This window comes from Colletotrichum jinshuiense, chromosome 2, assembly GCF_051148585.1.
Source record: "Colletotrichum jinshuiense chromosome 2, complete sequence".
Taxonomy (NCBI): domain Eukaryota; kingdom Fungi; phylum Ascomycota; class Sordariomycetes; order Glomerellales; family Glomerellaceae; genus Colletotrichum; species Colletotrichum jinshuiense.
Genome location: NC_139309.1, coordinates 6,022,518 through 6,134,399, shown reverse-complemented (window position 1 = coordinate 6,134,399; position 111,882 = coordinate 6,022,518). Strand labels below are relative to the sequence as shown.

Below are 111,882 nucleotides of genomic sequence, written 5' to 3'. Positions count from 1 at the left end.
ACCCTAACCCTAACCCTAACCCTAACCCTAACCCTAACCCTAACCCTAACCCTAACCCTAACCCTAACCCTAACCCTAACCCTAACCCTAACCCTAACCCTAACCCTAACCCTAACCCTAACCCTAACCCTAACCCCCTCTTTTTGTTTTTAGGGTTGTTAGGGGAGAAACCCTAGGGGTTGGAACCCTAGGGTTACTTTTTTTTAGGGTAAGAACCAACTAATTACTACTGCAGCCCTATCCTAAATAATCCTGTCCTAAAAATTACCGCCTGGTCTAAACGCCCCCTGCTAAAACCCTATGCAATTAGGTCCTAATTGTTAGTAAATAACGCCTAGGCTGTAGCATGCTTGTAAGCCTCTTTAGGAATACTATAAAGAGGTTTTTAAGAGCCCTATCGTCGCCTTGCCTATAGTGCTTACTAACGCTTATAGTAGAGCTGCTTGATATAGGAGGAAGAGAGTAATTAGGTTTAATACGTTGCTAACGTTTAAAATAAGGCTAGTAGTTGCTTAGGCTTTAACTTGTTAATTAACATTATATACTACGCCTAAGTATAGGTGTTAGGTTGGTAGAGGGGCTGTATTAAGGTATACTAAGCGATATTTAGGGACCTCGTTAAGAATAATTAAGTTGTTGCGTTGTATAAGGAAGGATTACGTTGCTGTTTTAAGGTAAGGTACTTTAAAAGCTAGTAGTAGAATCTAGATAGGCTAATAATTTAAATTCCAGCTAATTGTATTAATTAAAAGTCATGCCTAGATAAGAGTTATACCTGTATAGTAATTCTTTATACCTATATATTAATTACCTTATTTATCTAGCGTTTATATTTAGTACTACCCTTAATACTAATTACTATAGTCTTATTATTTTAGCTAATCTTATAGATCTTTATATTATATTATTAGCTAACTTACGCTTTAAAGCGTCTAATTATAGAGAATACTTTACTATATATCTTAGTAAGTAATAACGTTCTAAAGATTCAGCTAGTATATTTATCTTATATAATTCCAGCTAATTATATTAATTAAAAGTCATGCCTAGATAAGAGTTATACCTATATAGTAATTCTTTATACCTATATATTAATTACCTTATTTATCTAGCGTTTATATTTAGTACTACCCTTAATACTAATTACTATAGTCTTATTATTTTATCTAATCTTATAGATCTTTATATTATATTATTAGCTAACTTACGCTTTAAAGCGTCTAATTATAGAGAATACTTTACTATATATCTTAGTAAGTAATAACGTTCTAAAGATTCAGCTAGTATATTTATCTTATATAATTAGCAGCTAGTATAATCTATTATAGGCATCTAGAAAGTTAAAGAGATCCTATAAGATTCTATAGTATAGCCTTATTAACTACTGTTTTAATATACGTTATAAGATTACCTTGCTTGTATATACTATTACGTAGTAGTTGTATTCTATATAACTTAGTCTCTTAATCTTTACCCCCTAAGTGTAGTATAGGAGATATACAAGAGCTTTAGGTTTAAGATGTCCCGTTTAAAGGTACTAGAGATATCCCTTATCTTCTTAATCCTTTAGTATATATTAAGATGGTTTAAAGTTTATTATAAAGACTATAGTAGCTATAAGTGTAGTTAGACTAACAGGTGGTTTATTAAGTACGTTTAAAGGATCTAAATATAGTTAAATAGGTTTATATTTAAGGAAAACGAGGTTTCCCTTTCTAGCTAGTTTCTTTACTACCTAGCTCTTTTTATATATTCTAAACTAAAGTATATAATTAAGCTTAGTATACTAGATCTTTAATTTATATAAGAGGCCTTCTAATACTATATTAATATAGAATTTAAAAATAAAGGTAACGTTTTTTAATATAAGGTTAATAGTTAATAGACTATTAATTCTATCTATAAGGTTCTTTTATAACGATACAGCTATATAATTAGCGTAAGTTGTAGAGTATAGTCCTTATAGTCCTTATTAAGCAGTATTAACAGCAGTGTAAGCATGGTTGCTTATACTAATAGATCTTTTAATCTATTACTATAGTAGGTTACTGTCAGCCTACTATTATAATTATACAAGCAACTATATAGTCTACTTAGCTGTTAGGTAGAGGTCTTAAGTTTAATACTCTATTGCAGCAGCTGCTAGGCTGATAGGTGTAGGTAATAACGTAACGTATAAGGTAGACCGGCCTTATGTAATCCTTACCACCTAGAGGTTTATATTACTTATTATATACTACTTAAGTATAGGTGGATGGATAGTCGCCTTAAGGATAATACTCCCTTAGAGGTAGGATAGTTATAATAGTACAGCCGTATAATTAGCGTAAGTTGTAAAGCGTAGTCCTTATAGTCCTTATTAAGTAGTATTAACAGCAGTGTAAGTATAGTTACTTACACTAACGGATCTTTTAATCTATTGCTATAGTAGGTTACTATCAGCCTGCTATTACATTTTTATAACTTATATTCTATATCCTTCTACTATATATAATATAGTACCTAACTTAATTCTACTACTATCTATATAGGGTCTAAATAAGCTAGGCTTAAAGAGGGCCTTATTGTTTATAATATAAGCTCCTCTATAGTTATCTAGAACTATACTATTACTAAAGGGATAAAGGCTAAATACTAGAGATGTAAATATACTAAGAGATAAGTTAAAGGAAGAAGGTAGGTTGTTATAAAGTAGAGATAAGTCTATTATAACTACAACTATCCTGTTTAGTAGGAATTCTATATTAACTAACTTATTATCTTTCTTCTTCTTTATCTAGCCCTTCTTCTTTATCTCTATATAAAGGGATACCTATTTATCTATTAAGATTTTCTTCTTAATAGTATTATAGGCTTTATTAGAAAGCTTGCCTTTATACGCCTTTAATTTACTATAAAAGGTAAACTTAATAAACCTATAGTTAACTAGCTTTTAGGTGTAGTTAGGTTGTTTATATAGGTATTTATTATAGTTAGTAGTTCTTAATTTAGAAAACCTACTAAGCGTTACGTATATTCTAGTTGCTTTATATAACTTTAGTAGGTTTATATATAGTAGATTTCTAAGTAGGTCTTTATACTACTTTAGGGTTAATACTAGTCCCCTAACTTATTCCCGCTTAGTAATATTATTTAGCTTAGCTGTTGCTTAAGATAAGGCGATTTATAGTTTTACTATATATAGGAAGGTCTTAATAGCAAGCGTTTTATATACTTTAGTAATACTATAAGATTCAGCCTATAGGAAGGCGTTATACTATTCTAATAACTAAGTTAATAAGTTAATACTAAATAAAGCCTTTATAATAGCTTTATTATATCTTTCTCTTATAAGTTTATTTAATATATTACTAGTTAGCGTAAATCTTATTTAAAGTAGTTTAATAGTTTTATAAACACTTAAATCTCTAGAGTTATTAAGAAGCTCTAAATAAACTATTTCTATAATATCTAATAAGACTATTAATTAGATTTAAAGCAAGATTAGATTATACGCTTATTAGTACTTATAGAGCTTAGTCTTATTATTCTATAACTATTAGATGTATAAGATAAATACATCTTTAACGCTTTTACTTTACGTAGTGAAGTGGAATAGTAGGGATGGATGGATGCAAAACACCACAACACACCCAGCGACTACCACGCACCCTAGGTTCCGCCTACCATAGAGTGACTTCCCGTCCGCAGAGCAACAGAAGTGTCAATTGTCTGTCAGAGATAGGCCTGACCAGGCCTATTCTGAGCAGACAATCACACTTTCTGGGCTGTACGGGGAGGGTCGAGAGTTTGCCTTGTTGCTCAGTGGTCACCTTCGCTACAGTCGCACGCGCGCACAAGTGAATTCATAGAAGATCTCCAGATTACGCAAAGAAAGGAGTATTAATGTGATGGTGTGCGCCGATGTCTGATCAGGCTCAATCTGCTCTGATCAGGTCTAAATACCTGCTGATGACTAAGGAAAAGACAGGATGGTGATGCAGTCAGGGGTAAAGTGGCCCTGCTGTCTACATGTCTGCATGGGCCGCGTGGGTTGAACCCCGCCCCATTCCAATCGTCCCCCAATTTGTTTTCCCAAACGCCTAAAACAATTGCCAAATGACTAAAGAAACCAATCCTGCTATGTCTGATCAGACCTGATTCAACGTTGGCGTAGAGAATACCGGCCAGTGGGCTGCTCCCGCTGCGCTCTGCGTTCCTCCTCGCGCTGAAGCCGGTCCATGTGATCATTCCATTCAAGACCTTCCTCCCATCGCTCCAATCCTTCCCAATCCTCCTGACGTGTGGGCGGCAAGAAGGGCGCCCATGCAGCTGTTTCGGAGGCCACAACCTCAAATGGGTTGTCGAATCTCTCCACCCATTCTTCTTCAGAGTACTGACCGATCCGGACCATACCGCGATCCTCCCTGTCCTTCCTAACGCTGATCAGGCGTGCGTGCTCCTCTGCAAGCACCCTGCGCTTTCCTTCATTGACCATGTACGCGCTGGAAGATACGTTGGTGAGTTCGCCCAGGTTGATAGGGCAGGCGGGGTACGTCGGGCGCGCCGGAGCTGGTGGCTGAACCGGAGGCTGAGGTGGGCCCGGAGATCGGCTCTGCAGTCGCGGAGGAGCCGGAGGATTCGCCGGTCCAAAGGGTCCTCGCTGCTCGAGTCGCGGAGATGATTCGTAGATGTCCTCCTGGATAATGAGCTCATCGTTCGCCTGATCAGGTTGGCCTGATTCTGCAGCTCTTTTCGCAGCGTCCTTGAGGAACTTCTGAGTGTAGGGGCCAATCTTCATATGGGGCCCTGGGCGTAGTCCTTGTCCCCGGTTGACGTCGGTGCAGAACTCCAATGTGATCCAGTTGATCCATTGCTGTCGCACAGGCTCAATGTTTCGCACCATAGCCCAGATAGGCGAGTCCATGAAGTTCAGTATGCCTTCTCGGCCTAGGGCCCGAATCCACTCAACCACATAGAGGCCGCAGGACCATCCGTCTCGCTGCTGAGGTCCTGCCACGACGCCAGCAGTTGCTCGCATACACCTGATCAGGTTGGGAGGAGCGCCAATCTGCTCATACCACTTGAATAGGTTGTTCATATCGGAGCAGAATCTCCTCTCAGACTGTTCAGAGATCCACTGGCTATCATACCAGAAAACGCCTCCACTTGACTGGTTGACCACCAGCCCAGTGAAGTGGTCGCCGTGGGTTGTAATAAACACAACCATATCGCTCTTCCAGACCATCTTCTTATTGGCCGAGCGAACTTGAGGGAATGGGTCGGCAGGATTGTTTGACCAGGCGCAGGTGACCACATTCGAAAAGAATATTTCCCCATCCGCCAAGCTCAAGTATACAGCTGCTTCTAGATTGTCTGTCTGCAACCATTCACGCCTGATCAGGTGTCCCTGCATGTTGTAGAGGGCAGCTCGATGCTGGTCGGGCATAGACGCATGCGGGAAGCGAGTCTTGAGTTGCGCCATACTGTCGCTGTTGTTGAGGATCACCCAGGGAGGCGCTGGAGCGTTGCCGTTCTCTCTCGGGTTGGGGTTCTGTTTAGGCATGTAGGGGTCCATGGGTGTACCAACAGGCTTCGGGAGTCCAGCCATTGGGTTTATTCCTTCCGGCAAGAGATATTGCGATTTCTTTGGGTCCTTCGGCTGCGGCTTGTTCTGATCAGGCTGGAAAGTACGATTGCCGTTGCGTCCAGCATTGCGGTGAAACTGGACAAGTCTCTCCAGATGTCCTGCGTTCCAGAAGTTTGTGCGGCCATCCTGACTGGGTATCTGACATTGTTCTGCAGTGGGAGGGGCGTTCTCTTGCTGAACTGGTAGCTTTGGGCTCGCTTTGAGGTGATCAGGCGTAACCACAACGTCTGGCGGAGGTGAAAGTTCGTCATCGCTTGATTCGTTGCCTGGCTTGGGCTTGCCTCTCACGAAGCCGGGTGTGGCAGGATCAGGGATAGCAGGAGTTCCGCGAGACGAGAAGACGCCTGGGGTGACTCCGCGATCCTGGGGAGTGCTGTCTCTGCCAGAGGGTCGTTGAGACATGATGGGTAGGTGGGTGCGAGTTGTGTGAGACGGGGAAAGTGGTATTGTTTCTGGGAAGGAGCAATTGTTGTTAATTGCTATTGGGAGGTGACAAGGGAGGTCTGATCAGGTGTAAAATGAAGAAAAGAGAAGAAAAAGTTAAGAGGGTGAAGTGCAATGGTTGTGGGTGTTGAGCGGTTGTTGGTTGTCAGTTGCTCTGTTGGTTGGTCGAATTGTTGTGTGGTTGAAAAGAGGGATAGGTTGACCAGAGCAAAAGGTCCCTACTTATATGGATCTCAGAAAGGGTAGTGATTCAGTGACCAGGCAGAAGGAGCCTGTGAATTGTTCCTCCTTTTCATCTGATCGTAGGCATCTGCAGTGAATGGGTCAAAGGTGAAGTCACCAGGCAACAAAGGAAGCAACTCCCTTGCCATCTCGATTCTTCCCTGTGATTCACTCTCTTCTCCAGCCAGAGAATAAAAGAGCAGATTCTTCCCTTGATTCCTGATTCCAACTTTTCCTTCTTCCACCATCCACTCCAAACGACCTTTCTTCAGCAGCCAGCTGAAAATCCCACATCTTTCTCAACTTCAGGCCTGATCAGAGATACAACCGCAAATATGTCTCGTCCCCGCAAGACTGGCAAGGTCGTTCATCGCCGACGTGTTCCTGAAGAAGCAGCCTTCCCGTGGTTCTTTCGTGATGAGCCTATCAACGCGACCTTCATCCCCGTTGGTCCCACCATGACTCTGGTAAGTTCCCTTCATGCCATTCGTCTTAGATAGAGCTGATCAGGTCTAGATCGCCACTTCCCTCGTCTGGCGTAAGCTGGAAGATCCGTACGGCAAGCTTTATGCTGAGGTCCAGTTTGCCGATGCCGTTCTCAAGAAGCAGACTCGTGGAGACGTCGCATCCGCGTTTTGGCAGGCCCTTCCAGGTGGTCAGCACGCTTGGTCTATCGTCAAGAAATACTCCCGATCAGGCACATTCAAGCGTCGCGTCTTCGTCAGCGTCACTCATGAGGGTGGATTCGGCCTGCTTGCTTGGAAGCTCAACGGTCGCCAGCAAGCTTCTCATGCTCTTCTCACTCATGCCTTCGGCGGCCGCAACTCCGTTCCTTGCCACTGCTGCGAGGACCGCTGGCGAACTCTCTCGGTCGATCCAGCCAAGCCTGATCAGGGCCGAGTCATGGCTCCTTTCTGGGAATGCGTCTCCCTTCCGAATGAATTCGGTAACGCCTGCTCTAACTGCCTGTATCACGAGACTGCCGCCAACTGTTGCTTCCGTGACGACGACTTCTACCGCCGCTTCGGCTATGGAGCCCGCCTTCCTAATGGCACTCGTCGTGCTGACGGTGGTGGAGTTCCTTCAGCTCTTCCATACAACATCCCCTCAGTCAACTCGATTCAGATTCATCAAGCCGATCTCCTTCTCATCGTGGAGCAGCAGCGCGCCAAGTATGGCAAATCCGACCTTATCCCCTCTGTGTACGTCGGTACTCAGTATGAGATAAACGATATCTGGGCGGTTGAGGAGGATAGTGCTTAGGGCTGATCAGGCGTCTCTTGAGCCTGTAGGCATGCTTTTAGATCATATGGGTTTGGGGGGGTAGAGGTCGTTGATATTGGGTTTTCATGGTTGACTTGGGTGGTGGCTTTCTGACATTGGGTGTTCCACCGTCTTCGTCCCCAAGTGTCTGGCGGCCAGGGAGTGCAGGCAGATACTTTTCCATAGAACACGCAATGGGAACAAAGGTTGCAGCTTATGCGTAGGCCTGATCAGAAGAAGCTTAATCCATGGCGATGTACTGATCCTTATCCTTTGGGCCAGAATTTGAAAGGTCAACAACTAAGGTGCCATGTTGTTGGTTCCAGGCAGTGATTTCATCTTCCAGTTTTTGTCGTTCTTGCGCCCATTCGAGTTCCTTCGCCCGTAATCGCGTAATTGGTGTGTGTTCGCCCTGATCAGGGCTGTTCATCAATCCCAAGTCGAACGGGTTAGCAGAGGGGGGAGATAGGAAGACTTCTGAAATCGCGTTCTGGAGTTCCTTCGCAGCCCACATTGGGTCCTCTGGCTCCCAGAATCCCTCGGGGGTCTTAATGAATTTCTTCAACCTGTGACCACCATATGTTGCCCGTGTAATTTCTTCCCCAGAGAGTGTCTCCAGTCGGTAGGATGAGGACTGATCAGATACAGATTTCACTCTAAGCGGTCCTGTCCATCTGTAGTGGAGTTTTCTGTCTTTAGACTTGTCTATAGCCCTCTGTTCGTCAAAGAGTAAGACCATATCTCCAGGTTCAAATTTCGATTCTCTCAGGGTACGGGCATGGCGTTCGTTGAAACGTTTAGCCTGATCAGATCGAACCTTGTTGACTCGTTCAATAGCAAGACGTCGGTCTTCATCCAGCTGCTCAAAGGCTCGCAGCCTGGTGAGGAGTTCCTGCTCCTGATTTGTGACTCGTCCCCAGTCGAGGACTCTCCAAGTCACCGTTGTTCCATCGATTGGTGTAATGGCCTCATAGCCACAGACAAGATAAAAGGGGGTGAACCCAGTTGGCGCCCGGATTGTTGTCCTATCCGCAAACAGTGTCAAGGGAAGAATTGGGCCCCAATTCTTCGTTCCTCCGCCTGACCAGACCCGTAGAGCATGGGCAATAGGCTGGTGACCCTTCTCGTTGAGTCCGTTGGCTCTTGAGTTGTAGGCTGAAATAACCTTTTTCTTCGCTCCGTATTTCGCGTTGAGCGCGTCGACGCACCCCTTATTTTCTGATCCTCCATCCACAAGGAGCTCCTTATAGACCCCATGCCGGCAGATAATATCCTCAAACAGGAACTTAGCTACCACCTCTGACGTTGCTGTAAGAGACTGCCTTGCCTCTGGCCAGCCCGTCAACATACAGCGTGCCTCGATGCATGCCCACTTGCCGATCCATTGGATGTCAAGACTAACCCTTGTGAATGGCAAGCCGCCGACTAGCGTACCAATGTGGCGATCGTCTTTTCGGCCTGATCGGGCGAATTGGCAGCCTGGGCATGAGGCTACCACTTCTTGAACCCTTCGGTACATATCTGGCCAGAAGTATCTTTGGGCAAGTCTGTGGAACGTCGCGTTGCGTCCCCGGTGTCCTGATTCGCAATGGGCTGTCCTGATCAGGTCATCGCGCTTATCAGAATCGTCAACGACCAGTCTTGGCATCGGGTAGTTCTTAGTTGGTCTCCGGAAGAGACGGCCGTGGGCTGCCATAAACATCCAGGCTTTCTGTTTGAACTTTGCATATTGGTTGGCTGTAATACCGTCTGGTCGAAGCAGTGTGCGTAAATGGAAGACAATCTGGCGAGTCTCGTCTGACCAGACCTGATCAGATGGGAGCCATTCTACTGGCAGGTTGTAGAGATCCGAATTGTGGGGGATCCTTGTGGCAGTCTTCCTCATGGTTGTTGCGTATGCTTTGGCAAGGAAGATTTTTACTTCAAAGATGTTGGCGTCAACAAAACCCTCAATATCTTCAGGATCTTCTGCTTCCGCCAGATCAGACGGGCCTGGTTGCTTGCGGGAGAGCCCATCAGCAGCAGTATTCTTCGTCCCCGGTACGTGCTTGACGTCGAAGTCGAAAAGCCGTATCCAGGCGATCCAGCGAGTAATCAGTGCGCCAGGGAGATCACTTGCTCCTCCGTTGAGCTGGGCAACCAAGACTTGGGCGTCAGTCTCTAGTAGGAATTTCACCCCATAGATGTATCCCCTTAGCTTCTTTAAGGCCATCAGAACAGCTCTCAATTCCAGCTTTCCAGAATCGTAGCTTAGCTCTGGGCCTCTCCAGATACCACTCTCATACCTTGCTACTGCCCGCCCACCAGTAATCATCTGGCTCAGTACTGCGCCCCAACCTCGTAGGCTCGCATCTGTTGAAATGATGATTAAACCAGCGTTTGGGCTGTAGTCAAGGCTGATCAGGACTGGGTTGGTTGTCAGAGCTGCTTTGAGGTCATCCATGGCCTTGATCTGATCAGGTCCCCAAACGAATGGTGCATTCTTTCGGATCAATTGGAGCAGTGGGGCAGACTTCGTAGCGAAGTCCTCAATCCAAGAGCGGTACACCGTAGCTACTCCCAGAAATGATCTGACGTCCCCAACGTTCTCACATGCCGCCCACTCGAGGATTTTGATGACTTTGGCCTGATCAGGTCTGCGTCCCCCTGATCCACAGAGATATCCAACGATAACAGCCGAAAGCTGGCACCATTGAGATTTGCCTCCTGCGATCGTGCATCCCGCTAACTCCACGTTGAGCAGAACTTTGTCGACATTCTGAAGGTGCTCATAGACGAACCGCCGTATTCCAGGGTGATCAGGTAATTCCTCGTTGCTGTACGTTGAAACAGGGCCCTTGATAGCTATATCGTCTAGAAAAGGCCGGCAGCAGTGAGGGATAAGGTCATATAGGATTCTCGTGATGACCCGCATGAACTGTGCTACCGAGTTTGTTGCCCCCTGTGGCAAAGTGCACATTCTCAATAATCCCAGCGGTGTCGCGAAAGTCGTTAAATCTCTGCTCAGCACGTCCAGCGGAACCTGATCATACCCAGAATAAAAATCCAGCAAGGAAATCATCTGGCACATAGCGAAGTCCTCTGAAAACTTGTCGACCCCTGGTGGCGCGAAGGCATCTCGCAGGGTGACCCCATTCATCTTTGTGGCCGAGTTGATCAGGCGCATATTCCCGTCCTTTTTCATGACCAAGAACCAAGCGTTCCTGTAAGCCGCATGGCTTTCTTCTAATACGCCTCGCCTGATCCGGTCACGGAGCATCTGTAGAACCCGGTCTTCAAGACCCTTCGGAATCGGTATCGATTTTGCTCGCCAGGCCTTATGCGGTACTGTCTTGATCGTCTGTGGAGGAGCCACCTTTGGATCCAGACTCCCACACTCGCTGAATTCCCAGGCTAGAGCCTTTTCTCGGTTGTATAGGATCTGCTGGAGGAGCTCCCTTTCATTTGGCAGTAGGTGCTCAACAGTCGCAAGTATATCTCCAAGACGCTCAGGCGTAAGCCGCGATCCTTGTTCGATATCAGAGAACTTTGGCGTGATCAGGCCAGAGTAAGGACTGTTGTCTCGAATCATCCTTCTCTTAGCCTCCTGGAGATTCTTGATTTTCCATAAGGGGTCGCCTTCAGGGGTAGTGCCATCTGATGGTTCGTCATCAATCGGGTTGATTTTCTTATCCTTTGTCTTGTACATGGTGTAAGCTTTGACTGTAGCCTGATCAGGCGTAGGTTGCTTTCGGTTCATAGCATTAATAACTCGTCGGTTCTCAATACGTGATTGGCACCGATCCCATGCTGCCTCTGTTTCTCTTGCTGTCGTGACGATGGAGTTGATCCATCTTTCCGCTGCGCGTTTGTCTTTCCTTTTTGCAGCTTTTGTCGTGTAAATCTTTGGATAGGCCTGATCAGGCGTGCATCGATGCCCAGATGGTGTTTGGCAGTCGGTGCAGTCAGGGGAATGCCGCCCAAGTTTATCCATCGTCTTCCGCACGTTTCCCAAGACCGGTCCGAGTGTTTCTTGGGCAATTACTCTGAACACTTTGGCGAAGTCTTCGTCGTCTAACGGGATCACCTCCTCGTCGTCTTCCTCTAATTCCAGCCCGGGGTATTCCTTCCTTCCAGCACGCGTCCCGGTATCGCTGCTGGGTTCTAGTTTCCCTGGCTGAGCGGAGGAGTGGGGGCGGCAGCGAAATCCTCTACATACTTATCCCATTGCGGGAAGTAGGAGCTGAAATCTCCTGCACTTCCAAGGTTGATAAAACCTACTGGAATGTGTAGCCTTGTGGTTCCAGAGGTCAGGACGGCGCTGATCAGGTCTTCATCATACTCGAAATTGAGACGAGAATGCACCTGAAAGGGGCCGCCTAGAAGCAACGGATCGGTAGTCGCTCGATCATCAGCGATAAAGAGCGTTGTGGGGATCTTATATTCGCCAACCCAAACCCATCCACACATCGCGCCGTCAAAGTCAGATCTCCCAGCAGCAGTAGGAGTAAACGTCTGCATTCCCATCATTGTAGGCGTCGTCAGCAGGTTGTGCTTGGTAGCGTACGATCGGCTGAGGATGTTGGCTTCCGCTCCTGTATCCAGGATGGCCTGAATCTTCGCGTTCTGATCAGGCGTATCTCCTCCTACAGAAACCTCAAGGACCAGATGTGGCATCACAAAGTTTGGCGAAAGTTTGTCGATCAGTTTGGGGTCAACAGCATACATTGCTTTAACCTGCGTGGTATTTTGGTTGAATGCATGACGTTCTTCCTCATACTTACGCATGATAGCTTCAGCAGCCTCTTTGTTAGACGGCTTTGCTGTGCTTAAGAGCCCATCCGGCGCCTTGAGAAAGATATCCCGGTACCCGTTATCGTTAAGCAACTGCCTGGCGGAGGCCAGCATGTGTTGCTTGAAAGCCGGCCATACAGAAAAAGCAACTTCAAAGGGTATAGTTACTGATCCTGTCAATTTCCGGGTGACAGCGAGTGCAGCAGCCGAATTCTCATCGAGTCTGACCTGATCAGACTGCCCTACGCTCGGAAGGTCTATCGTTTCTACAGATGCTTCACGAGTAGGCTGTAAGATCATTTCGACTTCCGGAGAATCAGGCCTGCTTGGCATGTGCTCGCGTGGCCGGTCGGTGTTGCTGTTTCGCCTCGGTGTCCATTTCGACTTTTCAACTCGCCCTGCCAAGGGGGATTTCAGGATTCTAGTCTGATCAGGCTTGTTCCATTGTGCTTGAGACCTTGTCGCCGCATCAATTTTAGCGTATGAAGTTGCAAGCACGCTGGTGTGTGTCTGCAAAGGCTGGAGGCACGCCTTAACCGCCCGGACACCAACAGTAGGCAACTCAGGGGCCATAGATTTCACAGTGGCAGACATTGGTCGCCCGACGTCGTTGTCTAAGATGGTTCTTGCCGCAGCTGATGGTCCTGGGTATCTTGCGTTGTTGGCAATGTGGGCCAGCACAGCGGGGCGGTCCGGTTGGAAGCTACGTCTTGCATCCCAAATCACAGAATCAGGGACTTCCGTTATATCTGGGGATGACGATCTGATCAGGCCATATTTGTAACAGTTGTCCTGATAAACGATCAGACCGGCACTCTTGTCCTCAAGGAGCTGCGGGCACCTCCAGAAAGTTCGGGAGTCACACCCATCATACCAGCATCTGTCTGGGTGGCCGGGCACGAATCCGGGCTTCCTGAAACTGTTCGGACCAGCGTCTCCTCGGAATCCCCCGTAGTTGGCTTCACCACGCGTTGCAGTGCTGGTGGTGTATGCTTTAACCGGCGGAAGACCCGATGTTCGGAGAGCCAGAGTCAGAGCTTGCATCTGGGCCGCCAGGTGATCGAGGGACGGATTTCCCTGTAGAGTAACGTCGTTCCGTTCTGGTACCGTTTTCGGGCTGGTCTTACCCTGATCAGGCCTGGATACCGTTTTCCTGGTTGTCGTTGAAGTGGGCGGGGCGGCTGCTTCCTCTTGAGTGTCGCCAAACGCGCCTTTATACCTAGCCTTTCCACTAATCCAGGAAAGCATCGCCGGCTTAAAGGAGCTTAACCGTCCTTCTTCAAACAGATCCCCAGGCTTCATGCCTAGTTGTTGGGCCACTTGTGTGAAGGCATTCTCTGTAAACCTCTTGGCAACCAACTCAATAAGCTCAGGGTCAGAGATCACAGACTTGCCCCTCGCTTTTGCCTTAGCCTTGACACTGTCAATCTTTTGGAACAGTGTTGCAGCCGTCGTTAGATCATCATCCTGGATTAGGGGTCCTCTGATCAGGTCCCTAAGCTGCTTGTTGGGCCTAAGGACAAGTTCTTCATCGAGTGGCCCATATGTGTCGATCATGAAGGTCTTTACTGCCTCCCAATCGCCAGTTGCAACCACGTTTTTCACAGTTGCTCTATGTTCTTCTGGCAAATACCATGGGAACGCAGTAGCCATGTCTTTCTCAGAGTAACGGGATAGTCCAGCAAGTGCTTCGAACTTTTCCACGAATTCCGACACATTGCAACCATCAAATGTAGGTGCTCCAGTGGTTCCAGGGGCTGGCATTTTGATACCAGGGGCAGACCTTCTGCTTCCCCCCTCAATGGTATTCTTGAGTATCTGGGCAAATTGAGCCATCATTATGGCCATTCCGGCCTGATCAGACCCGACGGGCGTCGATGCCATTTCTGGCACTGTCGTAGGTTCTACAAGCGGTGGAGTTCTTGGTATCTCGTCCAGGTTGTCGCTTCCTTCGTCAGGAATCTGAGGCCCAGGTTCCCTCCAACCGGTAAATGAGTGCAAGCTGCCCGGTTCGGTAGGCGCTGCGCTTGAGGAAGCCGTCGTCGCCGCTGTGGCCTGATCAGGAATGGGCAACGCGTTATCGCCCATCTTTCGGCCACAAGGGCAATCCTGGTATTGTGCGGAGTGATCTTGTCGTTGTTGCTGTTCGTGATGTTTCGAATGGTTCCCCCTTTTTCGGATGGCGGTTTCGACAATTCCTTTTGTAGTTTTCGCAAAGACGGCTACCCCCATTAGAATTGGCCTGATCAGGCCTATTCCGATGTTTTCCGCCCATCTCGAAGTCAATTGAAGTGAGGCGGTCACGATGTCTCGACACCAGGGAATGTAGATGAGTCCAAGACCCAACTTTACCACAGTCCGCTGATGCTTAATTGTTACCGCCCCACTCCGCCTTCTCGTATTTTCGCTTAATGTCAATATTTTGCCCCTGATCAGGCCAATATTCATTTGAATCTGGAGTCCAGATACAATTTGGCCGTCCCCCGTGAAACTAATGCGGTTTAGCTCATATCCCGCAATATCCGGGGGGCCAAACGATGTCGGTGTGTCAATCATTTTCGTTCGGCAGTTGACTCAACTTCCTTGCAACCTTACTTCAATACACAGATTGACAGGGGCCAAGGAAATGTCGGTCAACCGAATCAATCAGTCAATCAATCAGTATCGTTTCAGGGTCAAATGTCTTCTCCTGAAGTAGTCGCACATGTCGGTTTTCCTCTGATCAGATCAGATTCATCTTGTCGCCAAAGAATTTGGTTTGTCGTTGTGGTGTAAGAGGTTATCAACCTCTCATTGGTAATGAGAAGATCGGTGGTTCGATTCCGCCACGAGGCACCATTGAAGTGGAATAGTAGGGATGGATGGATGCAAAACACCACAACACACCCAGCGACTACCACGCACCCTAGGTTCCGCCTACCATAGAGTGACTTCCCGTCCGCAGAGCAACAGAAGTGTCAATTGTCTGTCAGAGATAGGCCTGACCAGGCCTATTCTGAGCAGACAATCACACTTTCTGGGCTGTACGGGGAGGGTCGAGAGTTTGCCTTGTTGCTCAGTGGTCACCTTCGCTACAGTCGCACGCGCGCACAAGTGAATTCATAGAAGATCTCCAGATTACGCAAAGAAAGGAGTATTAATGTGATGGTGTGCGCCGATGTCTGATCAGGCTCAATCTGCTCTGATCAGGTCTAAATACCTGCTGATGACTAAGGAAAAGACAGGATGGTGATGCAGTCAGGGGTAAAGTGGCCCTGCTGTCTACATGTCTGCATGGGCCGCGTGGGTTGAACCCCGCCCCATTCCAGTAGTAAGAGGTATTAGTTTCTAAAGAGGTTCTTATCCTGTAAGTTCGTCTGTAATAGCAGATAAAGTAAGAGCCTAGTATACTTAAAGTCGTATAAAGTAATCTCTTTCTAGCTCTATATTCTATTCTAGAATATAGGCCTCTAGAGAGATACTCTTTATAAATTCTAGAAGAATAGTAGTACTATCTAGATTAATGTATTCCTAAACTTTCCGTTTACATGTAGTAAATCTTAGTACGTTATACTATAGCTGCTAATCTTTACGTATTAAGAGGGGTCCTTATAACCTCGTTGTAGTAGGTAATCTAACGTTCGTATAGAATAATATTCCAGGCTGGCCTTTTATATAGAAAGATCGTTAAGAAGGATAAAGGTAAGAAAGGCGGTGTTAGGTAATATACTGCTTTACAGTAGACAGGGTATTATTGCTTATAAATAAGCTGGAGCTAGGCTTATAACTGTTATAAAGCAGGATTACTGCAGCAGAAGCAATTTAGGGTTGAAAGTGGCTTGATTTATCTAAACTAGGTGGGCTGCGCGAAGCTGGCTTATATACGCCGGCTTCGCGTGGGGCGACCGCCGACTTCGCGTGGGCCGGCCGGCCGCCCGGGCGGGCGGTCTGCCGGGGCAGAATAATGCAACGGGATCTCGCGCTGCGTTGCGACAATAACCCAAAAGCAGTTTCGGCAATCCACTCGGCCCGGTCACCATCCATCAAAGGCCCCTGGTATTCTGTATTGACACATCCTATGTTGTCTCTGAATGTTCTCCGAGACAAGCAAGACCACACTGTGCGGCGAAAGACATGGGAAAAAGCGTTTAACTCCAAAGGTATAGTTCTTCTGCGTTCCCAGGGTCATATAAAGTTTTGAGTTTCTAACGTTCATCAATAAACAGCCTTAAAAGACTACGAGTACCGGGTAGCGAACTACTCTGACCAACTCCTGTCACAGATTGAAGCGCATAAGGGAACGCCTTTCAATATCACAGATTGGTTCAACTTTTTTAGTTTTGACGTCATGGGCGACCTGGCTTTCGGCAAGTCTTTCAAGATGCTCGAAGGTGGCACTAAACATCATTTTATGACTGATTTGCATAAGAACCTGCAAACTGTCGGAATGTTTAGTCATATGATCTGGCTCCTTCCCGTCTTTAAAAAAACGCCAATCCTTAATTCCAAGCACAAACGCTTCTGGTATTTCGTTAAGTCGCAAGTGGATGAGAGGATCAAGGTGAGACACAGATTCGCGTTACCAAGAAAGATACTAATTCTACCATCAAGAACACTCCAGATCGCCCAGATGTTTTTTCGTGGTTGTTGGAGGACTTCAATACAATCAAGAACCCTTCTTGGCAAGACCGCATGAACCTTTACGGAGACGCATACCTTATTATTGTTGCTGGGAGGCACGTCCCCCTTCTACGAAACTGACCCCTTTACGTAGTTTCTCCGGCTAACATTTACATGTAGTGATACGACTTCTGCCACTCTTACCTGCCTCATTTTCGAGCTAGCTCAACGAAAGGACCATTTTCAGCGACTGAGAAAGGAGATTGACGACTACTTTGCACACAATGCGATTGTTGAACACCTCCCGTTGTCAAAGCTGCAATATTTACAGGCATGCATTGACGAAACCTTGAGGCTTCACCCTACAGTCCCATCAGGTCTCCAGCGGATGACGCCGCCTGAAGGCATGGAGATTGACGGGACGTTTATTCCGGGCAACACCATCGTTCAGGTGCCTAGTCACACAATGTTCAGAGGCAAGTCCCTATTTTCTGTTCTACGCGAGTCCGGCCGTGACTGACACGGCGATGTGGCAAAAACAGATGAGCGCGTCTTTCCACAGCCTGACGAGTTCATTCCTGAGAGATGGACCACACGGCCCGAGCTATCCAAGCACCCCGCAGCTTTTGTACCCTTTAGCACAGGTATGATACCGCCCAAGATTCGTGTGTCGTCTGACCTACCAGCATGGCGTGCCAGCTAACAAGATGCGTGTAGGTAAATATTCTTGTGTTGGGAAGCAGCTCGGGCTGATGGAGCTCCGCTACGTTGCCAGTCAAATCATCCATCGATATGACATTGAACTCGCTCCAGGACAGACGCGCAAGGCATTTATTGAACACCAGAAGGACGGGTTTACACTGTCCCTACCGCCATGCCAGGTGGTTTTCAAGCCGAGGGCAGACAGGAAGGAAATTGCTTAGAGTAGTATTATAACTAGAGATAGGATTAGACATTCGCAATTTGGTAGAAGTTAAACTTTTTTGGATCATCTAACCCCCCTCATATCGAGAAGTATGTAACCGGTGCTAGTCTGTTGTTCAGGTGCAGCTGGATCACTTGACGCCCTAAGGTTGCGCTGCTTAAAGGAGCAGGGATGATCGGGGTAATGGGCGTCTTTGCTGGTATATAACTAAGTTATTTTAAAGGAATTGTTGTAAAGGGTCTTGCTTGGTTAAGATTATCTTAAACTTCTACACAGCTGGAAGTAGGAGCACTACCAGGTCAGGGAGAGTTATTGTCAGTTAGATGCTGCTGGAGTGTTGACGAACACCAGGAGCTGTTATTTATTAATATAGGCTTGGCGTTCACTAAACGCTGTTATGCCATCTATCTTCAGCTATGTTGCAGAGGTACTGGAGACGATAGGATGAGCCCAGCCTGATCTTTCACACCCACGTGAATGTGCTGCTCTCCAGTAACCCTGGGAAGGAGCATGCAGGCTGTGTTATCGTAGGTCTTGGAATGCGTAGTTTTATTCCCGGTTTCTAAAAGTAGACCATGATAACTACAGACAGACTAGTAAAATCAGCATCATGCTGCATGGAAGGTTTTGTTATCTTGTTAGGCGCTAAAAAAACGCCTAGGCAATGCGCCTCAACATACGAATTGTATGTATACCTATCACAAGTAGCACCCGAAATGCTAATGTAACCCACCATCTTCACATCCTTATCTGCAAAGAAGCCTGTGCTGTCCACTTCTATCAGTATCAAGTGCAAGAAATGCAGCCGTCCTGTCCAGAATTGTCTTCGACAAACATACATCGTCTATTGAGCGTCATCCATGAAAGACTCCGTGGATACCTTCACTGAGAGCAAGGCTGCTCAAATTGATCCCAGTTGGCGGGTTTCAGCTAGCAACAAGTTTGCCGAGAAACAGAGGCAGCGGCAGGCCTCCAAAAAGTACGTGCAGAGATTTGGACTTCCGAGATTCCGAGACTAGTGACTGGCACTCGTATCAGAGTCCGCGAAGGGACGAGTTCGTTCAAGACTCTGATGAAGGATTTCTTAAGCAGTACTCATCACGCCGAACTCAAGCGGTTTAATTTCGATGGCCAATTCCAATGGGAGGATGTGAGAAAAATGGCCGCCGATGCTGTCGATAGAGACGTTGAAAATACAAATTGGCGGAAGAAGCCACTCCGGGCGGCAGCAAGGTCTTTCCAGGAAAACGCATCGAATTTGGAAATGCTGTTGGCGTTCCTCCCCAACGGAGACTTCACAGGAATTCTCTGCGGCGCATTGACATTTCTATTTTGCGTAAGTGCTGTCGGAATCAAACAAGTTGAAATGTTCGTTTTGACACATTACCAGGCCTCAAAACAGTTATTCAAAATTCGGCAGAAAATCTTCGCCAGCCTCGAGAGTCTTCCTCAGTTAGTTGGGCAATTAGAAGCGTACCTCGGAATCTTCGCCGAAGACGGTTCGGTCTGGGATGCCGCGGAAGACCTTTACTTGGGAATTCTCGAAGGAGTTGCCGGGATGCTACAGTGGATCGACAAGTCTGCTTTTGGTAAACTTTTAAGCATTTCGCAAAACATACAAAACTCAAAAGCTAACTCATAGGCTGCTCATAGAACGGGCTTATAAAGTTTTGCTGTTCCCAGCTACATTTGGCAACGACGTAGAAGAGAATTCGATTAGACAGAACATTGAGGACAAGGTAGCTCGGTTTCGTGAGGTTATCGATGTAGGCTTGCACAGAAATGTTGCAAGTCTACTCAGTCTACGCGCAGATCTTCGCGACTCGAAGAGGTCTGTCGAGACATTGAGAACAATGTTGAAAGATCTCATGATGTATTCTCAATGGGCCCATGGTATGGAATTATTTTGACTGAGACTCATGGCCCTTAAGATTGTTAACACATGGTCCTAGAGAATCCTCGAGTAGCCGCTGCTAGCAAAACGTCGTTCGTCACCCTCGAACAGCTCCGCAGCATTATCAACGTCGACGCACTGCTTGCAAAGAGAGACGAAGATGTTGCAATCATGGATGCACAAAGCGTTTGCCAGCCGAAGCTCATCAATCACGCATTGAGCGTGCTCCGCAACGAGAAGTTTCTTATGTGGCTGCAGTCGACTATGTCCCAAATACTCTTCATCAATGGCAGGATGAAGCTAAGCGCTGCGCAAGAATCATCCTCCCCGCTCACGATTCTGTCCTGCGTTATCGCCCAAACTGTCGCCACGCACCCTAATCGCAGCTTTTCTTTACTTTACCTCTGTGGGCAGCATAATTCTCCGCATGATGCTCATGGTGGCCCGAGTGGGATACTCCGCTGCCTAAGCTCTCAATTTGCACACGCCGTTAAACAGGAGGACGTTGATCTATCAAGTATCGATATGGAATTTGTAGAGGGCGTGAACGTGCAGAGACCTGATGTACTTTGTTATCTGTTTCGACTACTACTACCATCTGCCATAAGAAAGGTAGTCTTTGTCATCGTGGATGGGGTCTCATGGATGGAAGAAGGGCCACACGCCCTGGGTTTTATATATAGTATCTATCTACAGTTTTTATATATTCTATGTCGAATATAATGAGAATTAGGTCTAAGTAGTATATATAGCAGGGGGTAGAATATAACATAAATAGAGGTAGAATATAAGAAGGTTACTTAGGTAGAAAAATAGTTAAAATATATAGTAGTATAGAAAATAGCATACTAAGATAACTAGTAGCTATACTAGAGATATACTCTTGTTTTAACATTAAAATGTTAATGTTTCTATAAGATGGGACTTTTAGTATTAGTGTTGGAACAGCACTTGGTACGACTGTACGACAGCAAGGCAATCAGGAGTAATCGGAGATAGGTGTTTAGGGATTAACCTAGTTCTCGGTTAATCCTCGGCTGTCGGACTCGAACCACGTACGACGACGTGGTTGGATTCCCCCGCACAGCGAACCTAGCTTAGACATCACGACCAATTGAACACTATTGCATTGCAGCACCTACGGCACGTATACGTACCAGAGCCCATTCAACAATTAGGTCCTAATTGTCGGCGAATGACACCCAGGGACCGATCGGGCGATCTACTGCTGCTTACTTAGGATGCGTTTTCGTCATTTAGAGGCACCCTAGGATTGTCAAAATTTCTTGCACTGCACCGCTGCTACTACAGTTGCACGCAGTGGATAGCATGCTAAGAAGGTTGTATAAGCGCTCACAAGGTCGCCTAAAGTGAACTTTTCTTTTTCCTTTGCTTGCGCCTCTAATGGGGAAGCTAACATTTCCTAACAGAAGGTATTTGCAATTGTCTCTGGGATTATAAAACTAACAAATCCTGCAAGAATATTACCAAGGAAGCTTGGTCCCATCATAGTTCCAGAATAGATTCGTTTCGTCGAACTTAACCTCCTGAATTATCTTTACACACCCCTTCGCCGATTCTGCAACAGGGACCTTTGGCAGCTGCGGCGCATACTGCTCCACCCACTCCAAGATCCCCGCTCCAATCTCAGTGCTCGGAACCCATCCTATACCCCCATAATTAATTAGCCTCTCCTGTACCTAGTACATAACAACAGATATTGGTATCAAAATGCAGGTTTATCACTACCACTTCAAGCTGCAAGAGACCCAGACAGGGAAAACAAGGAAAGAGAAAAGACATACCAGGATGAATCAACGCTGTAGTAATCCCCTGGAGCTGCAGCGCGCCACCCCATTTCCGCACCAGCATGTTCAGTGCAGCACGCGAGACGGCGTACGTAGCATTGAGATTCGGCGACGAGGCAGCCAATTCGATGGATCCGAGAGCGGAGGAGATGAAGATCAATTTCTTGTCCTTTCCTTTCTGGATTAGGGGCAGAAAGGCACGCACTAGGCGAGTGTTGCCAATAATTTCCACTTCGAGCTCTGTTGATAAGAGGCCAAGGTCTCTGTTTCGAGGTTAGATTGGAGTGTTATATATGAGTTTGGCTTTTGAGAGCAGCGTTTTGGAGGGAGTGGTGGATGAGGGGCAACGAACGCTTCTTCTAACGTTGCCTTGGGCTGCAAGTTCACGCCTGCGTTCGAGACCAGGGTGTCGAGACCATTGGGCAGTAGCTTTGCTACCTCCGTTGCAGCTTTCTCGATTGAGGCTGGGTCTGCAATATCGAGCTGTACGAAGGCAGTCTTCTCGGGGTTTTGTTTGAGTAGCGCTTTGAGCTCGGGTGTGCTGTTACTAGAGCGCGCACTAACTATGATGTAGTTTTGCGGGTCGTGGAGCTGGATTCTCATGTTAGTTGATGAGATGCTTGTCTTGATGAGACTCACTAATTCGGTAATGAAGCCGAGTCCAAGACCACGAGAGCTGCCGGTTACAAGGTAGGATGGCATTATTGCAGATTTTTCCGAAAAATGAATTTAAGAGTGGCTTTAAAGTGAGAGAGTGAAAATATATCAGTCTAAAAGTTATAGCGAAGTGTCTTGGATGGTGGAATGTTGCAAATAAGACATTGGTAATTATGGAAGTCGTATACATATATATACCGTGAAATAAATCTACCCCGCGGTGTAATAGAAAAAACGGACAACAGATAGCGTCGGATAATGCAGCAAATAGAGTTGTTTGATTAGTTTTTGGTTGCAATATGGCGCAAGCCTGAAGCAGAAGATAGTGCTATCATAAGCATACCTGTTCTTATTTGACCAAAATTACAAAATGCGGGGATACTTCCTTGCCTGCGTAATGTCCCAGGCAGCCTTATTGAGGTTTGCGTCAGCTTTTTCTTGGAGAACAAATTGCGTCATGCCTACTGGAAGTTCTGTGTTGAGGTAGTACTCTTTCGGGGGTATTCTCCCGAGCCTTCATCCCGGAGTTCATAGGATTGCTGTAAAGAAAAAACGGTTGCTGAATAATTGTTGGTAGTTGTTTATTAATCATGATTAGAGTCCCGAAGTAATTAATAAACATGCCGAGTTTGAGATGTTCCGTTCCAGACATGGTCTAACCTGATTAGACCTACTGCAAAACTCACTATGCTAACAACCTGATGGCCAGTGCAGGCAGCAAGGTGGAGATTCATAGTTTTTCCTTCTGATCTTCATCTGAGGATACAGTAGTCGCCATAACTAGTTGCAACACACTTACCTTAGACCGTTACAGTATACTATACTTAAGTTTAGTTTGTTAACTTCAGCCACGGCTTTCAGGAATTCTGGTCCTTCGCATGGTTCTCCTTCTGCAGCAGGTTCATGTTAGGGGTCTAGCCGGACGTTGGTCGACGTAGGGGTGGCTTTGATTAAACTTACTGAAGCTAAAAAGGGAAAGTCTAACTGCTATGTGGCATTTCGTGGTGAATATCTGGTGGGCCTCCAGTGGGCCGCTAGTACTTAGATTGTCCGAGGCGCGGCGGCACCTTGATATGCGTGTGCACCGTCCATGCCATTCAACCGTTGCAAGGCCTATGACATCTACCTTAATACCTTTTCAGGCAGGCACCTGTAGCCATTTTCAGGTGATAAAATTAGGGACCATGATATAATTGGTTTTGTTCGATAGAAACTTTTATGAAGACGCACGGACGGAGACGGCACAACCTGATATGCTGGCATTGATTGATTCAGAAGTGTTTGAAAGTCATTTTAATAACTAAGTTTCAACTTCAAACGTTGCAATGATAATTACCATCCCTTAAATCCGTGAAGCAGCCGGTAATTAGTGACTAGCAGTAGCATACCTAATAATATAGTAACTCCATAGCCAAGGCCTGCTTGATATAGAGCCTACTAGAGACCCGTGCTAGCACGCCTGGACATTACGGGCAGGCTTAGAATTGCCCCCGGCGAAAGTTTGCCACTTTGTCGTACAACAGAACTTTGTACGAGGTCCTCGACGCTATGGCTACTCTAATTACAAAGGCCAACGTGGACCAGTTCCAACTTAATTCCTTGTAGCCCTAACTCCGACCCGGATGTTTCTTGGTCAGCATCATAAGCGCATTTTGGACCCCAAGACTAACTTCGGTAGTTTCTGACGAAACCGGCATGGATCCAGGTTCAGACTGACTGTGGCTTTTTCACTCACTTCATAATTAATGTCCCCTCAGTATTCAACTTGTAGGTGTGGTACTTCGCTGTCCAAATTGGACAAGTAAGCTTCAGCGTCAACTTTGCCTTTGCTGTACGTTCTACAAATAACCAACTTTTTCTTCCACCATGCGGTTGTGTGTCACATGTGAAGTTGTAGCTTAAACTATTGCAACGCATACCAAAACTGCAGCCTGCGGCAGAAGGCGATAGAAAAGACTGGGGATATCTCGGCTCTTAAACAGCACCAAAGATGTGTATAAAGCGAGAGGATGCAGCCTAAGTAACAAAGCCTCCTGAAATATTACTTTTCCGAGGAGGGGTTCTGTATGAAATTTAGTTTCAGTGTTTTTTTCCGCGATTGAATTAATGACCAGACACTGGAATGGAAAGCGAACCGAAAATTATTTATTCAATTAACGTAAAATGTCGCGATATTCAACTATAAAACCCTCTGTTCCTTTTCTTGAAGGACGTGAAATTCCGTGTTAAATCGTGTGGTTCAGATATGTCTTCGTCACTCCCTGCATCGGGCCCACCAGCTTTGAGACTGTTAGCAGTATTCTGTACTATTCCATAACGCAAAGACCCTATTATAGACAGGTCCACAATGCGGAAAGTAGGTTCATCGTTTGCCGTGTTGCGCTGCAAGATCGCGTATCAAAATATGTAGACGTCTGAAGCCAAGCACAACTTGTTTCATCGTCAACTGCCGCCGTTCATTGCGTGCACTGGAAAGTGATACCGGTGATTCGTTTCGTTAGGAGATAGTGAATGATACCAGTCTTCCTCAGTTTGCAAGCATTAAGCAAGCACGAGTTGCGCAATATGCTGCTAGAGCTGTCATCTTCGTGCCCATTTCCGGGGAATCCAGTGCTAATTTGGCATAGTAAGGACTAGCCTGGAACCCCCAAAAACCGCAGGATGATGTACGGTTTCTAACCCTTTGACTATTCCAGAAAGAATCTCATAACTAGGGAGCAAATACTCCAGGACCTAGCAACTCCTCGCCGGCGCCGTGGCCAACGTAGATTGCTTGTACGAGCCTTGCCTCGAAACAATCGACGAGTGACCTCCGCCTCCTAAACAGCAACTTTGACAGTCCCGCCAAAGTCTCGAGCTAAAAGAGCTTATAGAGAAGCAAAACTTTCGTGATGTGCGGTCGCCTCCTCTTACAAAATTGTGGGATTCTAGAGGTTCCAAGGGCACACCGCGCAATGTTCTTACACTCAAATACATAATTATCGATTGTACTGTATATGTCCACGAACGGTAACAATTTTAGTAGCACAATAAGCACAGGGTAGCGGCTCCATGAGCGAAATTACTTAACTTTGTTCCAGAGTTGTTCTTACTCATACAATGGAAGTAGCCAATGGAAATAGTCCACTATTTGTGCACTGATTTCATTCCGTACGGTGTGGCTTCTTCGGAAGCCATGAAAGCCAATGCTGATATACGTTCATAGTATCACTAAGAAGCGTTGCAAAAAAGCATCCGGCCCGGATGGTTAAGACGGCACTATTCCACAATAATATTTGTAATTAACTACAGCGTTAAGGACCTTGAACAAGGTTGTGCTATGCGTGGAGCTCCCTCTCCGGCTCAATTCTAAGCCCGCTTCTGAAGAAGCGGGCACCTCTCGGCACGTCAATTGAGCCTCGGCTTCAGAGGCACTGTATTACTGATCAAATTTGGCGTCAAATTCTTGAACCAAAAACAGCTTTCTGAAAATTCTAAGGTTTAGCACTCGAAAGTAGCTCCGGACCCCTGCGCGAACAACCCTCTTCAGGCCGAATCTCACTCTGAGTGTACACTACGAATAGTACTGTCTACGCAGGTCGATATGAACATCTTGCTTTTTATTTAACTTGAGTAAATAGTACAAGTATCAATAGAGAGGTAGAACACCCTAGAGTTCTTAAGGTGGAAAATTGCAAAATTATTCTACTCACAATTCCTCCACCTATTGTTTAAAACACCCGCATCAGAGAAAGGAAGAAACTATAATACCATTATTATGTCCTCTTGAAGGAACAATAGGGCCTCAAAGACGGTCTTCATCATTGTAGGTCCTTACAATGACTTCACCCAACCAATCATACAGCTGTACAATGCCGTGAAGCTTTTATCCAGCCTATAGATACCATTACTCACCTTAAACGGGTGGTAAAATTAGTACGTTCTGTGCACATCCCCATTTACGACGTCTTCCATCAACCTCACATTCAACGCGTTGTTAGAAGCACCTGCCCCCGCAGCCTATCAAAAGCTTCGGGGCATTCAATACAGTCACGTAGGGCACAGAAATTTTGGAATAGTTTAAGCCCTACGTGACTGGGAATGATAATTTCGTCGTCAGCAAACACTAGAACAGTAGATCAGTTAGGTTTAGTTTTAATCGACAGGTGTTCATCACAGAGTAGTATAAGACTTGCTGTTACTGGTTGGCATACGAACAAAGCGGTTTTTCCAACCCCGATATAGGCTATCATCTGCTCCAGCAAGAAATTACTCACCTAGTTATAAATTTCCATCACCTAAATTAAGGTTGGGTAAGCCTTCGGGTCAAGACTGAAATATTGCATGTGGGATGAATGTGACAACATTCAGTGCTCCCGAAGGAAGCATTCTACCTCCTACCAACGCTTTCTCTATCCAATTTATCACTATATAGATCAGAGGTAGCGATTTTGTTTCACCGTCTGAAGTTGTTGGTATCTCAGGATACCCGTACGGATGACGATTAAAGATCAAAAAGCAAAAAGAGCAAAACTGGTACTATATTCTGTGTCTGTGTGTGTTCTCAGGAAAGAGAGCTAGGTAGGCAGCGGAAGCAGCAGTTGTGAAGATATAGTCGTTGGCAGCCCGGAGGTAGAATCTCCGGGCCCGACTTCCTGCCGCTGCCGCTTCCTGCAGCCTGACCGCTAACACGTGTTCTGGCTGGATAATCCAACAGAAGTCGAAGAAATGCCGAATCTTGGTGTCCAAAAGAAGGTCAAACCTTGGGTGCAGAAGCGCCCGCTCAAGGATTCTAACAAGGCTGTTGTCGATATGAAGCAAGGCAAGGCTCATTACAGATGCTTTCTAGTTAACGAAAAGAATGCTATTATTTAACTTGAAAACCAATGTTATATGTGATGGTTTAGAAGCATAATAATAACATCAATAATGATTCAAAGCATGGTTTAGGCTGGATTATCACTCCTAGAGGAGTAAAAGGCCGATCCAAATAATTAGCTATATATAGGAAGCAAGAATTTGATAGGCTGCTTCCACTAAAACTATTGTTCATGATTAGGGATTGGGTTGTAATATCACTAGAGCTGCTCTGCGATTTAGGCTTTGATACTTGAGTTTGGTACTTGAAACTTCTAGATTGAAAGAAGGTCCCTAGACAAGTCTATTCCCTATGTCGGCCAACTTTCAAGGCTGCTAGCGTAGTGGTTCTAAGTTGCAACTCATGACCCGGAACTAGTTGCCTTTTCACCGGCTACTTTAACTGGCCTTGTCAGAGAAACAGAGAAAGAGATTATTTTTAAACTGTTGATCAGATGCTTTAGTCTCCTTCTTATTAGGTAAGACGTTTCGTAACATTATTTTATTCCTTCCTCCTGTTGCACTGCAGTCTATTTATCTCCTTGAATACTCCATCGCCAAAATGATACAAGATATGGTTGGTGGTACTTGTATAGCTCCCCTCGCCCTTCTCTAGTAGAAGAGGCACAATCCAAAAGACTACCTAAAATGCTAACTCTAAGATCAGTTGTTAATGCGACTAGAGAAAAGAAACAACAATTTATGACTTTCTTTTTACAAGAGCTATCCAGGGCTAGGACAAGCTCTAGGGCGGACGGGTGATATCATGGTAAAACCACAGCCGTGGTCTACAACCAACGTAGCCGGGTCTAGGAGCCACGCACGACAGCGGATAACGTCGATCACCGGTTACAGCATAAAATGTGCAGGGGAAATCATTACTTCATGCAGTCGTTTATTACATTTGTTGCATTCCTCCCAAACATTCATGTACGTGCACCTTTTTGTAACGGTTGCTAAAATGTAAGGAAATAGGAGCTACTAGGTGTGACCCAATGTAGCAACTCCCTATGTCGGGGAATACTTACCGCAGTCAGTGTGGGTACCTAATATCATAGTAAGCTCTGGTACAATTCCGACTGTGAAAGTCAAAAAGTGCTTAAGAAAACATGTTAATTTATTTATATTTTGGCGACAGCCTATCTTCTCAACCTACTTTTGAAACACAATACGGGATCTTCAAGCTGTGATTATGGTAGTACAGAGAATTCATCTTTTGTCACGAGAGATATAAGGCGTCAATTGCGGGCAGCAATTGACGGCGACGTTTTTGTGGCATTTCTGCAGAGCTGGGCATTTCAAGTCATCGAATCATTTTCGTCCGACGGGCACATCTTTACGAGTCCTCTCTCCGTCACTCTAGAATTACGCGTTCAAAAACGTTCGGAAAAATAGTAGAAGATAGGTTTCCATTCTGTATGTCTTGCAGGCTGGAGCTTTATAGTTTAATTATCTATCAGACTTCTGAGAAGACGAGGGAGGTCAGCTCAAATTTCTTATGTATATTCTTCAGACGAGATTTTGCAAGCGTGATCTAGTGTGTTATCCCTACCAATCATGATTGTTAGCGGTGTGTCAGATATCTTTTTGCGTCAACTATTCCCGTCCAGCTGTGACTCTGAGTCCAGAGAAGAGTTATCTGGGGAGACCAGGAGGTACTTATGCTGTTGATGCTGGTAACGATGGATGCGTTCCACGCACATATGAGATGTCCTTGTTGATGACGGTGGCCAGAGTTAAAGGAGGGAGGCAAGAATCAAAAGGGTCTAGGAGTCTTTGTTTTCAGGGACATGTAAATTCAATAGCTAATTCTATACATTGTGTAGTAATCTTTTACTCACAGTCATAGTCATAAGACGTTGTCTATCTCGGCAGACTAGGGTTCTAAGGGCATTTTTGGTTCCTCAGTGCCTTCAAAAATGACAATTAGCATGGAAGCAGCGAATAAGTAGGTTTGATATATACTGACATGTCTACCCGTATCAATAGAGATCGCTTCCATCAATTCATTGTTTCGAGAACACGACACGACATATTCACAATGAATAGATAAACGGGAGTTTTGGGCGCCTTGAGAATAAAATAGACAACATGGCGTCGTGGAATAAGTATTAATGGCTAATCTCTAAGCAAACCCCCCCGTTATCAAATGGGGACTTATTCACACAGCAAGGCAAGCGGCAAAATCCCTGCCTTTCAGTCCTATCATGTCATTATCCAAGTCTGGCTTCTGTAATAGCAACGATTGATGCTAAATTTGAGATATTGTATGCGTTTGAAGCTAACTCCAAATAAGCTACTGCCCCTGATACGCTGCATTATTTCGTGGTCATAGCGGCGGGTTTAGTAGGTACACCCTCTATAATGCGGTTTATTTCTGACATGCGCCCCTTTGCAAACACGAAGCCGCGCCCGCGACGTCGAACTTCATGCCCAATGGCATCCTTGGCTACGTACAAGAGTAAACAACTATATCAACCTTATAGCAACGATGACCAATCCTCGTTCTTAATGTACTCTTCGACAGTGCAGAGTGAAATGTCTACACCAAGCTATGCCGCGAATTAGAAAAGAACAAGGCAAGGTAATTGATTATGATTGGTTCAATGCTTACATCTTTGGGCAGGACAATTGTTGGATCACCTCCATCGTAGCCAAACTCTGCGATGTATTCGAACATGTCGGCAAACTCCTCGCCGATTCCGCCAGGGACGGCATCTTCGATGACTTTGCGATCAAGGCGCTCGAAGCGACAGGTGACGCCATGATGCCTGCCCCATAGGTTGGCATACTCATTCCAGCTCAGGGTACTGGCGGCGCCGAGGAGGTTTTGTCCGGCGGGAACATGCAACAGAGCTTTGGTGAATTCGCCTGGGAAAACCTCGATGATTAGTTGACAACAATCGTTCAAAGTAGACACGAGCTGCATACCAGTGTCCCGGCGCGCATCGACTTGCGCAATCGGGCCATCGGGATTTCCGGGGAGCCTCAGTACAAAGGTGCCATCGGGTTGCTACAGCCCACGTTAGCTGTTTCTGCCCCGGTCCCTATCGATCACAATCGCGCAAACGCCAGATCTGTAGAGAGATGCCTGCATACCTTTTCCGGCTTACCCATTGGAAGGGCTGCGAAACCCTTCCAGTTAGTCAGATAAAGTGCCATCTGCAGATACGATGTCTTCTTGGCCAGTTCCGGATATGTAGCCTTCAAGTATTCAACTGCCTCCCACTTAGCATCGAAGTGGTAGTTGTGCGAGTATTTGCCCTTGGTCCATTTCTTTGTAGCTGAGAGCGTCGAAAGCACGAATCGATCCAGGGTATCGAGGGTTGCGTTCGCTGCATCAACAATGTTGCGACCTTGTTGGACCTCGGCTTCAAAGGCGAGGACATTGACAGGAATGCCGGTTGCAGCAGCACGCTCCTGGAGTTTGGGATTGCGTGTATTTCCCCAAAAGTCTGTTACTCCGAAGATGACGGTTGATCCGGCAAAGGCCTTCTTGAGTAGAGCGGCATCGTCCATATCGCCTTTGATGAGTTCAACGCCCTTTTCGGCCCACACCTTGCTCGAAGGTTTGCTTGGATCACGAGTTACACCACGGATGTGCCAACCCCCCTCTCGGAGGAACACATCAGCAACAGATGCGCCCTGCATCCAGTCAGTAATCGCACGCTTATGTGCCCACGAAGAAGGGTATTTCTCTGATATATGCACTCGGAAATTGGAGAAAAGGAGGAACTATAAGCTACCTGCATGCCAGTGATGCCTAGGATAGTGATAATCTTCGCCATGTTGGTGGTGTACGTAGCACTAGAGTTGATTAAAATCTAAGGTGAGAATTGTCTGAGTGCACCAAACTGAGATGGAGCTGGGAACAAGTAGATGATGAGTTTTAACACCAAGAGTGATGCTGAGGAGCGATGAAGCGTGGTCTTGTGTGATTCGTCTGTGCATTGTTCGTAAGCTTGATGCCAGAGGCCATGACGCGAGATTGATAAGCAGACTGAAAATATTCCAGCCTTATCGTGTAATTGTATCTCAGAACAATTCATTTGTTCTCATCTCGGACAATTCGGCTCCAAAGTGTGCCCGTCGGTGGGTTGTGTTAGCCGAATAAAATCATGGCTCCATTCCATCCAACTTTGATTACTATCGCTAGCTTTAGTCTCTAACACCCGTCATGGCTTTGCTGAAACCCGTCTCGTGGCGAACGGTCGTTTAAGACTGTAGGTCACACCTAGAAAACTAGGCATTAGATTCATGCCGCCCTTGAACCCCTCCAAGGAGGAGCACGGTTGTTACAATCGTATTTGAATTTGCCGGTCACAAGCTCTTCTGAGGGTACGCGTAGACCGAATTTAGCAAGACCAATTTAGGATTATTGATCTACCCGCCTCGGCCCCCGCTCAAGCTCTAAAAACATTAACGGAAGAAAGTGGCTTGAATCTGAGCCAGCCCTTCAGCCTATCGGACATGAGTGCACGGAATGGGGATTCATTTGACAAGCGTGTTCCAGTCTCATACTGTGCAAAAGTCCAACAGGCATCTGATTCCCACCCAAGAAAGTAATCAGCCCCAAAGTTAATGCTTTAGACAATTGGTAGTTATGCAAGAAATAGGAATTCGGGTGCGAGCTGGGAAAGCTTACAAACCAACATTCATGATTAAGTAAACAGGCCACTTGATGCTAGATGAGCACTGTATTTGTCGTGGAATTTTCAGGAGATATGGGCTATAAATCATGTAGCCCTCATGGTTAACTGTGTTCGTGATCTTTTTAGGAGTTTTGCAGCGAGCTTGGTACGCATGAAGAATTTTCCATATTGAGACATTTATCATCGTTAGTTCAAACCCATCAGTAGGGTGGTTAGCCTCTCGGATAGCACGGAATCACTGTAGTGTATCCGTAGTCGCGGTTGTGTTACAGGCGCGGACGGGAACAACCCCGATGCGCATGCAAATTAAGCCAAAAAGGACTCGACCGTAATGCTCGCCTCCATGAACTCTGCTTGGTTCTATTCACGTGCGGTGACGCTTCAAAGAAACCCCAAGTTAGAAATGTGTAGGTAAATGACACGGCTGAGAACCTCGTAGCAAGTTTCGGGCATGCGTCGAAAAAGAATCTTCATTGTTAACCCTGCGCTATTGTGTTCACGCCAGAAATTTTCCTTCCTGTATGAATATACCAACCACAGGTATTTTCTCTCCAAAGACGATTGAGGCAATAGCCACCTGTGTACGTTCCCTTCGGCCCTGGTATAGCATATAGGCGATGTTAGAGTAGCGTGCGGACGGAGGGTGAAACGTATATGCCGGATAAAATCTCTTATTCTTGAATACGAGAGGTACCTATCCATTATAGACGTGAATATTGTTCTTAGATGATGACAGCGAAACGGTTTCAGTTACTCTGAATTGGTGCCCAACAGCATCGGCGATCTTGTTCATCCCACAGGTACAACATATGGATTGCCTCAGCGGCGATGGAACAACTTGGATGTTCGACACCGACCCAGTCCAAGTTTGAAATTAGATCAAATTTTACAATGCCAAGAAATTTTCGGTTTAAGCGTTAGACGTTGTAAGGGACTGGACATTAGCGCCCGGACATACGTTATTGCCGCCAACCTCCACGGACAAACATCCTTACCGATGCTGTCAAGATTTCATCCGAAGGAACGACGGATTCAATAATCCCTCCGAGACCCGTAATTAGCTCTCTGGCACATGAACAACCGTGTTCTGCGATACTTGTCTTTTCCGCGGCTAATAGTTTCGCTAACTCCAGGCCCTGTTCCTGGGTGCATGCGATGTCGAGGCAACGCATCAGCAATGCAATTTTCAGACTCGTGCCCCTGAGTCGAAATGATGAGGGGAGAGCTACACCACCGTCTTGGCATGTTGCTCAAAGGTAGGACTGGTCTCGCAGCAAGTCATATCAGCAACATCGGGTCTTCTCACAGCTCAATAGATCTGGACCAAAGTTCACGAGCATTCGTTCAGATTTTCCATGTATGACCTGCAACTGATACAATGCCCGCTCACCCAGAGCCTGAAAGTACAGTACGCTCTAGAAGACCCCTAAGAAATTCTCAGAGAAGTTCGCAAAGGCCAAAGTCAATTTGGAGAACTCTAATGATGCGAGAGTAAGAATACAGATCGCTTTGGAGACCCGCTTTGTCGTTTTTTTAGGCTACCCCTGGCCAGCTGCCTCCCTCGGTAGGCTCTAACAGCTTTGAGGAAACCACGAGAACCAAGAGCATGCCGCGATTGTACAGTCCTTGCTTGTAGGCATTGCTGCACGGGCTGTCGTTGCTTTACATACTAATTACACCCCACTTGACGTCAGTAGCACTATAGCAAACATGTGTGGGCCGGACCATTCCCGTCCAATCTGTAGTCCAACATCAATATTACTCCATGAATCGAGAAGCTGCTGCTCACCGCTTCTAGCAATTGTACCCTGTCCCAAAAGGCCCGGCTGACGGTAGGCGCGGTCCCTATTACCAAGCACGCGCGCTCTTACCCTTATACCTAACACTATACGGCCTTAAGTATAACGTCCTTCTACTACTTGTCTTGAACCTAAGCGCCCTTGACCTTCCTTTCTCTTTTGGTGCCTGTATAGGTAGATGTTACGACCCAACCAGTTGGTATACTGACCGGCGTAGCTATATAGTGTAGAACAAGGGATAATGATGCAGGTGCATCATTACTGAAGCTTTTGCTTTGTGGTGCAGTTGGTTGTCTTTACCTACTCGTGACAGTAAAGTGATTTAGGTCCAATAGTCTAACCCAACCCGAATCAAGTGGCTGCATTTTAGTCTTTATCTAGATGGGGGGAACTCTATAGCGCCTTTCTATAACGTCTTCTTATCTACTAATACTATAGCCTCCACCTTACTAACCGGTAATACTTTAAACTACTTACTGCCAGCTTATGATAGAAAGAACCCCTAGTATAACACACCTATCTTCTATAGTAAATCTTATATTATCCTGGCTTTCTACCTAATATTTCCTCCTTTTTTTAAATTATTAATATTGAATGGGCTTTAGTATATATACATGCCGTAGGTGCTGTAATGCAATAGTGTTTAATTAGTTGTAATGTCAAAGCTAGGTTTGCTATACAGGGGAATCCAACTACATCGTTATTTATGGTTTAAGTCTGACAGCTGAGGATTAACTGAGTACCAGGTTAATCCCTAAACACCTATTTCTGATTACCCCTAATTGCCTTGCCGTTATATAGTTGAAATAAGTGCTGTTCTAACAATTTATCTATAAGTAGACGTTATAGTAATATTTCTATATTAACTAGAGTTATAGATATATATATAAAAATTCTTTCCACTATAAACCTTTTACCTCTAGTGATGTAATATAGAGAACTAGCTTAGTTATTAGCTTTAGATACTAAAGCGATATTAGCCCAGCTTAGCTGTAGATAACGTTAAAAAACTAAATTTAGCTTCTATAAATAGGCTTACTCTTTATATAAAGTAAATGTATAGTAGATTTATAGATAGGTTGTTACTTTATTAGTTATAATAGTAAACCTATAGTCTTTATAAATTACTAACAAGTAGTAATAGTTAAAAGCAAACAGCTTTATAACTAAAAAACACTAATAGAAAATATAAACTGACTATATATAAACTATCTATATTAGGCTTTTTAACCCCTCTAAATACTATTTTTTTTCTATCTGTTTTACTATTGGAATCACAGGGTATCTGTTGTATACAACAGGACTGCCCGTATTATAGGCTGGGGCTCGCCGAATATTAATATAGTATATTCAGAAGCTGTAAATCGGTATGTAGAAGGGAAAGTAGAAGGTTGGCAGCAGCAGCAGCGGAAGTGTAGATATAGCTGTTGGCAGCCTGGAGACGTAATCTCTAGGCTCCGCTGCTGCGGCCGCTGCTGCAGCCGGCGGCCGGCAGCCTGGCTGCTAACCGCCCGCCTGTATTCTGGTCACGTAATCCAACACTAGTAGTCTTCTACTTTATGCTAGTGCTACTAGAATACACTGTACTACTATACATAAAGGGGATAATAGGCAGTTGGCAGCCTGCTGTTAACTACTGCCGAATCGAACGAATAGGCGGTTAATAGTAGACTGTTGATCGCTGTAGAATTAAAGATATATCTATACTACCTGGATTTCTACTACATCCGTCAACTATCGTTAGGTCTACGTTACCTATCCTTCCATCCGTATAGTAGCCCTGTTGGTGCTGACGAAGTGCTTAAGAGCCTGGTTGGGTGCTGACTTAGTGAAGGCATCCGCTAGATTATTGTCACTATGGATCCAGCGTACTTCGTGAAGTTTACGTCGTTTATACGACTGTTGCAGGGCTATTATATTGATTATCAGCCTCTTCTCCTTAGTAGTACCTAGTTTAACCAGGCATTCGTATAGCAAATACGAATCCATACAGACGATTAGTAGGATCGTTAGCAGCTGTAGGTAGGTAGTAATGAGATTAATAGTGGTGGATAAGGCGTAGGCTATATCTACGCCAGCAACTATACCGTATACCTTAGAGGCCAACACGCTGCATGTAACCCTCTTGCTCTTAGTGGAGCTGAAATAGATAATATTGCTAGTAATAGTGAATTCGTTGCTGTTAGTGCTGCTGTTAGCGCTGCTGGCAGCAGCTGGCATCTTATTAGCTAGTATTATCACGAAGCCTAGTTGTAAGGATAGATTACTGTTATTAGTAAAGGATCCGTTAACAAACACGTAGAGCTTGGCTGTTAATAGGTTGAGTAGTATAAACGTAAGGCTGTAATCTAGTAATTCCATCTGCTACTAGATATAGCGATTAAGGTTCTTTATATCCTCTAGTGATAGATCCTGGTGTTGTGTAGCAACTAATAGATTAAAGTAGGCCTTAGGTTGGTAGATTAACGCGATGTAGGCGCTGCAGGCCTGTTACTTAACGTACTACTACTTTACAGTAGGCTCGTCAGCTGTAATAAGCTGGAGCTTCTTGCCTTAATCTTTCTGCCGTAATATAATAGTATTACTAGCTGTATTGCTGGCTGTATTACTAGCAGCCAGGCTGACGATCCTACTATTAAATATAAGTAGTTCGTTAATAGTTAACGTCTGCTTCGGTTTAGCAGTAAAGGCAGCCTTCTGCAGCTGCTTATCCTCTTGCTGTAAGAAGGCCTCGTCTAACAGGCTGAGGGTATCGTCGGTCTACATGCTAACGCAACTAAAGTCTAGATTTATAGGTAATAAAATCAACAGGTAGGGGTTATACGACGATGTAACCATCTAGAGATTCTCTTTATAGTGGCTGTAGTACGTTGCCTACTAGTAGGTTCCAGCTTCTATAATACCGTATAATAGTTTTACAACTTCTATAATAGTCCCAGGTGGATACTAATTACGGATCTACACTAGCAGATAGGTAAGGATTATACGGTTGAGCTCTGTTTATAACTATATATAGGCCTGGATGATGTCTTACAGCTATAACGTTACTCTAGGCTTATTAGAAAGTAGGGATGGAGTAAGTGCTAGAATTAACTGTTAGCTGGCCTGCTAGATAGTAGGCGATTAGGTAAGGATGGCCTTCTTTCCGTCATCTGTATATCCCTATATAACGAGCCTAGACTTCTCGTACGGCGTATTAGTAGTCTTGCCCTTAATCTTGTTGACGATACACGACTTAAAGATCTATATACCACTATATTAGGCCTCGTTAAACAGTATAAATCTAAATACGCCTTAATTAATAAGTGTATTAACCTCCTTCTTGTCGGACTATTAGAACGGCAGGCCTGGTGTTGTAATTACACCCTGTTGGCGTAGTTGGATCGCTAGCAGTAGGTCTGCCTGTTCCTTATTAGATAGAAAGGTCTGCTATACATCTATCTTGTAGGTAAATTAATTAAAGAAGTAGACCGTTAGTAGTAGGTGCTTCTGCAGGCAGCCTAGGCGACGTCTAACTGCCGCCAGGCTAGGCGCTAGATCAGGCGCCAGGCCTAAGTTAACGACGATCTCGTTAGTAGTCTACTCTTCCGGCTGGGCTGGCGCTGGCGCTGGCGCTGCTGCCGGCTGGGCTACTACTACAGCCTCATCTAGATCTTTATAGTAGGGTTTTACAACAGTGGATCGGAAGGTCCTTAGGCCATAAGGTAGATCAACAGTGTAGTCTTTACTATTAGTGGCGATTAATCGGAACAGGCCCTGCCAGCCCTGCTTCTCTTGCTACACTTGTACTAGCGACTATATTAGTAGATCTAATGTAGGTTGGGTATCCGGGCCGTTGCGGGCGGCTAGGGCATCGGCCACCTAGCGGCAGGCGTGAATTCGTTGTACTTTATTAGTTGCCTTCTGTATTGCTGCTGCTCGTTAGGTAACGTTAGGCGAGGGCGTAGAATCGTCTACTACATGTAGGTAGGCGCCAAACACAAGCAATGTAGGCACTAGACCGTTAGGCCTAGCTGTATTATTAATTAACTTAACTGCTGCTTGGAGGGCTGCTTCTAGGCTGGCAGTTAGATCTTCTGCCTGTATTATCTTATAGGCCTAGCGCAGTAGTATATAATATCTTTCCACTTTGCTAACGCTGTTGTAGGCTTCTACTAGGATCTTCTTGATGGAAATACCTATTGATCTAGCAGACTACCTGAATTCAGCCGATTGGAAGTTGGTTCTAGCGTTAACAACGATCTAGTCGGGTAGGCCCTAGTATACGTTGATCCAGTATAATCGAAGTGCTGCCTACATCTCCTTAGCGGTTAGATTCTTAAGGAATCAGGCTGCGTTAAACGCTGTAGCTGTATTAACAACGTAGAGGATAAGCCTGCTGTCTAGATATAGTACGTTAATTATTAACTGGTAGTTAAATAGGTAATTATCGTTATAAAGTGTGAATTTAAACCTAGCTGGGCTTAGGCTGTAAAGTTGGTAGTACTAATAGACCTTTGTTAGCTGTTTGATTACTACTAGTTCGACTAGGTGGCCTGCCTGCTGGAGGACTTTGTAAAGACGTTAGATTAACGGGTGCCTGAATCGGCGGTGTAATCGCTATAGTTTAACCTCTATTAGATGGTTCTAGGCTATCTACTACTCTTTCTAATAGTCTAGTAGTATCTATAGGTAGCCCTATTTTCGTATGACAGGCATAGTGGTATCGCCCTGCTGGAGGACGTTAGTAAGGTTGTTAAATCGGATACCTAGTCGATTAAGGTCCTATAGGTACAGTAGGAATAAGGTGTTAGTAGGTACTATATGGAATATAATAGGGCTGAAGGGTATAGGAACAGTAGTTGTTTTAAGTGATACTAGTAGATCTCCTAATCTAAAGCGAATGTTGGTATTACTAGTAGTTAACGTATCCAGCATAATAGATAGATCGTTGCGTTAAAGCGTAAGGAGCTGCTAGTAGCTAGCTGTAGAGAATCTAGCTGCGCTAGAATTAGGTATAATGCTCTAGAACATTAAGGTAGAGTATTAGTCTTCTAGCGTGAATACATCTACTAGATTACTTGTCTGTAGTTGTATTAATTGTTGGGGTTAGAAGTCTTCCTTTGTTAGTATGTAGTTGGCTGCCTGGTTAGATAGTATAGCTGTAATCTTACTGCTGTTAAGGGCAGTTAGGCTTGTAAAGTACGATGTAGTGAAGTACTACCTACTATCGCCTTCCTTGTTGTTACTACTGCTGTTACTGTTGTCGTTGTTGTTGTTATTAGTTAATCTTACAGCCTGGTAGTATTACGCAATTAGATCGTTAGCATTAATAGTGGATTCTATATTGCTGATGCCCTTAATACCTTCCTGCCAGGCGAGGAACTAGCTGTATACAGTAGTTGATAGATCCTATACGTACTAGCTGGCCCTAAATTAGTCGTACGCCTTACGTCGCTCGTCTGCTGTATGCTTTGTTAACCAGCAGCCTGGCCGGCTGTAGATGTAGTACTTCTTTACAGCAGGTGGAGGAGGCGTATTTCTATTATAGCCAGTAGGCTGATAACGTAACGATTAACGTAACTATTAGCGGCTGAATCTAGAGGTTCTACTACGCCTATTATACGTACGGTTAGTCTAATACTGTTCTACTAGGCTAGCTGTGAATTACTGTTGTTGTCGCTAGGCTGTTATACCTATTGCTGACTATAGTTGACTACAGACTCCTTTGTATGTAGGCGCTAGGCTGAATAGGTAGAGTTTACACTCTTATACGCCGCAACAGGCGCTAAGCACCTAGTTACGTAGTGCTTTGTTAGACTAGTAGATTGTTATAAGCGTATGTTAGATCTTAGTAAGCTTATCTAGTAGTAGCTCTAGGTATTCCACCTTAGATTTATTAGGGTTGTCCTAGATGATGTAAGGTAGGGTTGTATTACGCTACTCTACAAGATAGGTCTAGCGTGCTTCTTCCGTCTTAAACTTCTACTTAATCCGTTAGACTATAGTGTGGAAGTCTAGTAGTATACTAACTTGATAGAGGTAGTAGTAGTAGAAGGATAATGCTGGACCTTTTAACATAATGGAGATAGTGCTAGCGAAGTAGGCTTGTAGTATCCCTACTTTATAGCAGTTATTATAGAAGATAAGCAGCTTGACCTCTAAGACGTTGTATATACTGCTGCCGTACTTCATCTCGTTAGTATACAGCTTATTAAGATCTATAAGCTGCCTAGCTGTAGGCATGTAGTCTGGTATCGTCTGCTGCTGTTAGACGACTTATTGCTGTTAAACAATGTAGGTGTAAGTTGTAGTAGGTGGAAGGGCTGGGTGCTAGGCAGCCTGGTGCTAGATAGGCGTATGCTGCCTAGTTGGTTGTTAATCTGCTGGCTGGTAGACAGTTAGCTGTTAGGTAGTCTGGTTGACTACATGTAGAATAGTTAGCTGGATTAGCGAAGTAGTAGATGGTGATGTAGTTAGCTGCCTCTACTTCTATACAGCCTGGATCTATACTACAGTTAGTAGTGGATTCTATATATCGTTAAGGAATTCCAGGTTGGAGATAAGCTGTTGGAACAACCTATTCCTAGCAGCTATCTTTTTAACCTCTATATTGGTCTATAAGTAGAAGGTATCTAGTTGGAAGACGTTGTATATTCTCTTGGCGATCCGCCTACTATCTATAGCGATGTAGACGCTATTAGTAAGGAGGTATTCTTATAGATACTTAACGATTTATAGCGTTGCTGCTACCTAAGTGGATTTAGGCTACTCGTCTATAGAGTAGTAGATCTCCTCCTACAGCCTTCTGCCTGTAAGGTTGTTAATCCTGTACTATTCTATTATAAAGACGATTGTAGAGTTAACGTGCTGCTTTGTATTATCCTCTGCTGCTAGCTTAAATATAGCTATGTTGCCTCAGGTTGACTAGTTAATGTAGCTCTGTAGGTTGGGTGGAATAGGTATAGTTATACTGCTGTTGGTTGATGTAGATGGAGCAGCAGACGGCGTAGTAGACAGTGTAGTAGATGGGGCAGGTGATGTCATCTTGGGCGATGTGGTGGATCTTCCAGGCAGGTAGGCTGACAACACCTTGATTACAGGCGTTTCTCTTTAGCTGCAGCGTTAGAGGTGTATACGTTCGTTAGGCGGATTACTACTAGTTGTCTAGAAGACCTTTTGTGTAGGCTGGGTAGTAGGTTGAACAGTAGGTTGAAGAGGTAGAAGGTTGAAGTTGAAGTTGTTATTATAGAAGTGGAAGTAGAAGGAGTAGAAGAGCTGCCGCCAGCTGTCTTGTGGAGCTGGCTGGTGGCGGCGGCCGGGTGGACGATCTGCTGCTGCTTCTAACTATATGGAAGAGCTGGCTGCTGCTGGCAGTAGTGTATAGAAGAGCTGCTGCTAGCGGTAGTATAGAAGAGCCGCCGTTGCCGCTATTGGCCCTGTTGAAGTTGGGTTTTCTTGGTGTAGTTGGCTGGGCTGCGTAATTACCGTCAGTTAACGTGATTGTTGACGTAATCAGGGGGAAAAGTGAGGTTATTAATAATAATCCTTGTTGCTAGGGGTAGTGTGGGTAATAAGGTTAGAAGAAGAAAGTATATAGGTAGGTAGGCGAAGTAGGTGGTGAATAGGGGGACTGTATAATGGATGCTCTCCAGCTAGGCGGAATTAAAGCCTGTTTCTTCTGGAGATTTAAAGGTATTACGAGACCCTAGGCAGGCTGGTTGGAATAGACTAAATAGGATCTACAATAGCTTCGTTAGCATAGTACCGTTAGATCTACCTGGACCGGTTGGAACGGATAGGGGGATCAACAGCGACTGTCTCTTCTGCTTAACCTTGCTGATCTGCGGTATTGTGGTTGTAGTAGTGAAGCTATCTACAAATCGTAGTGGTTGTGAAGTTAACTACTGATTAGTGTTGGAATCACAGGGTATCTGTTGTATACAACAGGACTGCCTGTATTATGGGCTGGGGCTCGCTGAATATCAATATGGTATATTCGGAAGCTGTAAATCGGTATGTAGAAGGGAAAGTAGAAGGTTGGCAGCAGCAGCAGCGGAAGTGTAGATATAGCTGTTGGCAGCCCGGAGACGTAATCTCCGGGCTCCGCTGCTGCGGCCGCTGCCGCGGCCGGCGGCCGGCAGCCTGGCTGCTGACCGCCCGCCTGTATTCTGGTCACGTAATCCAACATTTACCCTAGTCAATATGTTTTCAACTCTAGTCGCTAACTATATTTAAAAAATACCTTTAACTTTAAATAAATCTCCTTTCCTTTATTTATCGGTTTTCTTTAATTATATTATAGAATAATACTCACCTCATCTTATACGTTTATTATATATCACTTTTACCTGTTTTGCTTACTAAAATGTTAATGAATTTGACCTCCTGTCTTTAGAGACCTATATATGTTATACGCGGTGTTTTCAATGAATCTAACTCAGATTCATTGTGGACATTATGTTAGGTACAGCTGGATCACCTGCCGCCCTAAGGTTGCGCTGCCTAAAGGAGCAGGGGTAATCGGGTTAATAGGCATCTTTGCTGTTATACAACATAGTTATTTAACATTTGTAAAGGAAGTGTTGTAAACGGCCTTGCTTGGCTAGGATTATCTTAAACTACCGGGTCAGGGAGCGTGATTGTCAGTTAGATGCTGCCGGAGGGTTGACGTACACGTGGGGCTGTTATTCATTAATATAGGCTTGGCGTTCACTAGACGCTGTTATGTCATCTATCTTCAGCTATGTTGCAGATGTACTGGAGACGATAGGATTGTCTGTTATTCCAACGCATCCAGTTGCACAAGCGTTGTGTTTTCAACTATAGTCATTGACCGCGGGCTCTATCCAGCGCGTATTTCGTCCCGCCTCTCGCCGAGATCGCAGCTCCACTAGACACCGTTGTGATGCATCACGTCCTGACGTTCTCCTCGCCAGCATCGATCCAAAGTCGTCGCTCAAAGCTCGTGGTGCTTGGAGAAGCCTCGTGCGAAATTGCAAGCTATGCTCCAACCCATCGCGTGATGCCTAGTCTCAAAGTGCGATGCGAGACTCCTGACACCTGCATCGCATCATGACGCGTTTTCTTGAACAGTTACATGGCAGTTCTAAAAACGTTGCTGCCTTGCAGGCAGCGGAGAGAATGTTCTGCAGCGGAGGCGGATCTGCCCGTCGTCGCACCTTCACATTGCGAGTGGTGAGGCCTTCGTCCCGCCACATGTACGTATCTACGTTATTCCGTGTACGTATCTCAGTGTACGTAATTCATCAGTGATAGAGGTACTCTCGGCTGCCATGCTTTCTTGTTCAACGCTTATAGCATCATCAATCTGGCTGGATCCGGAGACAACTCTGGTTCTGCCCAGGGTGCTCGCCACCCTCCACGCCTAATCCCCGACTCAAATCATGCAGCACTTTGCCTCCCAAACACCTCCAAGCTCCAGGTCGTGCTGTCGTTATCAATCTTCGTCATCCGTCACGCACACCTTCTTTCAACCCCCCGCAATATACCCTAGCTGTCGGTGATAATGCGGCACATGATATATCCCTACTTCTGCACAAGTCTCTTCTTCGATCATGTCGAATGTGATCTGGAGCCGGTTTGATAACAAGGAGTGTAAGTTGCGAAATCATGTAACCATGCTGTTAATCCATTCGGACGAGCTGTCGTAGGATCAGGAGTCTCAAGTCGAATCCGGGAAGATGTGTGCCTTGTCCATTCTCCTATAGATAAGCTACTAATGGCAGACTCTTCTCAAAGAGTACGATCCCCTGCTGAAGCAGACGTAGAGAATCGTGAGGAATATGGATATATGCATTCACATCTCCTCAAGGAAGCAAGCATCCGGACTAATTACAATGTTCTAAATCCTAACCTGGAATGAAGGACATGATAAGTCGCTTGCTAGAATCCTAGGCCTTTAGCCTGTCCTAGATAGCACTTGGACACTAGCCTCAGCCTTAATATCCTTTGAGCTAAATCCGGCCCTGAATTGGAAGTTCCCCTCCGGAATGGTCCACCTCTGTTCCTTGGTGTCCCAAAAGCTGACATCCCTTCTCGCGAGTGGGAACACTACTGTCTGCGACTCTCCAGGCTCAAGACGCACCTTTTCGAACCCTCGAAGAACCTTTACTGGCGTACCCTCTGGCGTTGTGCTCTGAGGGAAAGATAGATAAAGCTGAGGCACGGCAGAGCCCTTTGAGCCTCCCAAATTCTTTATCCCGATTGTTGCCGTGGCCACTTGTTCCCATAGATCACTCAACCCGCCAGGCTCTATCCCGTTGGATGGGTTTGCAAAAGGAGATAACTCGCTACTGACAGTAACAGCTAGACTTTCGTTCATGCCGAACTCTGTGTACGATAGCCCGAATCCAAACTCGTACAGTGGCTCGATGTTGTTTTGGTCGAAATGTCGGTAGTCGATCATCTGTCCCTCGGTGAAACCCGAATGCCATTCGTTTGGATCAGACACTGGCTCCGTCAAATTGACGATATCGGGACCGTAATCTGACTCATTCTTAGGGATGGTGTACGGAAGCCGGCCGGACGGCTCGACAGCGCCCCATAAAACATCGACAATGGAGTTTCCTGTCTGTTCTCCTGGATAATGCGCTGCAAGAATGGCTGTAACGTTCTCATTGTCAGCCCATGGCATAAGTACAACACCGGGCCCATGGACGATGACAACTGTGTTTGGGCACATTGCCGCCGTGTTTTCCACAGCTTTTGTCGCATTCCACTGTAGTTCGGTGGAATCCCTGTCATTGCCCTCGGTACCGTACGATTTAAGAAACAACAAACAGACGTCGGGGATTGGATAGATTGTTCTGAAGCGGTCGTCAAGCAACTCATTGTTGTCGAAGATTGCTTGTACTCGCCCACCCGTGGACTCGACGTGTTCCCGAATAGCATCAAAAGGTGCCACTAAATTCGTGTGTCGGACGGTACCGGAGCCACCGCCAATATCGAGAGTACCCATTTCGAAACCTAAAGACTGGCTGAGGTCGAGGTACACTGAGCCCTTGGACGGGTAAGGAGCGTCATTTCCGAAAACACCGACGTTAGTCTCGTTGGTCAGAGGCAAAGTGCGATTTGTGTTCTTCAAAAGAACCGTTCCCGCAGCACCCAAGGTCCGGATAAGCGCCGCGTGGCCTCCGCGAACGTCGCGGGCTTTGACTGCCGGATAGAGGTCTGGCGTTGGGATCAGATGCCCGTATTGATAAGTCCAGAACACAGCGCCGGCAGATGGATCGACCGACGGGAAGTCGCTGTCTTGGCCAAGAAGAAAGTATGGTCTCATTACTCTTTCAGCCATGTCTGTAAGACGGGCCATAGGCACAAGGCCATTGTTGACTGCATTCAACAGCGAGTCGCCAAAATAATGAGGTCCAGCCGCGGGTATGTTGCCTGGCATTTCCATGTCGAGCCCGGCATTGGCGGGGCCCAACGTGTCGTGAGTTGCAGACCAGTCTGAAACAACATAGCCCGGAAATGCCAACTCGTCCTTGAGAATGGACATCATCTCGGAGTTTGCGCAGGAGTAGTTCCCGTTGACCCGGTTGTAGGCACACATAATAGTCGCTGTACCAGCCTTTACAGCATTTGCAAAGGGCCATAGGTACAACTCGTGCAGGGTGCGGTCGTCAATGTCGGCGGATATGGCCTCAGTGATTACTCCGTTCTCGTCGACAGTGGAGGACCGTTGAGTTTCTTGTTCGTTTCCGATGTAATGCTTTGAGCAGGCTTGTACGCCAACAGACTGAATGCCTGAGACCGAAGCATTCATGGCGATGCCTGCCAGGTAAGGATCGGGGCCAAAGCCCTCCCAGTTGCGGCCTCCGCGGGCGTGACGGCCCATAGGCCCTGAAGACGGTCTGCGTATCGTTAGTCAACATGCCACAGGCGGATTTTTGAAACAAGGCAAACACTGTACCCTAAATGGACGTGAGCTCCTTTTGCTCTGAACTCCTCCCCCAGTGCGACAGCGCGCAGATACGTGAGATCCCTATCCCAGGTAGCCGCCGTCGTGATTCCAGAAGGAAACACGCTAACGCCGTCTGATCGCGAATAACCACTCGGTCCATCTGACAAGCATATACCGTCGAAGCCAAGTCTCTCAATAGCGCCAATCGTGCCTACGCAGGCTAAATTCGGGGTAAGGTAACTTCCCGTGACGATGCCCACTTTCTCTGCGGTGCTTAGCTGAGACACGAAGTCACTGGCCAGTTGGTAGGCATCATTGGAAGCTGTGCACATTCTTCAGTAAGATCCGCTATGTATGAACTGATTTTCTTACATCTCAGGTACCTAGGAGAGGCATCTGCGGCCACGCCAGGTTGAAGTAGCGCGGAAGCTACCGCTATGAACAAAGTTCTGGGCCGCATGATACGGAAGTATATGTCTGGTTGTTTCAAAGCAGTCTCTACTTCGTCATCTGAAAGATGCTTGCTGAGTGTTGACTAGAAAACGGGAAAGACATGGACGTCTTATGTAGAGTTAGTTTCTGGTAAGAAAGTAGTTGCGGGAGTCGTAATGCCACGCCCCCCACCCTTCAACCCTCAAGGATGCAAGGTAGAAAATTTAATTAGAAGAGGGTCTTAGGTGGTCTCTTTTGTCATTTTTGTGTCAATGCGGCGAGGCTCGTTGTTTCTGTGAGCTCTTCGATCTGATTACTGAACCTCGGTGTAAGTGGCTAATGTCGTAACCATGGCTCAACAGAAGCTTTCGTAACAGCAGAACTCTTGCGCGCTGATAATGGATCAAGTAGGAACCGATTAAAGTCTTGGAGGCAAGGTAGAGTCTATCAAGGCTGACTTCGACCGCTGATTGTTGGGTTTGTTTTCAGCATATTGAATTGTTGAGTTTTCTCGCATTGGTAGTGCTGTCATGCTATGTTTAGGCTGTCTAGGGTCGAGGTGGGTTAAGGTGCACGGGTACACATATCGATTTCTTTCGTCTCCGCTAACACGCGGAAGTTTCAAAGTGGATAGCGATTCCAATATCCACTCGCTGACGTTGACGGCAACGACATGGCGCTCGATGATCTTGTCATCGCCTCGCGAAACAATCGGACCCACCCAAGCCGCATCCTCATCCCCGCGAAGAATAAGCTAAAGTACCCCACATACAAGTGTGGAGATCTTCACTTTTGTATGTACATGGTACAGCGGAATATCTTTGACACTCTCCATCGGCAGGAACATTGCCGTCGAACACACCAGCTACGCCCCAAACTCCCGCAACACCTCGCATCAAATTTCCTCTCCACTCTACGCATGCGGTCAGTGTGGCTGTGATGTTGCCAACCTGAAATGAACACGCGTATTGCGCTACTTGTGGTGTAGGAAACTGATCGACTAGTCTCTAGTCAAGTCACTTTCCCTAGAAAATGCAAGCACGACAACCTGATATGGCGCTTTGAGAACCTGCGAGTGTGCATTATTAAGTAATCATGAATCCTTAAACGCGTATAGACATCAACGAACCAAAGGTAGGCAAAAGGCGAATACGACAACGCGCTATGTAATTGTGATGTGTTTATCAAACGAGTACAGACAATAGCCAATCAAGATACAGACGATGCGAATACGACAGCCCACGTTAGCGCTTCGAGAGCCTACAAGCTTGCAATGTTGAGTAATCGTGAACTTTTAAACGCGTGTCAACATTCATTAACTGAAGGTAGGGAAAATGCGAATACGACAACGTACTTTGCAATTGTAAAAAGTTTTGTTAAACGCATATGGACATTGACCGATCAAGGTAGGGGAGATATCTTTCAGCCCCTCCTGACTCTGCCTGCTATCTCAAGTTCTGGAGACCTATCCTGCAAATCTGCCTTGTGAGAGGAGGCTTAGCGTATTCGTATTGCTGCAATTTCCAATTGAAACAATGCGCACACTTAGCATACATTCAGAGGTTGAAAAAGGGAGACAGGGGGAAATCGCTGCGAAGGTTTATTTATATCATGGTGCCGCAGCGACTTGACTAAGGAATCGGCTTGATCTGCAAGCACCTTGTGCGGTCAAGAAGCTTTTTTCCTGCTAGCCCCAGGTTCAGTCAACTTTTATATCAAACCCCCTTTCCCCCCACTATTTTTCGCCCCGGTCATTTTTTACGCAAAGACATATCGACGTTAGCCACATCATGACGACGGACAACAGCACGAGAGCTGAGGATGCTTCCTCTGGCTACATTCTCTATCACTATGAGCCGTCCATGGCGGCGGCTGTTATCTTTGTCATTGTGTTTGGAGCTTCTGCTGCGCTGCACATCTACCAACTATGTCGAAGTCGGACTTGGTACTTCATTCCATTCGTAGTTGGATGCCTATGTGAGCTGCCACTCAAGCAAGACATTAACACTTCGAACTGATATTTCCTAGTTGAAGCAGTTGGATACGTTGGCCGAGCTATATCGGCATCAGAAGCACCCGATTATACCTTGAAACCATACATCATCCAGTCAATCCTTCTCTTGCTCGGACCAGCACTATATGCTGCGTCGATTTACATGATCCTTGGTCGAATAATTCTCCTCCTGGAAGTAGGGGAGTACTCTTTGATCAGGCCGAACCGGCTGACTAAGGTGTTTGTATTAGGCGACGTTTTGTCATTTTTTGCCCAGGGTGGGGGTAAGTAAATCCTATCGTTCCTATCCTCCTAGAAATAATGACAGAAACAGTTTTCTGATACTTAATACTCTCAGGTGGCGGAATGCTTGCAACAGCAAAAAATCCTGGCTCTGTTAAAACAGGTGAAAACATCATTGTTGTCGGCTTATGCATTCAAATCCTCTTCTTTGGATTTTTTATGCTTGTTACCCTTGTCTTTCATTTTCGTCACTTCCGTCATCCAACTCCGCAGTCCCACAACATCCAAACACCATGGACTAGGCTTATCTGGGTCTTATATGCCGGCAGCTTATTGATCATGGTGCGGTCTCTATTCCGAGTTGCTGAGTATATTGAGGGTACAGAGGGGAACCTGCAGTCAAAGGAAATGTACATCTACCTGCTTGATGCTTTACTGATGGGCCTTACGTCGATACTGTTCATTTTGTTCCATCCAAGCCGGGTTATCACCAAGCGGGCCGGTAGTTTAAGCATGGGAAAGAGCTCGGAGATACTTGACAGTGGATATTTGATGGAAATGAGGTAGTAACGTCAACACTTCTAGGAAACTTCTAAGTAGTAGTAAAACAGTGACATAGCTTTATAGCTATAAGCGGTTTTACTAGTCTTCACAGCTGCAAAGGGAAGGCCTTACAGTTACGCACGCTTGTTGCTCTAAACCCTTACTAATAACACTCTAACTTACTTTCCTCCTGTGTCTCCAAAAAAGAGTGGATCTGGTTTCTTAGCTGAGTGTATCCACAAAGGAGAGGGATGGGGAGACCCCGCTAGAGCCCGAGCAAAGGTACTAAAGGGAAATGCAGTGGAAGAAAAAATGGGAGTGAATAATGTGGCTGGTCTTTGTAACTTTGGAGCCTACTATGCTTGCAGAGGGAGATAAGAAGAGGAGCCCTGTCTAGAGTCAAGAAGGAGGGGGGCTTCTCTTCTGTCGTTACGTTTGGGGGTTCGTTTGCGACTTGGCTCGTGCTGTTGAGCGACTCGGAAAGTGAATAAATATACCCCCCTGTGGGTGAGATATGCAATTCATGCTGCTACGATCAGACACGCTCGTTGAGTATTACCGCTTGCTCTATTATCTGTCTCCGGCTTCCAAACCAGGCATAACCGTGCGGTCCATCTCATCCAAGTCATGCGTGGAACAACGGACCTAATAATCGGTATTCAGGGCTTTATCAGCATCTTGCTGATCCTGATGCTTGGCAACGCCAGCGCCAGCGGCTACGACGGCGGCTGCGACGCAGTAGTGGAGGAAGACTAATCGCCCCTCTCATGCTCTTCGCGGTCTATCCCCTCTTCCATTTCCGTGTTCAGGCGCATTAACCTATGTGAAGTCAACTGCTGCCCGGCTTGCAGAAACCTAAGCCATGATGCCAATATGCATTGCCACCTTTTCGCACAAGTGCAGATTAACACACATTGATAAATCGGGTTTCGCAAGGAGCCGAGTCTGATTGCCGTCCGCCCCCTCCCTTAGTGCCTAGTCGAAGGCGAGCGTTGATTGGCCATCGATTCCTGATTTGTAAGCTAGAGCCGAGTCAGTTTGCTGGAAGTGGCATCCGGACACATCCGAAGTTTCTAACCACAGCTTATAACCACAGCAACACACCATCCTGTCATAGCTACAGACAACTGGCATCGGTCCAGCCCTACAAACCAAATCTCAAAATGTCGACAAACAAGCCAATTCTCATTTCAGGCGCTGGGCTCTCCTCGCTGCTCCTCGCACAATCCCTTCGGCAATCCAATATCCCCTTCAGAATCTTTGAACGTGACGCTTCATTCACCTTTCGTGCCCAAGGCTACCGCTTGCGTCTGTCAGCAGAGGGTCTGGACGCCATTGAATCGGTTCTTGACTCGCGAAAATGGCAGCGCTTTTGGGACAAGTGCGGTAAGACCGGCGGCAGTGGCTTCACTGAGCTCGACGCCACCACTGCAGAACAGAAGGAGCATGCTTTCCGTGAGGAGCTGTCATCTCGGGACAACAAGATCGTCGGGATCGCCAGGGGAAACATGCGCGAGATGTTCGCCGAGGGCTGCGAGAAAGACATTGAATGGTCCAAGAGCGTTACCGGCTACGAACTGACACAAGAAGGCGTCCGGGCAATCTTTGCAGACGGAACAAGGTCTATCGAAGGATCGATGCTTGTAGGAGGCGAGGGTATCTACTCCAAGGTTGCAAAGCAGGTCTCGGGCGGGAGGCTCAAGGTGTACGATACAGGTGCAAGGGGCATTCATGGCCAAGCACCTACGACAGCCTTCAAACACCTGGGCGAAGGTGTCTTCCGACTGCGAGACGGCACGCGACATGGCGGCACTGTCAGTGTCATTACAAACGTACGCTCTAGCGACATGGACGACCCGAACATCAAGTTTGGCTGGACGTTGGGTGGTCAGCCAGGCGTGATCAGTGCTCCAAATGACGACATCGCAATCGTTGGTAAGCAAGCAGCCGACATGGCCAAGTCACTTACCAAAGACTGGCACCCGCATTTCAAGCCACTCTTCGACGACATGGAGGAGTCCGAAGCTGCCTTCTGGAAGATCACGTGCTCGACACCGTGGGGAGTACCTGAATGGCCCAACGAGCCTCGTGTGACTGTCATTGGCGATGCTGCTCACTCCATGACTCCAGCCGGGGGTCTTGGTGCTAATACAGCGGTCCAGGACGCTGCTTTACTTGGGAGGTTATTACGTGAGGCTGGTGGGTACAAGCCTGGCGTCACGGCGGCGTACGAGAAGGAAATGAGGATATATGGCAGCAGCGCTGTTCACAAGAGCTACTCAATTGCTGTCGGCATGTTTGGTATCCAGATTGATGAGAATTCTCCTACTGTATAGCTAGAAGACGTAATCGAGTTTAGAAATGCATTCACCGTCACCAAGTTAATAAGAGGCGATATGCCTGAGCTCGGTTGTTGGAGGAGAAGGGGCATGACCAAAGGCATGGGTCCATCTGGGCTACTTCGTTATAACTAAAGAAAGAGGTGCCTCTGAGTCGCCATTATTCGTCGCGCAAATTGAAATACTACCGCCTGAGAAATCAATATACACTACTCCAGCACCTGAAGCCCTGTTCCGTAGTAGGATACTTTGGGCCGGAACTGTCGTCTCCTATCTGGGTTTCAATGCCGTTCAAGGTAGTGTACGAAAAGCCATAATTGCCCTCCTGTATCTTTAGACCAGTTGTTAGGAAGCACGATGTTGCCCCAGCTGTGACCTTCTCGTCCAGCTTAAAGACTTCGTTCCCAGCCGGTGCTCTAATGGGCCATGGCCTCAAGGGCTCCTCGGTAAACTTGAAAACTAGAGATCCAGAACCGGACCCACAGACCCTAATCAAGGAAATTGACTGGGCCAGGAAGGTGCCTATCCATGGCCCCTTGGATTGATGATGTCCCTCATTTGTCAAGCCGATCTGGATGCTCGCGATCATGTCCGGGGTCACGTCGAATAAGAATCCATACGTTGTCCCGGCCGTAGCGGTAAAACCGCTTACAGGGAAGCACGCCAAAGCACCATCCCTCATTAGCTCGTTAAATGAGGACAGAGTCCCGGGCGCAGGAGTGGCAGAGGATGGCGTTGGCGCAAGGGTTGTAGTCGACGAGACGGCTGAGCAGTCCCTGCAGCTGAGGTCCTGTCTTTTGAACTTGGCGCTCCGAGGACGGCCGCAAACGCCAACCTGACCGTTATAGACAACCTGGCCCCCGGTGGGAGATAGCTGGTAGGCTATATCCATGAGGAGTCCTTGCATGTTGGCGGCTACCTTTCCAATTTCATACAGTTCTGGGTATTCTCCAAGTGCGAGAAGATATGCTGCAAGACCGGCAACGGCGGGTGCGGCTGTGATGCGTCATGTAAGCGAGGTCTGCCTTTTTCCAACATATAGACTACGGACTGGGATTACTGACCAAAAGATGTGCCATCATTCAACCGCGTGCCAAAGAAGGAGGATTTGGTAGCGCACCGAAGCTGGACACCAGGAGCCATGACGTGAACCAGAGGTCCTCCTTGAGAGAAGGTGGCATTCTTGCCGGTGTTATCAACAGCTCCGACGTTAATGACTAGTACACCATCGCCAGCCATCAAAGCAGGCCAGATATTAATGTCAGCAGCTGACCATTCTCCTGACTAGACATACACAGTCAGCTCAGCACTCGACGCGTGGTAACTCAGCCTACATAAAGCTACTTTGGCGTGATTTTTGTTTCCAGCCGCTGCGATAACGATAAAGTCCTCGCTGATCATTTTGTTCACTAGTTCTTTCATCGTTTTCTTGCTGAATCTATATGTGTTGTCATTACCTGGTCTAGTGAAAAGTGGAGACTGTCGATGGTGGAAAGGCTCCACGTACGACAGCGGGATATGTTGACGATAGCTTTGCCCTGTAGGTTCTTGATTCTGATGTCTTCCAAGATCTTGTCCAGAGCGTCATCAGTGTCGGATGCCTGGGTTCTAGCTTTGACGACAACAAGGTTAACCTTTTTTGCAACACCATACATAGGACCATTAACCTTAGAAGCAGGTTCGTAAACGAGAGCGATATACGTTTTCAAAATCATGTACGGCGGTGATGGTTTAAGGCCAACTTAGCTGACAGTCCTCAAGCGCTCTCTATTCATTCATGAAAACACATTCCTCGAGGTTGCAGTTCATCAATATCTTAGTCAGAAACATGAAATTATGCGTAATGGGCGATCCGTATCAAACGCTATTGCCGAATGACGGCCCATCAGACGCGGGAGGCAGTCAGCTGCGTCTCAGCTGTTGAGGCCATTCGCGACGGTGGCTTTGCTGATGAGAAGATGGTGTGGGTCGAGATCGGTCCCGACGCCGTAAAAACCTCCATAATCGGTAAGACGCTGGGCGCCCGAGACTCGAACCATCTCCTACCCACGCTCACCCCTGGCCGTGAAGACTGGGCAGTATTGGGCAACTTCGTTGCTTATAGCGGGACAGTCCTGACCTTGAATCGGCTAGAGGACAGGAAATTACACTTCGACTTGTGTATTGATCTCTTCTACACACCACAGGCGGAGGACAACCAAAGATGTCCATGGTAGCAAAGCGCAGGACGCAGGAACATATTTAATGGGAGCGTGAAGAATAACTTATTAGATAAACAGCACACCCATCCTGCTAAAAGACGGGGATCCAGTCGCCTAGTTGTAGTAACGATTAAACCTCACTCTACTTCCCCCAATCTCGTCCTGCCCATCCTGCCCCAGGCGCTCCCCAGAAAGACGAGGAACGAACGCAATCTTACCGACGTCCTCAGTGCCCTTAACATCAGCCAGCTGGAACCGCATGTGACCCAAGGCATTTGCCCTCTCAAGCCCGTCTAAAGCAGAGCTCTGTTCTAATCCTTTGGCTTCGCAGTACATGTTGCCTATAACCAGGGAGCTCACATACCCAAAGATGTCGGGAACACATGTCCGGAAACGCAATACCATGTTCACGATGGCAAGACCTTCCAGCAGGATCAAGACAGCGACCGCCAACCCGAACCACGTCCAGTCACAAACATAATGCAGGCCGAGATCTTCCGTTACTGCCGCAGGCGTCTGAACAACGTGCGCTTGGTGGTAGTAGGAGGAAAGGTTCCCCTGCCAAAACATCTCCGACGCCGAGGCGTACCAATATGTGTTGATGACATGCTGAAAACGCTCTTCAAATTCCGCGAGCGGCATCTGCCAGAGATCTAGAATTCTGCTGGCGGTACCCGTGGAACCAGAAAAGATGAACCTTTCGGTCTGGCTTGAATCATACGATGCCTCCGAGCTACCCATAGTGCAGAAATGAGGACGTCGTACGATGTCCAGGATGTTCGTGATCAAGCCCGTCTTTTGCGTAACTTGCTGCTTGCGGCGAGTGGCGACGACTTGGCAGACCTGTCCATTGCAAGTCAACTTCGTCTCAAGAACCCGAGGCAACATGGTACATGTGGCCAGTGAGATTGGCAGTCCGCCCTGCTGTGCCGTGCCCCATGTCATCTGGGCCATAGAGCCGTAGAAAATCGTCATGGGCTGGGTCATGTCAGATACGAACTGGGTCCATGACGTGTTCGTCATGTATATAAAGCTGGTCAGATTGCGGCTCCTAGCGAATTCCTCAGGGAATACAATGGAGGTGGTGCCGTTCGGGAAAGTTCCACCTCCAGAGTAGTTTACCACAAGCGGCTCCTTGAGGCTTTGCTTGAATGTTTCGGTATCTGTTAGCTCTAGGGATGAGCATTGGATGTCCATATTGACCGACGAGACGACAAATTCGGAGGCCACGCCGTCACCAAAAGCTTTAACAGGAATTCCGATCAGGTTCGTGTAGCTCGCAGCGTTGTTAGCGCTGGTTAGAGGTTTCCATCCAGAGGGGTCGGCCTCCCCGGTTCTCGAGTCCGAGATTGAGGTTTTCGGGTTCCCCCATAAATCCCTCGGCGACTCCCGTAAGGTTTCGGGAGTTGAAAGTGATGAGAGATAGACTGTTGAAATACGAGAGACGGACTGTGGATCCAAATAAACTCTGCTTAGGAAATCCGGGCCCAGATAAGTCACATTTTGGGTGGAATTCGAGTAGAGTGGCCTCTTAGATAGCAGACGCAAGCTAAGCGCCTGGCCGCCTAACGGTGATAGAAGCCAAACGGCGGTCGTGACGATGCCGATGGCGCCAAAGTTGCGCAGCACAAAAACCCGCTCCAACGCCGAAAACAGAGAAGTTGCACCAGACAGATGCTCTAGAAGCTTTTGTCGCCCCGCCGCGTGAGTGAGTGATGATTCTGAGACTTGCGGAGCCCACATGCAATGCCCGAAGACTTACGCGTAGTGACATCCCGTCCTGGCTCCGATACAGAGCAATGGACTTCATAGCCTTGCCGCATATAGCTGCAAATACAATGGGAAGATGGTGGGTGAGAGGAGCAAGGCGTCCTGGATTCGATCGCCTGTAACCGATTGCGGCCTTTTATCCTGCCAAGCCGAGGCGATTAAAAGGCCTGCGTATCCGTCAACATGGAAGGCGCCCATATCAGACATCAGTTCGCAGTTCTTACCGAGAAATACCAGAGGCAAGAGCGCCAGCACTATGTCAACTGCTAGACTAAGCCATGAGCGCTGCAGCGGCCTTGCTTCCTGTGCAGCCTTCTGCCTGATATTCACAACGTCTGGGCCAGAGCCCTGTGGAGTTTTGCATGCTAGAGGGACTGATTCCGATCCTGATGAGCCGTCGGCGTGGTAAACGGATTTTTTCTTGAAAATAGTAAACATGACTGAGAACTGCACAGTCTAAGCAGCAATTTCTACGCGTGGTTCTCCGATGTTTATTAGGCCTACCTATGGATCCTTCGCCCAAGGGTCCAGCGTCTGTAAATGATGCACCGTAGCCCCTTTTTGTGTGCTTCGGCCGAATGGGGCTGGACAGTCATAGGTGTAGAAACGCGGCCGTACTCTGGCCAATCCTTGCCGCAATAGGCGGACAGATGCAAGCCAAACCTGCAACCACGCTTAACCGAGGGCTGACAAGCAATTATAGCACCGCCCAGGCTGTATGTGATTCCGTTAATATCGTGTCTACATGGTTCGATCTTCCGCCCCGCCTCAGCGGACGACACCTGTGCCACACCCACTGCACACCACGTGCAAAGAAAGCTGGCCACACAGCCCTATCGATGCGCAAGCAGTCAGCTCACACAGGAAACAGCCAATAACGTCCCACTTTATCGTTGTAGCAACGAATGCAAAGCTGCACTGAATGTCCGGATTGGTGATTGGCGAAATAGACTCCCTGTTAGTTTGGCCACGACCTCTTCCGTTGGGCACTTGTTATTACCACGATGCCGCATGGAACCGGTGCCCGCGAGCGATATCATACTGTTAAGGGAGCATGTTGAAGGCGACAAAGGAGCGTTTGGCGCCGCCATACTCCGTATTTAATTTGCCAAGCCTGCTCAAGACTCTGATTTCTTGGCAACTTTGCCTCTGCCACTACTGCTAACCTGCCTGTGTTTCCCGGGCCCAGTTTTAACCTCGTATCCCCAAACCGCGCCACCTGCCAGCTTGCTCAGCCTGCTCAGCCTGTTCGCCCCGGTCGCGCGACCCTCAGGCGGCAAACGGCACTAGAGCAACATATTAGCATATGATGAACTTTGTATGAATTCCGTTTGACATCATCCCTAGTGACCAATATAATATATTATAGATAGAAACCAGCTTATAATTTTATATACAAACTGATGTTATAGTAACTATAGAGTTTTCACTTAGAGTTATATATTTAGAATATAAGATTTAAACGCTTCTAAGTAATACAAAGGAAGATGTCTAGAATATAGGTAATAAATATAAAATAGTTAATATCTAAAAAAAAAAAACATTCTAACAATCTAACTGGTAAAGAATATTTTCCAGTTTGAAGTTTCTTTTATAGTTCTCTTATACAAGATAGGCTGGACCTAATCTCTATGTTCTTATACGTACTTATATTGTCTACATTCTTACCGCTAGAAAGAGCGTTATACTTATTAAGTTGCTAGTATAACAGCAGGCTGACAGTGACCAACTGTAGCAACAGATTAAAACATCCGTCAGTGCAAGCAATCATGCTTGCGCTGCTGTCAACACTGCTTAAGGAGGACCGTAAGGACTGCGCTCTACGACTTACACCAATTGTATAGCTGTAGCATTACAGTTAGGTTGTAATAATTAGCTAGAGGGAGTATATAGCTAACTAGTGTTGATTTTTAATCTACTAGTTATAGAGGACTAAATAGAGGGAAACCAAGGTATAAGGAGGTTTTTTTTCCTTTACTTACGCCTTAAATAAAAAAGTCAACCTTTCCCAATGGAAAGCATTAAAGAAAGGCTGTCACGATAGCCTCATTCTGCCAAGCCTTTTCTTTGGCTACAGCACTTGGCAGCGCACATGTCCCGTGCGTCTGCACGTGACTAGCTCACAGGATCCCTACTTATACGAGCTCTTTGTCGTCCTTTCACTTACAGAGAATACAAGACACTTTTCCCTACAAATCTCTTATGCCCGCTGTGAGCTCTCTCGTCACAAAGGCGTATATAAATATTACCTTACATAATAGAATATATATATACTACTCACAAGAACGCCTAAAATGTACTGCATACCACCTTTCCTTTACTACAATAGGCCCTTCTTGTTCCCTTAACAAGATATCTACTTTCTTCCACAGTGTAACCACACCATCACTCCTAGAGATAATATGTTTTTCATGTCGCATAACTGAGTCTTTAATGCGCCGCTCTTCTGGGGGCAACGCACCATCATCAGCCACATCGGCAATGTCCTCCTCCAGCTCAAGCTGCAAGCCGTGCTCGAATTGAATAATATGAGTAGCGAACGCTGTAAAAGTATTAAGGTTCCACAAACTCTCCTTCTCATGGGCAAGCGCCTTTATAAGCTTCATTGCGGCAATACGCAGACTCAGCAAACGGCACTTAATAAGAACAAACGCTAGCAGCGGGATAAAGCCCATCTCAAATGTGAACTTGGCGCGGGGATGCGTATTGAAAATCTGTATGGCTTCTGCCTGCTTAGCAAGTTCTATAATCTTGTAGAACTTCGCTAGATGTAAGTCATAAACTGCCTCTTCACGAGAGAAGCATGTGTCGATCCAGATTTTACCGATAAGCCATTTTGATTGAAGTAGGTATCCGATAGTCTTCTCCCGTATAACACAATGCGAATATTTCTGGATCGTCTTGCGCTTTTCAAATGCTTGAAACCCTATGGCCCAGGTGTCAAGCAACGCATCGATCTCCTCCCGCTCTTTCATTGTTGAAGTATTAGGCTTAGGCCATGATTGGTCCCCAAGCCGATATCCGTCTGCCGCCCGTATGAAGCGTATAGTCCGTAAAAGCAATGGGTCCAACGCTGCTTGAACTTCGAGAAGACTACAAAATGGCGCAGTTGGGAAAGGACGTGGCGATGCGATATCAGGAAAGGTGTCTGGATGTACCCCAAGGCAAAAGGGGACAATACTTAGGCGACAAAATGCTGGCTCTAGGTAGTTTTTACTGAAGTCGGACTTAAACTGGATGCCGTTAAGGATGTGAATGCCGTGTCGACAGTGATCGATAGCTGCTTCAAAATCGCCGCGCAGCATTTCAATGCAGATGAAGAGAATGCATACAAGAAGCACTGTCTCCTGGTTGTTGGTTGTTCTCAGGTGTTTAATTGATTCGTTAAATTGTGCGACCGCAAAGGGATTTTGTTCGCCAGATCCATGTAACGGATTTCGGTTTAAATTTTCGTATAGCGAACTAATAGCCAGTGCGGCATGTTTCGTCGCAGGTTCTTGATAAGAGATCTGAGATACCAGATGTGTCCAAAAGTAACCATCAAAAGGACCAGCCAGACGGGGTGCAACTTCCCTCTGGAAGAAGGCCAGAGCTCGATGTTCAGTATATGGCGCCGTCTGCGTTGGCGGGGGACGTAGAAGCTGGGCCCACGAATACGTTCCCTCCGGCAGTAAAACATAGCCATCGCACTTCCGGCCCGTATTGACACATCGTTTGCATTCTGGACGCGCTTCATCGCACTTGACTTTACGGATCCTGGGCCAATTAGCGACTGTTAAGGAAGCAAGCGAAGTCCTCTTTGGGGTAGTTGTTTAATGGAGGGAGACTCACCTGCAGGTAATGCACCCTGTCTTTGACCGGGCTATGCCAAGTTGAGCCATCTGGAGGAGTCGATCTAGGTAGAGCAGGAGATCGTGTTGTTAAACAGCACTAGGAGGCTTGTGGCTCTTGTCTCATAAAAAGCGAGGTGGCCTATTGGAAGACATAAGTAATAATCTCCAGGTTTCAGAAAACGAAGCCTTTTAATATAAGTATAGTTACAGTTGACAGATGTGCTTTAAATAAGCTACAAGCCACATTGCGCGACGTTATTATTTGAGGTCTTGGTTTTAGAAGGGGGTAACGTAGGATGGTATGTAGTAACAGTTTCCTAGATAGTGATCACCACCATTACAACTTTACGATCTGCGATCGGGGCTTAAGTAGAGGTAATCTAGTATTAAAGCCACTTCTGGCGGGGCAATTGCGATCTGGCCAATTGGGTATTGTAAGCTTAAAATGATGTGTGATAAGAGAGTACTTATGCATGCCTGTAATCCTTCCTGTCATCACTGACTCGTTGACCGCAGCCACCGTCATATGACGAAGCGAGGCTGATCCAAAACTCCAGTTAGACGTCCGTGCGAAAACCTTCGTAGGCGCCTAACTGTCCCATCAAGCAAGGGGAAAAAGTCAAACCCCTTATCGACTCTAGTTCCCACCTTTTCTCCAAAAGCACTGATCTCTAAATATTTGACTAGGCAAATATTCCTAGGCATTATCGAGCAATAGTATACCCCGCATAAAGGGGGTTTTCACGTTTTACCGCACTCGATGGGCAAGAGCCAGTATCAACAATACACACGGAGCACGACCGGAACCATGAACGCTAATAGTCTGAATCGCAAAGCTGCATGAACACCAATTCATGCCGTCAGATGTATTGGATGACGTATCTTGAACGAATCGATCTATTGAGTTCTTGATTCTAATGCTAAAGATCACTTCCATTCGCCTAGTAAGAGTTTACTTATAATGTGACAAGTTGATATCTACACACAATGTCTTCAACTGAAGCTAGACAGCTCTATTCATTAACTCATACAACCTTCTTTGCTTCATGCTTACTGTCGGTTAAGGTGCCTTACACCGTCTTATAAGCGGACAAGGCCGGGCAAGGCCGGACAAGGCCGCCCCTAAAAACACTCACCTGGGAGGGTTTTGTTATTGTTTTTAATATAACCTGGTTCCCTCAGGCCCCTTCCAGAGTCTGTCGAGGCCCTGTAGAGATAAGATATATCCCAATGTAGCAAGACATCAAAAATGCTAATCCCATTTTAAACCCTAATTTTACTCTAGGAACGCTAATTCCTAGATTTTCAACCGGGTTAAACTTTCCAGGCATTGAATTGAATTGGCCTATCCCGCAAAAGGTGTTTTCTGACGTCTTGTCGTACTCAATGGGATAGAACTTGTAGAGGGTCTTTCTATAACGTGTGTAACGCTGCCCTTATGTAGAACCGAGATGCCAGTTAATGAATTCCACTTTTGGACGTTTAAAAATTCTTTCTTTTGCCTTCCAAAGGGATTGGAATACAGACTTGTAATTATCAATTCATCTGTGTGGGTGGTAGTCTAGTCTGTTTGTTGGTGCCATTATTACTAAGACAACATGAATCCTAGAGTTTACGCATAGACCGATCTTCCTAAACACAACCCTCACTCTGGAACTCCCTCTCAACCCTCATCTCAACATCGTGTCTGTGGGCCTGTCCCTTTTTCTTTTTGTCCTTGTGTCTAGAAGCGGGCAGAATCTGGGGTGGCAGCACAGCAACCGGGGCGGCGGACGTGGGAGGAACGGTGGCGGGGATAGAGTAAGCGGCAATGGCCTGGTTCATGACAGACTGGAGATTGTCCATGCCTTCACCCGCTATTCTTTGTCCGGCTTTGGGGACTTTTTCAGCTAATGCTCGGCTTAGCGCCATACTGGAGGTCTTCTGCCTCTGCAGAGACTCTAGCACGAGGCTGCTGACGCCAAGTTTATCTAGAATGGGTTTCCGAGAGACTAGATCATTGACAGTAATTGTAGTCTGGCCGATAATCATGTCTGTAGTTCGGCGCAGCTTGAGAGACTTCGCAGCGGTAAGGTCGCCAGCGGCTCGAACGCTTGGCGTAGCTTGTTCGATGGTGATTTGAGTCTGCTGAGAGGCAGTAAGTAGTTTTTTTGCTGTAGAGGCACTGCCATCGAGGACAAGGACAGCAGCATCGACCATTTGAAGCGAGTTGAACACCGGGGCGATGGCCATCTCAATATCATCAAGGTTGTCGCACCTTTCAATACCTGGCCACTTGAGGGGCATGGCGACAAAGAATGCTGCCTGGTAGAGGAGAGTAAATATCAAAAATTGAGTTTTCATTCTGAGTGATGTATAATTGCCAAAAGAAAAAGGCTTCAGGGATTTTAATCTCGGTGTTTGTAGTAGTAAGGAATATATGAATGTTGGTTATTCTGATTCTTATTTAGCACTTTTATGAACTGTCTTTCATCGATGGAAGATGGAAGGAACTTAAATGTTCTAGTCGAGTCGAATGATAGTCCTAAGTTTATTTCCTATAAGAAAGACTGTTATTAGGGCCTTTCGCCACCAGCTCTTGTCTGCAACGGAATATGATTGGCTATAGTCTTTGACATCAGTGATAACTGCTGTGTTCGCCTGGTAAGCCAGACTTCTAATGCAAAGCATTTCCCGTCGGGATCGGCTTTGTTCATTTGAGTATCCGTGAGCATTAGCCGAAGTTCTCGCATGGCTTTACCTGTTTTTGATTGCATAAACAAATTTAGCCGCTTGATAGCAACTATCAGACTGAATGACTGTTGGATAGAGGCTATGTAAGGAAATTTTCTATTTTATGTAGGTGTAGAAAAGAAAGGAAGATTTTTTCAACGCACGATGGATGCTTAGACAATTTACGTAGACATATACCCGTTGCGAGAAGTGAGGGGGCCGAGCATGGTGTTTGTAAAAGTTGGTGAACCCGGAAGCTGTGTGTTTCACTTCATCTCAGCCGCCCGCCATCGTAGATTCACCACCTGTCAACCTCCATTTGGCCTTTAACCGTTTTGACGTGAAAAGGATAACCACACAGACCAGTTCAACTGGTATGGGTCCGTGTCAAACTATTGTAGGTCATGAAACAACAGACATCAGACGTTCTAGTGTTACGCTTTTCTTCACAAGACAACCGAGCTCTCATGAGTTTCAGATCTACAAAAGTTAAACCCGCTTTAATAGCGTTGTAGCAGGCTGTTGCAACAAAGACTCACCAACAGAACCAGAAATTCCTGCTCCATAGTACCAGTGTCCGTCATTATCACGAACGTGCGCTGCTAAGACACGGGTTTGCTGCTAGATGACAACTAAGTCGCTCTGCGAACACGTCTCTACTCGGGTGAATGGCGTCGGTCCGAGACTTGACAAGCACGGGCTTCCTCTTTACGCCATCGGCCCAGCCTGAGCAGATGTCTATCTTCAGCGTATCATGAAGGCCAAACTACGTTTGAATACGCCGCCTTTCTCCAAGCTCACGTTAAGAGCCAATTCCTGACTTTCTCTTGAAAGCGATTCTCGCCTTGCTAGGACGGTACGTTCGCTGTAGTGCCTTAACCCAAGACGAGGATGGGGAGCACTCTAACTATTTGATTCTTAGCTTCCTAAGGCCTTTTAATCAGGAATCAACCCATTCAGCGCAGTCGCTCCAGCCAATGGAATTCGGCTTTTTGACTGATGGTGCTGCCTAAGGCCTCTGGTGAGTCGAACATGCTGACCAAGAGGTGCTACCGCTCTTCGACCGGCCTCACTGAATTTTGTTCGCGCTTTGGAGTGTCTAACCCGTTACTGGTTCGCCCGCAGCAAGATGAACGTGTGGCAATTTATTGCAGTATATTGAAAATCCGCCCTACAGCCTTTTATTCATCTAATCACGCTGGCCATTGTTTTTCTAGTTCCAGCTTATGAAAGCTGCATATCATTGAGCTACGCGAGTTACTTGAATCGCCACTCAAGCGAGTTGTCGCAAAGTCGCAGGCAATGGACAGAACAGCGTTTTTTTGGGCTTGCTGGGGCTTCATTTGTGCTTCCGAACACCCCAAGGCTACGCGTTGCGTTTTGAAGGAAGCAGCCTACATCTAATTACCAGACTCAATCGAGAGACGTGGTCAGAGTTTAGAAAATTGGTCTTGCTTGGTAGTTATGGATACCGACTGGAACCGCCCAACGGCATGCGACTGCCCAGACCGCACCGAAAAAGACAGAACACTTCCCCAATGACCGAAATGATGAAGTTTTTGAGATATGATGAACACCCAAACACCCTCTGGTCAAACCGCGATTTCTATCTATCGATACGGACATGGTAGTGCCAAAGCTAAGGACATTGTTGAACGCAAGCTTGAGGATCCAAGTTGCAGCGCCTGGCTGAAGCTGTCGAACTGAACTTCAAATTGAAGTTACTTTCTGCATACCTAGGCATCCTTGCCAAGGATGATTTAGACCAAGTCGATCTGGTGGTTGTCTATTCTCCCTGTCACATATGCCAATTGGTACTCCATTCCTCTCAAGTCCCACTGGTTTCTGGAAAACGGTGCCAGTCTACGGAGGCTCTACATTCGGTTTGGAAAGCTTCAGATTTCACCGTTCATCACGTCATTAGTCATGCGCAACTTTACAGGAGCAAATCGACGAACACGGCGATTTCACTCGCATAATTCTTGTAATCGGCTCCACCCGTTACATTTCTTTCTCCACATTTTCCGCTGTGCTTAAGTGCCAGAATAAGACAGGAGACAACCACAAATCGCTTCGGGGCGCAGCTGAAATTCCTCACCATGTGGATCCGAGATGTTATTTACGTGGTCGAGATACTCGGTGCCTTCTGGGATCGACTCCGACCTCTGGTAAGCCCCGGCAGGGATTACTTGATCTCGGCCCGGTCGACAATCCGGTCGACTCAAAGCCATGTTAAATGCTGAGCTGAGGTTCTGCATCCCTCGAGCCCTGGCCATCACGTGCGGGCCAGTTTAGAAGTGGGCAAAGTCATAGTGTGGTGGAAAAGTCTACGAGGCGATATTACTCCTCAATACACTAGAGAATGCGAGCCAACAGCTCATCTGCGTCGATGCGTTGGCGTAAGTTCACATTATGGTTAGATTGACGTCAGCAAACGTCCAGCTGCACAGCTATCCCATTGAGTGCCAACTAGGTAAAGGAGCATGAGACTTATGAATCATGTCTGAGGCAATGTCCACTACCGGTACGGCTTTAAGATCGGCGCTACGGCTTTAAGATCGGGGCCTAGGCAGAGATTTGATGGTAAAATCCACCTCTAGCGGGGCAGTTGCGACCTAGCCAATTAGATACCGTGGTCATGAATTAAGGTAAAGTGGTGCCTCGTAAAGTCTGATCGCTAGTCTAGACTATTATCGGCACTTAACTGCGCAGGAAAGCAGCGCACGGCTAAGGGTCGTCATATATTGCCGGATGTAGCTCCCGAAAGCGAAATATGTCAAGTAAGCAGCTTTGGAATAATTAGGGTAATGATCATGCTAGGGCTAGCCTCACGCCTTCCATCATACGACTTAAATCGCTACACATCCTTTGGAGGGGCCGGCATAGCCTAGCAGAGCTTGAAGAGCCACAATGTAGATAGCGGTCACAATGTGCAAATGTTTTCCTAAGCCGATGGTTCGTGCACAAACTCACTCTGCCCCAATTGGCCTCCAGCCTAAGCTCACAACACAAGCTCCCGCCTTTTCAGGATTTAGAAGGGAAAATACACGCAATGAGGCTCCGATAATTATAAAATAATACAGCAGCTGCCTCCCTCGTTATTCTTAAAGGACAATAAGGCTGCGCGTATAGCCGCCTCAAAGACATCGTCAACTCCCTTACCGCTAAGACTAGAGCACTCGAGGTATTTCCAGGCACCAATCTCCTCGGCAACAGCACAACCCTCCTCGTAAGTAACAAAGCGCAACGATTCCTTACGCATTTTCTCAATAGCGACAGGATTTTCACGGAGATCTTGCTTTAATCCGACGATAATGGTAGGGACGCTAGGGCAGAGACGTGAGGCCTCCTCTACCCACTGTACTAGTCGTCAGCTCAAGAGCTAAAAGCGCTAAGGGTGCCAGACCACTGGAACGAACCTTATGCTTGACGTTGTCAAGGGAATCAGGTGTGTCAATGGAGAACCCGATAAGGATGACACGAGCGTTGGAATATGCTAGGGGACGTAGCCTCATGTAGTCCTCTTGTCCGGCGGTATCCCATAGCGCCAGCTGAACTGACTTACCATCTATTCTGCAGTCTGTAACGTAGTTTTCGAACACGGTTGGGGTCTTAATCTCAAGGCTCGTTAGTCATTAGGTTTAGAGTAGACAGATGCATGTAGTACTAACGTAATGCTAGCAATGAGGGTTTTTAGTAAGGGTTATGTCTTTAGAATCAGAAGAAAACAGATGGCATACCATAGGGAAATAGCCTAGGGTGAAGACGCTCAGCAGACTAGTCTTTCCGCAAGCACCGTCACCAATAAAGACGAGCTTCCTACAGATATGTAGTCAGTAAGCAGAAAAGGTGAGGTTTAAAGCCGCCAGCAGAGCGAGGCTAGGCAGCTTGATAGTCTGGAAAGCCGCTTTAAGCATGGTGCAACGGCCTCTTAAGAAGGCCGACGGACTAAAGAGACGGATTTATGGGGTTTGATGTGAGTTGTGCAATGAAGTTGTACCTTCTGATGATGCTTTGGGGGTAGTTCGCCGCTGCCATAGCTGCAATCATCTACAGGAAAAAGAGGACGTAGAGAGATATCAATCCAAGGCTAAATAGGACTCCCTGCCATGGGCGGTAATGTTGATGCAAGTGGCAGTGACGGAGTCAAATAAGAATCGAACCAAGAGAGTAGTGTTGGGCATCCACGGAAGCAGTCGTATGGTTGCATCAGGGGGCGTATAGAGGCAGCGTCAATAAACAGGCAAGCTACCGTTTCAGTAAATGTGCCGGGACCGTCGGTATTCAATATAACTATATGTTCCTAGATACTTCTGTATTATTAGTTGAACAATAGAGTTTAGGGCCGATAGATCGGCACATGATCGAGTTACAGCGAGAGTGGTTTCCCTAATCTGGCATGCCGGTATGCCGGTATGCCGGTATGCCGTAAAAAGACGTTTTTCCCATTGAGTGCTAGTAGACTTCATCTTTGCCAAGATTTGAAATATCCACTTTAGTATCCAATTTTACTCCAAGACTTGTATTTACTTAGTAATTAATTAGATTAAAACTTTTATTTAATAACTTTAATTAGTTTACCCGTCTTCAGCAAAATGAGGGTCTGAGGCACCCGATGCAATATTGATGCTTTGGTTCAACCTTGAAAGGCTGCTTGCATACGCTTCATTTTTCATATACATTGCAGTTTACAGATCGCCAGCATTTAAGCCCAAAATGGGACGTTAGGGACGGTCAGAGAAGATGTAGAACAGTGGATGATAATAGCAGATCCATTATTACTAAATCTTTTCTTTTATGCCACAGTACTTCACCTGATGCAACCGTAACATCTAGGCTTATTACTTTAGTCTATAATCTATATATCACAGGAAAGAGCAAATAGTTTTCACAAGAGATTCATAGGAAAAGGGGTCTTGTATTCTCTAGAAGCGAATAGGGACAAAGAGCCCGTATACGTATTAATCCTGCGAGCTGATCAGGCGCAAGCACACGGAGCAGTTGGGACGCCAAGAGCCCAAGGCTAAGGAGAGAGTAGCTGAATGAAGCTATCGTGACACTAGATTCTACTCGTACTGCAGTCGTTCCATCAACCATCTCATCCTTGACCCATTATTGTCGGTTACGCAGAGGCACCGGGTTCAGAGCAGGCAAACGCGTAAACTAGAGACGAGCCAACATACTTCGTGCTCTCCGCAAACCATTCGCCGCCATCCTTAGTGACAGGGACGCAAGTCCCAACCGTCTTGTTGGTAGTCTTGTCGACCACAGCAGTGACCTCTGGCTGGGCCCAAAGCGGAATGTTGTCATCGACGCACGCCAGCTCAAGGTCGAGGTAGGTGGAGTTTGTTGCATCGTCGGTGATGTTGAATGGATTGCGGCAGATAGGATCGGTGATGTAAGTGTTGACCGTCCGGATTGCAGTCCAGGTAGCGGTGCCTTTGATGGCGCCAAGCGAGTCGGCAACTTCGGTAAGTTCCTGGGTGGTTGTTGGGGTGAAAGGGGCCCAGGCAACGAACTGGGAACCGTGGGGATAATCGAAGTAACCCATGTTAATAGGCGGAAGTGCGGCCGAGGCAATGGCCATAAGGGAAGCGCCAAGAGTAAGAGAGAGCTGCATCGTAGTTTTTAGAATGCAAGTCTTAGCTGGATGTTTGTAAATTGTCGACAATGTCCTATTCTCCTGTATTCCTAGGGTTTTATAGACTCTTAAATACCTTTGTAAAGTTCAATATTTAAATAACACTCCCTTTGATATGATACGGCGTATGAGGCATTATGGATTTCTCGTATTAACTGACTCGCTACCTCCTCCTCGTTCAACCCCTGTGGATCAGTTTACGGCTTAAACACGAAGGATCCCTGTAATGCTTGTTTTCTCGATTGATGCTGCATTCTATTTAGCTTGAATGCATGATGTTACTAATTTAGACTCCTATCTAGCCTGTAGAGCCCTTGTAGTAGGGCTTCTTGTCATGTGCTGGTTATGACGGAATACGAGCGCTAGCTATAAAGGGCTACAAGCAGAAGTATGCTAGGGATGAATGCAAAGGCACCGGCACTTCATCCCGGTGATTTAAAATTTAATACTGAGTGTAACACGAGAGCTTACAGCGGGTATAAGGAACTTGTGGGAAAATGCCTTGTATTCTCTGTAAGTGAAGAAATGACAAAGAGCCGACATAAGTAGACAACTTGTGAGCCTGTCACATGCAGGCGCACGAGACATGTGCACTGTCAGGTGCTACAGCCAAAAAAAGGCTTGGCAGAATGAAGCTATCGTGACACTTGTGATAGTATAACGCTAAGCTATAAAGGGTCAGCACTAATGAATATATATCAAGAATGCTAGTCTTTTACACTAATATACTATAATGTTACATTGCTTGTTGTTCTTGAAGATTTAATTTAGTTATAGGTGTGGGAAGTAAAGTATATTGATTGACTTAATCTTTAGTTCTATAATTAATAAACAGTTCTAGTCTTAAAACCTTTATACTTATCAGCTCACTTAGAGATTAACCAGCTAAGGAACTTCTGTAAGGTAATTAAGGGAAATAGTGTAAATAGCTAATTAGATGGGTGGATGCATTTAACTATTACATTCCATCTGAAACTGCTAAGCATTCCAGTTTCACTTACTATAGAATAACTGTTTATCTCTAGAGCCACAACAGTGGTTAGATCTAGTTGAAATTAGGCTGATTAGACCTAACTTGACTAGAATCCCTACCTACCCTAAATATTATAGAGAGGAAGAGAGTTTGCCTTGTTAGCTAGTGGTTACACCTAAAAAGTATGCAGTTGCATCTATATAAAGAAAAAGAGCTCTTAAAAAGGAAATAAATTATTTAAAATTCCAATTTATATATCTCTCATTATTAAGAGTAATTTTTCTATCTAGATTACCCTAGTTAGGCAAATATATATATTCTAATTACTAATAGTAGAGTAGTTGCTTTTATAGGGAAAGCGCGGTCCTATTTCTTGCTTGCTATAATAGGCTTACCCTATATATGACCTTGCTAAACATTACAGCCAAGATAACACAATGCGATACTTACAGTTCAACCTTAGTAAGGCCTACTATAGAGCTTATAATGACGACCTTTTTGTTATCTACTTGTTGGCATCCTGACTTGTAGTATTTTCCTGCCGCAATAGGTTAGATGTATATAAAAGTTTAAATAATTAGCTAAGTTGGCATTAGATGAGGTTGGCTCTAAACTCTTACTAGCTATCTATACTAACATCTATAAGTTGGAAATTGCCTATATGGCAAATTAATGTTACCTATTTATTATAAACTTCATAAAATTATTCATAACAACTAATTATTTTACGTTATTTTAATAATATAGGAAATGTTCTATTAGATAGTTAAGCTTTTAAACTTCTTCCTTTACAAGCTGCTAGTTCTATTAAGTCTATAAAAAGGTAGGACTATAGATGAATTACGTTTAATAAATCGCCCATCTAATCAAGAGGACTAAAAACGCAACAAGAGTAGTAAACTCAACAGTATAACAGTATATATTCTTAACTCTTAGAACCTAGTTCCTAAAGCAAAACTTGGAGTACTAAAATATTAAATCTATATAGTGTACACATAAACGGCTCGAATAAACTCTATTTGATCTATATAAAGCGACATTGTGATGTTTAGAAACGCTGAAAAAGGTGATTGCTTGTCCGCCACCTTTGCATTTAGACCGGCACCCTGCTAAGGAAGGCGTTATTCGTTCAAATCTTGCCACCGCAACAAATTCTCATCCCTGACTCCCGGGAACGCCTTCCGTTACCCTCGGGAGAGACATCCGCCACTCTCGGGAGCTAAATCCGATGCATACTGATGCCGTGTTTTCCGGCTAGTGGAAAGCAAACTCCAGTTCGCCTAGACCATACACGGGCCTGTGATTCGCGAGGGATAGCATCAGAGTTCATCGTGTCGGTTAAGCAAGTCGTCTGAAAGTAGCTGTTAAATGGTCCGGTATCAAAATCTATAATATACATTCAGCTTTTAGAGAAGTCCAATTATAGTAGTTGTCCTTCTCTATGACCCCCTTACTTCTACTTTACGCTAAGACACTTGGCGAGGTGAGCTGACACCGCATAACATGAATAGATGTTGGCAGCACTCTGAACACTACATGCCAGGGCGCAGCGTTGACTTGATCAATCTAGGACTGCTTGTATAACCCACCACCCAGCTGTGTGGCCAGCCCAGCCTCATCTCTCCCATCGTTGTTTTTATGCAATGAACCAGCAGTTCATCCATCATCCATGTCAGTTCTCTTGTCTAGATAGGGAACAAACCAGCCAGCGACTTTCCGGGTTCTTCTTCCCAAGGCTGTGAGTGGCTTATGTGGCTCTTGCTTCTCCAGTGTGCCTCATCTTAAGATTGATCAGCGTCCTGGAGCAAATGGGCTCCGAGAATAGCACCGACGGTAAACGCCAACGCTAGAGCCGACGGGATGCCTACTCTCGTATTTGTCTATTCTCCATAGAAAACATAGAATTAGGGCTCCATGATATCAGTCGGCTCCGGTGCATCCCTGACTAGCCGACAGTGTATCTACACCTTGGAGCACTGGGAGACTTCCCAACCAGCACAACCTTGTCTCTGCACCCCGTGATTACGAGATCATCATCAACGGGTCCCTGTGAAGCTCTGGTGAACATCCGTAGCTGGCATTATTATCGTCAATTTGATATATAAGGGGATGAATAGAACTACCACAAGACCTCTTGGAACCTTTCACCACCATCGCACTCTTCAACAATCAGCCACATCAGTCTCTACATCCACACAATCACTTGATCTACTCCAGTAACAATTATCAAAATGCAGTTTACAAACAATCTTGCCGTTGCGGCTTCCTTTATCGCTGCCGTCACCGGCGCTACCCTTTCTTTCAACGTCCATAGCCGCCAGAACAGCGGCACCACCAACTCCATTGCCCCAGCCGCGATCCCCGCCTACTTCCAGCTGATGGCTCTCCGTTCCGCCAGCCCCGTGCACTTCTCCCGCTTCCAGGCCGCCAAGGGCAGCATCTTCCTCCAGCTCCCCAACCAGAACGCCACCTGCGACGAACCTGAGGTTAACGACGCCGCCACCTTCTACCTCACCCGGGACGGCGGCCTCCACCTCTACGCTGCCGCTGACACGCCCCAGCAGCTCTACGCTGACCTCTCCAGCATGGGCCAGGGCAAACTCGGCTACACCACCGGCCGCCAGGCTGCTCCTGCCAACAGCGAGACCACCGGCTTCACCATCGACCAGTACGGGGACCTCACCCTCGAGGGTGCCGGTTTCCTCGCCTGCCCCAACAGCCTCGAGGATTCGTGGTCCGTTTGGATTTCCGCTGGCATTAACAACCCTGCTGGTAACACCAACTGCCTTGGCGTCTCCATCCGCGCTGTCGAGGTCGCTAAGCCTAACAACTGTGTTTATACTTCCTAAGAAGTATACTGGAACAAGGCTAGGGTGGCTCGGTTCAACACCGCCACAGGGTTATAAACCTCAGCCTTGGGAGCTTATATAACAATAGCTACCTATAGGTGTGATATTTCATTCTCTCTTCATAAGTGACTCTAATTAGAGGTCGAGAAAGGGAGGGACATCACGTAGGATATTAGGCAAACAATGTCTTCCGTTAGGAAAGGGTTCTTTTGCCTAAAAGATAATTCTACTTACGGTCCCCTTCTATCAGCCCCCTCTATATTATAGTTTGATATTTAATAGTAGATTTCTCTAATAATTGACGGAAGTCGTGGAGCGCAGTCCTCGTGACCCTTTTTTATAAGCTGTATTGACAGCAGTGCAGCCATGATTGCGTGTAATGACGGATATTTTGGTTCATTGTCACAGTTGGTCACTTTCAGCCACTGTACAATGGTTTTCTTCTTGATAAGCTTCTTCACGGCGGCCCAGGACGCAACACACCTTGAGCCACTCGACTGGGATAGCCTCATGCGCATCGAAATACTCCATCGTAAAACCAGAAATAGAAAGAGCAAAACAGTCCAGTACCTCATCATTATTTACTACACGAACCACCCCGAAAGGAAAGGAGGTTGTTCGATAACACACCAGGCCATCAAGGTATCGGGTTCCATTGCAGTGCAAACCCACTGCCATTCCGACTTTTGACTTCTTGACAAGCATTTCTAATGCCCGTTCGATAAACTTGTGTTTACTTGTGTTTTGCTTAAGCTTTATAACGTAAATACTGTTGTAGGAAGCGAAATGAGATATTGCCTTGGAAATCACAGGTCAAGGTGCAATTGACGATTACATGAACAAACCATATATCTCACCATACATATTCCTCATGATTTACAAAGGAATTTTGGTTATAGTTGCAAACTTGGAACAGTAGGAACGGTAGGTTGAACCGCTTCCATACAACGAAAAGCAGAATGTCTCGAATTTGGTTGGGGAACACGAATCAATCGACATCTGAGAAACATCCCAGCAATCCAGCTGGCAAAGAGGCTTTGTAAATTCCCTTTCCTAAGAGGCGCGGAGTTGTTCAGCACAGCCTATCCGGATTCCTCGGGCTTGCGTCCGTACACGTTGGTCCTATTTCGTGTGAGTTACGTGTCGCCTGAAGGAAATAGGCAGCTTATATGAGACAGGTGCTAGCGTAACTCACAAATAAATGACGGTTTGGAGCTTGGGGTCTTTGAGGGCTTTGCGCGCTTCAGCAACAAAGACTCCAGCCGGTATGCTCTCCCACCCCATCACCTGGGTCAACAAGAACATGGAGAAACCCTCAAGGGACTGGTCGTGGAACTCCAGGTTGCAGATGCCAACTTCCTTCAATTTGGGATCCTTGGGCCAGCCTCCAATAGGCACGGGCCACCTATTCTCGACAACGTCGACGAACCCGGCCTCCTTTAAAGCGTTGGCAATCTTGTGATCGCCCCGGGATTGGTCCATTGACTTACCGAGCTGGTTAGCAGCCTCGAAGAAGATTTTGCCCCACCGGCGGTAAACGTGGTTTTCGGGAAGATCGTCCCCATACGCCTGGGATCGGAACTCGATGTCGAAGTCCTTGATTTCAAAGTAGCCACCAGGCTTTAAATTCTCAAAGATTTGTAGGTAGAAAGCCGGCCAGTTTGAGATGCAAGCCTCCATGTGACGGAGGTGGATGAAGTCGAAATCGTGGTTCCACGTCCAAGGCTGTTCAACGTCGTCGACTTGAAATTTGCAGTTGGGAGGCACCCAACCGGGCTGGATGGGTGAGATGTCGACTCCCGTCACCTCAGAATTAGGGAACTCGTCGGCGAAGTCGCTTCGTGCGTCTGTCGTTAGCTTCTATATTCTAGGGCGATATTGTTGACAGTGTTGAGTGCAAAACCTACATGGCCCAAATTCCAGTTCCCGTGCCCAAGTCGAGGACTCTCTGTGACGCTTTTTTAGAGACACAAGTAATGGAATAGCAGGAATTTAAGTATTTACCCCGGGGTTGTCTCCGAGCGGCGAGAGAAATAGCTTGTCGTCCAGGAGAAGGGTTTCCCAGTAGTGCCTTTCGATTCATAGTCAGATTCGGTTGATTGAAAGACGATGAGAAATTTCTGGCCCACGCACGCAAGATCAAGCCCTTCGTTCTGTTGCTCATCGTTCGGTCCCCAGTAGTCGGTCTTTTGCGTGTAAGTGCGGCCATGAATTCTACGGTACTCAGTGATGCTGGAGGCCAAGGAAGCGGTTGAATTTGTGGTTACACTTGATAGGTTTCTTTAGTTTAATTCTTATGAGGATCGTGGGACTAGTTCTGACTGACCTCTCTGAATCTGCCAGGGAGTCTTGATCGTCCTCCTCAGCTGCACCAGTAGGGTCCTAGCAAAGCATATTCTATTAGTATACTACGTCTCATTGGTTTGCTCTAGGCATACCCCCCTGGTGGGTGTATTTTTGACATTGAATGCATGTGTATTGTGAGTATTCTCACCGGATCGATGGCCTCTGTGGCGGGCTCGGTAGCAGGCGCGATCGTGGGAGTTGTCGCGGCAGCAGGCTCAAGGCCGGTTGCCGTCGCGGCGCTCTGGTCAGCTCCCTGCATTTCTACAGGCAATAGCGCTGACAATGGTTAGCTAACGGTTAAGAAGCCCCAGCTAAAAGTGTGTTGATGATTCAGAGCAAAGGAGAAAAGGTCGCAAGAGTCTTCAGCGGGTAGCAGGAAGAGGTGAGGCGATATTCCTTACCCCTCCTTTTATTGTAGGATGCTAACCCTTTTCAGTGATCCTGGATCTTGGCAGCACAGAATATGGTAGGATGCTCTGTATCTCGGGTTGGTAGCCGGATTCTCCGAGCGAATAAATGCCTCTCTTCTGACTCCATGCATGGGATGCATCCACTAAGTAGTTTTAGGCAGGATGGAATGTGTACCAGCGGCTGATAGTGACTATATGCAGTAATTAATCAAAAGATCTATTAGTGCAGGCAGGCGTGCTTGCGCTGCTATTGACGCTGCTCAACTAGCATCACGATGAATGAGCTCTGCGACTTAGACTAATTATGTGACTGTTCCGTGACATTATGCTAAAGAAATTATAGAAGCTAGCTCTATTAGAGCTGTGTAATTATTAAAAAGATAAAATCTCTTATTTCTTGAAAAGAAAGATGAAATGTTTGATTATACATTTTGTATTACTTGAAGGTCCCCTACTTAAGTATTTATAGTGCACTAGGGCCGCAAGACACAACAGTAAGGAGTGGACAAGAATATTAAAGGGAACTTAGGAATACACACTATCTGTAGTAAAATATTCTGAAACTCGTTGTATTCGCTCCTCTAGACCATAATTATCGAACACCCCTAATAGCAGAGTATCTTGTTTCGTTAACGTGCATTCCGTTACAACTCTATATAAAAAGTTGTTTACCAGCTCAGTATATACAATAGGCATCTCAATTTAAGACTAGATATTGTTGTCATATAGAGTATAATACTTAAGACAGACGGCTCTATTTACTACTTTTAGGCAAATGTATTACTAATTCCAATTCTCAAGACTCTTGGAAGATTGTTTAGGATCCTAGGGCTATATAGACAACGCTAGATATATGGAAAAGCTTAGGGTTTAATATTACGAGAAGAGTATAGGTGTTATATATCTCAAAATAATACCAGCCAATTTCTTACCTTGATATGGCTGCTTTTAATTATTTACCTAAAATAATCAGCCCCGGGTAAGCAGGGGTTGAACGCAATCTGACATCCCAAAGAGTGGCTACCGGGTTATCCTTCGTCCGTTCCATTTCATCGACAAGGTGGTAAGCTGCGGGGTATTTATACTGTAAATGCACGGCTGCCTAGACACCTTCATTCATCCTGGCCAGCGTTGTGTGAAAATGTATCGAAAAGCCGACCAACAAGAAAGCTCACCTGTTGGAATGCGCAGTCGCTTGAAAGCCTTCTTTCCAAAACGTCTTTTATCCCCAAGCCGAACCATTGAGTCTGGTGTGGCGCTGCCAATAGAACAGGCGAACTCTGGGGACGGCGGCTCACAGGACGTGCAAACGAACACAGCTTCAGAGGGCAGAGTGCATGGTGTCGCTCATAACTGGGATGAGGCATGGGCATCAATCCAATCAGAAGAGCCGGAACTGGTTGCAAAGTATCAGCAGTATCTCCTCGCCCAAGAAGACCCGGATGCGAAACTTTCTCCTGTGCATCTTTCTGGCAAAGATAGGAAAGAGAAACTTCTACGCACCGCCGACTTAAAGGTGACGGAGGCTAAAGCAAAGCTTGCAGAGGGTGGAGTCTTCAACGGCCATCTCAAAAAGGTTGCGGAAGGGACCGTGGCCATTTTGATCAAGGGAACTGGCATCGTAACAGCCATTGCCAATACTGAACCGCATGCTGCTATAGTTTGGGCAGGATGTAGCGTGGTCTTGCCAGTAAGTATTCAATATCTGATGCAGGGCGCGGTTTGACCTTTTCCAGCTTCTCCTCAACCCAAGTATAGAGCGGGCTTCTGCTCTTGAAGCATTTACTGATGCTGCACGTATCCTATGTCGATTCAGCGTCATCGAAACGGATCTATTCAATGGCTTCGGCACCCAACCCTTGTCTAATTCAGACGCTTTACTGCTAAAAGAGCAACTTCGCACATACCTGATCCAACTCTACGCCATGGTCATCAAACTTCAGATTCGGCTTGTTCTTCGATATGACCGCACCTCGATCGCTCGATTCTTACGCGATACAGTTCAGGCAGATGATTGGGAATCGCTGATAAAGAGCATCAAAGAGCTAGAAGAGTCCAACTTTAGAGAAATCAGTGTAAGTAGCCACCCTACATTCTAGGTTTGACAGGCGAAGCTCATAATGCGTCTGTACAGGCGATTGGACACCATGTCTTGATCCATGTCCGAACTTCCATCGAGCTTCAGGGCCAACAGATGACTACGGGATTTACGGAGATGATGAAGCGGTTTCAGGACCTCGAAGATGGCATAAAGAGTGTGCGCCAGGAAATCAATACCCGCGAAGATGCCACCGAAGATTCGAACTGCGTGAATGCCTTCAGGACTGGGATCAACTACGTTCTTCAGAAGGATAGGAACAGTTTGTGCGCATCTGACACTGGGCATTGGTTCTTCCATCATCCTGAGTATGAAGCTTTTAATAGTTCCAGGGAACCACAGCTGCTGTTCATCACCGCAGAAGCAGGTGGTGGTAAATCCACAACTATGAGGACACTTATCGACACACTTCAGGCGTCCGATGAGCCTCCACTACTTGCATACTTCTTCTTTAAGGATGATGATGACCGGCTCCGCAGCTACGACGAAGCTCTGAGTACGTTGATCTACCAGTTTCTAGTGCAGGACCGTGGGTTGGTCCAGCACGCGAAAGGAGCATACCGACAGTATGGAGATGCAGTTCGACATCAGACCAGAGAAATGTGGCAGATTCTCTTGAAGATTGCTTCCCAGTCAAAGCGCGATGTCTTCTGCGTCATGGATGCTGTTGATGAATGTGCAGCACCGGACAGGAAGCAATTAGTAGCGGATCTCGCGGTTACATTTAAGAATACCATACAGCCGACGTCTCGACTGAGATTTATCGCATCATCCCGGCCATATCAAGACGAGCACCACCCCTATGCTGACCTTGTTGTTTCCAATAATATCAGGCATCTAGCAGGCGAGAATGCTCAAGTTCAATCTGACATTCTCAAGGTTATTAGGTTCAAGGCGCAAGAACTAGGTCAAAAGAGAAAACTCGGCCAAAGCATCCAAGACATGTTGGTGGCAAAACTCTCTGACCAAAACGCCCATACGAGATCGTTCTTGGCGGTCCGGATGGCATTCGAGCTGTTGGATTCGCATCACAGGATGCACAAAGGAGCGGGGGAGCGGACTATCAATATCATTCTTTCTGATATTCCACAGCAGCTTGGCGACCAGTTTGACGAAATGCTAAGGAGAAGCCTGGACAGAGAACATGCTTGGAGGCTGTTCTGCATAATCCTTGCAGCACGAAGAACTCTCAAGATTCCCGAATTCAAGGTTATATACTCTCTAACGCAGCCGACCAGCAACACAGTTAGTCCAGCGCGATCCTACGAAGAACTTGAGGTGCCAACCGACGACGAAGAATTTAAGCGGTTCGTGCGGTCTAGGTGTGGGCTATTTATCACTTTTATAAGGAACTCGGTGTATTTGTTTCACCAGACCGCACGAGAACATCTGATAGCAAAAGCACAAGTATCTGGGAAGACGCCGTACCCTGAACCAACGCAAATCTGGGTCGGGCAAAAAGACCATCTTCACACAATACATAGGCCTTCTTGGAAAGGTTGTATTTCAAAAGCAGATGCTAATCTAGTCTGCGCCACAGTTTGTTTGGATATTCTGAATTTCACGGTATCAATAACGTGGGTACTTGAAGTGTGAGTATCCGAATACCCACAATCCCGCACAGGGCTAACTGTCACCCTTCACTCAAGACTAGATAGCCTTAATGCTGGCAACGGCATGTTCCAAGATATAGAAGAGTTCGTTTCTGGCCGACCGTTCTTCTCGTACGCAGCCTTCAACTGGCATGAGCATGTTGTTCTCGGAGGCGACGGCGCTCTGAAGACCCTCTCCGACGCTCGGTACGCCGACATTACCGATGTCAGCAAGCCGTCGTTCTGGGTGTGGTTTCTTCCTCTCGCTGAATACATTAACACAAGCACAAAGCAGCCAAAGGCGTTAATTTCCAGTGTTTGGACACCCGACGAGGAGTCTCGCCGGTTGAGGCACGACTATGGACCGTTTCTTAGGGAAGGGTGCCTTCAGAAGCTCTTCCACATGGATAGCAAGGTACACGCTTTGTTCATCTATTCACCATCAGCATCGACCTTGCCGCCGTGAGTGTTACCTGAGATCTCATTGTCTTTGCGAGAACTTTGCTAACATACAACGATAGTCCTCATACTGATGGCCTTCGGTGGCGTGCCGAAGAAGGCTATCACCTCATTGATTCATTTCATCTGGCTTTCGGAGAGTATCAATTCACCAGTTCTAGCCAATCAGTGCAGGCAATGGAGCGAGGAGATGATAAGCGAGGCTCGATGCTCTCAGAAGATGTACCCGTCGCAACACTTATCTGGACATGTATCGCGGACGTCGCACCAAAGGCTCTCAGAAAAGCGTTGGCTTCCGTCACTGATCTAGACTGGCTTCACGACATACCTGAACACATAATGTACCGCCGGAAGAAGTGGAGCGGGTGGAGTTCACGCACGGGAAAAGATTTGAGAAAGGACCGTCAAAAAGGATGGACAAAGCCATGGCCGCCCTCATGCGTTACGATATATACAGCAGTATCAAGCGTTTCGCCCTTGAGTGACGAGCTGTTTGGAGTGTTGGCAGACTGGGTGGAGGCGTCTCCCCTCAGTCGCGATTATGCTCAAAAGCTATGGGAGGCGGGTTGTTTCCTCGAACCGTCTCTGTGCCGCCGCCTCGTTCACGCCGGGGCTTCGGTTGATTGCGAAATGTGGAGGGACCGCAGGACTGCTCTACAGGTTGCAGCTGCATTTTGGGAGCACGACTTGATACAGATACTTCTAGATTTGGGGGCGGACCCTGCCAGGTGCTCTCCCAATAGCTACACCCCTCTCCATTGGTTATTTTATCCGGAGGAGCCGATCATTGAGGAGGAAGCAACAAGGATAACGTCCAACAGGCAACTCAGACAGTCCAAGATGGGTAAACCGCGGTATCAAAAATCTCGAATCGCTGCATCCGTCAAGGCTCTTGCACGGACATTGTCCGCCCAGATGTCTGCAATCGATGTACCTGGCAGCGATGGAGAGACGCCCCTCATGCTTGCTGTGAAAGACTCTCCAACAGCAACCAAGACCCTGTTGGACGAAGGCGCAGAGCCGGGCAAGCGAGATTTTCGGGGCCGCACTGCACTCGCGCATTTCTTTCTTGACGGTTTCAATGGCCGATCAATCTCGACCTTGAAGCATCTTCTGAATGCTGGAGCCGACAGCCAAGTATCAGACTCGTCAGGGAAGACGGTGTTGGGCTACTGGGCTCGCCGCGTGACAAGCAAGGCGATGTCTGACCTTTACGCCGGCTCCAATTCCTACAACAAGGCGTTCCATGCATTGGCTAGCCTCGGCGCACTCTCTCAACGAGATTCCTTGGTACAGGAACTGACCAATCTAAATGTTCCTCTTGTAGTAGCGTCGCGACTCGGGAACGCCCAACTTTGCTGGGCCCTGTTGGACGCAGGCGCGAACCCTGACAAACATGGGATTTCTGCATCCAGTCCCTTAGGTAAAAACGACGGAAGCGAGGCGACCGACTTGGAGGACTTGGCATGGAACCCACTTATGGTTGCATTGTGGGCGAAGGCCTACGTGACTGCTGCAATACTCCTGGCATACGACGCGAATGTTGGCTTCCAAATTCCGAGGCGTAAACGAACCAAGTATAATAAATACAGCGTCAGAAAGGTGGGACTGACACCGCTCCACCTGGCGGTTGGTGGTAACAACCGCGACAATTGGAATGGAACGGATGTAGTACTGAGCAGCGGCGGGTTGTCCAAAGGCTGCGCATTTGGTGCGGCGGCACATCCACACCATCCCGTCGCGAAGCAATCGGGTTTGGAGATGTTAGCAAGGCGACAGAAGGAAGACTATCAGAAATTCCGTGCGAGGGAATACGATGTGGAAAGTTCAGATGTAACCACCCACCTTTACTGATCATAGCGTAGGGAAACTTGCTGACCATCGACAGTCGGAATATGAGATCAAGAAGTTCGTGTTCTCAAATGACAGCACAGGAGCAGAGAATGTGCCGTTTGACACCCTCTTCGGAACAAAATTTTCCTCCAAACGTCCCTGCCATCCGCTTCTCGAGGCCGTCATCAACAAGCATCAGATACCAACCGAGCGTCAGGAGGCTTTGGCAGAGTATTTGCTCCAAAGCGGTGCATCCGTGAACGCAATAACGAAAGAGGGTATTACCCCCTTGCTGGCCTCTGTTGGCAGAGGACGACTGGATCTTGCTAAACTTTTACTCAAACACGGCGCCGACCCTAATATTTCGACTGACAAAGGTTGTGCGCCCTTGATGATAGCAGCACGGAGCGGTCACCGTGATCTCGTTGAGATCCTCCTTGCCTCTGGCGCCGACCCTGATGCGCAGCTCGATGCTCTTCCTCCCAATGAGTGTAGCTGCGCCACGTTTATCTCGTGGTCGTATTTTACTTTTAGTAACTGCTACGCGCCGCTCAACGCTCTGGCGGTAGCCGCGGAGCGTGGCCATTACGACGTCGTTGAGACCCTACTTTCCCACGGGGCGGATGCAAATTTGCCCATCGTTCATCATGCGCACGGTAGGGTGCCATCGAGACGCGAACGGCGCCGCCGGGAAGTGGACGATACGCCGAATTCTTCAGACACCGAGCCAGAAACGGAGCTGGAGCGATGGGAAGGGTGCATCAGCGTTGGAACTGCGCTGACATGGGCCAGAGGAGAAGTGCGGGACCTGCTGTTGCGTCATGGTGCGGACCCCGCCAAAGAGGAGGCAATACGGAAATGCGAATGTTTCACTATCGAAAAGAGAAAGGAGAAAAGCTTCATTGGCGGGGACTCCGATGCTGACTATCCCACAAACGAGGAGACTGATTCTAGTACAGACTTGCCATGGCGGCGACGCCGCTCCCAGATCAAGAAATTTAGCGATAATGATAGTTCTATGTCGTCGTAATATAGGCTCGAATAAAGACGTCTTACATACTTTATATATAATATCCCCTCCAATCTTAGATCTATAGAGCAACTTGGAGATGAAAAATAAAATATCTACCGATAAGTAACTAGCTGTAGTTATATATATACTCTAGGTTAAAGTTTATATTCCTATAGCGGTGTTAAATCTAGCCACTTTAGCCCTATTCTGATGGTTAATACGTTTCTAACTCTAGTTATAAACTATATTAAGAACTATCCCTTTAACTTTTAATAACTCTTCTCCCTTTATTTACTGGATTTCTTTAACTGCATTATAGAATGATACTCTCATTCTTACACTTTCATCATATGTTACTTCCACCTGTTTTACTTTAAAGTTGACCCCTTGTTGTTCTAATGAATTTTGAACCCACTGTCTTTACAGGCCGGCCTGTAAACATATTAGGTGGTGTTTTCAATGAATCTAAGTTGGATTCACTAGAGACTGTCTGTTGGGTACGATCCACCTTGTTAGTCGTTCGGTAAGAAGAACCGCAAGGTGTTCTATATAGAAAGCTGAGATGTCTTTTAGATGAGGGGTCACCGTCGACGCCTCTAGTCATCGACCGTCGGATGAGGGGCCGAGATGCAGCACAGAGAATGCGGGTCGTCTTTTTCCAGCTTCACCTTGACCATCCCACCACGGCCACCACTTACCCTTCAGTAATACATTCATATAAGAGGTATAGAGTAGTTGATTCAAGAGGTTAACAGTAGTATTTAGATACAAGCTGAACTCTAACCATGCCTCCGACCGCGGAAATCCATTCTGCTGGGCCTGATGCCTAACAGACCCCATCCCTCCCAACCCGCAGCTGGATCTTCCACAGGCAACCACGGATCCTTGAGAGCTCCTACTCGGCTCACCAAGACGCATGCGCCAGAATCTGCGCCTGGACTCGTTCCGCGTCTTCTCGAGGCAATTGGCCAAGCAGAACCTTGAGCTTCTCACAAGACGCCCGTGTCCGGGTCACCATATTCTGCATCGCTTCCTGCTTTTGCTCCGGATCATCGGGCATGGGGGGAATCATGGTGCTAAACCAGTTCAGACGAGCCTGGGCAAGCCAGGCCGCCGTCTTGGGCTGCGAAAACCATTGCATGGTAGCCCCATTGAGGAGCGTGATGAGCAGCCAGTCGTGACTCTGATCCGGGTGCGGGATGGGGCGGCAGAGCCGATTCCTGGTCTCATCGTCTGCGTACGCTGCCTCGGCGTGGGCGATGAAGGCTGCGCTGAAGACGGGCTGACAAGGACGAACAGGCTGCAGTGTGATCCGATTCCCGTTGAATACGGGGACTGGTTCGCGCTTCTCTAGTCCATCCGCCGTGCAGTCGACGAAAAGGGTGTCGGCCTGCGGCTGGTAACTGCCGCCACTGTTGAACTTGACTTCGTCGTTCGCGATGCTAGCCACCCGGCCCTGGCGGACAATGTTTTTGATCTTCCGGAGCTGCTCCAGCTCGGCCACAGACACAGTGGCACAGCGGAACATGGTCGGCCAGACCTCGTCACTTAGACGCATGAGCTGCTGCCCCGATTCCAGCCGCTTGAACAGATCCTCCAAAGACGTGGCCGCCATGATGGCCTCATTCTGCGCAGGAATTCTGTTGTAGCGCTTTTCGGCAAACTCGGGCCCCGGCTGCATCCCACTTCGATCAAAAAGCCACGCATCTCGAGGCATGATCCACGTGATCTTTGAGGCGTCAACGCCTCGCGAAAGTAACCATAGGCATGTGTCGATACCCGTTTTGCCGGCTCCGACAACTGTGTAATTGGCGTAGGACCGCGAGACACTTGCTAGCCCATTCGGCGTCACAAAAGCAACGTCAGAGGCGACTTGATACGCTGGGGGACTCATCGACGGCACTTTTACGCTCATGTAGGTGGAGTCGACAATACGGGGGGAACTGCCAACAATCTCGAAAGTTTTGCCTGAGATAATCGAAGTAAATTTCCCATTGCCGTCGTAGTTGCAGTTTGGGAAATACTGCACCCGTCCAGAAGCTAGAAAGTGCTGTTTCATGACTACATCGTAGTATGCTAGGACTTCGTCACTGGTAGCCAATTCGAGTAGACCTTTGTTCCAGCCGACTCTGTCGATCATGTCGTTACCCAACTTCTTCGAGTTGACGCCATAGAACGCTGATGGCTGATGCAGTCGCACAAAAGGGTATGCCATGGTCCAGTGCCCCCCAGGACGGCTGTAGCGATCTACAATGACCACAGTGGCTTTCGTATCCGCGAGTATTGTATCGACGAATGCCATCCCCATCGCACCTGCTCCGATAACGAGGTAGTCGGCTTTGATAGTCTCCGTCATTGTATCGAGGGACAAGAAGAGAGAGAAGAGGAGTAGATTCAAAAGGTTATGCTGAGTCTGGTGTGTTACTTACTTGCAACCTTCGTTCGTCAGTCTCTATATATTTGTTATAAGAGCTTTTGTAAGCGGCAACCGTGTAGAGCCGTGGGGTATGTCTGCTCTACCTGGATCCTCATCGGAGTTTTCCTACATACCGAATAGGGATAGGTCATTGGGTGACGGTATGGGGAAATACAGGGGTTCCCTCCCACATGCGGCAAGGCCGGACCGGTGTTGATGAGAATTCTCCGGGCCCGGCCGTGCGCCCGGTTGTCAGACTAGGTGGCAGGGCGGAGCCGGACTGATGGTAACGCCCGTCTGTCACAAATTGGGCCGAAAATATTAAGGCTTAGAAACAGAGTTTGCTTAGTGGACTTTATCAATTGCGATATAGCTATTCGGTAGCGCTTTCTCAAAGACTCGCTGACGCTGGATACCAGGAAAAGTGCCGTAGGATTGTCTACCTTCGATAGATGCCCTATGTCTGGGGGTGGTCGCGGGAGAATCCCAATGTCCACTATCTCATGTCGCTCGGTGCAGACACGTGTCAGCCCACCCTAGCCACCACCTCGTGCCCACAGTATTTAGCCTGTAACGCCTCTAGCTTTGGTAATTCGGACGTGTATATATATCTCTTTTTATCTTGGAAGAAAATTACTCTTTGAGATTAATATGCCTAGTTTCTGTCGCTGTTGTTATAACCAGGCTTACCGCCTACCTATGTGCGTTAGAAAAACCGACCGCTGGCTGCGGGCCGCTAAGTGGAATGGCGTCCGGCACTTCCAAACTACCGACCCGACTACCGTAGTAGTTGTGTGGCGCTAAGAGATCCATTAGGCAAATCTCAAACTTACTGTTACGTCCGCGCCTGATTGCTTCCTCGCCCAACCCGATTTAGTCTTCCTAATAGACCTGTCTCTTCATTATCGTCGTTATCGAGCTATGTCCTCAGCCGCCACATGCCATTCAGCCGACGGGGTTATGAAGACTGGGTTTGATAGCAATACCGACGACACTCTCCGCATCGACGCCAGTTCGGCCGGGAACGTTTGCCTGGGCTGCAACAAAACGTTCTCCCGCCTGGCACACCTGCAACGACATCTCGCCTCCCACCAGAGTGCCAAGCAATGGGTGTGCCAGTTCTGCAAAAGCTCATTCTGCCGTCGGTAAGCTGGCTCGCCGTCCTACTCTTCTTCTTCTTCTTCTTCTTCTCACTCTCGCTCCGTCTGATTGAGTCTCATACTGAAGTTCTTCAAAGAGACATTCTGAACCGGCACCTCGGTGCCTGCAGGCGGGCCGTGGCCGGCGCACGGTCCCAGATCCGCATTCTGAACCGCGCATGGACTCCATGCCGAGATCACAAGACTAAATGCGATGGATGACAGCCCTGTAACCGGTGCTCCCAAGCTCCATCGAAATGCGTCTTCGCCCGCCGTCGAATGCACCGGTATCACATGGATGAGGCCGTTCTGTCGAGTACCCGGCAAGCGGACTTGCTCTCGACTCGCTCAGTCAGCATAGAACAAGGTGTATCATCGGGCCTTGATCGGTTGTCGTCCTCCTGCGAAGACTTCACTGCTGGTGCTGGGCAGACCGCCGTGGTTGCGGCGTCTCCGCCACTTCTGACGCAGGGCTTGGCCGTGACGAGCAATGTGAACAGCTTCCTTCCCTCCCCCGAAATTTCCAGGGAAGACATATCAGAAAACCATTGGATGCCCGCCGACAACCCATGTGCTGCATTCAACGAGCCTTTCGACGTCTTGAAGGACTTCACATGGACAATGGGTGGTTTGGACATGTTCAGCACGGTCTCTGACACTGCCTCGATGGGCATGATCGAGATGGTCAACGAGCGTCTTGTCGAGGTCGTGCCTGCAATGACCCCATATGCTGACCAGGCATATATACACCCTCAACGGCTATCTCTCGACCCGGGTCTCGTTGCCCCCGGGTTATGTCTCGTCCAGTTGGATCCTCTGGAATACCACCGCACGGCAATCGTCGAATACCTCTCGGTAGACTGCAGCGATGTGCCGGAGATCCTCAGCCTCTTCAAGTCGCAGACTATCAGCATGATCCTCAACACCTACTTTCTTCGCCACCACCTTCACACTCCAATCATACACCTCCCGACCTTCAACGTTGCATCCGCCTCGACGTCGCTGGTCCTTGCCATGTCTTTTGTCACGGCGTCATATACACTGTCGCTGGGCCTGCAGCCGAGCCATGTTCAAAGTCTTCTAGTGGCCGCGTACCGCTTCGTGACAAAAAATGATCAAGTACGTCAAGTCTTGTGGCAGCTGCCTTTTATACATTGTCATGGCAGGGCCATAACTGACTTGAAGCGTTGCCAAGGCCTTATGGATGGAGGAGAGCCGTCGGTGGCCACGCTACGGGCTTGTTTTCTTCTGGTTATTCTTGAGAGCCTAATGACCACTGCGCAGTACGCAGCTAACGTTGTTCCCTTCGAGTACATCGTTTCTTTAGCACGCCGCGCGCGCATCTTCGATGACACCCGCATGAAAGAAATCGGCGCCGACCCGCGATGGGCAGACTGGGTAGATTTGGAGAACACCCGCCGGCTGGCGTTTATCCTGTACGCCCTCAACTGTTTCCTAACGGTGATGAAAGAGGACGTGCCCCATATCGCCGCATGCGAGATACTTTTGCACCTGCCCGAGCCCGAAGTGCTGTACGATGTACCCACCGAAGCAGAGTGGCGACGCCACCAGATCTTCGGTGGACGACAACAACGCTCCAAGCCAGTCTTCTCCGTGGTCATGGAGCTCGTCCTCTGCGGCCTGTCCGATCAGGAACACATGCCACGGACGCTCTTGGGCAGGTTCGCCGTCACACACGGAATTGCCCTCCACGCGTGGCAGACCAAGATTCAGTACGAGCTCGGACGTCGCCACTTGATCAACACCAGCGCGCTGGATCTGTTTTTCCACGGGCGTGCGCAGGAGATTAGTAGCGCGCTCAAGCTCTGGTACTCTGTGTGGCCGGAGACACTTGGCGACTCGGACCACGATCCGCAAAGCACGAAACCGTCAATCCTCTGCCATAATCGCGTGCTGGCGTGGTTTTATTTTGCGGGGGTCCTCACATTGCCAGAGTGCAGCTTCTCGTCTACACGGAGCGACGAAGAACAGCGGAATGGACAAAATGTCATTCCGCAGAGGTTGTCAATGCAATTCTTCTTGGCACGGCTGCTGACTGCACTTGGTCGGGGACAACTTCGAGATGTGGGCGGCGACTATGCGGTCGTGTATCAACTCGTGAGCTCCATCGACCTCCGAGATGAGGAGTCCACGACCGCGTTGGGTTCCTTGGTTTATCGCGAAGTCGAGGCTTGCCCGCCAAGATTTTCATAGCAGTGTTTAACCAACCTTATTACGCTGATCCAACAGCTGTTTGACTTTTAATGTCGTCAATGTTGCTATCGACCTCTTGGATGATTCCGGAAATGTTGTGTCCGATGATAATCGGCCCCGGTAGCCGGTGAGTGGGAGGGCGGTTGTGGAAAATCATGGTCGGGCCAGGCGCGTATTTGTGCACGTCAGTTGCGTAGATGCCCACGAAAGCCGGCTTAATTTTAAAGCCCGGGGAGCCACATGGTGAGATTCCGATATGGTCCCGTCGGACGTTGCCCTAGCTATATAGGTGCAGAACATGTGTATGCAAAAACTCCCCTTTATTTTTAAATTTTAGTTTTTTACGATGCGATAGGGCGATGAAGTGGTCAAGGCTGACATTGAAGATGTTCAATCCCTTGCTGCATTCAGGGTGAGCATCAACCTAGGGATATTTGCACTGTACACCAATTAGCTCAGGGAGCTTTGGCAGACTTCTGTGTTAAGACGTTTGGTTTCTTTTCTTGATAGGTTACTCTCATCTCCAGCTTGCGTCAACCCACAATGGTGCCGCAACCTCCGCGGCGAACAAAGTCTATCACACCACTCAGACTTTGAAACTGCAATCCGACCTCTGCATCACATTTTTGGTATTGTCATCTACAACACAACGCACACCGCCCGCCCGGGCTTTGCTTGACCGCACCTGGCGGCAGCGAAGGGTTCCGCACCACAGACCAGACCGAGTCGAGGTCATCACGCTGCCCCTGCCACAATCTTTCTCGGACACCCAACGCATAGAGGCCTGTACTCGTCATCATGAGGAGGAGAACCGTTGCCGTCTGCTGATCGTTGATAAACCCGAGGCAGCCTCGTGGTTCCTGCCCGAGCGCATCATGAATAAGAGATGTGCACGGACGATCTTCGATCAAACAATTTGAGGACGATGGTGATGACGATGTCGAGGTGGCCTTTTAGGAGAAGTCACTCAGTAACCGATAAACATCCCACAGAGCCAAGGAGGGCCCTGATGAGAGCCTCTCAGGCAATGTTATTCGAATCTAACGGCAACCTCGCACAGAGACATGGCATCTTTACTATACCTCCAATGGACTTATAGAATCTCACATATTTGGGTTTGAGGGTTTTGGAAATAACTTAAGTGGATGCGATTGAAGTTTTCTACGAACATTTCATGCCTGATGGTATATTTGGTCGACAGCTGCGGTAACTAGAATGGCTCAATTCTAGTGCTCTCTAGGTATAGGTAGTTTAGATTCAGCGAAAGAAAGTAAATTGGTCCATGTAAGTGGTCGTCATTTTACCTCTATTAGCCCTAAAATATTTAGCTGTACTCGCATTGTCATTCAACTGCAGACGAACCCAAGGAGCTCTCACTTAGAGTCTCTCGGCTTACCATGTCTGCTCGAACCGGTGGGCGAATTCTTATCGTCAATTAACTCGAGATTTGCCTCCCATCACGGCATCAGGTGATTGCCATCCATTGCAAACGGGCACTTGATGCAGGTGAGATTTGAAATTTTGCAAACGCGGTCCCCTTCCTCTCTCTGGCCGAGATTGAGGGACCTACAACGCGAGCATGTGTTTGTGTCGGATCTTCGAGAGAGTGTCAAGGTCCCAAGAGATGAAGTCTAATTGGCTGTCTCGCCATCACGACAATTCCTAGGAGACACGATAACAAATCTTACGTGATGCGGATTTTTTGACCATGTTGGAGTCGGGAAAGGAGTAAATTTGATTGGTGTTAATGGAAGACGAGGGGACTTATGGTCCAAGAGTTCACATCATTCATCGCAGAACCCATTTAATCATTCCAATCAAGGCTTAGCTATGACACACCATGCACTCCGTATATCTAGATGGGTATTATATTATCCGTCCCTACACTACGGCGTCTCGCTATACGGAAAGCGCACGGCCCTAATCCGTCGCCCGTCATCATCCCTTTGACGACCACAACACACCTTTTAGCGCGAAGTTGGCTGGCCCGTGCGTGTCGGATTTATGGTATTTTACAAGCGGTTGGTCTTGAGCATCTTGTTGGTATTCTCCGCCGAATTCCCTGCTTGCGCGGAGACGCTAAAAGGCGTATTTGTGGTCGTCAAAGGGACGTCCTCCCTTAGATATAAAAGTGGCACATGTGGAGCACATAAGGTCCAACAGCACCCCATGTAATAATGGGCTACATTGCGTGTTGTACTTCTGTTGGTAGTAAACTATACTCTTGTTTCCGTGCTCAACGCAACAATTGCATGCCTCTGATCCAGTCACACTATCGCCGATACAATGCCTTCGGACCAAAAAAAAAATAAAAAAATTAGCGCTGCTGTGCTTGCAGCGTTACAACCTGAGCTATACGTGTCTGAGAACAGCAGCCCCCACCCTCCGGTGCGCATGTGCATTGCAGCGAAAGGTCGCACGCACGGCATAGGGACCCACAGAGAGCGCGCGGGTATATGTCATCACTTCCATGTTTCCACCCACACTCACAGGTTCCCGCTGCACGCGAGTTACTTGGCCATTTTCACGGACTTACGTACGAAGTAGAGATGGCTATCTGCAATCGCAACGGGGACTCATTATAAGAATCTGGAGAGGTATAGTTCTCGGATGGAACATTGCACAAGGCCTTAAGCCTCTTTTAATAATTGGCCGGTATTCTTTTTTTTCCCCTGATTTCTTTTATTGTTATATCTCACTGTCTGCACCAGTATTTCTACACAAATATCTCGCTCATGTGGATCGACATTATTCATCCCATACTTTCTCTCATCTCTCTTTCACTCCATCCACCAGTTTTCCAGCTATAGAATCACAATAACCATTTGTGTGCTACGTCTTTTTCACTTGCATCATTCATGGATTCCATTCAGCAATACGACTTCTCTCATGCTCAAAGTTACGACCAGTTTATACCAATTCCAGTACCTGATGTTTCATACCAAGATACTTCGTACAGTCAGAATTCGAGCGCCAGCTTCGTCCAAGCTCCGGCAGGCTTCATTGGTCCGTACACTTCTCAGATAGGTGGTGCCTTGAATAATCGATCCCAAGATGAAAGACAGGATCATAACGAGGTTTTGGATGTGTTGAATCCCGTCTTGGATTTCAACGACCCCTCCGAGGAAGGTGTCCTCGGCACTGGAAACAGCGAAGAGGACGATTGCTTCTCCACTGTCCAATCAAAACGAAAAGCCCAGAACCGTATTGCGTACGTTTTTCCGCTCTTTATTCTCAAAGCCCGCGGCCAACCAAATTTGCTAGTTGCTGTATAAGCTTATTTCAAATTTAACACTGATATAAGCGGTCGCTACAAATACCACTATATAAATTTCACTCCGCTAATGTATAGTTCACATAGTCAACGGGCATTCCGCGAGAGAAAGGAAAAACACGTCAAAGACCTCCAAGGTCGGCTGGATCAATTGGCGTCCGAGAATGAAGACCTGAAAAGAAGACTCCATGCCGTATCCGCCGAAAACGACATTCTTCGAAGGGGTCAAATCAGTGGCAAAACCTCGCCAGAACTGTCACTTGCATCAGCGCACTTCGAATCAACCGACCTTTACTCTAACTTTCTTCGGAGCCATTCAAATCAAGACCTCCCGAGACGCGCTTTCGTTTTAGATAGCGGTGAACGTCTCTTGGCTGCTGGTGCGGCTTGGGACTTTATTACAAATCACCAGCTCCTTAAAAGGGGTCTCGTGAATATCGACGAAGTTAGTAAGCGGCTCAAGCAGCACCATAGCACTTGCGGAAGGCATGGGCCAGTCTTCTCGGAGCGCGCTATTCTTGCCGCCATTGAGCAGAGTATTCCTGAAAGAACTGATGGGCTTCTTTAAGTAGTGTTTTATAAGGCCGGTAGATATCAATATTGAAATATTAACATTGAGACGCTACAATTCTAGTTGCCAATTATAAAGTTTGTTAAATTGCGATTTAGGGAAGCAAGCATCTTAGAAAATGCTTGATGACCTTATTTTTGCAGGAGCTTAAAATGTCCATTTTCACTCTAAACACGCCGATGCATAAGCATTTGGTTAGCTAAATTTTTCAGGTGATAGTACGTTGTATACCGCGAGTGTCATCAGATCCCGCTGACTAATACCCGCGCGCTTTTGAATTGCAAGTCGGCGCCCAGATTGCCCGACATCATCTCATGAGGTGCGAAGGAGCTCTATTTTTGCCACATGCAAACTATCTATTTTTACTCTACAAGCGCCGATATATACGTATTTAATAGGCAAATATTTTGAGGCACTTTTAGGCAATAGGTCTAGATGCCTCTAACTGTCTCCTTTCTTATTACAAGCAGAATTTTGCAACATACAGGAAAATAAACACATATCCTGTTGGTACATCACTTTGGTATAACCGTACGCAGGAAGGCAACCAGAGGTGATCGGCGATTAGAGTTCGGGATTGACCTGGTTCTCGCTTAATTCTTAGGTGTAGGAATCTGACACCGTACAACAGAGTCCCCCGCACAACGAACCTAGCTTAGACATTACGACCAATTGAAGACCATTGCATTTGCAGAACCCATTGTGCGTATACATAACAGAGCCCATTAAACATATCTCTTTTAAAACACATATTACGACATAGATGCCCTATTACATCTTTGCTTGATAAAATTTTGGCCTATTATAATAAAACTTAAAAACCACTAGTAAAGTGAGTAATAATTAGTCTTGCATCTTGATATTTGTCAAGTCATTCAATATACCAAACGTGACATATATTTAGTGCAGTTATTTGACCTACGTACTTGTAGTATTTTGTTAGGCGGAACAAATTGGTAGCTAGCGGCGGGGCTTTTTCATAAAAAGCGGGTGGAACTTGCATATCACTCAGCATCCGTAAGACCGCTAACTCTTAGTAAAAATGACCAATGAATAAAGGTACATAGTATCTACAAGATCTCAACCCATGAGTTCTTATATATATATACGCGTTAAAACCACATACTGGTGAGCAAAACAGGTCAAAAAATCCAAAGATATCCTACAACACATTCGCCTGTTATCTTCTCATATCTGAATCTTTCGTCATGTCTATCATCGCTGTTCTAGGTAGCACCGGAGCCCAGGGCGGGTCTGTATGTCAACAATTGCTTGGCAACTCGGCTTGGAAAGTCCGCGCTATTACCCGAAACCCGAATAGCGATTCTGCAAAGTCGCTTGAATCTCGTGTAAATTAAACTCTCCTTCACATTTAAAATTAGTTGCTAACGATGCGATAGGGTGCTGAAGTGGTCAAGGCTGACATTGAAGATGTTCAATCCCTTGTTGCTGCATTCAAGGTGAGCATCAACCCTAGTGATATCTGTACTGTACACTAATTCGTTCAGGGAGCTTCGGCAGTCTTCTGTGTCACTGATTTCTGGTAAGGTGATTTCATAAAAGTGCAATGCTCCAAAATTAATATTCGTCCAATTTACAGGCAAGGAATTCTCGCCAAGACATTGGAACAGGCTGGAGAAGATGAGAAGCGTCAAGTCCTCAACGTTGCTCAGGCTGCAGCTGTCACTCCTACTTTAACCCACTTTATTTGCAGCGCCCTCCCTCCCGCTGCGAAAGTCTCCGATGGCAAGCTCAAGGTGGCTCACTTTGACTACAAGGCGGATGCCATTGATCACATTGAGCAACATCTTCCCGAACTTTACGCCAAGATGACTCAACTCTGGGTTGGATGGTATGCCTCCAACATGTTTAACGAGTACCTAACCTACTTACTCCCTATTGTGAGTCTCACTCAGAGTGAAGAAATAACGAAATGTTGCACACACTAACTCAACATAGCCTGGAACAAAGAAGGTGATCTGGTTTAACCCAAGCAAGCCTGATGGTGTTGTGCCAGTCGGTGGCCATGTGACTCATAACATTGGCATTGTTGTCGACGGGATTCTGTCCCAGAGGGAGAAGACTATCGGAAAGGTGGTTCCATTGATCACTGATTACATGCCTTTCAAGGATGTTTTGAATGTCTGGGGAAAAGTAATGGGTCGCGAGGCGATTTACGTGGAAGCGAGTGACGAGGCTATTAGTCAGCTTTCCGGGCACCTTGGTGCTGATCTTGCTGCCCAGTTCCGATGGAGCGAAGTGCACTCGGACTGGAACACTCTTTTCCCTGAGATAACTGTCTCCCTGAAAGAATTAGGTGTGGAGAGTAAGGTCTTAGGTCTTGAACAAGCTCTAAGAGCTCTTAAGCCTTAGATGCCTCGAGTTTGGATAGAGTCTACATTAGAGTGCACTTCTTTTGGACCATATAACTAGCAATATTCACTACCATTCTCTTACCCAACCAAGTGAAGTAAAGCACTGTCCTAGCTAGGCAATAAGCTCGTAGCATTAACGCTAAGTAGAAGAGATACTTAACATGAATAGTTTTATCCTGTTAAGTCCATAACGGCAACATTTTAGTCAAGGCACATTATACCTATTGTGTTTTTATTTCAACTCTCCGTTTAGAAGGGTACATAAAAATACATTATTTTTTCCTATATTCTTTTGCCTATTATGAATACAAAATGTACTATTTTTCAGGTAATTATATAGTCCACCCAGCTATGTACTTGAAGAGGTCGCCTGTTTAATAATCTAAGGCGGCAGTTCCAAGCTGAAAGGCGTAAGCAATAACGCGGCTTCTAGGGTAGCTCGAGTGAAAGAATTCTTCATTTCGTATTGCTTCACTGTCACCCACTTATATAAAACATCCTTACACTGACCTGTTTTTACAGTTCTTAAAGTACCCATGTATCGGTCAAAAAGGTCCACCAATACCAACCTATATGCCTAGTGTAGAGTTAGATCTAATCGTTACCGTCAGGATAGGAGTACGCCATATGTTCAAGATTCTGATTGTTGTTCCATTGTCTGTCGTTTAACTTGCTGATACTAAGCAGGCTTCATCGCTTGCCCATTGGTGGGTGGCGTCGACAAGGTCAACACCGACTAGCCTGCCAGTCGGCCGTGCGTGGAATGAATCCATAAATTGGGCATAGAAGCTTCACAACTGCCAGGCATTAAGTCTATAAACCACTTTCTAGTAGCTAGGGAAAAAAAGATAGATGCTACATGTAGGGATAAAATGGCCTTACTGCATAATAACTATACGTTGGCCGCGTGGGTTGAGCCCCGCACTATTTCAATATACTTTTCTGTTGAATACAATAATTCCAGCTCTTGTTTTCGGCAGCCATGCACCTTCTTCAACATGGTGCAATTCTAGCTACCTACAGTCCAATCAAGTTAAGCCTAGAAATCCAAAGATTCTAGATTCAATTCCTCTTGGCGTCTTTTGATTAGGAACTTCGTCGCCGGATCCCCAATAACAGCCCACCCTGCACATACATTCTGGGGAATATATCCGTCCAGGATCTTCCAGTCATACTTGAGCAGCAGATGGGATAGAACAACCTTGACTTCATTGGACGCAAAGAATCGTCCCGGACAGGAGTGGAGGCCATGTCCGAAGCCCATCTGGTCAGGGCTCGTACTCGCCAACTGGGCGGCATTCGCCTTGCCTGACTCCTGGCGCATCTTCAAAAATCGGTAGCCGTCAAATTTGTCTGCATTTTCGTGGTATGCCGAGTCCCACATAGTGGTGCTATCCACGATGAGCTTATCGCCTTTACGAATGACAAATCCGCTGGAGAGCTGGATGTCTTTAGTGGCAATCCGGCGCATAGTAGCTAGTAAGACATAGTCAGCGTTAGGTATTTCGGGAATTAGCAGCTATTTAATACGCACACAGTAATATCGGCTTCATCCTTTGGCTTTCCTTAATCACACTGTCCATCAATTTGAGCTCGTAAAGCGCCGTCTTCTTCAAGCCATGGGTGCTGAGTACTTCAATGACTTCTCTACGAAGAGATTGGAAAAACTCGGGGTGTCGTGCAATTTGTATCATTGTTTCCTGGAGCAAGTCGCTTGTTGTATGAATAGCAGCCATAGAAAGGCTGACCTGGCCAATTGTGGGATCACAGGCATCCCCGCATGCATTTTGAAACCACTCTATGGAATCATTAAACACGTGCAAAGGCTCACCAGCAGCCTTGGTTATGGCATTGAGAGTGTTGCGCTGATTAACGTAAGGACGTAGAATGCGTTTAGCCTCGGTGAGCTGGGCGCGGACTCTCTGACAGGAAGGAAGGAACCAGTGGATGAAAGGCCGCAAGGTAATAGGCCATTCTCTCAGTTCGCCGGAAGTCTGGAATGCAATAGGAGCATATCCAGAGGATGCTTGGATCCATTCCTTATTGCGACACATTTCTTCACCCAGAAATACCCTCGAAGATACTCGGGCAATAATTGGGAGAATATACTGCCTCGGTGCTACCTCAACCCAATCTACTCAGTCAAGTTAACGTCTTCCTACGGGAAACTGATTCCGAGTGCACATACCAGGACAGTCCGGGAGAATCTCAGCAAGGGCGAGGGTAGTCTCTTGCGATACAGGTTGGGTAAGTTTAGCTGGAATACTGAATTAGGACAAACATCTACTCTCTCTGAGGACTAAGGAATAGAATTATACCTAGAGTCTTGTTCAAGTACTTGTTAACAACAATAGATGATGCCGAAGCTAAGCTGAATGGTTCAAAACCTGGGATGTGAGAATGGCTGTCCTACAAGCTAGAATGTCAGATGTACCAAAAGCGATGAAATTTTGGAGCGGACATACCTCTTTGGAGATGCCAACGAAATTTAAGCCAGACTCACTCCGAACCTCGTTGATCAACTTCGTGGGCCAGACGACTACCTCGCCTTCTGGACAAAACATCCTAAATGGCTTGCCGGGATACATCGCCCTGCCTTGTGCCAGGAGCTGTTTGCAATTGTCGCGGAATTCATTCAAACGTCTCTGGTTAGAGAACTCGAATGGTTTCCTTGGGTTAACGAGAGGAAGGTTGCTCTTTTTTTCGGATTTAAGAGTATGAAACATGAGAAATAGAACGATCGCAGTGGTAATAAATATTGCTAGCTTCTCTGACAGAAGCGGCACGTAGAGTTGGTCTGGGCCAACTGAGAAGGGCCGAAAGAACGACATGGTTGCAGTAGAGTTACGAGGATAAGCAGCGCTCGTGTAAAGAGCCAGTGATACTTTGTAAGGTTGTAAAGATGCAAGTGCTCAGGGAATTGTCCTCTATTTATATTCTATACATCACCATGGCGCTTCGGAAGGGCATCAGACAATAGAACCACAGCTATCTAATTCTGATACCTTGCTTCACTTCCTTCAACATTGCGTTGAAAGCCCCACTCTAGAGTGTTTGTAAAAGATCGGACGGCTGTACCCTGCTCCACACATACTACGCTATCACCAATAGGCGATGGTGTTTTATCATCGTATCAAAATAAGAGCACTACGGCAAGCGGGAGTGCAGATCCCCATAGCAGAAAATTAAGTTCCTTGTGGGTCATCGGGGTTCTCGGACTTGACACCCGTCCCGCAATTCCGGACGAATATTGAACGGGTTGAACGGTGTCTGCTCCTGTTTGAGTACCCGCAGTGGTCCTCTCTTTAATAATTCATGAATGTATCGGGACGATATATATGGAACAAGTACAATAACTAAAGAAACTAAAAGTGTGTTTATGCCTGCTGCTCGCCAATGTAAGACTATATGAACCTGCCAGCTTCTGATGATTACTGACTTCAAATAAAGTGATGGATCGCGGAAAGAATTTTACTATCTTAGCACTCATTGCTGGTGGTCGGTCTGACAGAACAACGAGAAACAAAGAAATCTCAACATTGGCGGTTGCCCCCCTAAACAGTGAGTACCTAGTAATTGTGCCAGTGAATTTCCTTCGATTGGTATTCATTAAATTAATAATAACACTAAAGAAAAGAAAGGGCTGTAGATTCTAAGGGCGTATTAGCAAGTCATCCATGTCAACCGATGATGATCTGTCTCGTTCTCAATGTTATAGCTGCATTCAATTGCTTGCCGTCATCCTCACAATTCAACCCCCCTAGAAGGCCGAAATCGCCCAAGAGCAACGCCTTGCCAGCCAATTTCCATGCCGCTCCTCCTCTCTGTGTGTCATCCTTCAACACGAGCAACCACGCCCTGGTCCAGGCGCAGTCTCCTCGAAGCAGGTCCGTTGGAACCGCAACACGTATCTGAGTCTCATCGCCGTTCGCTAGAAAGTCTTTCGTCAAGTGGAAAGCCGTCAAGAGTGCGGTCTCTCCATCTTGAGTACATGGAATGCGCACAGTAAACATCGATATCCAGTATATTGACCGCGGGTCGGTCATCCACGTTAGGAGCGCGAGAGCCTCATTGTCTGTAATCTTGTACCCCTTGGCTGATCTTCTAGGTCCTTTCTTGGTCAGAGCTTTCAAGAACTCAGCTGCATTAAAAACAAGATCCTCGTTACACACAAAGTCGGCAAACATGCCCGTGTTATAGTTCGACTGCACCACCTCGCGTTCGAGCTGGGTACAGAGACGCCTAGCTAGATTGTGTCCACCGGCAACCACAGCCGCCAGGAACCGCCGCCGGGGCAGGTCCATATCTTCGTCGGCTCTGAACTGTTGTGGTTGCCCCATGCTAGCCTTGACGGGCGGCGGAGTGCTCTTGATAACGCCCGGGAAGATGGCATACGTCTCGCGCAGCTCCTCTACGGTGCAGGCCACAAAGGAACGCTCAAGGAATACCAAGTCTATCTCCAGCCTGTCGACTGAAACTCTATGTATGCCTCTGATGTCTCCGAGGTTGAACTTGGGAAGCGTCGTATCTGCCTCTACGACCGATCTCGACAGCCATGACTTCTTCTCATTGATTACCAGCGACTCTGTGTTGGTAAAAGTCAATGGAATTTTCTCCCCGGCTGCAATTGACAGCAAGACGGCGAGGTAATACACCTCGTCTAGAGTCAGCTCTTTGGCCCTGAAGTACGCAAGGCCAAGTCCTATGAGATTTAGACACACGCTTAGTCTGTCTCCAGGCACCGAGCACCCAGTCTGAGCGACTGCGTTAAACCGCGCCATGAAGCTGGCCCTGATCGCTCCGGCCTTGCGATCACGACTGTCAAGTAGTGGTGACGTGCGGTTCGTGAACCCACCCAGGATCGGGTAGAGGTGCCTGCTTTGGGGAGGTTGATGGCCGAGCTGTGTCATAACTGTTGACAATATCATATGGAGTGTGATCCATTCGAAGGCAACGGTTCTGTTGCCTCCAGCTCCCATGATGAAGACGGCGTTATGTACCCGCAGATGCCTCTTGTCGCTCCACGGCTCGGAAACGACAAACTCATGGAAGCACCACGCACGCTGCCACCACCGCGCCGCCGCGATCTTATCATAAATTGAGATAATTAACGCAATCTCTTCATCTCGCGGTTTCTGGTCAAAGACTCGGGCTGGATACTTTTTGTCGTATCGACTGCACAGTGCCGCCTCATCCTCTGTGAGGTCGACATCTTCGAGGAGCACCACCAGTTTGCGGCAAGATTTGTAGACAACATCCATACATGCGATAGCCCGCTGCTTCTCGTCTTCGTCGGACTGATTGATGCAGACCTGGTCTACCCAAACACCTTCGCGCGGATGTCCCCGCTGCGCCAAGATCGCAGCCGCGAAGCGGCCGCCGAAAGGCCATATACAAGCTGTCGCATGCCCGAGGTTACTCGTACTACGCGGCAGAATAGTGTGAAATAGACGGCTTGTCTTATTAACTATGGATCGGGGGCGAAGGTCTATTTGTACTTCGCCTGGGACCATCGCCGTGGGGCGAATTGGTCGGCCCGGATAAGTGGGTCTCTACGGCAGGCTGCGCAAGGCTGCCCGGAAGGGTTGCGGCATCACGACATACCCCCCCAGACGGCGCAGAGTCGTCTGCAATACAGCAACGGCTGCGATCCTTCGTTTCCCACCCACAGCCTCGAGAATAATACAAATAAAAATAGACAAATGAAATAATAGGCGAAGAAGTCGCCTGCCAGCTTGTTTGCCATTCGATATCGCGTGAAAAGTGTGTTTGCGTGTTTGCCCATCAAGTTGTTGTTCCTTCCGTTCGGTGAGCTCGTTTATTTCGGCGCGATACCCGATTTGGAAGCGAGCTCGTTGCCCAGGAATAATATTCCCAGTTGCGCGGTTCGTCTCTTCTCTTCTCCTCTTCACACACAAACACACACACACACACACACGTACGTATATTTCCAGCATCACAACCCGCGCGCGCGCACGTTTGCGCGCGAATCTTCGCCTGTGATATCAATAAGCTAACGTCGTTCGTTTAGATGCCACCAAAAAGCAAAGAAGAACGGGCGGCCGCCACCGCCAAGGCGCGCGCGGCGCTTGCCGCCAAGCGCAAGGTGAGGGAGGGTGGCGGCCCTTCCTCGGAAACTGGGCTCCCGCCCGAAAACAGTACGTTCTTGTTGACTTCGCTTCGTCTTTCGCTTCCTTTCTGACTTCTCGCGTAGAAGAAGATGGCGCCGCCAACCCGGGTGGTGGTTCGGAGGGTGAGGGTTTACAGCCCAAGCCCCCAGGACCACCGCCTGGCAACAACGGGTCCGGTGGCACAGAGGGTGAGGGTTCAGGGCCCAAGCCTAATGAGTCGCCGGCTCCCAAACGGCAGCGCCGAGGCCGCAAGCCTCTTTTGGGCACCGCGGGCCCTGGTAAGTGTGCCTGTCATACGAAGTTCGTCTCGGTTTCTGACTTGTGAGTAGAGGGGCAGAATGATCCTGCCGATTTCCAGGATCCTCAGCAGCTGCCACCGCTCGGAGACGCCGTCTGCGTCCAGTGCATTCGTAGTGCACTGGCGGGACTGTCATACGGCGAGTGTGCGCCCAGCGGCACCTCACAAAAGTGCCAGCACTGCCGGGAAGTCAAGAAGCCGTGCGTACCGGCGACCGGCGAGGTGCTTCGTCTGGGGCTGAGGTTCCTGGCCGCTGACAGGACCCCGGGTACACCCCGGAAGGTACGTGTATTCGTCTGCTGCCTTGCGCTGATCCTGGCTAACTGTGTTTGCAGTCTTTCGCTCGCGTGAAAAGTGCTCTCCGCGAGGCCCTCGACGAAGCCAAGTACGGCGAGGGTGAGGGTCGGGGCGAGGTGGCGGTAGTACCGCCTGGTGGTCAGAACAAGGGCGAGTCTTTGGACAAGCCTGTTCAGCCTCCGGGTGGGAACGCGCCTGTTGATGGCGGTTCGGCGGCCGGATCGTCTTCTGAGGCGAAACCTTCGTCTGCAGAGGCGGCTGGTCTTCGGGCTGCGATTGACAGCCTCGTTGGATCACATCTACCCGCCGGTGTGGTCCCCGCGTACAACGTCCTGATGGATACGTACGCGGCCGCTCTCCGAAAGTGAGAGCCAATTCGTGTCGGGAACTGGGCTCCCAGGAGCCACTTATGCCTCCTGGCCATTGGGGGCCAATACTTCAAATAAAACCGGCCTGCGGGCCTCACTTGCTCCCGCTTCTTGCGCTTCGTTTCGTTGTATCTGTGACTGTACGTCTTGCAGGTTCAGAAGTGCTCTGAATCTCTCGAACTTCGCGCGGGAAAGTGACTTTGTAAGCCCATCGGCTGGCATTTCGTCTGTTGGCATGAATACCACAGAGAACGAGCCTTTCGCGTGCTCCTGGCGCAGCCACATATTCTGGATATCTACATGGCGTAACCTGGTTGAGATACGTTCTCTATCGCCTACCACGAGGCGAATCGTCTGGCGGTTGTCGCAGTGGATCTTCCATACGTCTCCAAGGTCGAGATCAATATCTCGAAGTAGTCGTTTCAACGCGATCGTCTCCTTTGCAGTATTCTCAAGGCTAAGGAGCTCCGCTTCGGTTGTTGACGTTGTGACTGTGTTCTGGCGCGCAGCCTTCCACTGGATTGGTCCTCCAAACAGCGAAATCACGTATCCTTGAGACGAACGTCGTGTCTCTTCATCATCCGCAAACGAAGCGTCGCCTGCAATCAGGAGAACTTGCGCTTCCTCGCCCCCCGAGATACCGAAGCACGGGGCGAGGTATCGAGTATGGTATAGATAACGGATCACCTGGTTCGCTGCGGAATGGTGCTGGGGAGACGGGTTCGTCAGGAAACGCGACAGTATAGCACACGCAAAAGCAACATCTGGGCGGATCATCACTGCAGTATACAGGATTGACCCGATCTTCTCCTGGTAGGTCTTCACCTCAGCGGGTGTCGCTTGTCCCTCATACTTCTCAAGCGAAGTTAGAGGTAGCGGGGTTGTTGGTGCGCGGTGGTCAACCACGTTGAACTTCTTCGCTACGCGTTCAATATACTGGTCGTGGGCGAGGTAGATCTTCCGGGCTTTGCGATTTCGTACGATTCGAATCCCAAGATACCATTGGACTGGTCCTTGGTCCTTGAGTTCGTAGTCGTGTTTGATCCCGTCAATTACTTCCTTACCCTCGTTCGCGTAGTCTCTGTGGTACAAGACGAGAATATCGTCTACATAGAAGAGGACTAAGACGTGCTTGTTTATTGTCTGGAATAGGCACGGGTCCTCGTCTGTAGGTCTGAGTTTCAGACGACGGAGTGTTGAGGAAAACTCCTTGTACCACAGTAATGGGGCGTCTCGTAGTCCGTACAAGGCGCGTCGCAGCTCAACGTACTTCCCGCGCTGTTTGAAGCCGTCTGGTAGATAGCAAACGACTGGGGGATCGTTTGGTCCTCTTTCAGCGTTGAGAAACGCATTCACAACGTCGAATTGTTGGACCTCCAGATCGAATTGCGCAGCGATCGCCATCGCCACCCTAAACGTTCTGGCGGCGAGTGTCGCTGCGTATGTCTGTTCGAGGGGGTGCTTTTCTTGGAGGTCGCCTCGTACACAGATCCTCGCCTTACAGCGCTCGAGGTATCCGTTCTGATCAATCTTGTACGTGAAAACCCATTTCAAAGGTATAGGCTTCGTTTTTGCCTCCTCCTGGTTAATAACTTTCCAGGCGGACATTTCCTCCAATTTACTGATTTCCACGCGTGCAGCGTCGTAAAACAGCTCTCGGAGGCCAGTTGGCATCTTCTCAACGTCCTTCCACATCTTCGGAAGTTTGATGAGATCATCAGAGTGGATCTTCGCCTTCTGTATTCCCTCTTGTCTGGTCTGCTTCGTCTGGTGTATTGATGCCCATACGAAGCAGTGGAGGGAAAAGTGTCCTTCGGTTGCCTCTTCGTACGCTTTGCCTTTATCTGGTAAATACGTGTTGAAGAAGGCATCCCAGTTACGTTCCGTATGCAGAAACGCAAAGTGATTCGCAAACCGTGGCGAACGCCGTGGTTTGTATTCGTGGCCTTGGTCTTCGCGGTTGTACACCCGCTCCGACCTATCCTGAGGGTCGCTCCGTTCCCCATTTTCCGAGTGTGGCCGCACCGGGTGAGTCTGGGAGTCTTCGCCTCGGACTTCTGAATATGAATCGTCCTCTACGTCCGGGATTCGTAGAGTGCTGTATCCGACGTGTACTACGTCGTCTGTATCGGCGTGTACAACGTCACTGGCCACTGGATTCGGGTCCAAGTGGTCGTCTTCCGGTGCAGGCGTTGCTTCGTTCGCTTCGGGAGTCGCGATGCGAGGCGTGCCCGCCCTACTATCCTCATCCTGGTTCGTGTCGGGTTGAGGCGTAGGTTCCGGGGAAAGCAGCCATCCCCCCTGCCAGTCAGGTTCCGTCGCTCCGCTCGGGGGCCGTTTCGCTGGCGCAGGGGTTCGTGGCGATGGTTGCTCGGTTTCAAGTATTAACGCGGCCTCGCTGTCATCCAGTATTCCGAGAAACTGGAATTCGAGGTTGGCACGGGAGACTGGCTCCTGTATCTCGTCTACAACGGCGCGAGCCTTAGCTCTTGCGATTGCAGATTTCGCGTCGTCCTTCGAGTAGAAAGTGCTCTCGTCGAACGTCACATTACGTGTGATAATTACTTGGTCAAGCGAGGGTATCCAGATCCTATACAGATTGTGGGCGTTCGGAACGTAGCCCACTAGGTATCCAATATGTCCTCGCGGTTCCACTTTGAAGTCGCGTCTATTTCTGTTTGCCTCGCGATCCTTCTTCAACGGGTAAGCCTTGCAGCCGTATGCGTAGATCCATCCCCATTGCGGGCGAAGTTCGCGTCCCAGGCTGGCTTGGTAAGCGGGTTGCCACCAGCGAAAGTATTGCCGGAACCACTGCTCTTCGACTTGAACGGGTGAGAGCCAGGCTCTTCGCTGCAGAGGGCTCATGTTGTAGAGGTAGGCAGCTGCCATTACTGCTTCGACCCAGAGAGAGGTTGGGAGGCTTGCCGAGTCTAGCATCTTGATTGCTCGCGTGATAATTTCTTGGCCAGCCCTTTCGCCTCCCCCGTTCGGTTCCTTCGTGTGTGGCGGAGTCGCTTCGATTTCAATTCCATTATCTGAGGTCCAGACCTGATATTCCGTGTAACCATTGATCGCAATTACAGCTCGTTCTACATCTTGCCGTATTTTGCAAACGAGTACGCCTCGCTGTCTGGCCACCCAGCGTTCAAAAGTCCGGATGGCCTCGAATACGTCGTTATGGGTTTTGCTTATGCGTGGGAATGTGAAGAGCCGGCCAGTGAATTCGTCTTTAATCACTAATAGCCAGCGGCTTCGGTCGTAACCTCTTGGGTAGTCGAAAAGGTCCCACGAGATCCTGTAATACGGTCTTGTTGCTCTTCGCTCCGACGTTCGCCTGGAAATCACCTGTCTGGCGTGGGTCGTCGCGCAATGCTGGCAATTAATACGAGCTGGGCCCTTGATCCTCACCCCCCGAGCGTTAAGCACGAGTTTCTCAAGTGCTGCTGGCGCGAGGTGTCCAGATCGTAGGTGCCAGAGCCAGGCATCATCGCTCCTCGTTTCAGGGGTCTCATACGAAGGTCGCTTCGTTTTCTGCGTTACCAGTACTAGGGTGCTCACGATTCCAGCATCACTCGCTGCGATCCGTTTGCAGGAAGAGTACGCAGAACCAGGTTTGTATTCGAAGAAGGTGATGTTCGCCTTCCTCGTAAGCTGCTTAACTACAGAACTGTCTTTGTATCCTCCGACGCGAAGGGTGCTGTCAAGGCCAGAGTACCAGATCCCTGTCTTCCGCAGAAGCGCTTCCGACACGATGTTCACATGGAAGTTCTCCACGTAACCCACATTTTGAAGTGTCAGGTCTTGTGGGCCGTTTGGCCCATTTAGCGCTCCCTTCAGAATCCGGGTTCCCGTCGCAAGGATGGGGTACGAGGCTGTGCCTGAGTCGACCCTCTCTTCGCCTGTTGTAGGGCGAATCGAATCGGGCTCCAAGAGATCGAGGTTGTTAACGAGGTGAGTGGCTCCGCAGTTGTCTAGAACCGTGCTTCGCGAGAGGAAGTGTGGTCCTGTGAGTGGAGTTACGAAGACCGACAGTTGATTCGGCTCGGGCGCAGCGTCCGGCGCGAGCTCCCTTAAGAGAGGCTCACTTATTGTAACCGCTACGACGTTCGCCGGGAGTGTTGCTTTTCCAGTTGAGTCGTCTTGAGGCTTCTTTCCTCTGTCTTTGTTTGACTTCCTCCAGGGTTGATTCGGAGGGATCCTTACGGCTTTCAGCCAGCCTTTCCGGGCGAGTTCGGCTCGTAGGTCTGAGTAGTCCCTGGAATTAATCGTTTGACGAATCTGTCCGCTCTCTTCGCTTGAGACCGTTATATTTGGGATGCGGGTCTTTCCTGTGAGGACGAGTTCGAGGCGAGCGCAGTTGATTGGATCTACTGGGTGAGAGTGACCGCAGGCGCATGACTCGCTCCCGGTCTTTCTTCCAGGGGCGAAGGGCTGTTCGGAGATTGCAGAGTCGGAGCGCCCCGCCAGAGTCGCATAGATTCCAGTCGACTTGCCCCGATTCTTTCCATAGAGAGTGTCCTCGTAAAGCAGGTCCTCAAGCATGTCCGCGTATTGGCCTACGTCTGGGACTCTGTCTCCGCTCCGCTCTCGTTTCAGAATGTCGGTGAGCTCGGAGGTAGCCCACGTTGGGGCGAACCTTCGTCCTACCGCTCGTAAGAACGTTTTCGAGGCGAGAGTGCCTTGGACTTCTGGGAGCTTCAGTTGCTTCGCTTTGAGATAGACGCCTCGGAAGTCTCTAAGCCAGGTGCTTGGGTTTATGCTCGTGTTGGCTCGGTCAATAGCGGCCTGGTATTCTTCGCGTACGGTAGTGAGGTTTGCAGAGTCGCTTGGGGCGTATCTTCGCTTCAAAATCCGGATTAGGGCGCGAAGCGTGCAGTCTCCTGAGGCGAGTAGCTCCATTTGCGCGGGTGTGAGGATATCCTCTGCAACAGTCTCTTTTACCCATTTATCGAGAGCTTCATACGAACGTTCCTTCTTTGATTTCTTCGCGTCGCGGCCTGCCTTTCCAGCGATGTAGTTCGTGTACTTCTCGAGGATCCCAGACGATTTCTTTGTCAGGGTCTCTGGGTTGTCTGGAGGTATAGGCGCGACTGATTCGCCTTCTGCCTCCGCTTGTGCCTCGATGATCGCATCGTAGGCGGCGCGGGCCGCGTCATAGTCTTGTCTCTGTTGCGAGTTCGTATAGGAAATCCACTCTCCAAGCGAGAGGATTTCCTCTACTTCGCTTGGGTCGGATCCAGAGCTGTAGTCGTCTGGGTTGACGTATTGCCAGACGTCCTTCGCCTTGGCTTCGACTTCAAAGGTCAGCCACCAGGCGGGAAAGTCGCGTCGGCAAGTCAGCTTCCGGTTGGTAGCGAGGCTTGTAGTTGCAGACGACATCGTCACAGAACTGAGCTGGGGAACGAAGAGATGAGGATGAGGGCTTAGGAATTCAGTGCCAGCGTCGTACTTTCGCTCGGGTAGCTAGCTAGTCAGGGTTGGTAGTAGCTGGGCTCATAACTGTCGCATGCCCGAGGTTACTCGTACTACGCGGCAGAATAGTGTGAAATAGACGGCTTGTCTTATTAACTATGGATCGGGGGCGAAGGTCTATTTGTACTTCGCCTGGGACCATCGCCGTGGGGCGAATTGGTCGGCCCGGATAAGTGGGTCTCTACGGCAGGCTGCGCAAGGCTGCCCGGAAGGGTTGCGGCATCACGACACAAGCTGGCTCAGGAGCTGAGGAGTCTGTGCCAGGCCAGATTGAGCTGTGCCAGCTGTAGCTCACGGCCAGGTACTGCCTAATAGCAAAGGTCCCGTCGAGGGGGATACCGGTCGAACTTGAGCATATGAGTCGGAAGGGTGTATCGAGAATTATGTCTGATGTACGCCGCGTGAAGTACTCTGCGACATCCGGGGACCAGGCTTTGAGGTTATGGAGGAGTAGATCCGCCTCTTCGCGGCCACAGTCCAGGCCCTCAATAGCCTCTGAGAAGATACTGGACTTGTTGCGCTTAGTCAAGGTGAGTTTGAAGAGATCGTTCGACAGTTGCTCAACCCGCAAGGTCTCTTCCCCTTGCGGGGGCGGGGATTCGATGAGCAAATTCATGATTTGTTCACGATCAACGCTACGTTGACGGAGATGGAGATTTGGACAGTTAAGCCATTCGAGACGAGCGTTATGTCATAGGGCCATGGCTCCACACCCACCCCTGTCGAGTTTCTAAAGCCTCTAACCCATTTTTGCATAGTTGAGAGAGCTAGACCGTGGCATTCTGATGACTGGCTGCCTTTTTCAACCAGAGGGGTGTTCTCACAGTTTGCCATTTCTCATAAAATAGATCCCGTGATTGACTGGGCGGGGTTCATTTCCTTCATGTAACATATAGATAATTGTACATTTCTTGAAATAGGCTTTTCTTGTAATAACTGGGATGTAAGATAGACCAGGTCAAAGATTCATACTCAAATGCCTAATATTTTGATGTTTGTCTTGTCTGAGGTCATAGAGTCTATATTTATCTTTCAACATCACATTAGCATACATCATTGACGTAGGGGCTTGAGAAATCTGGCTTATTAGTGTCAACTTAGTTGTCATTGGCTAATACTTGCATGAAACTCCGTCTGGAAAAGGTTGAACGTCACTTCCGTAACCGAACCACTATTCTAGAGGCTGTTTTGGTCAACTTAAAAACAGCAAAATCCTATAAGAAGACGAACATTCCGAATGCAACGTCGGCGACTTCCTGCCCGGGGACGGCACCCACCCTTTCACGCCCCTCTGTCTGCCGCGATGTACCTAGTGTATCGGTCTTGCTGCCTGTCACCTAACTGTCCACGACTCCACGTCAACCCAGCAGTTCTCGTAAGCATTAGTGATCGGCGTGAGACTCAGCCGACTCAAACATCAATTTGACACCAAACCCTGAAGGCAACTTGATTCATTGACATGGTTCACTCGTCCGTATTCATAAGTAACGATGTTAATAATCTCAAAATACAATCAAAGTAAAATCCCAGGGGTAGCTTTAATGTTATAGCTTCACATAGAAAGTTAATTTTATAATAATTTTCTGCGCTAATAATCCATAAGATCCCGTGACCGAGGTGTTTGTAAAATCATGTCTTCAATCTCAAGCAAAAGTTATTCCAGAAAGCCAACGCAAATAATCAAATAAAATAGCTCACAGTGCAGCTCTATACCTCATCAAGTATGCGCCTGCCTAGTACTAATGGCCTTATCTAAACTAGAATACAAACTCTCAATCTGCTATTGGGACTGTTGCCTGCCACACAAAGGCTTTAAAGCATGTGTCATTAGTTCCCGCAAGCAAAAGTTGATTCTTGACTCGTAAAACTCCCACACCTCTGAGACCGCGTTGTTTCGGGGGATGGATGCTTAAGTATGCTTGTCCCCTAGGTTGGCATCAGTTTGGTCGTCCCAGTTCTTAGGGGGTGACCTGGGCAGCTTAATATAGGCTCCAAGTAGCGGCAGGAATACAGCAACGGCCGCACCAGCGATGCTCATGACCCACGCATTATGGAGGCCGACCATATAAGCTTCCAGGACACCGCGGAGCGTCTCCCCCGAGAACACGTTCTGGAGGTCGTATGCGCCAACATTTAATACTTCAATTGTGGTCACACCCGGGGCTAGATTTGGGATGCTGCGGATGAGGCCGTTGTTAAAGATAGCCTGCGCGATACCGATTCCGAAGGTGCCACCGATGAACTGAAAGAACAAGACGTCTGACATGGCCATGCTGTTATCTTCCTTGGGGGTGATTGCATTGGCGATAATGACTGGAGGCTGCATGGAGAGACCGGTTCCAACACCAGCCACGATCTGGAACCCGATCCATTGAGCATTGGTCGAATCAATACCCAACATGTAAATTAGACCGGCGCCAATGGCAGCGAGAGAGGCACCGGTCATCAGCCATGGCTGATACCAGCCGACCAACACGATACCGGGAGCTGATACCAAGCTGAAGAGAGCTAATAGTTATGATGTCCATTAGTAAACGTTGAGCCCGGCCAAGATTCAGAGGCTGACTAAGAGGATGCTGTGGTGGTTTACGCACTCATGGGGAGAATAGTTGGGAGCAACCGAATTCCGCTTTGCAACGGAGAAACCCCATTGACCGCCTGGAAGTAAATAGGGAGGTTGTATGCCAGAGGGAAGAAGGAAAAGTTGATCCTGCATAACGCACAGTCAGTTCAAAGATAGAAGAGAGAACTTCTCAAGCCGCATCACATACATAGAAACAAATACGGCGCAGGCCGCAATGGTCCTCCGCTTCATGAGGCGGCCCACAAGAAGCGCCCGGTCGCCCTGATACCACTCGAGAATTATAAATGCAACTGTGAGGACAACGAAAGCAACGAGAAGGCCGATGACAGTACCAGAGTTCCACGGCTTGGTGACGCCGCCATACTCGAGGGCCAAAATAAAACAAGTCAGCGCAGCTAGAACAAGCGCTACGCCAGGGAGGTCTAGCGTGTAAATAAACTCCTTCCACCCGATAGGCTCTATTTTGTGGTGCGCCGGGGGTTGATAGAAGAATAAGAGGAAGAGGATGGAAGGTGCACCAACGACGAGGTTGATATAGAAGCTGATGGGAACAAACGCCCGCCAATGTTAGCTGGTGAAAACGGTTCCTGGCAGAGGCAGCAAACAAGGAAGGGCTACTTACCACCATCGCCACGTAAGTCGATCTGTAAACGCTCCACCAAGAAGGGGCCCAACGACACTCGCGACACTGAAGATACCACTGAGAAGGCCGAGCAATGAGGGAACCAACTTCTGCTCCACAGAAACGGAGACAATGAGGTAGACCCCACTAGTCATGCCGGCTCCCCCAAAGCCTTGTACCGCGCGACCCACAATAAGCGTTGCGCTGTTTTGAGCGACACCTGTTTACAAGGGAACGTATCCAAGTTAGTACTTCCACATTATATGAAAGAAGATAAATTAGAAGATAGAACGATATTCAGACCATCGATTCGTGTAACTGGGAAATTTATTGAGTCTTACTTACCACAAATCAAGCTGCCAAGCTCGAAGACAAAGACGGCGGACAAGAAAACCCACTTGATGCTTGCATGCTTGAAAGCCTTGCCCCAGAGGGAGACAAATCCGGCAAGGGTGAGCAGGAAACCAGAGCCGTACCATCCTACCTGGTCCAAACTGTGAAACTCGCGCGTGATCTTGGGAATGGCGGTCGCAATAATACTCTAGAAGGCACACACCTTATCAGCTGATATATCTTTAACAAACAAAACTTTCAACACTCTGCTGTTATCTTACCATATCCAAGGCGACCAGAAACTGGCATAAGAGGAGCGATGTCATAAGAATAAAGAGCTTGAGCCCCGTAGCGTAGTCTGGCTCCTCTCCCTTGTCGTCCTCAGTGCTCTGATTCTCCACTCCCTTCTCGCTGTTGACTAGCACCGTGTCCCTAGTGTTGTCGGAGGGCGTTCCCTCAGCAACTACTTTTGGTTCCCCTAGCATAGTTGTTGCCATTATTTGATGGAATTGTGGATTGGAGTGTCACGTGCTTTGCAAGATGCTTGTCAGACTCAGGGACGTGCCGAGGAATCAAACGAGGTCCAAGGTATGAATTCTCTTTCTTAATGAAAAGACGTAAAGAACACTGGCGTATGGTATCAAACAGAAAATAATGACATAATAGAGTATTTAACAATGATTTAAAGACTTTCATCATGGCGGTGATGACTTGTTCGAATCGATGTATCAAAATGAATCAAAGGTATTCAATCACTGATTTCAAATCGGACTGTTTATTATGCCGACTCACGCTAAACCTGCAGGTCAATAAGTCATTCAACCCCGGTCCGCAATGATAATCCTGCCGGCAGGAATGATAGGTCAATTTAACGCTCCCTAGGGTGTCTCTCATGCGAGTACACCCCCACCGGTTGTGCCTAGGCTGATGGTGCCTGCCTGCCAGATGGTGGTTTCTGTCGTATGATAAGGTAACAGTGTAATTTTTATCCAGCCAACCTCAATTGATGCTGCCTCGCAAGGGACTGTCTAGTCATCTGCTTACTGTTGTAGAGATCATAAAAACCCCTGTTCGGATTGGTTGTCGTGCCGAATGCCCGCCATAATTACCACTAGCCCTTCGGGACCCCTTAAATGGTGTGCGGCACGGGTACATCAGCCCGGCTGATATGACCTACGCCCCGCCCCCACACCATCCATACCCCCACTTCTCAGTTTTCTCTAGTTCAGCGCTAAAACTCGCCGCATTTGCGGCCCACCAACAACGTTGTTCTCTTGCCTCCTGGATGATCCTGAGTTCGAATGTGTCGATAACTAAGTAAATTCATCAGTATCAATATGCTTTTTTTTATAACAACTGAGACTGACCCACCACTAGATTGGTTTACCTCCTGATGCAGGTGCCGTAATTCCATTGGCGTACGTGATTTGATGAGAGAGCTTTCGTTTACCGGCAAAGTTTAAAGAATCCAGCATCCAAATGGAGCAATGCAATAGGGCGTACACGGTTCTAATAACATATTACTTGCACTTCGCCCCAATCTTGTACCAGAAACTTAGGCTAGGTATTTAATTGACGTCCACGACACCATGGAAACTTGCGTTGCGGGTTGAACTCTAACCCAGCCGTGACTTTGCCGATAGATGTCATAAGCCTAATGGTCATGGCAGAATCTTGCTGAGATATTGCCAGCCAAGGATACTCATCTCGCTCTTCTACAGGCCTTCTTGATTTATGCTCATTCCATCTTTCAAATTGGTGCATGGGTAACGAATAATGCGATCCAACTTCCCAGAAAACCCGACTACATTTCACATGATGCATGATTTGAAAGAATATTGTTGGTATCACATGATACCCGTACGGGTGGTAAGACTAATATCAAAGAGCAAAACTGGCACTGTATTCTGTTAGTTCTAGATGGAAGAGAAGAGAGGCAGCCAGCGGAAGCAGCAGTTGTGAAGATATCGCCGTTAACAGCCCGGAGGTAGAACCTCCGGGCCCGACTACTGCCGCTTCCCGTGGCCAGACCGCCTGCCTGTATTCTGGCTGGGTAACTCAACGAACATGATGTACGTTATCTCTAGGTTTTTTAAAGTAACTCGACAACGCAGATTCAACAACTCGTAGCCAGTGGTAACAACATAATTGCTGCCATTGTTACAAAAATAATTGAAATGCAAACCGCACGTTATTGGTGACCATGATCACTCTGTTCGGAGCCTCCAACCGGACACATGATGACTAGGGGGCTTGAGTCGGCCCGCTTGACAGCCGACACGGTCTCGTGCATCATGTACACTATAATGTTTCATCGGCCGACCTAATGCTTTGATATTACAGCATTTTATTGCAGACATGGCGCCTCTTCTTGTAGATCTTTCTTATCTTCGCACCCCAATACCTATATCGATTTTAGGGTCACAAGCGCTTGTCAGCCAGCCCATTGCACAACCAAGTAACAACCTCAGCGACAAAATTCGCCCCGCACATGCTAGCAACTTCAAGCTAGGCCCTCCGACGCACTACAGAGGCCAAAACCTTGAGCTAAGTCAGGATCGGCCGGCCAGTGAGCTTTGGAGAAGTGCACAAAGGCTGATGAAATAGGCGGAAAGAAAACAATGCCGCATCCTGTGCTAGTTACCTTCAGCCAATGTTTAAATGATACTAATACTACTGTCACTTAGCTATCCTGTTCTTTTGCCGGATTTCGTTGCAGGGTTTCCATGTATTACTAGCGGATAGCTATTGGATGTGATGGTCTGAGACTCCAGTGCGGGGTTGTAACGGACCGTGCAACTAGTTCAATTAGGTACTGGTAGCTGGAAACAAATATTCAAGATATTTGTCCTGCACGCAACCCAAGACAGTTTATGTTAACTGAATCCAACGGAACCGAATGTGCCGGGCCATTACCTACAAAAGAAATCATATTGTCAATTCTCATGCATTCCACAAAGCTTGGCGAGGTAGATGAATGAAGCGAATTGCATTGTTACGGGCGAGCTGGGAATGAAACTGCTTCCGGTTCCGTGCGTGTGTCAGGCATTGACTCAACCCAAGGGGTGTGGACGTCCGAACCTTACGCTTTCACACAAATAAG

General features: G+C 47.5%; 25 protein-coding genes across 25 annotated transcripts; 9 read left to right on the top strand and 16 right to left on the bottom strand.

The window, feature by feature from the left end:
• Nucleotides 1-4,141: 4,141 nt before the first annotated feature.
• On the bottom strand, nucleotides 4,142-6,031 carry EsH8_II_001592 (uncharacterized protein; the record flags this gene model as incomplete). The annotated part of the gene is made up of 1 exon (XM_083264890.1): nucleotides 4,142-6,031. The coding sequence occupies one exon, from the start codon at nucleotides 6,029-6,031 to the stop codon at nucleotides 4,142-4,144; it is 1,890 nt and encodes a 629-aa protein (XP_083122212.1).
• Nucleotides 6,032-6,630: 599 nt separating this feature from the next.
• Nucleotides 6,631-7,558, top strand: EsH8_II_001591 (uncharacterized protein; the record flags this gene model as incomplete). The annotated part of the gene is made up of 2 exons (XM_083264889.1): nucleotides 6,631-6,762; nucleotides 6,812-7,558. The coding sequence occupies 2 exons, from the start codon at nucleotides 6,631-6,633 to the stop codon at nucleotides 7,556-7,558; spliced, it is 879 nt and encodes a 292-aa protein (XP_083122211.1).
• Nucleotides 7,559-11,701: 4,143 nt separating this feature from the next.
• EsH8_II_001590 (retropepsin-like aspartic protease) lies at nucleotides 11,702-14,419 on the bottom strand (the record flags this gene model as incomplete). The annotated part of the gene is made up of 1 exon (XM_083264888.1): nucleotides 11,702-14,419. One exon carries the CDS (start codon nucleotides 14,417-14,419, stop codon nucleotides 11,702-11,704), a length of 2,718 nt encoding a protein of 905 aa, XP_083122210.1.
• A 2,239-nt stretch (nucleotides 14,420-16,658) lies between these two features.
• EsH8_II_001589 (uncharacterized protein) lies at nucleotides 16,659-17,450 on the top strand (the record flags this gene model as incomplete). The annotated part of the gene is made up of 2 exons (XM_083264887.1): nucleotides 16,659-16,871; nucleotides 17,178-17,450. 2 exons carry the CDS (start codon nucleotides 16,659-16,661, stop codon nucleotides 17,448-17,450), a joined length of 486 nt encoding a protein of 161 aa, XP_083122209.1.
• A 3,783-nt stretch (nucleotides 17,451-21,233) lies between these two features.
• On the bottom strand, nucleotides 21,234-22,259 carry EsH8_II_001588 (uncharacterized protein; the record flags this gene model as incomplete). Its single annotated transcript, XM_083264886.1, has 4 exons — nucleotides 21,234-21,415; nucleotides 21,555-21,820; nucleotides 21,922-22,148; nucleotides 22,197-22,259. 4 exons carry the CDS (start codon nucleotides 22,257-22,259, stop codon nucleotides 21,234-21,236), a joined length of 738 nt encoding a protein of 245 aa, XP_083122208.1.
• A 7,271-nt stretch (nucleotides 22,260-29,530) lies between these two features.
• On the bottom strand, nucleotides 29,531-30,569 carry EsH8_II_001587 (uncharacterized protein; the record flags this gene model as incomplete). Its single annotated transcript, XM_083264885.1, has 3 exons — nucleotides 29,531-29,602; nucleotides 29,665-30,063; nucleotides 30,150-30,569. 3 exons carry the CDS (start codon nucleotides 30,567-30,569, stop codon nucleotides 29,531-29,533), a joined length of 891 nt encoding a protein of 296 aa, XP_083122207.1.
• Nucleotides 30,570-43,402: 12,833 nt separating this feature from the next.
• On the bottom strand, nucleotides 43,403-45,340 carry EsH8_II_001586 (beta-glucosidase; the record flags this gene model as incomplete). Its single annotated transcript, XM_083264884.1, has 1 exon — nucleotides 43,403-45,340. One exon carries the CDS (start codon nucleotides 45,338-45,340, stop codon nucleotides 43,403-43,405), a length of 1,938 nt encoding a protein of 645 aa, XP_083122206.1.
• A 4,440-nt stretch (nucleotides 45,341-49,780) lies between these two features.
• EsH8_II_001585 (FAD-dependent oxidoreductase) lies at nucleotides 49,781-50,953 on the top strand (the record flags this gene model as incomplete). Its single annotated transcript, XM_083264883.1, has 1 exon — nucleotides 49,781-50,953. The coding sequence occupies one exon, from the start codon at nucleotides 49,781-49,783 to the stop codon at nucleotides 50,951-50,953; it is 1,173 nt and encodes a 390-aa protein (XP_083122205.1).
• A 202-nt stretch (nucleotides 50,954-51,155) lies between these two features.
• Nucleotides 51,156-52,671, bottom strand: EsH8_II_001584 (uncharacterized protein; the record flags this gene model as incomplete). The annotated part of the gene is made up of 3 exons (XM_083264882.1): nucleotides 51,156-51,952; nucleotides 52,021-52,236; nucleotides 52,464-52,671. 3 exons carry the CDS (start codon nucleotides 52,669-52,671, stop codon nucleotides 51,156-51,158), a joined length of 1,221 nt encoding a protein of 406 aa, XP_083122204.1.
• Nucleotides 52,672-52,830: 159 nt separating this feature from the next.
• Nucleotides 52,831-53,172, top strand: EsH8_II_001583 (uncharacterized protein; the record flags this gene model as incomplete). Its single annotated transcript, XM_083264881.1, has 1 exon — nucleotides 52,831-53,172. The coding sequence occupies one exon, from the start codon at nucleotides 52,831-52,833 to the stop codon at nucleotides 53,170-53,172; it is 342 nt and encodes a 113-aa protein (XP_083122203.1).
• Nucleotides 53,173-53,271: 99 nt separating this feature from the next.
• Nucleotides 53,272-54,931, bottom strand: EsH8_II_001582 (uncharacterized protein; the record flags this gene model as incomplete). Its single annotated transcript, XM_083264880.1, has 2 exons — nucleotides 53,272-54,843; nucleotides 54,920-54,931. The coding sequence occupies 2 exons, from the start codon at nucleotides 54,929-54,931 to the stop codon at nucleotides 53,272-53,274; spliced, it is 1,584 nt and encodes a 527-aa protein (XP_083122202.1).
• Nucleotides 54,932-54,963: 32 nt separating this feature from the next.
• Nucleotides 54,964-55,365, bottom strand: EsH8_II_001581 (uncharacterized protein; the record flags this gene model as incomplete). The annotated part of the gene is made up of 2 exons (XM_083264879.1): nucleotides 54,964-55,094; nucleotides 55,152-55,365. 2 exons carry the CDS (start codon nucleotides 55,363-55,365, stop codon nucleotides 54,964-54,966), a joined length of 345 nt encoding a protein of 114 aa, XP_083122201.1.
• A 1,918-nt stretch (nucleotides 55,366-57,283) lies between these two features.
• Nucleotides 57,284-57,902, bottom strand: EsH8_II_001580 (uncharacterized protein; the record flags this gene model as incomplete). The annotated part of the gene is made up of 2 exons (XM_083264878.1): nucleotides 57,284-57,318; nucleotides 57,389-57,902. 2 exons carry the CDS (start codon nucleotides 57,900-57,902, stop codon nucleotides 57,284-57,286), a joined length of 549 nt encoding a protein of 182 aa, XP_083122200.1.
• Nucleotides 57,903-60,392: 2,490 nt separating this feature from the next.
• Nucleotides 60,393-61,103, bottom strand: EsH8_II_001579 (cell wall mannoprotein 1 family protein; the record flags this gene model as incomplete). The annotated part of the gene is made up of 1 exon (XM_083264877.1): nucleotides 60,393-61,103. The coding sequence occupies one exon, from the start codon at nucleotides 61,101-61,103 to the stop codon at nucleotides 60,393-60,395; it is 711 nt and encodes a 236-aa protein (XP_083122199.1).
• Nucleotides 61,104-64,570: 3,467 nt separating this feature from the next.
• On the bottom strand, nucleotides 64,571-67,092 carry EsH8_II_001578 (uncharacterized protein; the record flags this gene model as incomplete). The annotated part of the gene is made up of 5 exons (XM_083264876.1): nucleotides 64,571-64,575; nucleotides 64,635-64,830; nucleotides 64,892-65,083; nucleotides 65,213-65,291; nucleotides 66,656-67,092. The coding sequence occupies 5 exons, from the start codon at nucleotides 67,090-67,092 to the stop codon at nucleotides 64,571-64,573; spliced, it is 909 nt and encodes a 302-aa protein (XP_083122198.1).
• Nucleotides 67,093-70,317: 3,225 nt separating this feature from the next.
• Nucleotides 70,318-70,935, top strand: EsH8_II_001577 (uncharacterized protein; the record flags this gene model as incomplete). Its single annotated transcript, XM_083264875.1, has 1 exon — nucleotides 70,318-70,935. One exon carries the CDS (start codon nucleotides 70,318-70,320, stop codon nucleotides 70,933-70,935), a length of 618 nt encoding a protein of 205 aa, XP_083122197.1.
• Nucleotides 70,936-72,017: 1,082 nt separating this feature from the next.
• Nucleotides 72,018-73,540, bottom strand: EsH8_II_001576 (class I SAM-dependent methyltransferase; the record flags this gene model as incomplete). Its single annotated transcript, XM_083264874.1, has 7 exons — nucleotides 72,018-72,057; nucleotides 72,131-72,772; nucleotides 72,843-72,883; nucleotides 72,940-73,006; nucleotides 73,069-73,203; nucleotides 73,262-73,317; nucleotides 73,430-73,540. The coding sequence occupies 7 exons, from the start codon at nucleotides 73,538-73,540 to the stop codon at nucleotides 72,018-72,020; spliced, it is 1,092 nt and encodes a 363-aa protein (XP_083122196.1).
• Nucleotides 73,541-75,616: 2,076 nt separating this feature from the next.
• EsH8_II_001575 (uncharacterized protein) lies at nucleotides 75,617-80,703 on the top strand (the record flags this gene model as incomplete). The annotated part of the gene is made up of 6 exons (XM_083264873.1): nucleotides 75,617-75,766; nucleotides 75,826-76,285; nucleotides 77,045-77,105; nucleotides 77,448-77,843; nucleotides 77,903-79,673; nucleotides 79,729-80,703. 6 exons carry the CDS (start codon nucleotides 75,617-75,619, stop codon nucleotides 80,701-80,703), a joined length of 3,813 nt encoding a protein of 1,270 aa, XP_083122195.1.
• Nucleotides 80,704-81,589: 886 nt separating this feature from the next.
• On the bottom strand, nucleotides 81,590-83,041 carry EsH8_II_001574 (NAD(P)-binding protein; the record flags this gene model as incomplete). Its single annotated transcript, XM_083264872.1, has 1 exon — nucleotides 81,590-83,041. The coding sequence occupies one exon, from the start codon at nucleotides 83,039-83,041 to the stop codon at nucleotides 81,590-81,592; it is 1,452 nt and encodes a 483-aa protein (XP_083122194.1).
• A 1,478-nt stretch (nucleotides 83,042-84,519) lies between these two features.
• EsH8_II_001573 (uncharacterized protein) lies at nucleotides 84,520-86,454 on the top strand (the record flags this gene model as incomplete). Its single annotated transcript, XM_083264871.1, has 2 exons — nucleotides 84,520-85,359; nucleotides 85,525-86,454. The coding sequence occupies 2 exons, from the start codon at nucleotides 84,520-84,522 to the stop codon at nucleotides 86,452-86,454; spliced, it is 1,770 nt and encodes a 589-aa protein (XP_083122193.1).
• Nucleotides 86,455-91,507: 5,053 nt separating this feature from the next.
• Nucleotides 91,508-92,672, top strand: EsH8_II_001572 (uncharacterized protein; the record flags this gene model as incomplete). The annotated part of the gene is made up of 5 exons (XM_083264870.1): nucleotides 91,508-91,555; nucleotides 91,700-91,759; nucleotides 91,808-91,842; nucleotides 91,900-92,200; nucleotides 92,259-92,672. 5 exons carry the CDS (start codon nucleotides 91,508-91,510, stop codon nucleotides 92,670-92,672), a joined length of 858 nt encoding a protein of 285 aa, XP_083122192.1.
• Nucleotides 92,673-93,707: 1,035 nt separating this feature from the next.
• EsH8_II_001571 (cytochrome P450) lies at nucleotides 93,708-94,368 on the bottom strand (the record flags this gene model as incomplete). The annotated part of the gene is made up of 3 exons (XM_083264869.1): nucleotides 93,708-93,713; nucleotides 93,810-94,150; nucleotides 94,209-94,368. 3 exons carry the CDS (start codon nucleotides 94,366-94,368, stop codon nucleotides 93,708-93,710), a joined length of 507 nt encoding a protein of 168 aa, XP_083122191.1.
• Nucleotides 94,369-96,354: 1,986 nt separating this feature from the next.
• EsH8_II_001570 (uncharacterized protein) lies at nucleotides 96,355-98,187 on the bottom strand (the record flags this gene model as incomplete). The annotated part of the gene is made up of 1 exon (XM_083264868.1): nucleotides 96,355-98,187. The coding sequence occupies one exon, from the start codon at nucleotides 98,185-98,187 to the stop codon at nucleotides 96,355-96,357; it is 1,833 nt and encodes a 610-aa protein (XP_083122190.1).
• A 518-nt stretch (nucleotides 98,188-98,705) lies between these two features.
• EsH8_II_001569 (uncharacterized protein) lies at nucleotides 98,706-99,768 on the top strand (the record flags this gene model as incomplete). Its single annotated transcript, XM_083264867.1, has 4 exons — nucleotides 98,706-98,832; nucleotides 98,889-99,083; nucleotides 99,135-99,385; nucleotides 99,439-99,768. 4 exons carry the CDS (start codon nucleotides 98,706-98,708, stop codon nucleotides 99,766-99,768), a joined length of 903 nt encoding a protein of 300 aa, XP_083122189.1.
• Nucleotides 99,769-107,149: 7,381 nt separating this feature from the next.
• Nucleotides 107,150-109,276, bottom strand: EsH8_II_001568 (MDR family MFS transporter; the record flags this gene model as incomplete). Its single annotated transcript, XM_083264866.1, has 5 exons — nucleotides 107,150-107,738; nucleotides 108,012-108,365; nucleotides 108,447-108,666; nucleotides 108,792-108,987; nucleotides 109,061-109,276. 5 exons carry the CDS (start codon nucleotides 109,274-109,276, stop codon nucleotides 107,150-107,152), a joined length of 1,575 nt encoding a protein of 524 aa, XP_083122188.1.
• Between the last annotated feature and the right edge of the window lie 2,606 nt (nucleotides 109,277-111,882).